Raw genomic sequence first — 144,179 nt, 5'->3', positions numbered from 1 at the left:
TAGAGAAGTCAGAGGAACCAGAGATCAAATTGCCAACACCCACAGGATCATCAAAAAAGCAAGAGAGTTCCACAAAAACTTCTAATTCTGCTTTATTGAATATGCCAAACCCTTTGACTGTGTGGATCACAACAAACTGTGGAAAAATCTTAAAGAGCTGGGACTACCAGACCACCTGACCTACCTCCTGAGAAATCTGCATGCAGGTCAAGAGGCAACAGTTAGAACTGGACATGGAATAACAGACTGGTTCCAAATTGGGAAAGAAGTTCATCAAGGCTGCATACTATTACCCTGCTTGCTTAACTTACACGCAGAGCACATCATGAGAAATGGTGGGCTGGATGAAGCACAAGCTGGAATCAAAATTGCCGGGAGAAATATCAATAACCTCAGATATGCATATGACACCACTCTTATGGCAAAAAGTGAAGAAGAACTAAAGAGCCTCTAGATGAAAGTGAGAGAGTGAAAAAGTTGGCTTAAAACTCAACATTCAGAAAACTAAGATCATGGCATCCGGTCCCATCACTTCATGGCAAATAGATGGGGAAACAGTGGAAACAGTGACAGACTTTATTCTGGGGGGCTCCAAGATCACTGCTTATGATGACTGCACAAATGAAATTAAAAGACGCTTGCTCTGTGGAAGAAAAGCTATGTCTATGACCAACCTAGACAGCATATTAAAAAGCAGAGACATTGCTTTACCAACAAAGGTCTGTCTAGTCAAAGCTATGGTTTTTCCAGTAGTCATGTATGGATGTGAGAGTTGGAATATAAAGAAAGCTGAGTGGCGAAGAATTGATGCTTTTGAACCGTGGTTTTGGAGAAGACTCTTGAGAGTCCCTTGGACAGCAAAGAAATCCAACCAGTCAATCCTAAACGAAATCATTCCTGACTATTCATTGGAAGTATGGATGCTGAAGCTGAAACTCCAATACTTTGGCCACCTGATGAAAAGAACTGAGTCACGGGCAAAAACCCTGATGCTTGAAAAGATTGAAGGTGGGAGAAGGGGATGACACAGGGTGAGATGGTTGGATGGCATCACCGATGCGATGGACATGAGTTTGAGTAAGTTCCAGGAGTTGGTGATGGACAGGGAAGCCAGGTGTGCTGCAGTCCATGAGCTGGCAAAGAGTCAGACATGGCTGAGCAACTAAACTGAACTGAATATGTCGTTACAAATATGTGTGTATATTTGCCTGGGTTACCCATGAGGACTTCCCTGGGAGCTCAGAAGGTAAAGAATCTGCCAGCAATGCAGAAGACCCAGATTTGATCCCTTGGTTGGAAAGATCCCCTGGAGAAGGGAATGGCAACCCACTCCAGTATTCTTGCCTAGAAAATTCCATGGACAGAGGAGCCTGGCAGAGTACAGTCCCTGGGGTCACAAAGAGTGTGACATGACTGAGTGACTAATACTTACATGTTTTCAACCTGGATCCTGGGGCTCTTTAATCAATAGAAATAGTTATGAGACCAGGGGGGAATTTCAAGAAAGGCTTTATTGGGACTCTTGCTGCAGTAAGGAGGGACAGAAAAAGAAGTGTGTGCCCCTGCTCCTCCCAAAAAGGGGGGTGAGCTGATCCCTTTGGTTAAGGCTGGAAGGAAGCTGAGGTGATCTGCCCTGCCTCGGGCCCCCCGGTGGTGCTGTGAGCCGGGATCACGGGAAGTGACCTGCTTTTGCTTCTGGAGCCTCAGAAATCAAGCTTGGTTTGTGGCCTTTTACTTATTGTTCAGAATTGCTGTCCGCTCATGAATGTGGTTATAGTTTCTTCGTTCAATCACATTTTCTTTGAGGTCTGTTGCCCGAGAAGATGTTCGTCCAGGTGCAAGAACTGCAGTAAAATGTCCCAGGACCCAGCCTGTCTCATACACACATCACGGTTTCATCATCCACTCGGCTGACCACAGACATTCAGGTTGTTTCTACAACACATGGCTGTTGTGAATCATACAGAATGGGTTACGGGAGTGCTGGTTACTCCTGAAAAATACTGATTTTTGCACAGGACTTCCCTGATGGTCCAGTGGTGAAGAACCTGCCTAGCTCTTTGGGGGATGTGGGTTCAATCGCTGGTGGGGGAACTAAGATCCCAAAGGCAGCAGAAGGACTAAGCCTGAGCACCACACTAGAATTTCAGTGCGCTGAAACCAAAGATCCTGGAGGATGCAGGCAAAGCCAAATACATAAACAGTTTTTAAAAATTTGCTTTTCTTAGCTATATAATTAGAAGTGAGCTTGCGCGATCATATGTTCTATTTTTAATCTTTGGGTAACTCCGTACTGTTTTCCTGGAGAAGGCAATGGCACCCTACTCCAGTAGTCTTGCCTGGAAAATCCCATGGATGGAGGACCGTGGTGGGCCCCAGTCCATGGGGTCACTAAGAGTCGGACACGACTGAGCGACTTCACTTTCACTTTTCACTTTCATGCATTGGAGAAGGAAATGGCAACCCACTCCAGTGTTCTTGCCTGGAGAATTCCAGGGACGGGGAAGCCTGGTGGGCTGCCGTCTATAGGGTCGCACAGAGTCGGACACGACTGAAGCGACTTAGCAGCAGTAGCAGCAGTACTGTTTTCCATGTACCATTTACTTGCCTTCAACCGTTTACAACCATTAACTGTACTGTGCATGTACATAGCAGACGCCCGAGACCTGTAAAGATGATGAGAGAACAGTAGAGGAATCCACTGTGCTGGCAGCAACAAGTAGCAGCTGCGTCATCTCCAGAATAAGCCTCTGTACTACAGGTTCCTATGGAGCTGATAACCCTCGGATTATAAGTACAAGCCTTCAGTGCATCATGAAAAACTTCTGCCATCAAAGCTGAGGCCCAATCATTACCCTCTGAGGCTGAAAGAAACTTCCAAACCTGCATCTGGGCCAACACACTCCCCAGAGACCTACTAATAATCCACCCATCCTGCTAGGCAATCCCCAGAAGGTTCCAAGCCTTAACAACTCCTGTGTTAATGATGGAATAATATACACGAAGATGCCCAAACACCAACCAGACTCAAGACATCTTATCAGTCACAGTGACCCCAGCAGCCCCAAACTGTCATCACAAAAATCTAATAATACAAGACAGATGTGTAGGCTGATGCACACGCCCCAATGCAACTTCAACATCTTCCAAGGAACATGCCAACTTCTCTTTTTTTACCTTCCATCTGAAATCTTCTTCATTAGTAACTCAAATTAAGAGAAAAACTATGGGTAACCCACAAAGTGATCTCTGGAATTTTAATGACAGTTATTCTATGGGCCTAATTCTCGCCTTCCCTAAAGACTCTACAGAATCCACTGTGTGGAGGGGGTGCTATGGAGCATCTCCTGGATCCCATCCCCCTTCTCTGTGACCACTGTGCCCATCCTCCTGTACCCAGACCTCCCTGTGGGCTCAGCTCAGGCCTTGATTCTAACACACTGCAGGGTAACAGTCCTCAATCCAATTCCACTTCCTTCCTTCCTTCAGAGGTGTGATCATGTGTTTCTCAATGAAACCCAGTCACGCAAACCTCAGTCACAGCATCTGTGTCCCAGGGAAACTGAGCTAAGACACTATGGCATGCCCACCGTTCCATGCAGCCCACAATTGGCCATGAGCCCACACCCAGGTCCTCCAGGTAGAACTGAGACCATCTTTGTCAACAGTTCCACACAACATGATCCCACAAGTATGAATGTCTCTCTCTCTCTCATACACACACATACATACACACATCCCCATTCATTGGGTTCATCCAGAGGCCTACTCTTGTTGCCACAGCCCTCCTGGAGACTCTGATAAGCTCCCCTTCACTTTCCCCCATTTTTATACCTCTTCATGCATGGTTAAACAAGAGGGATAAACAGCAGAGACCAAGGGCATGAGCATCGCAACAGAGTTGCGCACAAGCTGCAAATCCAAGGACACTCGGCACTCAGTACAGAGACCAAGGAGCTGGCTCTCCTGGGAAAACCTGCCAGCAACTTGGGACATCAGAAAGTTTTGCAAGCCCTTGAGATTTGGTTGGATTGAGCTCAGTGAAGAATTAACAAAGAGAGAGGCCCCAGTCTCACTGATCCCTGTTCTCCCCAGTGAGAGCTAACTGGAAGATATCCCTGATCTTTTAAGGAGGGGGGACTCCTTAATATCCCCTTGGATTCCAAACCTCCTGGCCACTCAAACCACAGTAAACTCAGCATCCCCTGATCTGAGCAGATAAACTGCTGGAAGGCAGAGCTGCTGTCTAAGATGGCAACCGGTCCCTGGGTGGACAGAGCTTAGAAGACCTGGGGGCTGCAGTGAGCAGTGACACAGCAGACTAAAACATGGGGACATCTCAAGACACTAGATCTATCAGGCTCATTAGGACTCCCCATATCTTTTTGCTTTTCAGCAATTAAGTGTCCACATGGGGTAAGGATCAATTAGAGTTGAAATGTCCAGAACAGATACAGGAACCATCTTCACCTACCCTGTCCCCTCTGTCTCCCCTGAGAATTCTTCAGCCCAACCCACATTCCCAGTCCTCACCCCCAGAGTGAGATGCTGTGAGCATCCATGGAGGAAGAGGAACATGGTGCATCCTTCAATGGCGGGAAAAGAGGAAAGACTCCAAACAGTCAAAGGCCAAGGGCATTTCTGATGAAGGTGATTAATATAGAGGCAGTAAACCTGGTTAATGTGACAGAGAATATGGGAAAGAGACGGGGAGACCTCGCTGGCCTAGACCTGAAGGAACAGAAAGAGCAAGAGCCACGGTGATTAATGACCAAAGGCAGGCATAGAAACTAAGATCTGAGACAGAGAAGGTTTTGGTGTCTATGAGCAAGGACTAAGTGAATGTGACCAGGACAGCCTGACCATGAGAACGGGGTCAGCTCCCAGGATGAGGCTGGAGACACTGGCAGCGACCTGAGGGTGACAAAGGGCTGTGGAGCCATCTGAGGAGTCAGGATGCTGCCCTGAGGACACGGGGAAGCCAGTAAAGGTGGGAGGCCTCCCTGCAGATTGACCCTTATTCATAGAAGACATCTGAAGATAATCTATCTCACTCTAAGCATATGTTCCTGCCTCCATCCTACTGTTGCCTTTTTTCATTTTGCAAAACTGGGACCCATTTCAAATTCTAGTAACAACTGGGCTCTCCTTCCAAGAAGAACTGCCACACACAGTCCCACACCCAATTTGGCCAATCATTTCAGGGGTCACTGTTGCTCAGATTCTGGACCCAAGGAAAACATCATCAGATCACCTCATTGCTCACTAGTTACCAGATCACATAAAAGAGAGGAAAATGGAGTATCAGACGAACTGCTTAAATTAGGTCGTGACTCTTAATATAAAAGATCACTGACATTCTTCCTAAGTACTCATCAAAACAGTCCACTTCTCTTTACTAGTTACCAGAAAAATGCTTCGAAAATATAACATCAAGAAGAAACAGCAAATGGGCCTCAAATAAACATGAAACAGACCTAAAGTGAATCAGCTAGTTAAAAAATTTTCCACTGAAGAATTATGGTGTCAAGTGAAAAAAAACGTTTGAGAACACAGCATACTTAGAAAACAATGACATGAATTAATTACAGAAGGGCAACAAATCTTATTTCAGAAGCGAATAATTCTTTACAAGAAAGTCAGTATTGAATGATCTAATCTATCCCAAGCTACAAAAAGAATTAAACGTAAAGAAAGGAGAAAGCAAAAAGGAAAATGATCACAAAGAACATATTTAATGTTCCTGGAAAAGGCATAATGTAGTAAGAGTCAGTCAGTTCTACACATGGATGTTATCTTTTAATACAAATAATTACAAAAGGCACAAGCCTTACAGACAGAAGTTTTGCAATTCTCACCTGTATAATGTAAAGAAAGTGAAAGTGAAGTCGCTCAGTCGTGTCCAACTCTTTGTGACCCCATGGACTGTAGCCTACCAGGCTCCTCTGTCCATGAGATTTTCCAGGCAATAGTACTGAAATGGGTTGCCATTTCCTTCTCCAGGGGATCTTCCCAACTCAGGGCTCAAACCCGGATCTTCTGCATTGTAGACAGATGCTTTACCATCTCAGCCACCAGGGAAGTATAATGTAAAAAAACAAGTTTTAAATTTATTACAAGTTTTAAATTTATTAGATCCTAAAGCCAAAAATCAATGTGGTGGTTTTGTCACTAAGTCGTGTCAGACTCTCGCGATCCCATGGACTGTAGCCCGCCAGGCTCTTCTGTCCATGGGATTCTCCAGGCAAGAATACTGGAGTGGTTGCCATTTCCTTCTCCAGAGGATCTTCCCCACCCAGAAATTGAACTCAAGTCTCCTGCATTGCAGGCAGATTCTTTACCAACTGACCTATGAGGTAAGGCAAAAATCAATGTATCACGACTTCATAATCCTTATAACTGTTGCAGGAAGGCGGACCCCTTTCAGGGCCCGAAACTGGGCTCTTGTCTAACATTCAGAAATGAATTGTCCGAGGAGACACATGTACTGACAAAGCAAGAGATTGTATTGGGAAAGGGCACCTGGGTGGAGAGCAGTAGAGTAAGGGAACCCAGGAGAACTGCTCTGCTGCGTGGCTCGCAATGTCAGGTTTTATGGTGATGGGATTAGTTTCCCGGAGGTCTTTGACCAATCATTCTAATTCAGAATCTTTCCTGGTGGTGCAAGCATCGCTCAGCCAAGATGGATGCTAGCAAGAGGGATTCTGGGAACTGGACGGACACGCAGTGTCTCCTTTAGACCCTTCCTGAACTCTTCCAGTTGGTGGTGGCTTATTAGTTCCGTATTCCTTATCAGGATCTCCTGTCATAGAACAACTCATGCAAATGGTTACTATGGTGCCTGGCCAGGGTGGGCGGTTTCAATCAGTGTGTTTCCCCTAACAACTCCCCCCTGAGAGACTTCACACTCAAGATACTTCTTGGAAATTGGGGCAGAGGTCTCCTTCTTCTGTAACTTCTTCCTGCTATGCATGGGCATAGGCCTGCCTAGCAGAGCAGAAGTCTCTGTCTACCAGATCTAAGTCAAGGTATTTTTTGCCTGAAACCAGCATTAACCCTTATAATAACAGCAATTTAGTTTGAAACTGTTGGCCTCTCTCAGAGAGAAAACAGACAGGGGCCAAACAAGAGACCTAACAGGATGGTCATCTCTGGTCCCCGGAAACAGAAGGCAACATTTGGGGTGAGGGTTGCAGGGTTTGTGACCCTTTTTGATTGGTTGGTGGTGAGGCAACAGAGCTGTGCTCCAGGAATCTTGTCTTCAGTCTGAAGTTACCACCCTCCACCTGGGTGGGGGCCCAAAGACATTGTTATGCATATTTCTTTGAGTAGGAACCAGGACTCTGTCTGGAGACTGTACCAATTCAACACTCTCCTGGATCTAGTCCTCTCCACCACCTGCACATTTTTTTTTTCCACTTCATTTAGTTGATCTGTTTCCCTACTTCTTTCTCAGTCTCCCTTTCTCTTCCCCTCTGCTCTCCAGCTGTCCTCCTCTCTACTTCTTCCCTGACTCCTATCTGGCCTCTCGCTGCCATCTGTTCCCTGTAAAATGCTTCTAATCCAACCTCCTTGATGATCCTAAATCTCCATGAATTTCTGCCTTTCTTCCTCCATCTCTGCCCTCCCTTCCTCCCAACTCTCTGGCACCCCCAAGTGGCTGTGCTTCCTTTCACCTTGCTTTCTCAGCTCCTCCAATTACTGGATGTGAGTGAAAGTCGCTCAGTCCTGTCTGACTCTTGCGACCCCATGGCTGTAGTCCACGGAATTCTCCAGGTCTGGAGAATACTGGAGTGGGTTCCCTTCTCCAGGGGATCTTCTCAACCCAGGGATTGAACCCAGGTCTCCCTCATTGCCAGCGGATTCTTTACTAGCTGAGCCACGAGGGAAGCCCGATCACTAGGAGTCCCCTTTCTCACCCAGCAGGATATTGCTCTGTAAGCCAAGGTTCCAACTCTTGTATCCCCTTTGCGGGCTCTCTATGTGAACTGCCTCTCCACTGTCGCCCTCTTTGGGACCCCTGATTTACAGCCCCTCTACGTGAAGGCTATAGAAGGGGTCGGCAGAGGATCAGATGGTTAGATAGCATCCCTGGACTCAATGAACATGAATTTGAGCAAACTCTGAGAGATACAGGGGTCGCAAAGACTCGGACTGAACAACACTACCGGGGTCCAGCCCCAGCAGGATTCAGGGGATTCGAAGGGGAGACGGCTTTGGTGATCAGGATATGATAGAATTAAAGATATAAAGAGTGGTTAAATAAGGATAGCTCAGTGAGAAAATTCAGTGGAGAAAAGAGGCTGAATAACTTGGTTTACATGGAAAGCTAATAAAATTCCAAGATAAGGAATTTGCATCACCCACGTAGGTCGCAGGCATCCTCCTGTTCTCCCAAAGGAGAGGAGACACTAAGGCCTCCCCGGTTAGATCTTAGAAGCCCAGGCATAATTAGTAGGCTTGATGAGCCTCCATGCTCCAGATGGGAATTCAGCCAGAAGGTGAGAGAAAGAACGACATGGGGAGACCAAGCTTTGGTGAACAAGGTCCGCACTTTATTTTCCAAAGTAGTTTTTATACCTTAAGTTGTGCATAGGGATAATGGGGGAAGGAGTAGTCAGCAGTAAGCCAGGCTTTCTTCCTGCAAACTTATCATATGCAAAAGTTTAGGTGAATTACATCATCTTCTGGCCAAGAGGCCTGTTAACATTTTAAGATCCTTTCTTCAGAAAACTTATTTTTCTCTAAAGGTGATTATTCTAAAGTCAGGTGCCACCCTCCAAAAGCATTAGATAAAGTTGCATTCCTATAGGGCAAAGGTGTAGTGGGCTATAACAAGAAAAGAATTAACTCAAGGGTCCAAGGTTACAAACATTAAAGCTACTACTTATATTCCTATACACCAATTATATTAATCAATACACTCCCAGGGACACAGGTAAGGGATATGGAAACTTAGCAGCAAACATTGGCCCAACAAGTGAAAAACCCTTCACCAATACAATTTCTAATCAATCTTTTAACTGTTCAAAGGAATCTGTATTTAGACAGTTTAGAACATCTCATGCCTCTCACGGTTGGGAGGCTGTGAACAATCACATGTGGCCGGAAGAACCTGTTCAGGCAGGCTAGAGGATTTCCAAAGGAGTTTGTAGGTTCAAACACTCTTGTCACACCCATGAACTTTATTAACTGGAGCTGTAAATTAACTCTTTTTCAGAGAGAGGTGGTGGGGAACAGCCCCCCATAAAGTCAGAGGTGTAGGTGAGAGCACAAAGCAGTAAAGTAGGCAGACTCTAGTTTTGGGGGTAGATGCTCGAGAATTTCCAGGGGGACTCCTGAGGCTCGATCCCGCTTTTGCATATGCAAAGCCTCCTTCCTCATGACCTTTGCCACGGGCGGAGTTCCTCACGCTGCCTCCCAGGACAACACCTTCCTATTTTGCTCACCTTTAACTCTCCGGAGATCCTGCTTTTCTCTAAACTTCTGTCCTTGCCTAGCCGCAACCTTCAAGACTTCCTCTCTTTCATGTTGCCTTCTCTTAGCAAGTTCCTCACCAACTCTCTTGTCATCGATTCTTCCTCAGGCTTTTTTCAGTTTTCTATTTCTCTCAAAGTCGATGTCTTTGCTTCTCATGACACCACACCCCACCCCACCCCACCTCCACTATTTACGGGAATGGCGGCTGAATTAGAAGCCCTCCTTCTGCAAGAGCCCCAAATTCCAGCTGGTTGAATTTGGGATGGAAGAACCACGGGGGTCAAGTGGCTGGCCCAAGTCACCCACCCCGACACAGGATCAGGGGAAAGGTCATTATGAAGACAACGCCAGAGGAGACACGGCCGGAGGAGACTCTGGGGAGTGAGTCTCAGGAGCGGGGCTCGCTGCCCAGAATCCCAGGACCTGGGAGAGAATGTGGCCTCCAGGGGCCAAGAAGGCGAGGCTGAGGACCACGAAGCATAAATGCCCACCTTGTGGAAGAGAATTTTATGCAGTGCAGATGGGACAGTAAATGGTTTTAAGACAGAAAGAGGTGCAAAACGCAGCGTTTCCGAATTCCAAAAGCAGGAACCGGCTTCAGTGCAGACTTTAAACCAAAAGGGAGGTGCCCCTTCACCGCTCTCGGAGACGTCTGAATTTGCTGGGGTGGTGGGGTGGCCGTGGGCATTTAGAGTCAGCAGAGACCCTCAGACCCGGGGTACCGAGGGAAGCCTAGTGAGAGCGGCATGTGTGACTAAGAGAGAAACTCACGCTGCGCTGCTGAGACAGCTGCACCGCGGGCTCTCCACTTCCAGATGTGGGAAGCTGTGCAGGCCGGCAGTGAAACGGCCTAAACAGAAACAAGCTGTCAGGGTGCGGGTCGTGGAGGGAAGCCGGGTCTGCCCTGCACCTTGGGAAGGTGAGGCGGGCGGGGCCGAACAATTCAATAGTGTAATCTCTGAGGAAGGTGACTGCAGGAAATTAAAAGATGTCTGCTTCCTGGAAGGGAAGTTAAAAAGCAAAGGTATCACATTGACAACAAAGGTCCCTATAGTCAAAATAACGTAATGTTAGTCGCTCAGTCCGACTCTTTGCAACCCCATGGAGTCAGATTCCTCTGTCCGCCAGGCTCCTCTGTCCCGGGAATTCTCCAGGCAAGAATACTGGAGTGGGTGGCTATTTCCTTCTCCAGGGGATCTTCCTGACCTACATATCAAACCATGTCTCCTGCAATGCAGGCACATTTTTTACTGTCTGAGCCACCAGGGAAGCTCAGATATAATATAAGTGCTATGGAAATAGTTGAGATGAGTGGCAAATTCAAGTTGTGTTTTTTGGAATATCATGGAATTTTTTCCCCAAATATTTTCCATGCTTTGATTGAATCCATGGATATGTAGATACGAAGGGTCGACTGTATTTTCTTCTCTCCAAATATCAAATTCCTAGCAAATATGTAATATCATATACAGTTTCAAATTTAATTCACGGGTTTTTTGTTTGATTTTGCTTTAACCTGTCACGTAACATACTGCCGTTGAGTCTTTGGATGTGGCATCTAACCAAAAACAGCTGCATATGGTAACCCTCTGTATGAGAGGTGTAAATAGGTAAGATGACATTTTTGTGGACTATTTTAAAAACATGATAAATGGCATTATCAACATTATTCATGACTTAAATATTATGTATACATTACAGATCATCTCCATTTCAACAATTATGTAAAGGGAACACTAGAAAATAAAAATTTTATAATGTTCTTATGCAGTGCTTAAGCAACTGAATGTTTTATCTGAAGAGCCTATGATATAAAAATTAGAATCAAAGTTTTACTTTTTGAATGCTGGTCCATAAAGAAGGCTGAACATAGAAGACTTCATGTTTTTGGACTGTGGTGCTGAAGAAGACTCTCAAGAGTCCCTTGGACAGCAAGGCGAGTCATCTAGGACCATCAATCTCTTGGGGCTGCTTTGAGGAGAGCAGGAAGAACTCCATCTTGAGGCCTGTCAGCCATCTTAAGACAGCAGGTGAAGTGGGCCTGAACTTTGCCTAAGAATGAGGAAACCATCCTTAAAGTAAAACCAGGTCTCCTTGGAGACCTCTCTCCCCACAGATGGCAAAGATTGGAGTTAAGGTCAGGCTGCCCTGGTTAGATTAACAATGAAGATATCCCCCTTGAAGTATAATTACTGTTCCCCTTTAACCTTAATTGTTAGTTCTCCCTACACCTACAGGTCGTAAAACTAAATCATATACATCAAAAAAAGTTGCGAACATGTAAACACTCAGTGAGGGGTATAAAACCGAGTCTCTCGAAAATGTCGGGGTCCTTGTTCGGAACAGATTCCCCTGGGATGTGCTGGGGTAATAAACTGTACTCTGCTGTCTTGAGTGTCCTCTGAGGTGTGCTTTGTGACTCTGGATTCTCATTTTTTCCATAACAAATCCTAAAGGAAATCAACCGTGAATATTCACTGGAAGGACTAATGCTGAATCTGAAGCTCCAATACTTTGGCTACCTGATGTGAAGAGCCGACTCATTGGAAAAGACCCTGATGCTGGGAAAGATGGAAAGCAGGCGGGAAAGAGGATGGGATGGTTGGATGTCATCACGGACTCGATGGACAGGAATTTGAGCAAGTTCTGGAGATGGTGAAGGGCAGGGAACCCTGCCTGCTGCAGTCCATAGGGTTGCCAAGAGTCCGACAGGACTGAGCGACTTAACAATGACCCACTCCAGTATTCTTGCCTGGGAAATCCCATGGACACAGGAGCCTGGCGGGCTACAGTCCCTGGGGATCTCAAAAAGATCTGAGTGAGCACTGCGACCATTTTATGTTTCTCTTTGATTCTTATGCTCATACAAGTAACCAGCATCACTGAAAATAATCTCCTAAAATGAAGTCTTTGTAGTCAGTTTACTACCATGCTCATATAAAAAAGGACAGTAATACGCCTCCCTAACACTCGAGAAAGAACTTCAGCTCAAGCACCAGTCCCAAAGCTGAAATTCTAAACTAGTTCCTGAACACGTGATTTGATACTTATAAAATCATCAAGTGCCACGTCATAATTAAAATGACTTTTTCCTTTAAATTACTACGTATTTCATGCACTGTATCTGTTACTTCAGGATCTTACATCGAGAGGAAATCAGACCCTGGGCCTCTCAAAGCAATGGCTGGATTTATTTGGGCTAGAGGAAGGGGTCGGGGAATAGGGAGGTGAGAAGTGACTGGAGACTACGGATAGGGAGGAGAGGGGATCCGACAGGCGCAGCTTAACAACAAAAACAAAAACAAGTACCTGACATTTCCAATGGTCAACTGCACCTACCAGTCTCAGCTTCAGGAATTGGCTGTAGAATCGCTTGCGTTGAGCGAGGACGCGAGACTCCTCAGCCATTGGTATCAGAAGAATGTCACAGCGAGGGGAGGGGCGTAGGACACACGCATGCGCCTGGGCGTGAGGGGCGGGGCGTAGGACACAGGGCTCCACCTGGGAGTGTGAGGGGCCCAGCCAGCGGTGCCCAGCCGGGCCAAGAGGACACCTGCTGTGTTCTTCCTTTTGGTTCCCAGTTATCTTGTCAGGGTTTAGAAGTACATGAGGGTCTTTCCTGTCTTGTGTTGCATCATTGGTTCCTCATAACTGTAACAGTTTTAAAGTAAAAACTTAAAATTCTGTGGGATAATTGCGTTGGAGAGAAAGGTTTCCTCTTAACAGGATTCCTGCTGATGAGACTGAAGCAGTTCAGTATGGGAACTGAAACCTGGTGTGGTGCCCAGGCTGGGGGTGGGAAGGGGTGGGAGGGGGTTGATGTGGGGTGGTGGCTGGACCCAGAAATATTCCTGCAGTTAGAATTAATTTAAGCAGTTTAAGTAAACAAGAACTGGCTTTGTGTAGGGATGACAAGCTGGAATGTGAAACACACAGCTCTTAGTAACACCTCATAGTAACACCTATAAGGAGAAAAATATCTTGACATTCCACTTCTTCAAAGATCAAGCTTATTAGTCACTGCAGCAGCCCAACGACAATGCACCCTGAGGGGAATGCAGACTGGAGCAAAACAGGTACCATTCTGAGCTTACGACATAGTAGCCTTGGCAAATAAGGAACAGCCTCTTGGGCCCATTGTCCTCCTCAGGAAGTCCAGGTAAGTTTAGGGGAGTCTCTCCTGGTTTTCCGATCTCCCAGTTATGGGGTGATGACCCCAAATTTTATTTTGCACGGTCAGTTCAGTTCAGTTCAGTCGCTCAGTCATGTCCGACTCTTTGCGACCCCATGAATTGCAGCACGCCAGGCCTCCCTGTCCATCACCAACTCCCGGAGTTCACTCAGACTCACGTCCATCGAGTCAGTCATGCCATCCAGCCATCTCATCCTCTGTCGTCCCCTTCTCCTCCTGCCCCCAATCCCTCCCAGCATCAGAGTCTTTTCCAATGAGTCAACTCTTCGCACGAGGTGGCCAAAGTACTGGAGTTTCAGCTTTAGCATCATTCCTTCCAAAGAAATCCCAGGGCTGATCTCCTTCAGAATGGACTGGTTGGATCTCCTTGCAGTCCAAGACACTCTCAAGAGTCTTCTCCAACACCACAGTTCAAAAGCATCAATTCTTCGCTGCTCAGCCTTCTTCACAGTCCAACTCTCACATCCATACATAACCACAGGAAAAACCATAGCCTTGACTAGACAGACCTTTGTTGGCAAAGTAATGTCTCTGCTTTTGAATATGCTATCTAGGTTGGTCATAACTTTCCTTCCAAGGAGTAAGCGTCTTTTAATTTCATGGCTGCAGTCACCATCTGTAGTGATTTTGGAGCCCCAAAAAATAAAGTCTGACACTGTTTCCACTGTTTCCCCATCTATTTCCCATGAAGTGATGGGACCAGATGCCATGATCTTCGTTTTCTGAATGTTGAGCTTTAAGCCAACTTCTTCACTCTCCACTTTCACTTTCATCAAGAGGCTTTTGAGTTCCTCTTCATTTTCTGCCACAAGGGTGGTGTCATCTGCATATCTGAGGTTATTGAGATTTCTCCCAGCCATCTTGATTCCAGCTTGTGCTTCTTCCAGCCCAGCATTTCTCATGATGTACTCTGCATAGAAGTTAAATAAGCAGGGTGACAATATACAGCCTTGGCGTACTCCTTTTCCTATTTGGAACCAGTCTGTTGTTTCATGTTCAGTTCTAACTGTTGCTTCCTGACCTGCATACAAATTTCTCAAGAGGCAGATCATTAATGATTAAAAGACACAGGAGGATCCTGGTTGAAAGATACTGGGATTTGCTCAGTGACACTTCCCTGGTGGTCCTGTGATAAAGAATCCACCTGCCAATGCATGGGACACAGGTTTGATGCCTGGTCTGGGAGGATACCATGTGCCTTGGAGCAACTAAGCCCGAGCAACACAAGTACTGAGCCTGTGCTCTAAAGCTTGTGCTCTGCAACAAGAGTAGCTACAGCAGTGAGAAGCCAGCATAGCAATTAAAGTAGTTCCTGCTTGCTGCAACCAGAGAAAGCCCACGTGCAGCAAAAAAGGCTCAGCACAGCTGAAAGAAAAAAAGACATTGAGTGATCTGGACTGACCAAAACAAGGAGATTCAGAATGCTAGTCTCCAATCAAACACCAGCCACATTTATGTATTTTATGTACAGTATTTATAGCCCCTGCTCACCACAAGGATAGAAAAGCCAGGGGCACAGTGAAGACCCAGCATGGCCAAAAATAAATTTTAAAAGTTATTAAAGAAGAGAGAAAAAATTTCCTGTAATGAGAACTGCATTCTTCTGTATAGAAACTGTTTCTGTTCCATGCTTATGATGTTTATGATGACGTAGCTACAAATACTTTTGAGAAAAACTTGCTTACATCGTAATATGTCATATACATATAACATCATAAGTGAATACTTCCTCAACGTAATGGAATGTCAAAAATTACTAGATGATCACTTGACAGTAATTAGGCAGTTTTAGTTTTTATTTAAAAATTATATATTCTCTTTTCTTTGCTGTCTGTTTCCAAAAGCTCCGTCAGATGTGAACAACAAAGCAGACTACAAAATAACATCTTGAGAAGACATTACAATTTATTTTCACAGAAATTATCACCAACTTTGCACTATTTATAAATATTTCTATGTGTATTAACTGACTGAACTCAAGTCCTAAAGGAACTTTCTTCATGTTTATAGGGCAGCTACTATGTTCCCTGTCATTGTCTTATGTGCATTTTCACATTACAAAAGTCTCAAAACAACCCACCAACTTATGTATTTGTTAGTGTGAGGTAGAGAAGAAATGTAATTTAAACTTTAAATCTCAGTCACAACATATGGACAGAAAAAATAACGCTAAGGAAAAACTTGAAAAAACAAACGAAATAGGGTAGCATGATTTGAGAAAATCGCATTGAAACATATATATTACCATATGTAAAATAGATAGCCAGTGGGAGTTTGATATATGACTGGGCATCTAGAGCCACTGCTCTGTGACAACTTGGAGGGATAGGGTGGGGAAGGAGGGAGGGGACACAGGAATGCCTATGGCCGATTCATGTTGAGGAATGGCAAAACCCATCACAATATTAAAAAAAAAAACCTCAAGAAGAAGGAAATTCTGCTACAGCTGACAATGAACTATGGAGGATATTTATTAATTCTATAATGTTACATCAACATTTTAATATGTTTTGGAAAACTGGACTTCTATTTAGTATTAATATTAAATATTTCTAAACATTACTGTTCATTAGGCTAATGTAAAAATGTCCTAGGCAATAGATAGTAAATAGTAATTTTTCTGTTTAGCAAAACAGATAAATAGTAATTTACTACCATCTTCAACAACCGTATAGAACAATGGAACATATCTGTACAGCAGGAAAAGGAATGTAACAAATTCATAGCATGAGTAAACATTCAGTGTTTTGTTAAATAGTCTCACTGTGGTTTCTCCAATGTTTGACAACTGATACCTTTAGACTTTACAGCCAACTGCTTCCTATGCTGCCTATCTGGGCAGGCTGAGAAATACCCGTCAGGTTGGAAGTCTACAGTGCTCCAACTAGAAAGCTTCATCAGTTAACAAACATTCTCATAACATATCATCCGTCCCAGTATCCAAACTAAACTTTGGGTTTGGTTCCATCTTGTGCTTTCAGTGACTTCAAAGTAACAACAACAACAACAAAAAATGTTGGGGATTGAATGTATGAAATTTCTAGTTTATCAAACAAACAAAAAAATACCACCATGTAGTCTGCATTCTCAATGATTTCTGGGACTTCCCTGGTGACTCAGGGATAAGTAATCGGCCTGCCAATGCAGGAGACAAGGGGTCAATGCCTGGTCCAGGAAATTCCCTGTGGAGCCACTAAGCCCCTGAGCCACAACTGTTCAGCCAATAACAAATAAATAATCACAAATAAGTTATTTCAGAATTCTCCAAGGTCAAAAAGAGATACCACTTTTAACCTTAGTTCTGAAGTTTATTTCCTAATAGTTTACATGTTTATTTTTCTATTTTCACTTCATGTAAATCAGGCGCATACTATTGGTTTTATTGGGAACAAAAGAGGACATTGGGAAATATCATACAGGAACATCCATAAACAGGGGGGTAGGTTTTAGGGGGCCAGAGTCTATAAAATCTCCACTATGGACAGAGTGTGGAGAGAATAACTCAAGTGCAAATTATTAGTATATAATCCCCAAATTAACTATTCTTTGGTTTCACCATGAAAAGAAACTCTAATAGATTCTTCCAACCTTGAGAGCCTTTGGGGCATTACTAAGTTCTGTTATGAAGAACTGAAATCGGATAAAACTGTGTTATTTGAAGAAAAATGATTGTTGTGAATAAAGAAATACTGATTATACAAATGCAGGTAACTCCTTCAAAACACTGATTTTTCACAGGACATTCCTGGTGGGCACAGGAATTCCAGGTTAAGGACCTGCCTTGCAACAAAGGGGACTCAATCCTTGTTCAATCCTTGGTTGGGGATGTAAGATCCCACATGCAGCAGAGCAACTAAGCCCAGGTACCGCAAAGACAGAGCTGGCATACTCCAGAGCCCCCTGCCAGGATGAAAGGTCCTGCGTGATGCAAAAAGGATCTCGTGATCCACAACTAAGGCCCACTGGAGTCAAATAAATAAATATTTTTTAAAATACACTGATTCTGCTTCTTTGGGTATATAATCAGAAGTGAGACTCTGAGATCCTATGCATGTTCTTTTTAATATTTGAGGAACCTCCGTACTGTTTTCCATGTACTATTTACATTCCCACCAACCATTCACAAGAGTTCCTGTTTATCTGTATTGTGCAAGTATGCGGCACATGCACGTGGTTTGGAAAGACATGGAGAGAACCCCACTGCACTGGCAGCAAGAAATAGCAGCTGCATCATCTGCAGAAGAAGCCTTTGTACTACAGGTTGCTATGGAGCTGATGGTCCTCGGAGTCTACGAATCATCCTTCCCTGTGCCCATGAGCTAAGTCACTTCAGTCATGTCTGGCTCTTTGCGACCCTATGGACTGTAGTCCACCAGACTCCTCTGCCCATGGAGTAGGTTGCCATGCCCTCCTCCCGACTCAGGGATCAAACCCATGTCTCTTATGTCTCCTGCATTGGCAGGTGATTCTTTATCACTAGCACCACCTGGGGAGCCCGATCTTTCCTTACATCCTGAGATTTAATGGCCCCTCCCTAACAAAATCCCTCTGCCATCAAAGTTTAGCACCATTTTCCTTCTAGGTTGAAAAACCCTTATGAAATTTCATCTGGTTCAACACACTCTCCACACATTCAGTAATAATCCATCCATCGTGCTGTGCAATCCTCAAAAAGATGCCAAGGTTTAACAACTCATGCATTTATGATGGAATAATACACATGAAGGCGCCCGAGAAGCAAACCGGATTCAAGACATCTTCTTATCAGTCACAGTGACCTCAGCCAGCCCAAAAACTGTCATCTCTGAACTCTAATAATAAAAAGAAATGTGTATGCTGATGCACATGTCCCAGTGAGACTTCAACAACTTCCAAAGATACACTCCAAGGTCTTTTTCCCCTTCCAAATCCATCAGAAACCTTCTTCATTACAACCCAAAATAACAGAGAATACTAAAAGTAACCAACAATATCATCTCCGGGATTTTACCAACAGTATTTTAAGGTTGCATAGTGATCCTTGCCCTTCCAAAAGACATCACAAAATCCACTCCATGGAGTCAATGCTGTGGGGAACATTCTGGATCCCACCTCCAGGACCAATGCACCCATCCCTCCCTGTGGGCTCAGCTCAGGCCTTGATTCTAACACACTGCAGGGTAACAGTCCTCTTCCCAGTTCCACTTCCTTCCTTCCTCCACAGGTGTGATCATGACCTTCCCAATCAACCAACGCAGACAAACCTCAGTCACAGTGTCTGTGTCCCAAGTAAATTGAGCTAAGACACTATGGCATGCCCACCCTTCCAGGCAACCCACAATTAGCCATCAGCCCACATCCAGGTCCTCCAGTCAAAACTGAGACCACCCTTGTCAACAGTTCCACACAACGTGATCCCACAACTGTTGCAGGGAAGAGCCAATTCTGATTCCAAGTTGGAACGGTTTCTTTGCCTTGCTTCTCACTGCTGTGGTTATTGTAATCATCCATAATGGCTGGCCTCAGAGGACCCTACCTCTTGGCCTGACTGTTAACCTAAAGTGCCTTTGTTGAGCTCACAGGGAGATACTCTGACCTCCTAACCTGTGAATGGCTGCAGGAAAGAAGAGATGAACACAGAAGGGGGCTGAGCAGGGCCGAGCGAGCAGGGCACACCTTCCTGCTTGTTCCTCCGTTTGGTTCCAGAGGTCTCTTGTCAGGGTTAAGTAGTACTTGAGGGTTCCTCACGTCTCATATTGCACCATTGATTGCTCATTGGTTTAAGTAACTGTAACACTTTTAATAAAACCTTAAAATTCTGTGGGATAATCACAATGGAAAGAAAGGTTTTGATATAACATTTGGAGTCCTGCATGTCCGACAACAGAAGATGAGATGGTTGGATGGGATCACTGACACAATGAGTTTGAGTAAACTCTGGGAGTTGGTGATAGACAGGGAGGCCTGGCGTGCTGCAGTCCATGGTGTCACAAAGAGTCGGACATGACTGAGCGACTGAACCAAACTGTACGTGGAGTCCTGCTGTTGAGGCGGAAGTGATTCAGAGGCCTGGGAACTGAAACCTGGTCTGGTGGCCAGGTTGGGGTTGGGTGGGGGTTGATGTGGGGTGCTGGTGGGGTGGGGCTGGATGTGGGGTGCTGGCTGGACCCAGGAATATTCCTGCAATTAGAATTTAAGCAGTTTAAGCAAACAAGAACTGGCTGTATGTAGGGATGACAAGCTAGAATGTGAAACACACAACTCTTAGAAAGGGCTACTTCATACTAACACTTCTAAGGAGAAAAATGTCTCGACATTCCACTTCTTCAAGGATCAAGCTTATTAGTCACTGCAGGGACCCAGCGAAAGTGCACCCTGAGGGCAAAGCAGGATTGAGAAAAGCAGGCACCATACTGTGCTTTGACATTCTGGCCTTGGTATTTCAGGAAGGGTCTCTTGGGTCCATCCACCTCTTCAGCAAGTCCAGAGAAGTTTGGGGGGAGTCTCTCCTGGTTTTCAGGTTATTGATTGATGACCCCAATTTTGTTTGACAGTGTTTTAACATACATAGCACCCAGTTAAAAGACACTGAGTAGAACTTCCCTGGTGGTCTAGTGGTAAATAATCCACCTCCCAATGCATAGGACCCGGATTTGATCCCTGGTCTGGGAGGATACCACGTGCCTCGGAGCAACTAAGCCCGTGCAACACAAGTACTGCGCCTGTGCTCTACAGCCTGTGCTCTGCAACAACAAACAGTAGCCACAGCAAAGAGAAGCCTGCACACAAGAAACTAGAAAGTTGCTTCTCCTTGCTACAACTAGAGAAGGCCCACATGCAGTAAAAAGAGGCTCAGCACGGCCAAAAAAAAAAAAAAGACTGAGTCCTCTGGACTGACCAAAAGAAGCATCAAAGCACCAGTCTCCAAACATACCCCAGCCAAGTTTGTGTGGAGAATTCATAGCCAGATTGCTGCAAAAAGAGAAAGAGCCCAGCACAATGAAGACTTAGCATAGCCAAAAATAAATTTTAAAGATTATTAAAGAGAAAAAAAACTTTTAATGAGAAATGCACTCTTTATAAAAATTTCTTTTCCATGCTTATGATGACAAAGCTTAAAATACTTACATGAGAAAAACTTGTTTACATCATAATATATAATACTTAAGTCAGTACTTCAATGTAATGGGATGTCAAATTACTATATGATCACTTGACGGTAATTAGGCAATTTACTTCTTGTTGAAAAATTGTAATATATTTTCTCTTATTTTTTGTTGTCTGTTTCTGAAAGATCTGTCAGTTGTGGACAACAAAGCACATTGTAAAATATAAAGTCTTAAGAAGACATTAGATTTTATTTTCACCAAAATTATCAACTTGGCAATATTTATAAATATTTCTATCTGTATTATGTGACTGAACTCAAGTTGTAAAGGAACTGTCTTTCTTTACATTTACAGGGCACCTACTATGTTCCCTGTAATTGTCTACGTGCATTTTAATGTTACAAAAGTCTCAAAATAACCCACTGACTTATGTATTTGTTAGTGTAAGGCATTAAATTAAATTAAACATTAAATTAAACATTAAATCTGGGTCATAACATGTGGATTGAAAAAGTAACGCTCAGGGAAAACTATTGAAAAAAAAAAAAACAAAAGAAATAGGATGGCAGGATTTAAGAGATTACCACTGAAACATATATATTACCATATGTAAAAGAGCCAGTGGGAGTTTGATGAATGAGCGAGTGCTCTGGGACAATCTGGAGGAATACGGTGGTGAGAGAGGTGGGTTCAGGAGGGAGGGGACATATGTACGCCTATGGCCTATTCATGTTGATGTACAGCAAAAACCATCACAATATTGGGAAAAAAAAAAACAGTTAAGTGATGGTGAGTTAGGCCTGAACACAGAATCAAAGCATTTCCACACCTAACACATTTGTGTAGTTTTCCTCCAGTTTGAATTTTCTGGGGGTCAAAAAGTTGATATATTTTACCACATTCTCTACATGTCTAAGTTTTCACTGCCGTATGGAGTCTCAGATGATCTGCAACGTCATTCCTTGTGACTGAAGGGTTTGCCACATAATAACATTTATATGGTTTCTCTCCTGTATGAACTGCCTAATGTGCAGTTAATGCTGAACATGCACTAGAAACTGCCACATTCATTTCACTTGTATCTTTTCTATGCAGTATGAATTCTCTGAATTATAAGGCCTGAGCACGGACTAAAGGCTTTGCCACACTAACAACATTTGCACTAAAATGTTTCTCACAGCTGTCACATTTCTAATGTTTCTCTCTAGTATGAATTCTCCAATGGTTTCTAAGTTTGTCATTTCAAATAAAGCACTAACCATATACATCATATTTATATGATTTCTCTCCTGTCTGAACTGCCTGATGATGAGTTATGGATGACTGTGCCTAAATGGTTTGTCAAAATTTTTATATTTCTGAGGTTCTCTCCAGTATGAATTCTCTGATGAACTGCAAGGTTTGCATTCACACTGAAAGCCCTGCCACATATACCTCATTTATATGGTTTCTCTCCAGTATGAACTCTCTGATGAATACCAAGTTTTCCAGTATGACTAAACGCCTTGCCATATACATCACATTTATATGGTTTCTCTCCAGTATGAAGTCTCTGATGAACAGTAAGGTTGGCAGTATGACTAAATGCCTTGTCACATACATTGCATTTGTATGGCTTCTCTCCAGTATGAATTCTCTGACGAAGTTCAAGTCTTGTAGTTTGATTAAAGGCCTTGCCACATACATCACATTTATATGGTTTCTCTCCAGTATGAATTCTCTGATGAACTGCAAGGCCTGTAGTTTGACTAAAGGCCTTGCCACACACATCACATTTATATGATTTCTGTCCAGTATGAACACTCCGATGAACAGCAAGGTTTGAACTTATTCTGAAAGCCTTTGCCACATACATCACATTTATATGGTTTCTCTCCAGTATGAATTCTCCGATGAAGTCCCAGTTTTGCAGTCTGATTAAAAGCCTTGCCACATATATCGTATTTATATGGTTTCTCTCCAGTATGAACTCTCTGATGAACAGCAAGGTTTGAACTTACACTGAAAGCCTTGGCACATATACCATAATTACATGGTTTCTCTCTAGTGTGAACTCTCTGATGAACAGCAAGGTTTCCAGTACAACTAAACACCTTGCCACACACATCACATTTATATGGTTTCTCTCCAGTATGAATTCTCCAATGAACTGCAAGGTTTGAAGTTTGACTAAAGGCTCTGCCACAAATATATTTATGTGGTTTCTGTCCCATATGGAATCTCTGATGAACTGCAAGCTTTGCAGCTTCATTAAACGCCATGCCACATATATCACATTTATATGGTTTCTCCCCAGTATGAAGTCTGCAATGAATAGTAAGGTTTGCAGTATGACTAAACGCCTTGTCACATACATTGCATTTGTATGGCTTCTTTCCAGTATGAATTCTCTGATGAACTGCAAGGTTTGAAGTTTGACTAAAGGCCTTGCCACATACATCACATTTATATGGTTTCTCTCTCATATGATATTGCCAACGAATTACAAATTTTGCAGCTTGATTAAAGGCCTTGCCACATACATCACATTTATGTGGTTTCTCTCCAGTATAAATTCTCCAATGCATTGCAACTTTTGTGGTTTGATTAAAAGCCTTGTCGCACACATCACATTTATATGGTTTTCCTCCTGTATGAATTCTTTGATGTCTAGTGAGTTCTGAGTCCTGAAGAAAGGTTATGTCATACTCATTACATTTGTAAGGTCTTTTCTTTTGTGGTTCATAGTCTGGTAACAGTTCTGAAGGATGCATAACAGCATTTTCATGTTTATGAGAAAAGCCTTTGCAGACATTACGAGTTCTCTGAGACAATAAACCTGAGGTGCTGACGTTTGTCACAACTTGACTACATTCAAAAATTATCCCTTCAGATTGTACCATCTGCAATTCATCCTGAAAGGTTGATCCATGCCTTTCAAAAGGTCTATTTCCTGCATCACTTCAACTATGATGATCTCTTCCATCAGTGAGGTTTTGTTATGGGATGTAGACAATCCTTTGTCATTTCTTTCATCATCTGTCCACAAACAATCAAAGTCATGTATATTTTCCTGGATCTTCCTGAGGCGAAAATCTTTGATTTCAAGGCTTTCAGCTCTTCCAAACATCACTCTTTGAAAAATTTCCCTTTTACCACTGTTTGCTTTTGCTTGTAATTTCTTGGTCATATGTATATGAGACATATCTATAAGACATAAAGAACCACAGGTATTCTATTAGTTACAATTCATAAATAAATTATTTCTTATCAAACACATGATATTATACCAAAAGTCATATCCATCCTGAACAGAATTACGAATCTTTGCAATGATGATCTTAAAACTATAGAACACTAAAGGAATAGAACTCTTTAAAAAAAGAGTGATCATATGTAATTCAAATTAACTTTAGGGTAATGTAGTTTCAAACACAATCAGAAAACATTCATTTTATGCAAACTCATGTCAGTTTGCAAAGAGAACGTATTTTCCCACCATGACCTCAAAGCTCATCCTACTTTGTACTAAACACGCTGCTGTCTCATAATTGAGGAGAAACTAATGGTATATTGTACACACTTTATGCATATTTATACACATTTAAATGGTAAAGAACATACAGGACTATAGAGGTGACTCAGTGGTAAAGAAACTGCCGGCCAATGCAGAAGACACGGCACAGTGGGATATAATCCCTGTGTGGGAAAATCCCCTGGAGCAGGAAATCACAACCTAGTGCACCATTCTTGCCTGAAAAAAATTCCATGGATAGGAAAGCTTGGTGGGCTACAGTTCATGAGATCACAAAGAGTCAGACAGGACTGAGCAACTGAGCAAACAAGCATCAATCAGACAACACATTGGAATGGTAAATAATGCAAAAGAAGCATTCTAACGAATAATGTAAAAAATAAATGGCAGTTAGTAACTGGTCAACAAATACTGCATTAAGAAAATAAAGAATTCTATTTATATATATATATATATTTGCTGGACCATGTGGCTTATGAGATCTTGGTTCCCTGACCATGAATTAAATCCAGGCTCGCTGCAGTGAAACTCCTGAATCCTATCCACTGGACTGTCAGGGAATTCCCTAAAATAATTTAAAAAATAAAAAAATAAACACTTTTCTAAATACCTCTTAGAAATCTATCAGTAGATAGACATATAGGCATTTTATGATGTTAATAAGTGGTTCATGTCAGTTCTATTGTGTAATACAAAAAGACCGTCATTTTTAAAAAACAAAAAATAAGTGAAACATTCTCTGCTTACACAATAATCATTCAATACATCAACTCCCTATCTACACAGTAACCTAAACTCACCCAGTTCATTGGCTCCAAGATATATGTAAAGGAACAAGCTTTGGGGCTGCCCTTGTGGCTCAGAGGTAAAGAATTCGCCTGTTAGTGCAGGTAGGGCACACAGGTTTGATCCTTGATCCGGGAAATTCCCACATGCCTGAGAACAACTAAGCCTGTAGGCCACAAGTGATGATTCTGTGCTCTAGAGCTGGGGAGTCACAACTTCTGCGCAAACACACAGAGACCACGCACTGCAACAAGAGAATCCACTAGAATGAGAAGTCCATGCACTGTAACTAGAGGGTAGCCCTTGCTTGCTGCAAGTAGAGAAAAGCCCCTGAAGCAACAAAGACCCAGTGCAGCCAAAAACAAATAAATTTTAAATAAATTTTTAACATACTGTTATGAATATAAAGGAATGTGATTGGAAAACTTAGTTAACTAGAGTCAGAGACAACTCTCTTGGGAACGAAATGTAAAATAACAACATACAAGATGTAATGTAGACAAAGAGACATGTCACAATAAGCATGACAGGAAGTAAATATACCTTTTAAGCAAAAGTAACCTTTGAGGCAAACTCCCTGAGGTCCAGTAGTTAGGACCATGTGCTTCCACTGTAGGGGGCACAGATTCCATCCATGAATGGGGAACTAAGAACCAGACTGCCATGTGGCACAGCAAAAAAATAATAATAGTAATAACCTAATTTTTCCTATAAAACACACAAGAGTCTATGCCCCCTAACAGCACTAATTACCACAGGAGGGGGACAAGGGGAAGTAAATCCCTTTGAAATAGCTCATCACATGCTACCCAAAGTCAAGCAACAAAATTGACAGGAGTCAAATGACAGATTGTTGCAGAACATATAAAGACCTTGCCTTCTGGGACCTGTTTTCTTGGAGTCCACTTTCCATGAAACCTCTCTCTTTAAACAAAAAAAATCACTTTGTTCATTTAGAAACAGCCATGTGTAGGTCAGAAGTACTTTCCATTTTCCTTAATAAAATGTAATTTTGAGGTAGGAATCGGAAGGCCTGCAGGTTGGACATCTACAGTCAGCTACCCTCCTCTTGCATGCCCTGAGATAAGAGATAGGTCGGCTCCGGTTGAGGAATTTACAGCCAACAAAAACAGGGTAAACAGGCAGTTTGTCTCTTAATTCAAGGGAACAGTCATGGCAAGGACAAATAAAGGAAAAAACCCTGTCTGATAAAGGAGACAGTACACAAGTGCAGAAAGGTGCCTTGGAGTTAAAAGTCAGAGGATCAGTCCAGGCCATGAGTTTTGCTCCTCTGAGAAGCCTTTACTTCAAGATCCAGGGTGTGCCTGTGTACCCAAGGGGAGGGTCCTGAGACAAATTAACCGGGGGGGACAAAGCAAGGTGATTGGCCCACATTCCTCATACCTTTCTTTCTAAAAACACACATCTTACTTTCCTTAAGCAACCATGAGCTGTCCGTTATATTAGCATTTTGTAGACTGATGAACATAAATACCAGTGATAATGTCAAAGAATATTTGCTTTCTTACAGAGAACATCTCAGGGTGGCATCAAACGTATTCATTAATAGTCCAAAATCTCTTTAGTTTGTCTGTAAGAGGAAATGAGTTTTCAGTAATCTGTGTTTCAGAATCTTATTTTATTTGGAAATGACCTAGATGTTCAACGAACTTTCATCACTTAGTTTATTTATTTATTTATTTTGTTTGTTTTGTTTGTCCTGTATAAAAAAGGATCCCAATATAAAGGTATTTAGAAGGGGAGAACAAGGGACATATCCCTTGGTGTAAGGACACGGGATAAGGATAAGCCTCAAAAAGAAGGGTGGGAGGGGAATATCGTTAAGGCAGTAAAATATCCTCTGTAAAAAGTTGGAGGAGGAGTCTGCATAGCTTCAGAGGTGAAGGCAGAGGTTGCCTTCTCAGTGGTGGGGCTCTCCACTCAAGTGTTCAAAGGAAGGGAAATTTGGTGTCTCTCGCCTTGGTTCTGTTCCAGCCATTCTGTTGCTCACTCTGCGTCACCTTCTGCCTTGTGTGGATAAGACTGCTGCAGGGCTTGGAAGGCAGAGATTCGCTTGTGTGGGTTAAAAGTCAGCATCTCCAGCAGCAGCTGTGCTCCAGATTCCTCCAGCTCAGGGACCACCGACTGCACTGGGCGGGGCCCTCTGGGGGAAAAGGCTCCTTGGGGTAGAGAGACCTCTCGGGTCCAGTCATCCTCTGGGGGCAGTCCGATCAGGTCAAAGATTTTGCCTAACTGGTCAGCTTCAGAGTTTCCACAGAAGAGAGGCTTTCGACGAAACATCTCTGCGAAGATACAGCCAACGCTCCACATGTCCACGGGTGTTGCATATGTAGATGGCAAAAGAACTTCTGGAGCACGATACCAGACTGTAACAACCATAGGTGTAAGTGCCATCTGGCAGCTGTGGATTCTGGCCAGGCCAAAGGCAGCCAGCTTGACTGTCCCACCATTTGTCACCAGAATGTTCTCTGGCTTCAGGTCTCGGTGAACAATGCAGTTGGCATGAAGGAAATCCAGGCCTCTTGGAAACTGGTGCATCAGATCCTTTGTGATCTCCACTGGCACGTCTGATGGGGGTCCCTTGTCCAGATGTGTCCTTAGGTCTTGGTCCACATGCTCAAACACCAGGGTCGCTTTGGTCTCCCGGTCAGTTCAGGCCGTTGCACAGACGTCCATGAGCCTGACAACACTGGGATGCTCAAAAGCCTCCAGACGCTGCAGTAAGGCCACCTCCCGAACAGAACTGATGGGCAGGCCCCCGCCAGCACCTCCTCCACTGGGGACTCTTACACTCTTGAGGGCCACGAAGTGGCCACTGTGGGGATCACGGGCCTTATACACTGTCCCATAGGCACCGACACCAATCTCAGCCACTGGCTCATATCAGGAGGTAGCCATTCTCAGACCAGAGGAGACCCTCGCCCCGTGTCAGGAGCTGCGTGGTCCGCCCGTTATCCAGATCCTGGAGCTGGTTCCTGCAGCGCCATACACTCGAGGTCTGTCCTAGGCAGCTGGACGCTATTGCCCCGACCATAGACACAGGCCGAAGGCTAGAGCGGCCCCCTTTACCACCCCCACCCCTCACCATGTGACCGGCTGCCCCATCACTTAGTTTAGCACAATCCTAGAAACTCAGGTTATTCAAATCTGCAGAGATTATTTTAGACAGACATTTCTAAAGTATAATCATTCCTAACAGAGTTTATCTAAAATCTCCAATCGTATTTGCATTCTTTCCTTAAAAGTTTCTTCACTCGAGTTACTTTAAGTGTTGACAAACTTACTTAACATTAAACCTGGGTACATTAAAAGTATTAGACAATGTTAAAGACACAAGACATGTCTTAATTAGATTAGCAAACAAACATTAATACTAGATATTTAATATTGAATATTTCCCAGTTCACGTGAACCTGAAATTCATTTAGGTTAATTTCTCTTGTAATTGTTTGATTTGTAAGTGCTTACTGTTTTTTTTTTTAACAAACAATTGAATTAGAGCTAATTTACAAATTAACCTCAGCAATATTATCCAAAAACAAAGACACACACTGAGACAAACATAAATGCACATCGACAGACATGAGAGCTTTCATACTTTCCTGCTTGAGATTTAAAATCTCTTTCACCTTTTTCTTCCCATCCCCTGCCCTGTGGTTTAAAATTCTAATTTGCCCAAGACTGAAATCCCTGGAAAAATGGGTTATGTATTTCCAGGACATGGCAAAGTTTGCACGCTATGCAGGGTCGATTCAGTCCTGTCCAACCCCCTGCAACCCCGTGGACTCTAGCCCACCAGGCTCCTCTGTCCATGATGGGACTCTCCAGGCAAGAATATTGGAGTGGGTTGCCATTCACTCCTCCAGGGGATCTTCCCTACCCAGGGGTCAAATCCACGTCTCTTGTGTCTCCCCCAGGGGCTTTCAGGTTCTTTACCACTAGAGTCATCTGGGAAGCCCTGGCAAAGGTTAACTTTCAGCTTTTTTTTCGGCAGGTCTTTTTAAACAAGCCTTGCTGTTTTTAATTCCATATGTAAAAAGAACCGGTTTTGCACTTTCAAAGAAAAAAAAAAAATTTCATCTTAACCAGTTTTCTCCAGAGTCGAAACAATATCATGGCCATCCTGTGTCAAACAAGCTATCTTTCCTTTCTATAGTCATAGCTTTACGGCTAAAATACAGATCAAATAGTGCTCAAATTGACTGTGATAACAGGGACAGAAGGATTGATAAAAATCTTGGAACTTCCCTCCAGTGAGATGGGGGTCTTTAATCAGAAGAATCTAAAGGGATAAACAAACTTGCTAGAGTGGGGGAACCTGGGCTCCCCCTCCCCACTCAGAGACTGGGGCAGTTAGAAGGGGACCAGCTGATGGAGAGGGAGACAGAGGGGTTGGGAGGGGTGTTAGGCCAAAACAGGACAAAGAATGGAGAGAGAAAGGGCAATGGGGGACACTATTGGAGCTGTGGGCCAGGTAAAGAGAATCGATTTAAAAAGTAAAGATTTCATCAGCCAAAATATAATGTGACATTGTAATATGGATAATCATCTTCACAAATGCGTAGTTCTTTCTTCAGTTGTAACTTCTCGTTAGGCGGTTTTAAGTTATCTTTATTTACCTCATGGTAGGCAGAGAGGAGGATCCAGGAGACAACTTGGACGTTGCTAAGCCTGGGGTTGGTTGGCAAGTTCAGTTCAGTTCAGTCGCTCAGTCGTGTCCGACTCTTTGCGACCCCATGAATCACAGCACGCCAGGCCTCCCTGTCCATCACCAACTCCCGGAGTTCACTCAGACTCACGTCCATCGAGTCAGTGATGCCATCCAGCCATCTCATCCTCTGTCATCCCCTTCTCCTCCTGCCCCAAATCCCTCCTAGCACCAGAGAATTTTCCAATGAGTCAATTCTTCACATGAGGTGGCCAAAGTACTGGAGTTTCAGCTTCAGCATCATTCCCTCCAAAGAAATCCCAGGGCTGATCTCCTTCAGAATGGACTGGTTGGATCTCCTTGCAGTCCAAGGGACTCTCAAGAGTCTTCTCCAACACCACAGTTTAAAAGCATCAATTCTTCAGTGCTCAGCCTTCTTCACAGTCCAACTCTCACATCCATACAGGACCACTGGAAAAACCAAAGCCTTGACTAGACGGACTTTTGTTGGCAAAGTAATGTCTCTGCTTTTGAATATGCTATATAGGTTGGTCATAACCTTCCTTCCAAGGAGTAAGCGTCTTTTAATTTCATAGCTGCAGTCACCATCTGCAGTGATTTTGGAGCCCAGAAAAATAGTCTGACACTGTTTCCACTGTTTCCCCATCTATTTCCAATGAAGTGATGGGACCGGATGCCATGATCTTTGTTTTCTGAATGTTGAACTTTAAGCCAACTTTTTCACTCTCCACTTTCACTTTCATCAAGAGGCTTTTGAGTTCCTCTTCATTTTCTGCCACAAGGGTGGTGTCATCTGCATATCTGAGGTTATTGACATTTCTCCCGGAAATCTTAATTCCAGCTTGTGCTTCTTCCAATCTAGCGTTTCTCATGATGTACTCTGCATAAAAGTTAAATAAGCAGGGTGACAATATACAGCCTTGACAGACTCCTTTTTCTATTTGGAACCAGTCTGTGGTTCCATGTCCAGTTCTAACTGTTGCTTCCTGACCTGCATACAGGTTTCTCAAGAGGCAGATCAGGTGCTCTGGTATTCCCATCTCTTTCAGAATTTTCCACAGTTTAGTGTCATCCACACAGTCAAAGGCTTTGGCATAGTCAATAAAGCAGAAATAGATGTTTTTCTGGAACTCTCTTGCTTTTTCCATGATCCAGCGGATGTTGGCAATTTGATCTCTGGTTCCTCTGCCTTTTCTAAAACCAGCTTGAACATCAGGAAGTTCACGGTTCACATATTGCTGAAGCCTGGCTTGGAGAATTTTGAGCATTACTTTACTAGCGTGTGAGATGAGTGCAATTGTGCCATAGTTTGAGGCTTCTTTGGCATTGCCTTTCTTTGGGATTGGAATGAAAATGGACCTTTTCCAGTCCTGTGGCCACTGCTGAGTTTTCCAAATTTCCTGACATATTGACTGCAGCACTTTCACAGCATCATCTTTCAGGATTTGGAATAGCTCAACTGGAATTCTATCACCTCCACTAGCTTTGTTCATAGTGATGCTTTCTAAGGCCCACTTGACTTCACATTCCAGGATGTCTGGCTCTAGATCAGTGATCACACCATCATGATTATCTGGGTCGTGAAGATCTTTTTTGTACAGTTCTTCTGTGTATTCCTGCCATCTCTTCTTAATATCTTCTGCTTCTGTTAGGTCCATACCATTTCTGTCCTTTATCGAGCCCATCTTTGCATGAAATGTTCCCTTGGTATCTCTGATATTCTTGAAGAGATCCCTAGTCTTTCCCATTCTGTTGTTTTCCTCTATTTCTTTGCATTGATCACTGAAGAAGGCTTTCTTATCTCTTCTTGCTATTCTTTGAAACTCTGCATTCAGATGTTTATATCTTTCCTTTTCTCCTTTCTTTTCACTTCCCTTCTTTTCACAGGTATTTGTAAGGCCTCCCCAGACAGCCATTTTGCTTTTGTGCATTTCTTTTCCATGGGGATGTGCCGGGGACCAGCCCCGGCTGATCCAGGGTATTCGAAGGAGAGACGGCGTAGGCGAAGATCAGGAAACAATTGCTTAATTAAACGTTAATTAAGGATATAAAGAGTAATAGAATGAGGATAGCTCAGTAAAATTCAGTGAAGAAAAGAGGCTGAAATAAGGATAGCTCAGTGAGGAAATTCAGTGGAGAAAAGAGACTGAAATAAGGATAGCTCAGTGAGGAAATTTAGTGCAGAAAAGAGGCTAAATAATTCAGCCAGAAGGTAAGAGAAAGAACGACATGGTGAGACCAAGTTTCGGTGAACAAGGCCCACACTTTATTTTCCAAAGTAGTTTTTATACCTTAAGTTATGCATAGAGGATAATGGGGGAAGGGGTAGAGTCAGGCAGCAAGCCAGGCTTTCTTCCTGCAAACTTATCATATGCAAAAGCTTAGGTGATTTGCATCATCTTCTGGCCCGGAGGCCTGTTAACATTTTAAGACCTTTTCTTCAGAAAACTTATTTTTCTCTAAAGGTGATTGGTCAGGAGCCACCCTCCAAAAGCATTAGATAAAGTTGCATTCCTACAGAGCAAAGGTGTGGTGGGCTATAACAAGAAAAAGAATTAACTCAAGGGTCCCAGGTTACAAACATTAAAGCTACTATTTACACCAATTATATTAATCAATACACTGCCAGGGACACAGCAGGTAAGGGATATGGAAACTTAGCAGCAAACATTGGCCCAACAAGTGAAAATCCCTTCACCAATACAATTTCTAATCAATCTTTTAACTACTCAAAAGAATCTGTGTTTAGACAGTTTAGAACATCTCCTGCCTCTCACAGTTGGGAGGCTCTGAACAATCACATGAGGCCGGAAAAACCTATTCAGGCAGGCTAGAGGATTTCCAAAGGAGTTTGTAGGTTAAACACTGTCACACCCAGGAATTATTAACTGGAGCTGTAAGCTAACTTTTTTTTTTTTTTTTTTTTTTCAGAGAGGTAGTGGGGGACAGCCCCCCGTAAAGTCAGAGGTGTAGGTGAAAGCACAAAGCAGAAAGTAGGCAGACTCTGGTTTTGGGGGTAGATTGCTCGAGAATTTCCAGGGAGACTCCTGAGGCTTGATCCCGCCTTTGCGTATGCCAAGCCTCCTTCCTCATGACCTTTGCCAGAGGCGGAGCTCGCTCCCCGCAGGGATGGTCTTGATCCCTGTCTCCTGAACAATGTCACGAACCTCATTCCATAGTTCATCAGGCACTCTATCTATCAGATCTAGGCCCTTAAATCTATTTCTCACTTCCACTGTATAATCATATTTAGGTCATACCTGAATGGTCTAGTGGTTTTCCCTACTTTCTTCAATTTAAGTCTGAATTTGGCAATAAGGAGTTCATGGTCTGAGCCACAGTCAGCTCCTGGTCTTGTTTTTGCTGACTGTATAGAGCTTCTCCATCTTTGGCTGCCAAGAATATAATCAATGATTTTGGTGTTGACCATCTGGTGATGTCCATGTATAGAGTCTTCTCTTGTGTTGTTGGAAGAGGGTGTTTGTTATGACCAGTGCATTTTCTTGGCAAAACTCTATCAGTCTTTGCCCTGCTTCATTCTGTATTCCAAGGCCAAATTTGCCTGTCACTCCAGGTGTTTCTTGACTTCCTACTTTTGCATTTCAGTCCCCTAAAATGAAAAGGACATCTTTTTTGGGTATTAGTTCTAAAAGGTCTTGTAGGTCTTCATAGAACCATTCAACTTCAGCTTCTTCAGCATTACTGGTTGGGGCATAGACTTGGATCACTGTGATATTGAATGGTTTGCCTTGGAAACGAACAGAGATCATTCTGTCGTTTTTGAGATTGCATCCAAGTACTGCATTTCAGGCTCTTTTGTTCACCATGATGGCTACTCCATTTCTTCTGAGGGATTCCTGCCCCCAGTAGTAGATATAATGGTCATCTTAGTTAAATTAACATGTACAGTACATGGTAAAATCTGCAAAAGAGGCCAATGAGTGGAAATCAGTTCTGACTTTTTACAGTACATTTAAAACTAAATGAGCACCTCCTTGAAAACTTAAGCATTTGGGAATGGAATGGAAAGGAATGTTCAGAAAGAAATCTCAGGACTAGATGGTGTTTCATATCATTGTCTGTTTTATCTTTTTTCTTCTTTTTCAGTTTCTTTTTTTTTCTTCCTTTTTTAAAAATTCTTTTCATTTTTTCTAGTATTTACATTGTCTATTTAAACCATAAAATCAAGTTTACTAATATTTTTTGTCTTTTCTTCTTGGTTGCAAGTTGCATCTTGCAGGATCTTAGTTCCTGAGGAGGAATTGAACCTAAAACCCCTGCAGTAGAAATGCAGGATTTTAAGCACTGGACCACCAGGAAAGTCCCAACTTTTCTCATTTTGTTTCATTATTTATTTTGGAAACAATATTTAATGTAGGAAATTAGAGACTAAGAATTGGCTCCAAAAAGCTTTCCATTGAATTATCAGAATATTATTTCTACTGAAGTGATCCTTACCTCTTTTTCTTCTTCTCCTTTTGTGTGAAAATCAAAACTCTGCTCAGGGCCTATTGGTGAAATGTATTTTCATATCAGGGACAGTTGACCTTCAAGGATGTGGCCTTCAAATTCACTCCTGAGGCATGGGAATGCCTGAACCCTGTTCAGAGGGCCTTGTACAGGGATGTGATGAAAGAGACCCTCAGAAACATGCTCTCTGTGGTTAAGGATAACTTGCCTCTGAAGTTTGGGGTCTGCCCTGGGGGTGGGTCTCTACATTTTCTCTGTATGCCTCTTGGTAGCCCGTTTTTAGTGACTGAGCTCAAAGCCCTGTTGACTCAGACAAGAAAAGCCTCATGATTGGCATTAGGAATTTAAACTTGTCCTTTCTTCAGGTGATCTGCCCACCACATGATACACAAGGAGTTTTTCCAGAGCTTAATTATTTATAAAGTTGATTTCAACCTTTTGAAATATCTAATTTCCTATTTTCTACCCCTATGGTCTTGGTTTAGTAGTTCTTTAAAAGTAATAGATATTTACATATTGTACTTTTCCTTATGCATTCAGAAGGAAGTAGAGAGTAAATGAATTTGTGAAGTATTGTTCTTTCCATCTTTAATGCTTTAATCAATATTCACACCTTGGAATTCATCAGAGAATTCATACTGGAAAGAAGCGTTACAAATGTAAGAATGTGGCAAAGTCTTTAGTTGGTGTTGGGGCCTTATAATTCATCAACACGTACGTAATGGAGAGAAACCATAGAAATGTAATGAGGGTGGTAAACCTTTAGTGCACGTTTAGTCTTAACTGACCATCAAGCAGTTAAGACATATAGGAGAGAAAGTTTTTAAATGTATGTGGCAAAGCCTTTAGTTACAGATCTTATTTTACAGTTCATCGGAGAATTCATACTGGAGAGAAACCATATAAATGTAATGTTTGTGGCCAGTGCTTTACTCAAAATGCAAGCCTAGGAATTCTTCAGAGAATTCATACTAGAGAGAAAACTTACAAATGTAATGAGTGTGATCAAGATTTCAATGCACGTTCAGCTCTAACCAACCATCAAGCAGTTCATACAGGAAAGAAATCGTATAAATGTAATTTATGTGGCAAAGCCTTCTGTTACAGGTTTTATATTACGGTTCATTGCAGAATTCATACTGGAGAGAAACCGTATAAATGTGATGTGTGTGGCCGGTGCTTGACTCAAAATGCACACCTTGGAATTCATCTGGGAGTTCATCCTGGAATGAAACAGTATAAATGTGATATATGTGGCAAAGCCTTTAGTCAAAATGCACACCTTACAGTTCATCAGGGAATTCATGCTGGAGTTCAGTTCAGTTCAGTTGCTCAGTCGTGTCTGACTCTTTGTGACCCCATGAACCACAGCATGCCAGGCCTCCCTGTTCATCACCAACTCTCAGAGTCCACCCAAACCCATGTCCATCAAGTCGGTGATGCCATCCAACCGTCTCATCCTCTGTTGTCCCCTTCTCCTCCTGCCCTCAATCTTTCCCAACATCAGGGGCTTTTCAAATGAGTTAGCTCTTCATATCAGGTGGCCAAAGTATTGGAGTTTCAGCTTCAACATCAGTCCTTCCAATGAACACCCAGGAGTGATCTCCTTTATGATGGACTGATTATATCTCCTTGCAATCCAAGGGACTCTCAAGAGTCTTCTCCAACACCACAGTTTAAAAGCAACAATTCTTCAGTGCTCAGCTTTCTTTATAGTCCAACTTTCACATCCATACATGACCACTGGAAAAACGATAGCATTGACTAGACAGACCTTTGTTGGCAAAGTAATGTCTCTGCTTTTTAATATGCTGTCTAGGTTAGTCATAACTTTCCTTCCAAGGAGTAAGCATCTTTTAATTTCATGGCTGCAATCACCATCTGCAGTGATTTTGGAGCCCAGAAAAATAAAGTCAGCCACTGTTTCCACTGGTTCCCCATCTATTTGCCATGAAGTGATGGAACCAGATGCCATGATCTTAGTTTTTGGAATGTTGAGCTTTAAGCCAACTTTTTCACTCTCCTCTTTCATTTTCATCAAGAGGCTCTTTAATTCTTCTTCACTTTCTACCATAAGGGTAGTGTCATCTGCATATCTGAGGTTATTGATATTTCTCCTGGCAATCTTGATTTCAGCTTGTGCTTCTTCCAACCCAGCATTTCTCGTGATGTACTCTGCTACAGCCTTGACGTACTCGTTTTCCTATTTGGAACCAGTCTGTGTTCCATGTCTAGTTCTAACTGTTGCTTCCTGACCTGCATACAGGTTTCTCAAGAGGCAGGTCAGGTGGTCTGGTATTCCTATCTCTTTCAGAATTTTCCACAGTTTATTGTGATGCACACAGTCAAAACTTTGGCATAGTCAATAAAGCAGAAATAGATGTTTTTCTGCAACTCTCTTGCTTTTTCGATGATCCAGCGGAGGTTGGCAATCTGATCTCTCGTTCCTCTGCCTTTTTCTAAATCCAGCTTGAACATCTGGAAGTTCATGGCTCACGTATTTCTGAAGCGTTGCTTGGAGAATTTTGAGCATTACTTTACTAGTGTGTGAGATGAGTGCAATTCTGCGGTAGTTTGAGCATTCTTTGGGATTGGAATGAAAACTGACCTTTTCCAGTCCTGTGGCCATTGCTGAGTATTCCAAATTTGCTGGCATATTGAGTGCAGCACTTTCACAGCATCATCTTTCAGGATTTGAAATAGCTCAACTGGAATTCCATCACCTCCACTAGCTTTGTTCATAGTGATGCTTTCTAAGGCCCACTTGACTTCACATTCCAGGATGTCTGGCTCTAGGTGAGTGATCACACCATCGTGATTATCTGGGTCATGAAGATCTTTTTTGTACACTTCTTCTGTGTATTCTTGCCACCTCTTCTTTAATATCTTCTGCTTCTGTTCGGTCCCTACCATTTCTGTCCTTTATTGAGCCCATCTTTGCATGAAATCTTCCCTTGGTATCTCTAATTTTCTCGAAGAGATCACTAGTCCTTCCCATTCTATTCTTTTCCTCTATTTCTTTGCATTGATCGCTAACGAAGGCTTTCTTATCTCTCCTTGCTATTTTTTGGAACTCGGCATTCAAATGCGTATATGTTTCCTTTTCTCCTTTGCTTTTGCTTCCCTTCTTTTCACAGCTATTTGTAAGGCTTCCTCAGACAGCCATTTTGCTTTTTTGCATTTATTTTTTCTGGGGATAGTCTTGATTTCTGTCTCCTGTACACTGTCACGAACCTCCATCTATAGTTCATCAGGCACTCTGTCTATCTACTGGAGAGAAACCATATAAATGTGATATATGTGGTAAACCTTTAGTCAAAGTGCAAATGTTGTCGTTCATTGGAGAATTAATACTGGAGAGAAACCATATAAATGTGATATTTGTGGCCAGTGCTTTACTCAAACTGCAAACCTTGGAAGTCATCAGAGAATTCATACTGGAGAGAAACCCTACAAATGTAATGTGTGTGACAAAGCCTTTAGTCGGATTTCTGGCCTGTAGTTCATCAGAGAACTCATACTAGAGAGAAATCATACAAATATAATTAGTGTGGCAGAGCTTTCATTGCACATTCATCTGTAACTGACCATTAGGGAAAACGATATAAATGTAATTTATATGTCAAAGCCTTCAGTCGCAGGAATCGTTTTGCAGATAATCAGTGATCCATACTGGAGTGAAACCTTACAGATGTAATAAATGTAGTAAAGTATATCATCCTTTTGACCTTCAGAAAAGTCAAACTGTAGGAAAACTGCACAAATACAGTAGGTGTGGCAAAGCTTTGGATTCTGAGTTCAGAACTAACTAACCGTCATGTAACAAATTCTGAGATCTTACCCATGTAGTGATTGTGGCAAATGTTTTAGAAGGCATTCAAACCTTACAAATTATGAAAAAATCATATTGGAAAGAAGCCATACATTTAGAGTGCAGTAAATCTTAAGGGTAACCTGTACATGAAAGAAAGGATGTAAATGTAATATATGTGACCAGTGCTTCAATACAAGTCTCATTAGTCACATGATCAGGGAATTCATAATCCAGAGAAAGGAAATGTAATAAGTGGGGCAAATGCATCAGGTAGCATTCAGGCCTAAAAAGACATCAGGGGATCCATACGCAAGAGACCTTACAAATGTATTCATTGTGGTGAGGCTTTTGTCAGGTGTTTCCATTTAGCCTTCATGAGAAAACTCGTACTCTAATACTAGAAGCTATGTTGATGTAATGAGTGTGTCTTGACAACAGTCTTATAGAGAGCTTATAGACAAGAGTCTCAATTGAACTGTGGTGTTGGAAAGACTCTTGAGAGTCCTTTGGACTGCAAGGAGATAACCAGTCCATTCTGAAGGAGATCAGCCCTGGGATTTCTTTGGAAGGAATGATGCTAAAGCTGAAACTCCAGTACTTTGGCCACCTCATGCGAAGAGTTGACTCACTGGAAAGACTCTGATGCTGGGAGGGATTGAGGGCAGGAGGAGAAGGGGACGACAGAGGATGAGATAGCTGGATGACATCACTGACTCGATGGACGTGAGTCTGGGTGAACTCTGGGAGTTGGTGATGGACAGGGAAGCCTGGCGTGCTGCGATTCATAGAGTTGCAAAGAGTTGGACATGACTGAGCGACTGAACTGAACTGAACTGAACTGAAAGAAGTCATTCGAGAAGGCTATGGCACCCCACTCCTGTACTCTTGCCTGGCAAATCCCATGGACGAAGGAGCCTGGTAGGCTGCAGTCTATGTGGTCGAGAAAAGTTGGACACGACTGAGCAACTTCCCTTTCACTCTTCAACTTCATGCATTGGAGAAGGAAATGGCAACCCACTCCAGTGTTCTTGCCTGGAGAATCCCCTGGACGGGGGAGCCTAGTGGGTTGCCGTCTATGGGGTCACACAGAGTTGGACATGACTGACGTGACTTAGGCACTTAGCCAAAGAAGTCATTCTGAAGGACAAGCTTACAAGTGATATTGAATGTGTAAAACCTTCACTCGGGGCTCATATTTCACCAATCATCAGATGATCCATACTAGGGAGATCCTTACAAGTGTATGTAATGTGGCAAGGCTTTTAGGTGCTACCTTAAACTCAGGATTTATCAAATACTTTATACTTAGAAATGCAATGACTATGGCAGTTTTTACAATTACTACTCACTTACTAGGTATGTAGGAATATATATCCTGGAGACAAGCAACACAAATGTGTTTGTAGGAAGGAATTTTCTGAAACAGCAAAGTTTGGGGACGATACTAGAGCAATGCCTTACAGATGCAATCGGAGTGGAAAAAGTTCCACCTTGAGTTGAATTATTATGCAATAAGAGTCCATATTGAAGAGAAGTCATGAACTGTGTAGGCAAGGGCTTTATCAAGACATCAGAGTGTATTAGACTTAAAAATATATGTCTTTCAAAGCAACCACACAAAAGTTGTGCATGCTATTTGGGATGCCCACTCTTACCACAACTATTCAACATAGTTTTGGAAGTCTTAGCAGTCAGAGAAGAAAAAGAAATAAAAGGAATCCAGACTGGAAAAGAAGTAAAATTCTTACTGTTTGCAGATGACACGATCCTCTACATAGAAAACTCTAAAGATACCACCAGAAAATTACTAGAGCTAATCAATGAATATAGTAAAGTTGCAGGATATACAATTAATACTCAGAAATCTCTTGCATTCCTATATACTAACAATGAAAAAAAGAGAAACTAAGGCAACAATCCCATTCACCATTGCAATGAAAAGAATAAAGTACTTATGAATAAATTCACCTAAAGAAACAAAAAGACTTACGTGTACAAAACTATAAAACACTAGTGAAAGAAAGATGACACAAATAGATGGAGCAATATACCATGTTCGTGGATTGGAAGAATCAATAGAGTGAAAATGAGTATTCTACCCAAAGCAATCTATAGATGGGAAGATGTTCATGTATGAACTTTGAGTTGTAAAATGAGTGAGTTCTGGGGAGCTATGTGCAGCATTCTAACTGCAGTAAATTCTTCTGTGTTACTACATACTTTAAATTTGCCAGTAGAGTAAATCTGAATTGTTCTCACCATACAAACATGGAAACTGGGAGTTCATGGATGTGTTGATGACTGGATTGTGATAATATTTCACAGTGTATACATCTGTCAAATGGTCACATCATGCCTGATAAGTATACACATATCCATTTCATTAGTTCTATCTCAGTAAGGCTGGAAAAGAAGAAAGTAGGAGGTGGGCTGGGTTTGCCACCTTTAATGGTGTTCAACCCATGTTTCCCATGAGATCCATGAAGCATTTTGCAAAACCATGTATGGTGCCCCCTGCCCTATCAGACGTCCTCAGATACCTGTGTGGGTACTAGTCCCAGGTATGTTCACAGTGCAGCAAATCTGATCTGGGTCCTACATTGAGAACCAAGGCTCTTAGGCTCCACTTCTGGGACTGAGAACAGCCCCAGGGATGAGGAGGCCACTCTGCTCTGAGTGGGGATGGACCAGGGCCTGCTGTGTGACCTGAAGGGGATCGTGGGGTCAGCGGAGGTGCCCCCTGCTGCTGGATACATGAGGCCTCACCAGGAGGGGAGTGTGATCCGAGGGAAAGTGTGGGAAAGCTCCTCTGTTGGTCTCTGTGCTGGAATTGACTGTCCTGAGTCCCTCCTGAGATAGTGGGCACAGAGGACTGTCTGTTCCCCATGGAGGGCTTCCCTTCGTGTATAGTTGGGGCTCAGGAAGGGGGAATGTTGATTGTAGGTATTAAACAGCATGTTTTCAACTTTCAGTATCAATCTCTGCAGGATGCCTGAGAAAAAACCTGGAAGAGGGGAGAAAAAGAGTCAGAAATGGCTCTTTCTCAGGTGTCATATTCTGAGTTGATTCTCAGTCTGTCCTTCCTGAAATGCCCTTCTCTGGACTCACTAATCGTGTCTGACTCTGGAGTATCCTGTCTGTCTCCTGTACATGCACATTCACCGGGGGCCTTCTCTGAGGGCCTGTCATCTCCACTTAGATCCCGTCTCCCCATGACCTGGTGACCTGGACCTTGTGAGGAGGCTCCCCTGGGCACCGTCCTGGGCAGGGCTTCTCACCCACAGGTTGGAGTCGTGGTCTCAGTGCTGTTGGGCAGCAAGTTTGCTTGGGGCCCATCTGGATGCGCTGTCTGCTCTCTGTCAACCAGAATAAAGAAGCTACACGTGGACATCAGGTATTAACACTCACAATATGTGGTAAAATCTGGAAAAGAGGCCAATAATGGGAAATCAGTCCTGACTATTTACAGTACATTTAAGGACCTCCTTGAAAATCTTGGTGTTTGAGAATGGAATGGAAAGTTCAGAAAGAGACCTCAGGGCTAGGGGGCTTTTCATTCCATCATCTACTTTTCACTATGAAATCCAAGTTTACTAATTTTTTTTTGTCTTCTTTGTCACATGGTGCAGCTTGCAGAATCTTAGTTCCCTGAGTATGGATTGAACCTGAAACTCCTGAAATGGAAGTGTGAGGTCTTAACCATGGGACTGCCAGGGAAGTCCCCAAATTTACTAACCTTGGTTCATTGTTTTATTATGGAATTAACAAATAGAATTTGGTTTTTGTTAATAACTACAGAACTAAAATTAACTGCAGATAAAATTATTTTTTTAAGAAAAAATATTTATTTGGGTGTTCTGGGTCTTTGTTGCTGCTTGGTCTTTTCTCTAGTTGCCAGCAGTGGGGGCTGTTGTCTAGTCGTGGTGCATGGGATTCTTGTGTCTTGTTGCAGAGCATGGGCTGTATGATGCTTGGGCTTCAGTAGTTTCAGCACGTGGGCCTAGTAGTTTGGGCTCTTGGGCGTTACAGCACAGGCTCAGTAGTTGTGTCACTTGGTCTTAGGTGCCCCGAGGCATGTGGCATTATCCTGGAGCAGAACCCATGTCTTCCGCATTTGCGGGTGGATTCTTTAGCATTGCACCAGGAGAGATGCCCTCATATTATTTCTGAATACAGGTATTTTACAGAGATAGGACTCAAAGTATTCTATATATGTTTTTTATATGTCTACTACTTTTTCTTTTGTTTAAACTAAACTAATATAGTATTAGAGTTGAGACGTCCCTATTGGTACAGTGGATAAGAATGTGTCTGCCAATGCAGGGATATGGGTTTGATCTCCCTGGTCCGAGAAGATTCCGCATGCCTCAGAGGAACTAAGCCCAGCCACCACAACTACTGAGCCCATGCTCGAGAGCCTGTGAGCCAAAACTGCAGACCCCATGTGTTGCAACTACAGAAGCCTTGTGCCTGCCGTTCACCTACAACCTGTTCTCTGTAACAAAAGATGCCATTGCAGTGAGAAGCCCACTCACCACAACTACAGAGTATCTCCTGCTCAGTGCAACTAGAAAAAGCCACACAAAGTAACCAAGACCAGCACAACCTAAATAAACAAGCTTTAAAAAAAATGTAATATTGACCAACTTAAGTACAGTTGACTCATTTTCATGGCCCCAGAGATGCTGAAATACATATGACTAAAAGTGATGAGAAAATGATTTAAAAATGTGTCAAGAGGCAACTCTTCATTTCAGTCAATTGTGTATTTACATGTGCATGCATGTGTGCATGGATATGCAACTCCATGGTTTTATTACAAAACATCATCTCATAAATAAGCTTTGTACTTTTTACAGTTGAAATTATATCTTAAATATATTATGTAGCCTTAAATTTTTTCTACCCCAGCACAGGAATGATTTCAATAGTAATAAGATTACTGATATTGTGGGGGGGGGGAGGGGTTGAGGAGTGACCCTATACAATGACGTTTTATGGCCTTCCATTGCTCTTCAAACTCCTTGATGTTATTTGAGGTTTCTCAGGGAACTTTTATTGATGGACTTTTATGCTTTGTTACTTAACTGTTTGATTCCTTAGGTTCAAAGGAATTTGACTTGACTTTACTCCCTCATCTTTTAGTATAAAAGGGGACTGAGTTCTAACTCGGATAAGATGGTTTTGGGGGTACAGTCCCCCATATTTTCGGTTTGCTGACTTTCTGAATAAAGTCGTTATTCCTGCCCCAGCAACTTGTCTCTCAATTATTGGCCTGTTGTGTGGAGAGCAGTTGAAGCTTAGAATGTGAACTAAAGGAACAATGCAGTTTTCATCAATTTTTAAAGATGTATTGTTCTTTTTGGCCACATGATGCAAAGAGCGGACTCAATGGAAAATGCCTTGATGCTGGGGAAGATTGTGGGCAGGAGAAGAGGGCGACAGAGGATGAGATGGTTGGATGGCATTACCCACTCAATGAACACAAGTTTGAGAAAACCCTGGGAGATAGTGAAGGACAGGGAAGCCTGGTGTGCTGCAGTTCATGGAGTTGCAAAGAGTCAGATTTGACTTAGCAACTGATCAACAAAAATTGCTCTTTTTAAAGCAATGGTTAGTAAACTTTGTCAATTTCAAAATTAAAAAAAAAAAAAAAGGTACTGACAGAAGTTCCCATCACGTACCTTAGTCCTCCAGTCTCAGACTGTAGGTTTTGACCTTGTGTCTCTGGCACTGAGCCATGTGGAGTTTAGCCTTCCAGCTGAATGAAGAACAAAGAGGAAAAGTTGTTATATGGGATGTCACTGTAAAATGGCACGTTTTCCCAGGGATAGTTTTGTATTTCTTATTTCAGTTTGCAATACAGAGAGAAATCCAGAAAAAATTTCTTGTTTTCTTAAGATGGTTCAAGTATTCTAATGGCAGGAAATGTTCTGCATCCAATTATCGCCCTACAGGAACTCTTTGGAGACCCAGGTTCCCAACCCCTGAATTGCCAGGAGCAGGACAGGCAAGAACCTGCTGACAAAAACATTTATTTATTTATTTATTGCACTTGAAAATATATGGGTTATTTTCAGATACCTTTTGGTATTGATTTCTCACATAGGTTCACAGTAATAAGAGAACAGGCCCTGGATGATTTCAATACTCTTTATTTAGACCATGAAACTTTTGCACCTTGTTTGATGTCGTGTTCCAGTGCCTCCTGGTTAATAGTCTATGGGAACATGAATAAAATTTGTATCCTGCTCTTGTGTGAAAATTATATAAGTCTTAATTATGTTGAATTGGCTCACAATTCTTTTCAGGTCTAGTATATCCTACTTTCCTGTCCATTCTATTAATTTTTGAGAGTTTAATATTGAAATTCCAACTAAAAATCTTAATTTGTCTACTTTTAAAAAATTGTAATATATAGTGGAACTGTCTTTAACTATTTTCAAAGTCTCATGTAAATGTGTTGTCATACTTTCGTAATTTCAAACAATTTTAAAAAAGAAAATCTTTATTGAAACTTTTTTACTTGTTAGGAGGACATATCCTAGTTTCCAACATACTGGTCTACAAAGTTATAAGCTTTTGTCTTAAAAGTGTAACGGGGTGACACAGCAACCTGGGAAGGCCGGCCACCTCTGCCGGCATGGCGGCGTGGAGCCCCGCCACAGCAGTGCCTCTGGTCAGCGGAACCGGCCAGCTTCCTGCTCTCCACTGTGCCCAGTGCATGTTTTCCTCTCATCCCGAGGGGGAGCTCAAAGTGACCCAAATCCTGACAATTTCCAGGAGGCTGTGGGGGAATATATAAAATTCAAATTAAATCGGAAGAATTTAATGAGAAGAGAACTGCCTAGCAGCCAACAGGCACTCAAAGAAGAAATCAAAGGTAGGCACGGATTGCAGATTTTTAAGTCTGTCCCCAAACACTGACCATACCGTGGCTGCTTAGATGTTGTTGCTAAAACACTGGATGAATCTTACTAACAGGGGCTTCCCTTGTGGTTCAGCTGGTAAAGAATCTGCCTGCAATGCGGGAGACCTGGGTTAGATCCCTGGCTTGGGGATCCCACGCAGAAGGGGAAGACTACTCACTCCAGTATTCTGGCCTGGAGAATTCCATGGACTGTATAGACCATGGGGTCGCAGTGTCGGACACGACTGAGCGACTTTCACTACTACCACCGTTCTTTCCTCAACATATGACAAAAAGTTTATTTTGCTCATAGACATTTCCATATTGTAATTATAGAAGAATATGCTATCTATTTAGATGTTAAAGGCAACAAATTTAAAAAAACAGGGTGTAATTTATGGGGAATCACAGTTCTGTTAAACACCTCCCTGCCCCTTGCTCCGCCTTGCTCTCACTTTGCAGACCTGGACGCTCCTCGCCCCTCCTCCCCTCAACTGCAGGGATCCCAGCGCCCGAAACCTGGAAGCTCTGCCAGGGAATACGCGCCTGCGCAGTTTCCTGCGGAAGCGGAAGGCCGCAAAGGAAGGTCGCCGGGCACTCCTTGAGTTTTTTACTTCTAGTGTTCAGTTTAGTTCAGTTCAGTCGCTCAGTCGTGTCTGACTCTTTGCGACCCCACGAATCGCAGCATGCCAGGCTTCCCTGTCCATCACCAACTCCCAGAGTTCACCCAGACTCACGTCCATGGAGTCAGTGATGACATCCAGTCATCTCATCCTCTGTCGTCCCCTTCTCCTCCTGCCCCCAATCCCTCCCAGCATCAGAGTCTTTTCCAACAAGTCAACTCTTCGCATCAGGTGGCCAAAGTACTGGAGTTTTAGCTTTAGCATCATTCCTTCCAAAGAAATCCCAGGGCTGATCTCCTCCAGAACGGACTGGCTGGATCTCCATGCAGTCCAAGGGACTCTCAAGAGTCTTCTCCAACACCACTCTGCAAAAGCATCAATTCTTCAGCGCTCAGCCTTCTTCACAGTCCAACTCTCACATCCATACATGACCACTGGAAAAACCATAGCCTTGATTAGACGAACCTTTGTTGGCAAAGTAACGTCTCTGCTTTTCAATATGCTATCTAGGTTGGTCATAACTTTCCTTCCAAGGAGTAAGCATCTTTTAATTTCATGGCTGCACTCGGTATCTGGAGTGATTTTGGAGCCCCAAAAAATAAAGTCTGACACTGTTTCCACTGTTTCCCCATCTATCTCCCATCTTTTTCTGTGGAAGTGCTGCACTCAATGTGCCAGCAAATTTGGAAAACTCAGCAGTGGCCACAGGACTGGAAAAGGTCCATTTTCATTCCAATCCCAAAGAAAGACAATGCCAAAGAATGCTCAAACTACTGCACAATTGCACTCATCTCACATGCTAGTAAAGTAATGCTCAAAATTCTCCAAGCCAGGCTTCAGCAATACGTGAACCGGAAACTTCCAGATGTTCAAGCTCGTTTTAAAAAAGGCAGAGGAACCAGAGATCAAATTGCCAACATATGCTGGATCATCAAAAAAGCAAGGGAGTTCCAGAAAAACATCTATTTCTGCTTTATTGACTATGCCAAAGACTTTGACTGTGTGGATCACACTAAACTGTGGAAAATTCTGAAAGAGATGGGAATACCAGACCACCTGACTTGCCTCTTGAGAAATTTGTATGCAGGTCAGGAAGCAACAGATAGAACTGAACATGGAACAACAAACTGGTTCCAAATAGGAAAAGGAGTACGTCAAGGCTGTATATTGTCACCCTGCTTATTTAACTTCTATGCAGAGTACATCATGAGAAACTCTGGGCTGGAGGAAGCACAAGCTGGACTCAAGATTGCTGGGAGAAGTATCAATAACCTCAGATATGCAGATGACACCACCCTTATGGCAGAAAGTGAAGAGGAACTAAAAAGTCTCTTGGTGAAGGTGGAGAGTGAAAAAGTTGGCTTAAAACTCAACATTCAGAAAACGAAGATCATGGCATCTGGTCCCATCACTTCATGGGAAATAGATGGGGAAACAGTGGAAACAGTGTCAGACTTTATTTTGGGGGGCTCCAAAATCGCTGCAGATGGTGACTGCAGTCATGAAATTAAAAGACGCTTACTCCTTGGAAGGAAAGTTATGACCAACCTAGATAGCATATTCAAAAGCACAGACATTACTTTGTCAACTAAGGTCCGTCTAGTCAAGGCTATGGTTTTTCCAGTAGTCATGTATGGATGTGAGAGTTGGACTGTGAAGAAAGCTGAGGGCGGAAGAATTGATGCTTTTGCAGAGTGGTGTTGGAGAAGACTCTTGAGACTCCCTTGGAGTGCAAGGAGATCCATCCAGTCCATTCTGAAGGAGATCAGCCCTGGGATTTCTTTGGAAGGAATGATGCTAAAGCTGAAACTCCAGTACTTTGGCCACCTCGTGCGAAGAGTTGACTCATTGGAAAAGACTCTGATGCTGGGAGGGATTGGGGGCAGGAGGAGAAGGGGACGACAGAGGATGAGATGACTGGACGGCATCACTGACTCGATGGACATGAGTCTGGGTGAACTCTGGGAGTTGGTGATGGACAGGGAAGCCTGGCGTGCTGCAATTCGTGGGGTCGCAGAGTCGGACACGACTGAGCGACTGAACTGAACTGAACTGAGTGTAAACGTGTGCTGCGCGCTTAGCCGTCCAACCAGCCCTCGCCACACCCATCTTCAGGGTGTGGTTCTGCGGAAGTAATATCCCAATATCCCGCCGTCCGCCCCAAATAAACCCAGAGGCCGCGGTTGCAGGTCGAGTATTCGAAATCGCTCTGAGGCTTGTCCTTGCCGTTTGCTTTTCGGCCTTCGGCCCCAGAGACACCGCCTTTCGGGATATTTTCCTGCTTTAAACTTAACCATTAGTACCTACGCCTGTGCGTTGTAAAGTCCCCTGGCGTGAGGGGGATTCGGGCACTCCCACCTCCACCGCCTCACCCTGTCGGCCCCTGGAGGCCTCGTCGACAGCCCCGCTACCGGAGAAGCTGCGTCCTCTCCCCGGTCCTCCGATTCTGTAAAGCCCGCCCGGCCCGAGACCCTCCTCGCTCCCAGCCTCTCTGCCCTCGCGTCTCCTCAGGCCGATCGTTCGGCCCCGCAGGCCTCCCTTCCTGGTCAGTCCCTTTTCCTCACCCCTGGGCTGGACTTGTGACACCCAGTGTTTATCCGTCACGAGTCCGTCTCGTTGGAAAATGTGCTCTTTTGATAGGCGGGCGTTTCATTTACTCATCATTTCTGTAGATACGTGGGCGAGGGGGATCAGAAGAAGCGGTGACTGAGAGTGAAAGGCAAACTCAGAAGTGGAAAACAATAAGAGAACCGACGGGGTCGCCCAGGATGGCTGAGGCAGTTGCAAAGGGATGGTAAAATGAAATAGAGTTAGCCCTTAAAGTAGCGGGTGGGTGAAAGAATAACGGACAAAGGCATGGAATCTCCAGGAGTTGGAGACAAGGAGACAGGGGCCCTGCGTCTGCGGTAGGAGGGCTGACAGGGGTGATCCTAGGAGAGAAACAAGGATAGATGTTGACTAGAAGAGAAGAGAAGGAAGTAAGCCTAGACACCTGGAGTGCCCCAGAGTGGGAGTGTAACAGGGAGAGAAGGGGTGTGACAAGAAGGCAGAGAGGGAGCAGAGTTGGAGAAAGAGACAGATGTGTAGATATTTAGGACAATTAGAAGGGTGGGGGTGGGGAGAAGAGCAGCAAGAGGAGAAACAAGTTGCAGAGGGGAGCAGGACAGGTGTGAGGGAAGAAATAGGAGGGCAGAAACAGCATCCCACCTGAGGCAGTGGACACCAAAGGACTGTTCCACACAGTGAGGTCTTCCTGTTTTTGTGGTTGTGGCAAACGAAGGGGGGATGTTGATTCTAAGCTTTAAGCAGCCTGTTTTCCACCTGCAAGATCAACTTCTAAAAACTTACATTGTCTGAGGAAGAAGCTGGGAAGAGGAGGAAAAAAGGAAAGAAAACAGGAATGGCTCTTTCTCAGGTAAAATCATGTTCTCCGTTGATTCTCAGTCTGTCCTCCTGAAATCCCTTCTTTGGACTTACTAGTCATGTCTGACTCTGAAGTATCCTTCCTGACACCTGTACATGCACACTCACCAGGGAACTTCCCTCAGGGCCTGTCGTCTCCACTTAGATCCCATCTCCCCATGACCCAGTGGCCTGGACCTTGTGTGGAGGGCACCATCCTGGGCAGGGCTTCACATCCACAGGCTTGAGAAAGTGTCTCAGTGCTGTTGGGCAGCAGGGATTGTCTCGGGTCCTTTTGGATGTGCAGTCTGCTCTCTGTCAATCAGGAAAAAGAAGCTGTGGGTGGAAGTCAGGTATTAACATGCACTGCTGCTGCTGCTAAGTCGCTTCAGTCGTGTCCGACTCTGTGCGACCCCATAGATGGCAGCCCATCAGGCTCCCCCATCTCTGGGATTCTCCAGGCAAGAACACTGGAGTGGGTTGCCATTTCTTTCTCCAATGCATGAAAGTGAAAAGGGAAAGTGAAGTCGCTCAGCCGTGTCCGACTCTTAGCGACCCCATGGACTGCAGCCTACTAGACTCCTCCACCCATTCGATTTTCCAAGCAAGAGTACTGCAGTGGGGTGCCATCACTGCACAGTACCTGGTAAAATCTGAAAGTAGACCTAAAAAGGGAAATTTGTTCTAAGCTAATTGAAGCTAAGTGAGTGAGTCACTGACTTCAAAATCTTGATTGGCAATGGGATGAAAAGTTCAGAATCAGGTATCAGTGATAGAGGGTGTGCTATTCCATCATCTGTTTGAAACTGTGACATGAATCTAAATCTCTGAGAGCTGGAAATTCACTTTCATTGCCTTCATTCTTCAGATTTTGTCTTTTCACGGTGTTCATTTTGTGGTTTGGCACAGAGATGTTTTTACTTTTGATGCAGGTGAGGTTTCCTCTTCATTGTTTAACCCATAGATTCACCATTTGTTATGGCAACTGTCTTTTTTCCACTGGGTTTTCTTTGCATCCTTGTCATTAGATTTTAAATATATGCAAATGGTTGTTTGTGAACATTCTCTTCTGTTCCCTTGGTGTATAAATCCGTGTTTATGCCAGTACTACACCATCTGGATTATATTGTGATATGGCTTGAAATTTTAAAAAGGGTAGCCTTCATCTTGCATCTTTGTACTTATTGAAGAGTATTTTTGCAGTTTGTGGTCCCCTTGAGATTCTTTATGACTTTTGGCAAGTTTTTTCTATTTCTGTAAGCATTTCTATTGTAAGTTTGATAATGAATTCATTAAATCTGTGGAGCACTTTGAGTAACTTGGAAATATAGAGTACTGAGATTTCCAGTCCATGACTACTAGATTTATTTATTTTGGGTTTCTTTTAGAAATGGTTAAGTAGTTTTCAGTGTATATATTTCACCTCCTTGGTGAATTATTCCTAAACATTTCACCCATTTTTAATACAATAGTAAATAAAATTGTTATGTGATTTTCTTTTAACATTGTTCATTGTGTACAGAAATGCAGCTGATTTGCATGTTGACTTTTGTATCCTGCAAGTTTGCTATTTGGTGTGGCAGGGGGGTTTTTGTGTCTGTGTGGAATCTACAGTTTATACATAAAAGATCTTGTCCTCTAGGGAAGAAGGTAACTTTCTAATCTTTCACTTTGGGAAGCTTTGATTTCTTTTTCTTGTCTAATTGCTCTGGTTAGGAGTTTTAGTCCTTTGTTGAACAGTGATGCAGAGTGCGCATCCTTGCCTTCTTCCTGATCTCAGAGGAAAAAGTTTTCAGTCTTTCACCATTGAGAACAATGTTAGGTGTGCTCTTTTCATACATCATATATTTTAGTTTGAGATACTTGCTTTGAAAACGAAACAAAAGCCCGAAATGGACGGGAATGTATCAAAAGTGCGAACAGAGATGAGATCTCAGGGCAGAGAGGAAAGCACAACATTAATAGTGGTTGGAAACCTCTTGTAACGTACAGAGAGGTGATAGCTTACGGTGAACAACATCAGATTCATGATCTCTGAAGAAGGTATAGCTTTGGGACCACAGACCAGGCTTGATCACTCAACAGCTTTTGTGTAGCAGAGTTTTATTAAAGTATGAAATGGGACAGAGAAAGCTTCTGACATAAACATCAGAAGGGGGATGGAGAATGCCCCCCCCCCTCACTAGTCTTAGCAAGGGAGCTATATACTTTCTCAATTGGTTATTACAGTAAGTCAAAAGAATGTCTCAAGGTTGTAAAGGTCTTACCAGACCCATGCCCAGAATTTACATTTCAAGATGACAGGATTAATCAGAAGGTTCTCAAGAAGGAGAAACATGTCCTCAAGCAGGATACATTGTTGTTATATTATTTTCAGTTCAGTTCAGGTGCTCAGTCGTGTCCAACTCTTTGCCACCCCATGAACTGCGGCATGCCAGGCCTCCCTGTCTATCACCAATTCCCGGAGTTCACTCAAACCCATGTCCAAAGAGTCAGTGATGCCATCCAGCCATCTCATCCTCTGTCGTCCCCTTCTCCTCCTGCCCCCAATCCCTCCCAGCATCAGAGTTTTTTCCAAACAGTCAACTTTTCGCATGAGGTGGCCAAAGTATTGGAGTTTCAGCTTTAGCATCATTCCTTCCAATGAACACCCAGGACTGATCTCCTTTAGAATGGACTGGTTGGATCTCCTTGCAGTCCAAGGGACTCTCAAGAGTCTTCTGCAACACCACAGTTCAAAAGTATCAATTCTTCAGCACTCAGCTTTCTTCACAGTCCAACTCTCACATCCATACATGACCACTGGAAAAACCATAGCCTTGACTAGACGGACCTATGTTGGCAAAGTAATGTCTCTGCTTAGTATAGAGTTTAAGGTGAGTTGTTTTGCTGTGTAATCATCAGCTCTGGGCTTAAAGAACAAAGGTTGTCCTTTTCTCCTCCTTGAGAATTCCAGACCGCTCTCTATCCTCCTCAAGAGCCCCAGACCCTTTTCTCCTCCTCAGGTACCCCGGACTTATCAACCTACCTAGGAATTGACTCTCTCAGATCTTTGGCTGAAGAGAAGTTTGTTTATTAAACTCCCAGAGGAAGCTTAACCTTTCCCCGAGTTCTCAGCCTGTCCTTCAACATGTATCATGTATTCTTTCACCCGCCAGTGGTGCTGCAGCTCCATCAGACACAAAGGCAAGGTTTGTATCCACAACACTCACCATCTCCCTGCTGTGGGCTGGTTGGTCTTGAGTGTGAGGAGCATGCGGTGGGCTGCCTTACTGGGCTGCCTTGCACCCTCTTCTCGTTGTGGGCTTGGATCTATTGGCTACTCAATTCTTAGTCCACATAGATCAGAGCTGATGGCCCAAGCATCTAACCCCTGATCCAGTGCTGCTTTCATCACAGTCACCATATTTGGAAGATATAATCAGAAAATGGGAAAGTACTGGCTGCTCTTTGATTTTATCTGGCACCTCAGAACCTGTATGGAACTGTCTCAGTCCCTGTCTGCCTCTTGAGATCCCTCAGCCATTTCTGCTGTTTTCCTTGTGCTGCCATACACGTCAGGGTGTGTGGAATAGGTTGGTGGATTGGATCTTCTGTGCCTATTGCTTAGGAAAACTGTAAGGACAGCAGTTGAACAAAGGGAAAATGTGGGAATCTTGCAGGCTCTTAGCTTGGCATCTCTGGATGGACCAAATAGTCCCATCTCAAGGTCTTAGGATATGAGACCCCCACATGTCATAGTTTTCTGCTTTTGTACTGGTCTGTCTAGACTGGGAGTGTAGACTCTTCCTGACTTTGCTTTCTCCTTAGTTTGTATAATGTTTCCTTTTAAGTTTGATTTTGAAGTATGTGGCTCTAGGGTCTGAAGTCATGTCCAGTTTCTTTGCTGTGGTAATCCGCCTGTGTTTAAGGGGCAGCTCCTCATGGACTCTCTGTGGTGTGGGTTTACTGGGTAAGAGAAAATTTTTAAAGGAGAATACTTTCCCTTATTGGTTGTAATATTTCCGTGCTGCATACAGAATTACCACTTGAAGCTACTTAATATAGTGGTCAGCATGTTCTGTGATATGAGAAAGTATCTGAAGACCTTGACCTGTACATCTTTTTATGGCTTTGATTGATGTCAGAAAAGCCTGCATGAAGGGCACTGTGATAGTGTTGTTCACGTGTACTATCACCATGCCCTCTGAGCCTCACCAAGAGGTGTAGGAACTTCTCCTGCCAAGGGTATTGTCCAGGTTCATACCCTCATATTTATGAGACTGTTGACTAAACTGTTGCTGATGCTGCATGCTTGTCACCTGGGTGCTATTGATCATTCTTCCTCCACACTTAATTTTGTAGCAACTTAATGACAGAGCTTATGTCGTGGAGTGATAACTTCAGTGATGAACCATCATTTGTTTTTTTTTTCAAGGCATAGCTACTTTCCTTTTTTAATATTTTTATGCATTATAAAAGATTGTCTTTTATTTTTGTCATTAAGTTTCTATTTTATGTTACTCCTTGTATTTTATTTGCAACATGTGGGATGGTTGGTTAAGAAAGCTCTCCCACCCCTATGGTGGAATTGGTGATCAGTACTTTTTAGAGCTTTTTATGTATTCTTGATGTTAAACTATTATTGAATATATGATTGGCAATTTTTTTGTATTATACTGTACATGGTTTTTTCACTGCTGAGGATGGTTTACTGTACAATATTTGATAATTAGGATGTGTGCAATTTACCTCTTTTTATTTTGTTGGCGTGAGCTTTTGGTGTTGTATCTGATAAATCATTGGTGAATCCACTGTCAAGAATCATTTTTAGGTTATCTATACGAAATTATGGATGCTAGGCAAACTTATTGTGATAATCGTTTCACAGTATACTATCCGTTAATTTTTCTCTGTAGCTTAAACTTACACAATGATATTTGTCATTGTAAGAGTTGCTTATACAACCCCCTGTATGTCACTGTTTAAAGAGTTGGGTTTAGAAAGGGAAATAATTAAAACACGTTGGATAAAAGAAACAATAACGCAGTTTATAATCATTTAAAGTGTCTTGCTCTTAAAAGGCTGTGGTTAGTGACCCAAATGATCACATCCCTCAAGTCCTCCATCTCAGACACCCAGGTACTGATCCTGAGTTTGTTGAACTCAGCACTATGCTGTTTGCTGTTTTGTAGGGTGTGAGTAGGGAATAGCCCATTTCTCCCCAGGCAGAGTTTTGTATTTGTAATAAAGAGACTAGTCCCATTCTTGTTTGTTAAAACTGCCCAAGTTCCCAGATTCCTGAATTGCTTCAGCCTCACTAGCAGGATCTGAGCACACCATCCTGTGAAAAACAGCTTTTTATTGAGAATAAACCCTTTTAGTCTTAAGAGGAAGTATCTTGGGTTCCGACATAGCTTGAAGTTGTTACCTGGGCAGTGTTACAGACCATAACTTAATGTTGTCAAGGTAACAGGCCCCACCCCCCTCCGCGGCCCGCCCCACCCACAAACTCTGCGCACAGCCGGTGCTCGCCCCGCCCCTGGTCGGAAGCCGCGGCTCTAATACCAAAAGCCCTTTCACACAGAGCCGGAAGTTGGAGAGCGCGGAGACGAGGTCCCCGAGCGGCGCCTAAGCTTCCTTCTAGAGTAAGTTTGCAGAGCTCGCCACCCCTCCAATCCCCACCTCCGCCCCCCTCACTCGTCCTCATGGTGTGGGAATTGCCAGCGACCTGAAAACCCTGGTACCCAGTACGCGGCCCCGAATAAACGCTGCCGCTGCCGTTGCGGCCCAGTTATTTTTTCGTTTGGGTTTTAAGTGTTACTGAGGCGGTTTCTGCCCTCGGTCCGCGTAGGCACCGCCTCTGACGACATTTTCCTGCTTAAAACCCTTTTTTAACCTTTGGCCTTGCGAAGTAAAGCCCTCTCTCGCGAGTTGGAGTCGCGCCCGCCGCGTCGTCTTCTCGACCGCTAGAGGCAGAGCCCAGATAGGCCGCGCGCCCTCTCCCCGGTCCCGGGATTCCGGAGAGCCCGCCCCGCTCCTGAGGCCCCTCCCTCCCAGCCCGTCTGTCCTCGAGTCTCCTGAGGCCGGCCCTTCTGCCCCGCAGCAGGCCCCTTTCCTGTCAGCCCGTCTCCTCACCCCGCGTAGGGTAGGTGACCTGGGCCAGCCATGTGACAGCCAGTGCTGTTCCATGCCCAATTCAGCTCGGTCGGAAAAGGTGATCTTCCGGTCCGGGGGCGTCTCGTTCTGTGGCCCACTCAGTAAATTCAGGAGGCAGGAGGATCCGGAGAAGCAGAGTCAGAAGGACTGAGAGAAATAACTGAAACTGAGGAGAAAAGCATCAGGGAGAACCAATAGGAAAACTGAGAATGGCTGCTGCTGCTCCTGCTCCTGCTAAGTCGCTTCAGTCCTGTCCAACCCTGTGCGACCCCATAGTCGGCAGCCCACCAGGCTCCCCCATCCCTGGGATTCTCCAGGCAAGAACACTGGAGTGGGTTGCCATTTCCTTCTCCAATGCATGAAAAGGGAAAGTGAAGTCGCTCAGTCGTGTCCGACTCTTAGCGACCCCATGGACTGTAGCCTACCAGGCTCCTCCGTCCATGGGATTTTCCAGGCAAGAGTACTAGAGTGGGTTGCCATTGCCTTCTCCGTGAGAATGGCTGAGGGATTTGCAAAGGGATAGTCAAGTCAAAGAGGTTAAGCCTTGAAAATAGCCAAGTGAGTAAAATAGAGAAGTATTAATAAATTAGAAAGCCAGATCTCCAGGGATTGGAAAACAGCATAGGGAGAACTGCCCTGTATCAGTGATGGGAGCAGGGAGGCGAAGGGCGATGAGGGACATCAGACGTGGAGAGTCCCTAACTGGGTTTTGGCCGGGTTTGAGTCCAGGCCTCTTGGGTTACAGTCCCGAGTTATGTTTTCACCGGTTCGAGTCCCGCCACAAGAGTTCTCGTCTCAATCTGAGGTGGCCAGTTTCATGGTGCGGGCAGAGAAAGAGGTAAGGAGCAGAGGAAGAAAGGGGCTGGAAGGAAGCATAACCACATGGCCTACCAGAGAGTGGGGAGGAAGGGAGAGTCACAGCGAGAGAAGGGGAGTAATCTGGAGCGCAGAGAGGGAGCGGAAATGGGGGAAGAAAGAGGCAGACATAGGTATGGATTTTTGAAAGACTAAGGAAGGTTGGAGAGAGAGAGCGTTTCGAGGGGGAACGAATTGCAGCAGCCTGGAACAGGACACGTGTGAGGGAGGAAATAGGACAGGAACAACAGGAGAGCAGAGGGGGAGAAAAAGAGACACGGAGACCCAGATGAAATAGGGAGATCGGTGAACAGAGGGGTAAGCTCGATCCAGGTGTGGCCAGTTGTTTGGATACAGATGATTTTTTTAGTTATACAGAGGAGGCTGAGAATTTAAAAACTCCTGTCTATAAGGCTTGTGTCTTTTTTTATTACTTGTGGCAGATGACTTTCATTTGCAAACCCTGTTGAGCCTGGGGCAGTGGCTTGATTCACTGAGTTGTGAGTGACTCCCTTCCCTTGTCCTATCATGAGATAGAGGTCAGGGAAGAAGAGACCTGGGGCAAGAAATGACTCACTCTAGAGTGTCACTCTGTGGTAGTTTTTTTTTTTTAATTAATTTTTTGGCTGTGCTGTCTTCAGTTCTGTGCCGTGGGCTCAGGAGTTGAGGCTCCCAGGTTCTAAAGCACAGGCTCAGTAGTTGTGCACAGGCTTAGTTGCTTGTACTTGTGGGATCTTCCTGAACCAGGGATAGAACCCATGTCCCCTGCATTGTCAGGCAGATTCTTATCTACTGTATCATTGTTGGGTAGCGTTTTTAAAGGAACCCTTTTTTTTTTTTTTTTTTAAACGGATTCACATTTTCTCCTTTCTTTATGGTGCTTTTTGTAGCTTGGAATAGGTCTTAATTCATTCAGTTTCTGTAATCATTTTTAACTTCAGAAATAAGCTTTTTTAGTTTCCAGTATTCTACTCGTATCATCCTTTTCTAAATATGATTATTCTCCACATTTTTTTAAACTTTGACACCAGATTTTTAGATTAAAAATAATTCACAGTTTTTTGTTTCAACTATTTTTCAGATTCATTCCTTGCCTGAGTGCTTTCTTCCCTTCATCTCATAAATTTGAAATTTTCTTTGGTAAGTAGTAAATCATCTTAGACTATTTTGTGCCATACATAGCAAAAATGTCACCTCATTTATCAGTTCTAATGAGGTAGATGAACCTAGAGCCTATTATACAGAGTGAAATAAGTCAGGAAGAGAAAGAGAAATACTGTATATTAATGCATATATATGGAATTTAGAAAGATGGTACCAGTGACCCTACATGCAGGGCAACAAAGGGAGACACAGATGTAAAGAACAGACTTTTGGACTCAGTGGGAGAAGGTGAGGGTGGGATGATTTGAGAGAATAGCATTGAAACATGTAAATTACCATATGTAAAATAGAATGATCAGTGCAAGCTTGATGCACGAAGCAGGGCACCCAAAGCCAGTGCTCTGGAACAACCCAGAGAGATCTGGTAAGGAGGGAGGTGGAAGAGGGTTCAGAATGGGGGGCTGCTGCTGCTGCTAAGTCATGTCAGTCGTGTCCGATTCTGTGCAACCCCATAGACGGCAGCCCAATAGGCTCCTCTGACCTTGGGATTCTCCAGGCAAGAATACTGGAGTGGGTTGCTGTTTCCTTCTCCAATGCATGAAGGTGAAAAGGGAAAGTGAAGTCGCTCAGTCGTGTCCGACTCTTAGACTCTTAGCGACGCCATGGACTGCAGCCTACCAGGCTCCACCATCCATGTGATTTCCAGGCAAGAGTACTGGAGTGGGGTGCCATTATAGTCAGTAGCAGTCTGTTAATGAAGGAAAGGAATGTTTTAAAACTCAAAATGGCACCAGGCCCCTCGTCCATAGAATGCATTTTGGGATAATCTTGGCACCAGATGATTCATCCCAGGCCATAAAATGATTAACTTGAATCTTGTAGAAGGGCAGATTACCATAAAAATAGTTTTGTGTACATAGATTAGGGGAATAGTATCTGAGTACAACATACTGGTTTGTGAAGTAGGTTCTGAGCCATTAGGCAGAACCAACTTGAAGACAGTCTGGGGTAAATGCATAGTCCATTAACATAGCTTAAGACAAACATTTCCATAAGAAAAATGCATTGGTTAACTCAAGGTTTGAGAATAGTTAACTTCAGGTGAAACCAGGTGTCATTATGGCAACACAGTATTTTAAGAGAAACCTCCTTTTAAGTTTGTATAGAGAAGGAAAAAAATACCGCTAGTTTGTTTCCTCCTGCCACTTAAGAGAGATAAAAATGTCTGACACTTGCAGCCTATTTCCTACATTTGGAGACCCCTGGCCTTCCTGCCTGTTATCGTCTCATTGCCCCCTTTTCTTTTAGAAGAATTATGTTGCCTAGGGAAAAGGGGCATCGTTCTCATTCCATAACTGCTTTCGAGCTGACAAGGGGCATTGTCCCTAAATTGGTGAGGCAACATATTCTCCTAACCCTCATACCAAAGATGTTTGATCCAGGGGCCCCAAATAGTAGTTGGAAGAAGCTGCAGCAGTAGCACGAGTTTGAGCAACTATTGCAGGAAGGGGGACCCCTGCCAGGGCCCGAAACTGGGCTCTTGTCTAACACTCGGAAATGAATTGTCCGAGGAGACACGTGTGCTGATAAAGCAAGAGATTTTATTGGGAAAGGGCACCCGTGTGGAGACCAGTAGGGTAAGGGAACCCAGGAGAACGTCTGTACCATGTGGCTTGCAGTCTGGGGTTTTATGGTGATGAGATTAGTTTCCGGGTGGTCTTTAGCCAATCATTCTAATTCAGAGTCTTTCCTGGTGGCGCACACATCCCTCAGCCAAGATGAATGCTAGCGAGAGGGATTCTGTGAAGTGGACAGACACTCCATGTCTCCTTTCGACCTTTCCCGAACTCTTCAGGTTGGTGGTGGCTCATTAGTTCCATATTCCTTATCAGGATCTCCTGTCATAAAACAACTCATGCAAATGGTTACTATGGTGCCTGGCCAGGGTGGGCGGTTTCAATCAGTGTGCTTCCCCTAACACAACCATTTGTCACTTAAAAGCTTTCATGCAACTAGAAACAAATCCAGTTACACAGTTACAGATGCAGGGAGCAAACAGCAAAAACAAAACAATCAGAATTATTGTAAGTAAGATAGTTTTCCACCATGGGGCACTAGTTAACATCTCCCAAAATGAGGCAATTGAGGCTTCAGGAATATCCATAGCCCCAGTCATCTTGTTCATGTGTTTAGTAAAATGAGTAACATTAGTGCTCATATCAGGTATATATGTACAGCATTGGGTATGAATAATGGCACAAGTTCCTCCTTGCGCAGCTGTCAGAATATCTAAAGCCAATCTGTTTTGTAAAACCACCTTTCCAATTAGTGCTTGTTCAGCATTAAGAGCTGAAATAGCTTTTTGAGAATCTTATAATGCTTGTTGAGTAAAGTTAGTCAAAGCATCCACTCGTAGCATAACATCTGTAGTTCCCAAAGAGGGAACAAAGACTTCAGCCAAATAATCATACCAGTGAAATACAGACCTTGACCACCGAGTTTTAAGGTGGTGTAAATTAGCAGGCTTTTCTGGAAGCTCTGAAAATACAAAGCCGTGAGTAAAGGCTAGACCCAGGATGCATCACCCTATCCAACCAGGGGGAAGCCATGCCCATAGGTAAGAGCCACATATCCAATAGGTCAAGCCAGCTGACTGAGATATCCAGTCCCAATTAGTGCCTGGCCAGACAAAGGAAGGACCTGAATTGGGGTTGGAAAACACAGGAATGATTACATTGCATATTTCCTGAGGCAAAAATCCCAGTTGTTTCCAATCATTGTAATTAAGTTGTTGGCTAACTTTTGGGGATGGCTCTGTTTGTTCCCAGCATATAGGGGCAGTAGATACTAGACGTCCTTTTTCAGGAGTTAGCCATATAACCTCATCCCATATTTGATAAAAGTCAGGTAAAAAACCATTAGATCCAGACCCATTTACCTTATGTGTAGTGCAATAGTCATTAAACCGAGACAATGTGTAATCAAAATTAAAAGTCACGTTATGTCCATAGTTAAAGTAAAAAGTGTTGCACCAGTCCATTTTAGGGTTAGTAGATGTCATCAGATGAAGAAGAGGCATCACATATGATTGTTGTCAAAGGTATTCACAGACTTTGAGAAAGTCTTTTTCTTGAAGTGGAGATGTCCACCACAGGAAGCCTTTCACTGATGAAGAGGGGCGTGCTCCGCAGACCCAGCAGTTAGACCAATTGTGGAATGCAGCGTAGGGGTGAGCCCAGGACAGGAAGGCATTGTCTTGAGGATCAAACGGCACACTCAGGATTTTTGGAGTCAGCAGAAGTAGGCTCATATAGATTACAGGCCTATCTGAAAAGTACAAAGTCAGAGCATAGAAAGTAAAGACATAAAATGAAGTCACTTAGTTCTGGTCAGGGTGCCATCTCTTAACTCAAGTGTGATGTACCCACGAATCAATTCCTGGCACTTTGACAGCTGTGGGAGAAGAAAGAATAACCTGGTAAGGGCCTTCCCAGAGGGGCTCGAGGGATGGGCCCCCAGATCCCAATGTTTTTATGAGGACCTGGGTTCCTGGCTCAAATAGAGGCTTGCTTGACTCAGAGCCTGGGTCAGGAGTCGTCTCCCAGAGTTCTGTTAATGTCTATTGAAAAGCTGAGAGCTGAGTTACATAACTAGTTAATTCCAAGGCTTCAGGGTCTATAACGATGTCTGTGCACAAGAAAGGCCTTCCATAAATAGATTCAAAGGGGGACAGTCCCTCCTTTTTGGCGGCAGTTTGAGCCCTCACTAAAGCTATGGGTAGGACTTCAATCCAATTGTCCTGCATCTCTTGAGTTAATTTGCACAGATGTGTTTTGATAATGTCATTAGCTTTTTCAACCTTTCCTGAAGATTGGGGTCTCCCAATCTTCATTTATCAGTGTAAGTGATATTCTATTTCTAGAGCTTTAGATACCCCCTGAGGTACAGCAGCTTTAAATGCAGAGCCATTGTCACTCTGAAGGCTCCGTGGCAGCCCAAACCTGGGGATAATTTCATGGATTAAAATCAGTATAACTTCCTTAGCCTGCTCACTACGACAGCGAAAAGCCTCAGTCCATCCAGTAAAAGTATCTACCCAAACTTGTAAGCAAGAATATCAATTAGCTTTAGGCATAAGAGTGAAATCAATTTCCCAGCCCTCTCCAGGATACTTTCCACTTCGTTGTAATCCAGATATTGCTAGGTTCTCAGTCTTTGGGTTATTTTTCTGACAAACCTCACACGTTTTGATATGTTCTTTAAAGTTTTCATTACGTTTTTACTTTCAAACAAACGCAAAGCCATTTGGTAAGTACTCTCTGCACCCAAATGAAAACTCTGGTGTAAACCCTCAAGAATTTTCCATTGAGCATTTTCAGGAATTATTAATCGTCCATCCTCGGACTGTAACCATCCGTTATCTGTAATCTTAGTTCCTCTTTTCTCATATCTTTCTAATTCTTCCTCAGTATATTGTGGTTTTTCCTGTTCCATAGACCTGTCCAGATCAAAGACCTCTGCAGTGAAGGGGTTTCCTAAAGTGCTGCTTTTCTGGCTTGGCAGTCAGCCAGCTGATTACCTTCAGCTGCTTTACTCCCATCCCTGCTGTGCCCTTTGCAATGCATAACAGCTTCTTCTTTAGGACAATATATAGCAGTTAAAAGTCTCTGGATCTCTCTGAAGTGCATAATAGATTCTCCTGTTGCTGTTTTAAACTTTCTTTCCATACTGCAGCATGAGCATGTAAAGTCAAAGAAGCATACTTAGAATCCATGTAGATATTTACTCGCTACCCTTTGCTTAACTCTACAGCTCAGGTCAGAGCCACAAGCTCTGCTAACTGAGCACTGGTTCCCTGGGAGAGAGATTTTGTTTCTGAAACCTATTCAGCAGTCACCAAGGCATAACCTACTTTATGCTTTCCATCCCAAACAAAAGAGCTGCCATCTGTAAATATTTCCATGTCAGGATTGTCTAATGAGGTGTCCATTAGATCCTCCCAAGCTGCATAGTTTAAAGTTAGAAATTGGGAACAATCATGATCAGGTGTTTCATTTTCCTTCTCAGGAAGGAAAGTGGCAGGATTTAAATTTCCACAAACTTTCAGCTTAGTTACTGGTCCTTCTAACAACAATGACTGATATTTAAGAAGTCTACTGTCTGTCATCCAAATAGTAACCTTAGACTTTAAGATTCCACTCACATCATGAGAAGTCAGTACAGTAAGATTTTGTCCATTAATTATTTTTAAAGCTTCAGGTGCTAATAAAGCTGCTGCCCCAATTACTCTTAGGCAGTGGGGCCACCCACATAAAATTACATCTGATTTTCTGCTTAGATAAGCAATAGGTTGCTGGTGTGGGCCTCGGGCTTGTGTCAAAATTCCCAAGGCCATACCTTTTCTTTCAGTGACAAACAAATTAAATCCTGACCCTGTGGGAAAGCTCAAACCGGGAACTTGCAGGAGGGCAGTCTGAAGAACCTTAAAAGCCTTTTGAGTATCTGGAGACCAAACCAGTTTGTCTGTTGGGGCCTGCTGAGTTTCAGCTCTAAGTTTATATAAAGGTCGGGCAAGTTCCCCATAACCTGGAATCCAAATATGACAGTAGTCTGTGATTCCCAGAAATCTTCTCAATTGTCTTAAAGTCATAGGTAGGGGATGATTTAGTATGGGTTTAATTTTCTCAGGGTCTATGGCCCTAGTCCCTTCTGATATGATTAGGCCCAGATATGTAAGCGATTGTTGACAAAGCTGAGCCTTTTCTCGTGATACCTTATAACTGCAGCCTGCCAGAAAGTTTAAGAAATCTTCTGAGGCTCCTGAACAAGCTTCCTCTGTCTCAGCACAGAGCAAAATATCATCTACATATTGTAACACCACCACTTCGAAGCTATTAAAGTTTTGTAGATCCTGTGACAAACGTTGTCCAAATAAGTGAGGACTGTCACGAAATCCCTGGGGCAAAACTGTCCAGGTTAATGGAGAAGCTGGCTGCATAGGGTCTTCAAAGGCAAATAAAAATTGACTTTTCTCTGCCAAAGGCACAGAATAGAAAGCATCTTTCAAATCAATTACTGAGAAATATTTGGCTCATTCAGGAATTTCAGACAATAGAGTATAAGGATTAGGCACCACGGGGTGTAAAGGAACTACAGCCTCATTTATTATTCATAAATCTTGAACTAGTCTCCATTTACCATTTGATTTCTTTATACCCCAAATAGGAGTGTTGCATGGACTGTTACAGGGAACTAATAGTCCCTGCTCCTTTAAATTTTCGATGATGGGTTTTAACCCTTCCTTCATTTCAGGTTTCAGTGGATACTGCTTCTTATGTGGAAATAAGTGTGGGTTTTTGAGCTTGACAACTACAGGAATAGCATTTTGTGCTCGACCCACAGATTTTCCATCAGCCCATACTCTAGGATTTATATTTTGTTCAACTAAAGGGAGAGAAAGGGAGGGCTCCATATTTATGAAAACAGAGGCATGGACCTTGTTCAGTATCAGTTCAGTTCAGTCGCTCAGTCGTATCCGACTCTTTGTGACCCCATGAATCGCAGCACGCCAGGCCTTCCTGTCCATCACAAACTCCTGGAGTTCACTCAGACTCATATCCATCGAGTCAGTGATGACATCCAGCCATCTCATCCTCTGTCGTCCCCTTCTCCTCCTGCCCCCAATCCCTCCCAGCATCAGAGTCTTTTCCAATGAGTCAACTCTTCGCATGAGGTGGCCAAAGTACTGGACTTTCAGCTTTAGCATCATTCTTTCCAAAGAAATCCCAGGGCTGATCTCCTTCAGAATGGACTGGTTGGATCTCCTTGCAGTCCAAGGCACTCTCAAGAGTCTTCTCCAACACCATAGTTCAAAAGCATCAATTCTTTGGCCCTCAGCCTTCTTCATAGTCCAACTCTCACATCCATACATGACCACTGGAAAAACCATAGCCTTGACTAGACAGACCTTTCTTGGCAAAGTAATGTCTCTGCTTTTGAATATGCTGTCTACGTTGGACATAACTTTCCTTCCAAGGAGTAAACGTCTTAATTTCATGGCTGCAGTCACCATCTGCAGTGATTTTGGAGCCCAAAAAAATAAAGTCCGACACTGTTTCCACTGTTTCCCCATCTATTTCCCATGAAGTGATGGGACCAGATGCCATGATCTTCGTTTTCTCAATGTTGAGCTTTAAGCCAACTTTTTCACTCTCCACTTTAACTTTCATCAAGAGGCTTTTGAGTTCCTCTTCACTTTCTGCCATAAGGGTGGTGTCATCTGCATATCTGAGGTTATTGATACTTCTCCCAGCAATCTTGAGTCCAGCTTGTGCTTCTTCCAGCCTAGCGTTTCTCATGATGTACTCTGCATATAAGTTAAATAAGCAAGGTGACAATATACAGCCTTGACGTACTCCTTTTCCTATTTGGAAACAGTCTGTTGTTCCATGTCCACTTCTAACTGTTGCTTCCTGACCTGCATACAGATTTCTTAAGAGGCAGGTCAGGTGGTCTGGTATTCCCATCTCTTTCAGAATTTTCCACAGTTTCTTGTGATGCACACAGTCAAAGGCTTTGGCGTAGTCAATAAAGCAGAAATAGATATTTTTCTGAAACTCTTGCTTTTTCGATGATCCAGCATATGTTGGCAATTTGATCTCTAGTTCCTCTGCCTTTTTTAAAACCAGCTTGAACATCAGGAAGTTCGCAGTTCACATATTGCTGAAGCCTGGATTGGAGAATTTTGAGCATTACTTTATTAGCATGTGAGATGAGTGCAATTGTGTGGTAGTTTGAGCATTCTTTTGCATTGTCTTTCTTTGGGATTGGAATGAAAACTGATCAGTATATTCCTCCCCAAAAGGGGTGACGGGGACTCTGGCACAATCAGAAACTCGTGTGAAAATAGCACAGAATCTCAGTTACAGCGTAAAGAATAACTGAAATAATACCCTTTGGCTCGTTGAGACAGTCCCATTATGGAAGCGAATCGGGAGGGAAGTGGGCCATGGGCTTCAGTAAGCACGGAGTAACTTGCCCCAGTATCTAAAAGGAAATCGACGGATTGGCCCCCCACAGTTATTAATACTTGGGGTTCCTCAGGTGTAATTAGAACAGGAGCTTGTGTGGGGACCCCTGGGCACCTTCAGTCCTGATTGTCTTGAGAGTCTGACCCCAGGTGTCATTATGACAACACAGTATTTTAAGAGAAACCTCCTTTTAAGTTTGTATAGAGAAGGAAAAGAATATCGCTAGTTTGTTTCCTCCTGCCACTTAAGAGAGATAAAAATGTCTGACACTTGCAGCCTATTTCCTCCCTTTGGAGACCCAGTTTGTTTTCCTCCTGCCGCTTAAAAGAGATAAAAATGTGTCACACTTGCAGCCTTTTTCCTCCATTTGGAGACCCCCTGGCCTTCCTGCCTGTTACCCTCTCAACATCGTGTAATAAAACAGACATATTTTCAACTGTGGTTTTACCAAAGACATGAAATATGTGTAAGTTGTTATGTTTGCACACACAAATGGATATTTCTGTTCTCAGCTCTTTACCAGAGAATAATGGAGGTATGACATTAGATTTTATGAAATTAAAGGCATTTCTTTGAGAAATGGGAAAATAAAAGAACATTTAACATGATAAAACTAACAAAATAAAATGCTTCTACCGGAGTCCAGCTCCAGCAGCCAGGGATTCAACCTGAAGGGGTGAGCGGTGTCAGCGCGAACCGAGACAGCCTCTCACTTTTCTTGGACTGCCTATTTATTTCAAGCTTATGCTTCTCTTTTATACTTTTAAAAAAATATTAGGTCAGGGGGTTGACATATTCAGTTCCCCCTGACCCAGATTTGTTATCTCCATAAATCATTGTTGCCCCTCAAAAGGAGTTCTTGCCTCAGCAATTCTCTTATTTACTTCTCTGGTGTCCTTGTGAATACTTTGTAACTCATGCTAATGTCTGGGCTGCATACCACATTCCTCAGTTTATTTCTTATCTTTCTAAGTCCTGTTTGCCCCTAGTATCCTTGCTCACTATTTCTTAGAAAGGGCTTCTAGCTATTAATATCTCTAAAGTCCCTAATCTCTATAATTTATAGTAGAATATGCTAAGATTACAACATTCCTTAAATCTTTAGCTCTAACTATTTTAAATATTCGTAAGCCCTAAATTCAGCAAACTCCTTTGCCAAAAACACTTTCCTTACAAATAGGCTTCAGATAGCAATCCCTCCCATGACCTCAAGCTGCGGCTTGTGTGCTCACCCTGGAACACTCGTAAAAGTCCTTGAACAAATGTCAGTGATTAACTTTATGAATTATTCGCTGAGCACAGCTGCAGAAGGCTTTGTGCCTTCTCATGCAGTACTCTTGCCTGGAAAATCCATGGACAGAGGAGCCTGGTAGGCTGCAGTCCATGGGGTCGCTAAGAGTCGGACATGACTGAGCGACGTCACTTTCACTTTCATGCATTGGAGAAGAAAATGGCAACCCACTCCAGTATTCTTGCCTGGAGAATCCCAGGGATGGCGGAGCCTGGTGGGCTGCCATCTATGGGGTTGCACAGAGTCAGACACGACTGAAGCGACTTAGCATTAGCATGCTCCTCTCAAGACCAGTAAGCACCTTAATGTTCTTTTCAGTCTACTCAGCCGAGGAAAGGAAAAAGCAAGTCAGAATCACAAAACCTAACCTCTTCATCCTGGTTCCGTGCCTGCGGGACAAAGAAAAGGGGTTGGGGCCGTGCCTCCATTTTGTCAGTAATGCCTAACGCGGCTCCCAACATGCTTCATTCTTTCCTTTCAAAAAAAGAAAAAAAAACACCTAGTTTAACTGGTTAGTCTAGTGGTCTGTTTTCTGCATTTTCTATGATCAGTGAAAAAAAAAAAGTGAGCTGTGTGATGATATGAAGATGTTTCCCTCGGGTCCCTTTTATACTTTTCTGTGCAAATGAGGAAGGATGGGCTGGATTGACCTGGAACCTTCCAACAGAGCCTCTCTATTCATAATGAAAAAGATTGCTCAGATCCTATTTCTAAGCTGACCCGTTACACTGTTTTTTGTACCAGTGGATATATATTTGCAATTCTGTATTTTTAAAATATTTTACTGCAGTCTTATAATAAAGAATTACCTGCTTGGTATCACTTTGACCCAATCTTGAAAGAAAAGTTTGCTTTGCTCAGATACGTGACAGATGTTCCTGGTCTTAAATGGGATGGGCAGTAAGGACTAACTTGGCCCCCTTGCCCTTCAGCCTCCCATTTCATTATTCAGTTATACCCAGTTGTCTTCACTCAGCTCAGACCTTCTCATAAACGGCTTCTCTCTGGGCCTGAGGGAGCCCACTTGTAACATGGAGATGAGAGACTAGACTGGAAACTCTGAGCGTGAGCAACACTGACCCCTGAAATGATTAGCCAAATTGGCTGTGTGTCTGTGTGTGGCAGTTCTGGGTTGGAGGGAGTTTCTGGTGGTAATTAGAATTTTAAATAGATCCCAGTCTTCCCTCAATGAAAAACGAAAAGGAAAACTGTAGGATGGAGGCAGGATCACAGGCTCAGAATTAGATGACTTCTATGAATAAGGCTAAGTCTGAAGGGAGATTTTTTTTTTTTTTTTGTACGTCCTGACATTCAGACCTCCACTGGCTTTCATTTGTTCTTGGGACAAAAGCTTACTCCTTGCTGTGGCTCCACAACCCTCTGTCAAGCTCAGGGCCCTGTCAGTGTCTCCAGCCTCATCCTGGGAGCTGACCCTTTGCTCATGCTTCAGCCTGTCTTGGTCTCATTTACCTTTTCTCTGTTTCCAAATATCAAAACAATTTCTGTCTGACATCATAGTTCCTTTTCTCACCTTCAGGTCACCCTGGCTCAGGCCCTTTGTCACCCTTCAAGTCTAGGCTCATAGAGGTCTCCCCATCCCCTGCTAACAGTCTCTCTCATGTTACTCAGGTTTATTGCCTCTGTATCAGTTGCCATCAGGAGAAATTAATGCCCTTCTTCAAAGGTTATTTTGAGTCCTTCCTCGTTCCCCTCTTTTTAGGGCTCATAGTTTTCCTCTTCTTCCCAGCGTGGCTGCAGTACCTGATACTGGAAATGTCTTTAGATGACTGGACTATGGGTTGGGCTGAATAATCCTCAGGGAAGACCGAGAGAACAGGGCAGGTGATGAAGATGTTTCCCATGTTCTGGACATTTCAGTTGTAATTGATCTTTACCCCATGTGATTACTTAATTACTCAAAAGAAGGGTCAAGAAATATAGGAAATTCTGAAAAGCCTGACAGAACTCGTGTCCTCAAGCAGTGAGCTAAGATATCCCCATGTTTAGTCTGCTGGGTTTAGTCCTCTGCAGCCCCCAGATCTAAGCTCTGTCCATCCAGGGACCAGTCACCATCGTGGACAGCAGCTTTGCCATCTAGGAGTTCATGTGCTCAGTGTCAGCGATTGTGATTCAGTGTGCTAAGGATGAACAGAAATCCAAAACCTAATGGGGCAGGAAGGAGACACTGCCCCCCCCCCCCCCCCGCACCCCACAAGAGGTAGAATAATTTCCAAGTAGGTGTGGGTGGAGAAAACAGGAGATAATGAGACCTGGAGATCCTTGCTTTGAGACTTCCTCATCACAAATGCCTTTGTACGTGGACTCCATAATGTCCCCAGGTGGTGGCAGACTTTCCTAGGGGGACCAGTGTCTTGATTTTCATACTGCACGTGCAGTGTCCTTTGTGTGGTAGCTCGTGGGCACTCCTCTTGTGATCCCCTTTGCCAAGAAACCCTGGTGTGCTTTAGTCTTGCTTAGTCCAGTCATGCAGGGAGGAGAGGTAGACAAATGGGGAAAGCGGAGGGAGCCTAGTGGGGTCTGCAGGAGGCTTGTGGCAGTACTTGGGGCATCAAGGTGAGCCCAGTGAATGGAGCGTGCGCCCATCCCAAGTGTAGTTGCAGGGACAAGGCGGGTGTGGATCTGTTGGAAAAGAATGTCTCAGTTCAGGCTGGAGAACCTGGGAGCGGGTTTGTTGGAGAGCCCACATGGAATGGTTTGAGGTTCCAATGCTTAGCTCGTGTTCCCAGGACAGCAGTGCTGAGGCTGACACTTGGCTGCAGAGGTTTGATTTGACAACTCGTGACCACACATGAGCACCAATGAAGGATGTGGAATTCAGCCAAGAGAAGTCTTTTCCACTGTTAGAACTGTGGCCTGGGCTGAGCCCGCAGGCACCTGTGGGCGCAGGAGGATGGGAGCCTTGGGCTTGAGGGGCTGGGTCTAGCAGGTGCCCCCAGCATCCACTCCACTCCCTGGCTTTTATTGGCTCTTTTAGCAGGCAGGCACCATAGAGTAACAGGGAAAATCTCAGGTCATTTTTTGCATCAACTTTGTTATCATTGTGTACTTGGGGTTGCCGGTGAAGAAAGGTTCATGTGCATTTGGGAAGATACCAAGAGAATCTGGAGTGTTTCCTTGGAAGATGCTGAGGTCTCAGTAGGCCATGTGCATCATTGGAATGATCCGTCTTTTTCATAGTCTGGAGATTTCGGTGTTTGACCTGGATCACTCACTGTAAATGAAAATATGGTGTCTTGTGTCTGTGGATCCTTGGGTGTCCTCTTTTGTATTTTGCCTTATGCATGAGTTATCAGGGCTTGGAATGCTTTGTGTTTGTATAAGAGGGTTTGAGGCTCATTGTGGGCTCTGTGGACACTCTGTTGGATACCATGAAAGTTTGTAAGTTTGTTTGAGTCCCTCTGGGAAAATAGGATTACTAAGGTTAAGATCACAGAATGCTTGATATAAGGTGGTCCTGCTCGGTAGGGATCTCTGGGCCCAACCTGAGAAGAGTCATAAAGTCCTGTGATGTAGGGGAGGATGGCTCCAAAAAATCAGAGGTCAGCGATGCCACAGTGATCTGCAGCCTGGAGGCTTGTCCTCTAGAAGATGCAGCTGCAACTGTCTTGCTGCCAGGCTGTGTTCTCTGTTATCCACTACTGTCCCTCCCCAAATAAGCACACATACAGGCACAGTACAGGAAACACGGAATCTTAACTGCACTGTTGGTGGTAATGTAAATGGTACTGCTATGTGCGAAAATAAAATGGAAGTTCCTTAACAAATTAATATAGAACAGGCCTACAGTCTGTCAAACCCATTTCTGACAGATATCCAAAGGAAAAGCAATCAGTTTTTCAGGGATATGTCCACAGTCCCATGAGTGTGACTGGATTTGCAGTAGCCAAGGCATAGACACAACCCAGATGTCTCTTGACAAAAGAATAGGTAATAAAAGTGTGGTATGGAAGTATTTATTATATACTGTATATTCATGAACTATTTTTTCTCTGTATATAAATATAAAAATCAAGGATCCTGAATTTATGCCAGAATGAATGAACCTAGGGAACATTATACCAAGTTAAATAAGCCCCACAAAGGAGGACAGACACTATGTAGAAACTAGAATTGTCAAACTCATAGAGCCATCGAGTAATAAGGCTGTTACCAGGAGCTGAGTGGAAGGCGAAATGGGGCACTAGTAGTCAAAGAGTAGAGATTTTCAGTTGTAAAATAAGTAAGTTCTGGGGATCTGAGGTACTGCATGCTGCCTGTAGTGTTTCTATATCCTTGAAATTCACCCAGAGAGAAATAATACAGTTTACTCATAGGTGGACGTGTAACTTACTCAAGTATAATAATTATTCAGTGTATAAGTCTATGACAGGATCACTTTGTACACAGTACATTTATACCATTTTTGTTAGTTACACCTTAGTAAGGCTGGGAAAGAAAAAGAGAGTTGGGGGGTGCTTTTCTCCTCTGAATTGTGCTCAGTCCAGGCTTCACGTTTCATTGATGACGCATTTTGCATACACATGTGCCGGAATCCAGCTCCAGCCGCCAGGGAATAAGCCTGAAGAGATGAGCAGTGTCGGCGGAGAATGATGCAGCCTCTGACTCAAGGTACGGGACTGCATGTTTATTTCAAGCTTCAGGTTCTCTTTTATACTTTGACAAAAGCATTAGGTCAGAGGTTTGGCATTTTCAGTTTCCCCTCACCCAGATTTATTGTCTCCATAAAACATTGTTGCCCTTCAAACAGAGTTTCTGCTTCAGTGATTCTCTCAGAATCCTGTTTACTTTAACTTGTGATTACATTGTAACTCATGCTTATGTCTGGGCTGCATACCACATTCCTCAGTTTATTTCTTATTTTTGTAAAATCCTGTTTGCCCCTAGCATCCTAAGCTCACTATCTCCTGAAATGGCTTCTAGCTATTAATATCTCTGAAATTCCTAATCTCTATAAACTATAGTAAAATATGCTAGCACTACAACATTCCTTAAATTTTTAGCTTCTAACTATTCTTAATTATTCCTAAACCCTACATTCAGCAAACTTCCTTTGCCATAAACATTTCCCTCACAAATAGGTCTCAGATGACAATCCTTCCCATGGCCTCAAGCTGTGGCCTACGTGCTCATCCTGGAACACTCTTTGTAAAGATCCTTGAGCAAATGTCAATGGTTAACTTTATGGCTTCTTCTCTGGGCACAACTGCAGAAGGCTTTGTGCCTTCTCATCCTCCTCTCAAGGACAATAAGCACCTTAACATTCTTTTCAGTCAACTTAACCGAGGAAATGAAAAAACAAGTCAGAATCACAAGACCTAACTCCTTCATCCCAGGTCCATGCCTGCTGGACAAGGAGAGAGCGTTGGGGCCTTACCTCCATTTTGTCAGTAATGCCTAATGTGGCTCCCGACACACATGTTTTGTACCCTCTGACCAGAGATTCCCCTTCAGGTAGTTTGTGTTGGTCCACAGCTTGAGAATGTTTAAGATGCCCCAGTTGATTCCAGTCTAGATCCCTCACTGAGCATCAGGACTCTGAGTCCTCCCAGTCCTGAGGGCTGAGATCTGGGCTGAGGAGGGGATGCTCTGTTCTGAGTGGGGATGGATCAGGGCCTGCTGTGTGACCTGAAGGAGATTGCCTGGTCAGCGGAGGTGCCTCCTGCTGCTGTGTACATGAGGCCTCACCAGGAGGGGAGTGTGATCTGAGGGAAAGTGTGGGAAAGTCCCATGGTGGTCTCTCTGTGGGAGCTGACTATCCTGAGTCCCTCCTGAGACAGTGGCCACAGGGGACTGTCTGTTCTTCATGGAGAGGGCTTCGCTGTGTGTGTGGTTGGGGCTCAGGAAGGGGATGTGTTGACTCTAAGCATTAAACAGCATGTTTTAAACTTTCATGATAGACCTCTGAGGACTCGTGTTGCCTGAGGAAGCCCTGAAGTTAAGGAAGAGGAAAGAAAAGGAGTGAGGCATGGCTCTTTCTCAGGTAAGATCATATTTAGTGTGTCCTTCCTGAAATGCCCTTTTCTGGACTCGCTAATTGTGTCTGACTCTGGAGTGTCCTGTGTGACTCCTGTACACGCACACTCACCCAGGGCCTTCCCTCAGGCCCTGTGGTCTCCACTTAGATCCCGTCTCCCCATGACCCGGTGACCTGGCCCTTGTGAGGAGGCTCCCCTGGGCAGCATCCTGGGCAGGGCTTCTCACCCACGGGTTGGAGACGGGGTCTCAGTGCTGTTGGGCAGCAGGGATTGCTTAGGGCCTATCTGGATGTGCTGTCTGCTGTCAACCAGGGTAAGGAAACTGCATGTGGAAGTCAAGTGTTAGTATGCACAATAGCCGGTCATATCTGGGAATCAGATCAATTGAGCCTGTCCTTTCCCTTTTGTGTATCTTGACATCCTTGTGAATATACTTTACATATACACAAAAAATTATGTCTAAGTACTGTGTTCTGTTCAGTTGGTTTATTTGTCTGTTTTTATACCAGTACCACATCACGTTGATTACCTTGTAATAAGTGTTGAAATACAAAGACCTCCATCTTCCTTCTTCAAGAGTTTTGCTGTTTGCTCTTTGAATAGTTCTATGACTTTCAGCATGTTTTATTCTGCTTCTATAAAGATTGTCATGGCAGTTTTGATAATGAATTAATTGGTTGATTGATCCTTTGTGTGGTTGTTAAAGAATCTTTTTTCATATAGCATGTTTGTTTTGTAATCTTTATGATTTTTACTGAATAAACTTTGTCTTGTGGGAAAGAAGATAAATTTACTTCTTTTTCAATTTGGGGACCTTTGAATTCTTTTTCTCATCTAATTGCTGTAAGGGTTTCAGTGCTTTGTTGAATTGTAGTGCAGGGTGTGCGTCCTTGCCTTCTTCTTGACCTCAGAGGAAAAGCTTTCATTCTTTCCCCATTGTTGTGTTCTTTTCGTAATGGCGTTTATTATGTTGATGTTGGTATAATGTATGGTTTGTAGTTTGTTGAGTGTTCCATCTTGAAAGGTTGTCAAAGTTTTGTCGAATGGTTTTTCCTGCATCGAGATGATCCTGTTTTTTTTCCCCTTTGATCTGTTAATGTAGTGTGTCATATTAATTGATTTTTGTATGTTGACTTCTCCTTGCCTTATATGAATAAAATCCATTTGGTTATGGTGTCAGATCTTTTTTAATTGAATTTTAATTGAAGGATAATTGCTTTACAGAAGTTGTTGTTTTATGCCAAATACCAACATGAATCAGCCATAGGTATACCTATGTCCCCTCCCTCCCATCTTCCTCCCTATCCCACCCCTGTAGGTTGTTAAAGAGCCCCTGTTTGAGTTCCCTGAGTCAGTCAACAAATTCGCATTGGCTCTCTACTTTATATATGATAATGTAAGTTTCCATGTTACTCTCTCCATACATCTCACCCTCTCCTTCCTCCCCTCCCCCCTCCGTCTGATCTCTGTGTCTGTTTCTCCAGATCTTTTTAATATGTGTTGAAGTTGGTTTGCAAGTATTTTAATTTTGCATCAGTATTCGTTAGGGGTATTGGTTTCTAGTTTTCCTTTCTTGTGTCTTTGGGAAATCAGCAAACTATTAGAATCATGCTTGCTCCATAGAATTACAGGATTAGTGGTAATTCTTTTGTAAATGTTTGGTAGAATTTGGTCCTGTATTTTTCTTAGAGGTTTCTGACTACTTTTTAAATATCTCTAGTTATAATGGGCTTCCCTGGTGACTCAAATCATAAAGAAACTGCCTGCAGTGAGGGAGACCCAGGTTCTATCCCTGGGTCGGAAGATTCCCTGGAGGAAGGAATGGCTGTCTAGTCCAGTATTCTTGTCTGGAGAAAGTCCATGGACAGAGGAGCCTTGTGGGCTACAGTCCATGAGGTCACAAAGAGTCAGACACGACTGAGTGGCTAACACTTTCACTTTCAACACTTCTCAATTTTTTTATTTCTTAATAAGTAAAATAGTTTGTACGTTTCTGAGACTTTGCCAGTATCTCCTATATTCTGTCATTATAGGCATTATTGGTCATAGTACTTCCTTATCTTTAGAAACTTTCTTTGACCTCAGTTGTAATCACTCCTGTTTCATATCTGTTTTTAGTTATTTGAATCTTTTTTTCTCTTTTCCTTAGTCTAGATGGGGGTTTTCCTATACAGTTTTTTCAAAACATCAACTCTTGGTTTGTTGATTTTTATATTTTTCTAGTTTCTGTTGTATCTCTGGTTTAATCTTTCTTATTTACATGTTTCCTTCTGCTAAACGAGTTTAGTTTGTTTTCTGTTTTCTGCTTCCTAGAGATCTAAAAATGGATTTCAGATTTCAGATCCTTTCTCTTTTTTACTGTAAGCATTTAACAGTTCAGACTTTCCTTTTAGTACAGTGTTCTCTGTGTTTTATAAATTTGTGATGTTGTCTTTTTGTTTTCATCCATGTATTTAAAAATTTGTGATTTTTTTCTTAGACCCATTTGTGGTGTAAGAATGAGCTGTTTAATGTCCACATTTGAGGAATTTTCTTTTCTTCTTGTGTTTATTTCGTTGTTGTTAGGGAAGATACTTTTCTGGTATCAGTCTCTTAAGATGGTTAATTTTGGCCTAACATGTGGTCTCTCATAGAGAATGCTTCATGTGTCCTTGAGATACATGTGTCTTATGTTTTTGTTGGGCCATGTGGTCTGTACATGCCTGTTCAATGTCTGCTTCATTTTTCTGAGATATCTAATGTTAGATGTATATATATTTTTACTTGTTACAGCTTTTTGTTAAATTGACCATTTAATCATTATACAATATTTATCTAGTTGCAGTTTTTTTTTTTTCCTTCAGTTTATTTTGTCTGATATAACAGTCTCCCCTGCTCTCTTTAGGATGTTCTGTCTTTTTCCATCCTTTCACTTTTCACCTTTCCATGTCCTCACAAACGTGAGTACTACCTGTTTCACCTCTCTGACAAACTCTGTGTCTCTTGCCCTGGGATTTTCCTCCTGTTACTTCTGGTGGCCCCTGCTCATGTGCATCGTATAGTGGTGAAAGACAGGCCTCCTGGACTGCCCCTTTCATGCCGCTGTAATTTCAGAAGGAATGTATTGAATGTTTCCTTTCATCCCAATTCCTATCATGATGTTTCTTGAGATAGTCTTGCTTAATAACTATATTTTTTTCCATATTCTTTTTTGCCATGATTTTTAATTCTCCAAGAAGTTTTTTTACTTTGCTATCGTGATAATTTTTTTTGTCATAATCTAATTTGAAATCAGTTTTATTAATGGAAAAAAAAGCAAAGAAAGTCTTTGGCTTCTGTTAATGCCTTGCTATGTAAATTAAAATGGATAAAATTGTATTTGTATCTTTGTATATGGTAATTTTATTATGAATTGAGTTCAAGTATTCTTTTTTTTTTAATGTTTTTACCAGTTTTCTTTTGGTAGCCTAGTATAGAATCCTGTTGACAAACTCAGCTGAGTACAAAGGATACATTTTTATCATCTGAAAGATGTTGAAATACGTGTAAATAAAAGGATGATATAAAATTGTCCAAAACATCTGGCAAAAGACGAATCCTCTGGTGTCAGTAAATTTTTTATAGATAAGCATGCATGCATGTGCAAGTCTGTGGTTTAGAAAGAAGACATCATGATTTAAAAACTACATATCACCTTTTTTTTTTTCAGTTGAAATTATGTTATCAGTATAATCTGTGGCCTTGGAATTTTCTAAACAATCCTGTTAGTGTTTTAAGTAGTAAATTATTAACAGTTGTGTTTCTGTATCCACGTCTATAATGACCTTTCATGCTATTCCACATTGTTCACTTTGGACTTTTTTTTTTTTTTCATATTAATACAATATTTATTTGTTTTCCTTCTGTCAAACCCTGAGCCCACCACTTTCCCCAGGCTGCCTGAGGAGTTACAGGAAAGGGAACATACAGGGCAGACAAAGGAGAAAGAACTATGGGAGGTGGAAACAGCTCCTTCGTATTGTGAAGAAGATGAGCTAGACCACCATCAGGCAAAAGAGCCCCATGGCCTTTGAGGGCCAAGCCCATGGCGTAGAAGAGCTCCTGTTTTCGGGAAGGGTTCCTGGCATAACAGTGATGAAGCTCCCGAACACAGTCCCACTTCCAGCCCTGGAGCCAGCCACCCCTGCTGTGGCAGGGAACTTGGCTGCTGTGTCAGAGTCCTTTGAAATGGCACTGGTTTGGAAGCTGTGGCTAGGAATAAGTGAGATGGTCCGGCGACCTGGGGCTGCCAAGCTGCTGTGGCTCTCATCAGTCAGTGTCTCCAGTCCTTCACCACCACTGCAGACAGTGATCACTCAACAAGGGGGAGGTTCTCCCCATCAGGGAGAGGGTAGAGACTAATTTGGCACAGGTGTCCATTTTCAAGGGATGAAGGCCCAAGGCCCGAGAGCTGCTCCCCTTGCAGAGAAGACAGAGGGGCAGGGAGGAGGCTCACCTTGGACTTCTTTCAAGTTTTCTTTAGGAGCCCTCTGTCAAAGGACTTTTAATGTTCTCTGTATTACTTAACTGTTAGATGCTTAAGCTTCAGTTGCTGAGCCCAAGCTTCTGAGTTAAGCTGCTTCATGTAACATTTCTTACCTTCTTGATCTGAGTGGAGTTTCTCAGAGTGTCTGTGACACAGGTTTTCTTCTGTAAGGTGGGAACAGATCATTCTTTAATGAGCTATTAAATTGATGACAGGTTCTTGCCTGTAAAGTACTTCTTTAATGTTTAGAGTAATATTATAGTAATTTAGAGCAACAGGAAGCCTTTAGACACTTTTGGTCCTTGCTGCTGTTATCAACATCAAAACTGAAAATTTTGACCTTTCTATTAAAAGTGCCGTGGATTTCGGCATCTCTGAAGACACCACTCATGCTGTACCTCATCTAGGTAATGAATTGCACTCACTGGGTAGAACATAATATCTGACACTTCTGTATAGCCAAAACAGTGTTGAGCTATATGTTTATATATTTCATGGATTTTGAACAATGATGAAAAACCCATATTAATTGGAGGATCTCATAAGGTCTTAGGAAAAAGCATCAGATCAGATCAGTCACTCAGTCGTGTCCGACTCTTTTGAGATCCCATGAATTGCAGCATGCCAGGCCTCCCTGTCCACCACCAACTCCCGGAGTCACTCAGACTCATGTCCATCGAGCCAGTGATGCCATCCAGCCATCTCATGCTCTGTCGTCCCCTTCTCCTCTTGCCCCCAATCCCTCCCAGCATCAGAGTCTTTTCCAATGAGTCAACTCTTTGCATCAGGTGGCCAAAGTACTGGAGTTTTAGCTTTAGCATCATTCCTTCCAAAAAAATCCCAGGGCTGATCTCCTTTAGAATGGACTGGTTGGATCTCCTTGTAGTCCAAGGGACTCTCTCAAGAGTCTTCTCCAACACCACAGTTCAAAAGCATCAATTCTTGGGCACTCAGCTTTCTTCACAGTCCAACTCTCACATCCATACATGACCACAGGAAAAACCATAGCCTTGACTAGGAAAAAGCATAAGAAATTAAAATTAGAGATCCATAAGTTCTCCAGATACCCCTACATGGATCTGTTAGAACACATATTTCAACCAAGTCAATCCTTAGCCCTTACTACCCTTTCTCTTTTGCATGAAAATGAGAACTTTTCATGGCCCTTTTGGTGACATGTGGTTTCATTTCAGGAACGACTGACCTGTGAGGATGTGGCCATCGAATTCACTCAAGAGGAGTGGGAATTCCTGGACCCTGCTCAGAGGGCCTTGTACAGGGACGTGATGCTGGAGACCTACAGGAACCTGCTATCTGTGGGTGAGGATGACTTCCTTCCAGAGCTGCCCTTGGGTATCTGCATTTTCCCTGTGTGCCCCCTTGGGAGGCCCTGATGTCTTTCACCTGAGAGTTCTGGTGACTGGGGCATGACACAGCTTCACAGGGTTAAACTGACCCTCTTCAGATGCTGTGTCTGTTTCATGTCATATCTGAGGTTGTCCCAGAGCTTAATCATGTACAAAGCTCACTGGCAAATAAAAAAAATACCAAAAAATGGGATTTCCTATTTTCCACCTTTTGACTTTTGGCTCAGTGTTTTAAAAAATCCACAGCACTTTAGATTTCTTTCTTCTGATAATGCTGAATATCTATTTGTTTGTTTTTGCTTGGTTGTTTACTTTTTTTTTCTGCTGCACCATTCTGCATATGGTATCTTAGTTCCCTGACGAAGGATCAAACCTGCACCCCCTGCATTGGAAATGCAGAGTCTTAACCACTGGATCACCAGGGGAGTCCCAGAATTTCTGTTTCTGATCTGAATAGTATCTCCACATTGGAGCATGAGAAAAAGCTCTGGACAGTGGGGAGTGATGTAAAAGTAGACAAAAATACAATGTATAAAGAAAAACGAGTATCTCAAAAGGGCTGTTTTTTTCTGTTTAGGAGTGGGACAAGTTGGTGGATTGGATCCTCTGTGGTTGTTACTTAGGAAAATGTAAGGAGAGTGGGTAGAGAGATCGTCTTTTTGATCCTAAATCCTATGAGGGGAGCATATGTGAATCTCACAGGCTCTTAGCTTGCCATCTGTAGGTCGAGTGCATGGTCCCATATCCAGATCCTCTAATGTCTGACCTTCATGTTATATTAATTTTACTCTTGTGCTGCCCTACCCAGTCTGGGAATGTCAACTGTTCCTGATGTTACATTCTCCTTATTTTGTATCCTTTTACCTCTTAAATTTCTTTGAAATATATTCCTGAGGGTCTGAAATTTTATCTGGTTTCCTTGCTGTGATAATCCACCTATGTTTAATTGGCAGCCTCTGCTGAGTCTCTGTGGAGTGGATTTACTAGGTAACAGAAAACTGTGATGGAAACACTATTCCTAATGTTATTTTCTTGCTCTGTACAAAGTCACCACTTGAAGCTATCCAGTAGAGTGGTCAGTATGTTCTAGGATTATGAGAGAGAAAGTATCACGAGAGCCCGATACATCTTTCCAGGTTATTTTATGGCTTTGAAGACTGTCAAGGGCACCGTGACAGTGTTGTTCGTGTGTATCAAGGACCATATATTTTACCCTCTGTAAATAGTATGGGAATTTATCCCAGGACAACTTTGTCCAAGGTCACATTCTCATATCTATGAGGCTATTGGCTGCACTGTTGTTCTGGGCATTGTAGGTATTTTTTATTTTATCATTGAGTTCAAATTTCTGTGTTACTCTTAGTGTTTCTGTTTTGTATTTGCAATGCGTTGGATGGTTGATTGGGGAATGGTCCCTATGGTGGAACTGGTGATCAGTCCCTCTTAAAATTCTTGATATATTCTTTGTACTCATTTACTATCAGATGTATGATTTCCACATATTTTCTCTTTTACTGTTGATTGTCTTTTCAAACTCACTGCACTTTAATGCACAGTAGTTTATAATTTTGATATAGTTCAATTTATTGATATCTGGTTTTATTTTGTGGCCTGTGCTTTTGGTGTTATATCTGGTAAATCATTTGTGGGTCCAATTTCCAGAAACATTTCCTGCATGTTTACTTCTAGGAGTTTTATACATTTGGGACTTAGGTTTAGGTCTTTGAACCATTTTGAGTTCATTTTTGTCTGTAGTGTAAGATAATGTTCCAAGTAAATTCTTTTGCTGGTGGGTATTCAGTTTTGTCAACATGTCTTGTTTCATAGACTGCTTCCCCCATTTAGTAGTTTTTACACCCTTGTGAAACATCTTTTGAACATCTGCACAAGAGGTGTTTTTGTTTTTGTTTTTGTTTTTACCATTCTTTTTAGGTATGATGCTGTTGCTGCTGCTAAGTTGCGTCAGTCGTGTGTGACTCTGTGCAACCCTACAGACAGCAGCCCACCAGGCTCCTCTGTCCCTGGGATTCTCCAGGCAAAAACACTGGCGTGGGTTGCCATTTCCTCCTCCAATGCATGCATGCATGTACACCAAGTCACTTCAGCCATGTCCGACTCTGTGCCACCCCATAGATGGTAGCCCACCAGGCTCCTCTGTCCCTGGGATTCTCCAGGCAAGAATACTGGAGTGGGTTGCCATTTCCTTCTCCACTTTTTAAGTATAGTTAATTTACAATGTTGTGTTTTAGGTATACAGCAGTTTACAAGATACTCAGTATAGTTCCTTGAGCCATTATATCGTATGTTCTTGCTGTGTATCTATTTTGTATATATATTAGTTTGTATATATTTAGACTCCTAATTTATCTCTCCCTTTCCTGCCTCCATAACCATCCTGTACTATCCCCTTTGGTAACCATAACTTTGTTTTTTATGCTGGTGAGTTTATTTTGTGAATAAGTTCATTTGTATCATTTATTTCAGTTCAGCATATAATATCCTATGATATTTGTCTTTCTCTGTCTGATTTCACTTAGAATAATCCCTAAGTCTGTCTATATTGCTGCAAAAGGCATTACTTCGTTGTGTTTTATGCGGTGGAGGTGGCAACCCACTCCAGTGTTCTTGCCTGGAGAATTTCATGGACAGGGGAGTCTGGCAGGCTGCAGGCCATGGGGTCTTAAAGAGTTGGACATGGCTGAGCTACTTTCACTTCACAATATTCCCTTGTATATATGTACCACATATTCTTTATCCCTTTGTCTGTCAGTGAACATTTAGGTTGCTGCCATGTTTTGGCTGGTATAAATAGTGCTGCTAAAACATTGGGGTGCATGTGTCATTTTGAATTAGTTTTCATCCTTTCTGGATATATGCCCAGGATTGGAATTGCTGGTTCATGTGATAGCTCTATTTTTAGTTCTTTATGGAACCTCCATGCTAGTCTCCAAAGTGGCAGTACCAATTTATGTTCCTTCCAACAGTGTAGGAGGGTTCTGTTTTCTCCACACCCTCTCAAGCATTTATTGTTTGTAGACTTTTTGATGGTGGTCATTCTGACCAGTGTGAGGTGATAGTTTTGTGGTTTTGATTTGCATATCTCTCATAAGTAGAGACGTCAAACAGCTTTTCACATGACTGTTGGCCATCTGTTTGTCTCCTTTGGAGAAATACCTGTTTTGATCTTCTGCCCAGTTTTTGATTGGGTTGTTTGTTTGTTTTGATATTAAGCTGTATGAACTGTTTGTATATTTTGGAAATAAATCCCTTATAGGTAGCATTATTTGCATATATAGTCTCCTGGTCCAAAAGTTGAATTTTTGTTCTTTTTTTGGTTTCCTTTGCTTTGCAAAAAGGTTTTAAATTTAATTAGGTCTCATTTGTTTGATTTTGCTTTTATTACCATGACTCTAAGAGATAGATCCAAAAAAAATTTGCTGACATTTATGTCAGTGTTTTGCATTTGTTTTCCACTATGAATTTTATAGTATCTGGTCTTGCATTTAGATGTTTAACACATTTTGAGTTTATTTTTGTATGTGGTGTTAGAGAATGTTGTAATTTCATTCTTTTTCATATAACTATCCATTTATCCCAGCATCACTTATTGAAGAGACTTCTTCATTCTATATTCTTTCCTCCTTTGTTATAGAATAATTGACTATAAATAAATTGGTTTATTTCTGGGTTTTCTATCCTGTTCTGCCGATCTGTGTTTCTGTTTTGTGCCACCATCATACCACTTTCCTAGTGGCTCAGACGGTAAAGCCATCTGTCTACAATGCAGGAGATCCAGGTCCAAGTTCAGTCCCTGGGTCAGGAAGATCTGCTGGAGAAGGAAATGGCAACCAACTTCACTATTCTTACCTGGAGAATCCCATGGACAGAGGAACCTGGTAGGCTACAGTCGATGGGATCACAAAGAGTTGCACACAACTGAGCGACTTCACTTTCACTTAGTTGACTGTCAGTTTGTAGTGTAGTCTGAACTCAGGGAACTTGATTCCTCCAGCTCTGTTCTTTGTCAAGATCATTTTAGATATCAGAGTCTTTTGTATTTTGGTACAAATTAAGTTTTTCTTTGTTTTATGAAATATGTCATTGTTAATTTGATAAGGGTTGCATTGAATATGTCGATTGCCTTGGATAGTATGGTCATTTTGACAGTGTTACTTCTTTCAATCCAAGAACATGGTATATGTTTGTGCCATCTGTTTGTGTCATCTTTGGTATCAGTCATCAGCATCTTATAGTTTTATGAGTACAGTTCTTTTGACTTTTTAGGTAGGTTTATTCCTTAGAATTTTATTCTTTTCTATGAGATCGTGAATGGGATTGTTTCATTAATTTCACTTATTGATATATCATTATTAGTGTATAGAAATGCAGCAGTTTTCTATATATTTTGTATCCAGCAAGTTGACTCTGTTCATTGATGAGGTCTAGTAGTCATCTGGTGGCATCTTTGGGATTTTCTGTCTGTAGCATCATAGTGACAGTTTTACTTCTTTTTAATTTTTTTTAACTTGAATTCCTTTTGTTTCTTTTTCTTTTCTGATTGTTGTGGCTAGGACTTCCAAAAATATGTTCAATAAAAGTGGCAGTAGTGAACATTCTTGTCTTATTCATGTTGTTAAGGGGAATGCTTTCAGTTTTTCCCTGTCGAGTATGATATTAGCTGTGTGTTGGACATATACAGTCTTAATTATGTTGAGGTAGGGTCCATCTGTGCTGACTTTCTGAAGGGTGTTTACCATAAATGGCACTTGAATTTTGTCAGAACCTTTTCTGCATTTATTGATGATCATATGGTTTGTAGTCTTCAACTGTTAATGTGGTGTATCATAGTGATTAACTTGTGGATATTGAGAAATCTTGCATCCCTGCAATAAATCCCACTTGATCATAGTATGATCCTTTTATGTCCTCTTATGTATTAGTAACTGTTTGAATCTGCTCTTTCGAACTCAGGGAAGGTCTAGGAGAATAAAGCCTTTTTCTATGAAAAAGAGTTGGATGCCTCAGAAAGGCTTTTGTAACTGGGAAGGTCTTCCAGAGTCAGTTTCAATCCCTCCTTTTCTTTGATACTCCTCGATCTTGAGATGAACATGTGTGGAAGAAGAAATTAAATGAATGTCCAATAGAGAGGTTAATCATACTTGACAGAGGAACCCAGGTTTAGATAGCCTTTTCCTGGATTTTCCTTCTGATTTCTGCTGATAAGATTCTTACACAATATCCTGGAATATTGTGTATGTTTTTCTTGAATATAAGCATGCCATTGTAACATACAAAATTCACAGTTGGATACATTACATTGTAGATAGTATAACAGGTATTATCCTGCTTTCTCCATATATCACAGTCACTTTTAAAATCTCTCTTGTTTCTGTCCCATACCCATAGTATAATGCCCATAAACTTGCTGAACCAATTCTTTTCTTTTAATGTCAGTATATTAGTTTGTGCTCTCAGTTATTTTCCCAAAGACATGCAGTCACAAGCTGATATCTGACATAAACCTGTGTACCCTATGCTCCACACAGGCCCTTTCTTCGTCCTGACCATTCCTTACATAGTACCCCGATATGGATGGAAACATTGTTCGTACCTATCACATCCCTCCACGATCTACATACTCTCACTGTAAAGATAATGTCTGGTCATTTATTGAATATGTTTCTCAGGACATGACCTAAATCACTTTGTGCATCCATGATGACTCACAACCCATTTTGAGATGGGATGGTTGAATAATAGTTAAACAGACTACTTCTGACTTGTGTCTTCCTTGACATTTTCTTTCTAAGTTCCTTGTGGGTTTTTTTTTTTTCTTTTGTAATATTTTCTAGTCTATTCATTTGGTGGGTGGTCATGTTTACAAATAAGTTTTCTCAGTCTGTAGGTTCAGATTCATATCCTGGTTCTCTTACCACTTTGTGCACCAACTGGGTGTATCCCCTGCTCTGATTAGAGAAAAACATGTTAATTTACCTCAAGCCTTTTAAAGCAAATTAGTGCTGTCAGTAGTACATGTTTTATAGTAAATACTCAAAATGTATTGTTTAAAAAAGGTAATATCTATATTCTGTCATGTTCTTTATGATACGACTTTATCTACATTATATCGTTTTAAATTTTTATTTATATTTTAATTGAAGGATAATGGCTTTACAGAATTTTGTTTTCTGTCAGACCTCAACTGCATTATATCTTGTATGCTTTTCACTTGCAACATTTTTCAGCAATATTGTGTCTGACCCTGGTCAATAAATACACAAAGAGCACTCTTTATTTATTATATTTTGGTGCCATTAAACTAGGTATTTAAGAATAGTGCATGGCTAGAGATTAGCCTTCCTTGATGCCTCAGTGGTAAAGAATTCACCTGCTAATGCAGAAGATGCAGGTTTGATCCCTGAGTCAGGAAGATCCCATGGAGAAGGAAATGGCAACCCACTCCATTATTCTTTTCTGAGAAATCCCATGGACAGAGGAGTGCGGTGAGCTACAGTCCACGGGTCGCAAAGAGTCAAATACGACTGAGCGACTGAACAACAACAACATAGGTAGGGATTGCTTTGTTTATTGGCTGTTAGAAAACCAGTGAATATTTTACGTCTTAATTTATGTATCATTTACAGATGATGGTCTTTTAGCATGTATTCTGCAATACAGCTGACACATGCTACTTGTTAACGTTGTAAAATGCCTTTTCTTTTTGGGTACGTAGTTCTATAGCAGATTTAGAAAACTACGTTGTTTCAAAAAAAAAAAAAAAAAAACTACGTTGTTTCCAAAAAATTGTTTTAGTCATATTCTTCATCTTCTCATTTGTTTTCAATTGTAAACAACCAATTATGAATAGTTATTAATTGGGTAAGCTTGGTTTTGGATTATTTACTGTTACAATATATAGTATTTTGTTTAGAATTTATTTATGTATAGTAAGTATGCAGAATACAGTGATAGTGTAATATTTTTCTTTTCAATTTGAGACAACTATTGATTGATACCTTCCTAAGGGTCCTGGTAGAAAAATATTCTGTTTTTGAGAGTTTGCATAAGATTGTCCAATGTGAGTGTGTTTGGCGTATGGTTTTTAAAACTAGGCTACCTTAACGGTGAATTTATGTTATGCTTTCTTAAGTTAAGAATTCTATTCCTTTAGTGTTTCTAAAAACTTAAGGTTGTCATTGTGGTGTTTCATAACGTGGCATAAGTATTACTTTTGGTATAACATATATTCAACATGAAACATTTATTTTTGAATTATTGTGAGCAGGATACCTATGATTCTTTTTATCTTGTAGATATCTCTCCTACACATGTGATCAAGTATTTACAACCCGAAGCGAACAGTGATAAACTAGAAACATTCCAAACATCGATGCTGGGAAGACCTGAAAGCTGTGAAATCAAACATTTTCATCTTTGGGAAAGTCAGGAAAATATGTGTGACTTTGAGTGTCAGGGGAGAGATGACAAAAGTAATTACAAAGGGACACCTGTAAACCTTAATCGAAATGTGCCTGATGGAAGAGATTCTCATAATATAAAGGATGCAGGAATCAAGCCCTTTGGAAACAGGCTTGGATTTAACTTTCAGGATAAACTGCAGATATTTCAAACTGGCGGGATAATTTCTGAATATTATGAAGTTGAAAGGTCTGTCAACAACAGTTTCTCATTTTCACCACTTCAAAGAATTCCTCCTTGTGTCCAAACCAGTGTTTCTAATATATATGGGAATGGTTTTATGAATCCTTCAGTAATAACACAAGAACTCAAAGCACACAAGGAAAAACCTTACAAATGTGATGAGTGTGGCAAGGCCTTTTGTGGAAAGTCAACCCTTTTAAGTCATCAGACAGTTCATACTGGAGAGAAACCTTACAAATGTGATGGGTGTGGCAAGGCGTTTACTCACAGCTCACAACTCAGGAGACATAAGAAAATTCATACAGGAAAGAAATTATTTAAATGTGATATATGTGACAAAGTCTTCAGCAAAAACTCAAACTTGGCTGGTCATCAGACAGTTCATACTGGAGAGAAGCCTTACAAATGTGATGAGTGTGGTAAGGCCTTTCGTGTAAAGTCAAACCTTTTAAAGCATCAGACAGTTCATACTGGAGAGAAACGTTACAAATGTGATGAGTGTGGCAAGGCCTTTACTCACAGCTCACACCTCAGGAGACATAAGAAAATTCATACAGGAAAGAAATTATTTAAATGTGATATATGTGAGAAAGTCTTCAAGCGAAATGCAAAGCTTGCTGGTCATCAGAGGGTTCATACTAGAGAGAAACGTTATAAATGTGGTGAGTGTGGCGAGGCCTTTCGTTTAAAGTCAACCCTTTTAAGTCATCAGACAGTTCATACTGGAGAGAAACCTTACAAATGTGATGAGTGTGGCAAGGTGTTTACTCACAGCTCACAACTCAGGAGACATAAGAAAATTCATACAGGAAAGAAATTATTTAAATGTGATATATGTGACAAAGTCTTCAGCAAAAACTCAAACTTGGCTGGTCATCAGACAGTTCATACTGGAGAGAAGCCTTACAAATGTGATGAGTGTGGTAAGGCCTTTCGTGTAAAGTCAAACCTTTTAAAGCATCAGACAGTTCATACTGGAGAGAAACGTTACAAATGTGATGAGTGTGGCAAGGCCTTTACTCACAGCTCACACCTCAGGAGACATAAGAAAATTCATACAGGAAAGAAATTATTTAAATGTGATATATGTGAGAAAGTCTTCAAGCGAAATGCAAAGCTTGCTGGTCATCAGAGGGTTCATACTAGAGAGAAACGTTATAAATGTGGTGAGTGCGGCGAGGCCTTTCGTTTAAAGTCAACCCTTTTAAGTCATCAGACAGTTCATACTGGAGAGAAACCTTACAAATGTGATGAGTGTGGCAAGGTGTTTACTCACAGCTCACAACTCAGGAGACATAAGAAAATTCATACAGGAAAGAAATTATTTAAATGTGATATATGTGACAAAGTCTTCAGCAAAAACTCAAACTTGGCTGGTCATCAGACAGTTCATACTGGAGAGAAGCCTTACAAATGTGATGAGTGTGGTAAGGCCTTTCGTGTAAAGTCAAACCTTTTACAGCATCAGACAGTTCATACTGGAGAGAAACCTTACAAATGTGATGAGTGTGGCAAGGCTTTTAGTCACAGCTCACACCTCAGGAGACATAAGAAAATTCATACAGGAAAGAAATTATTTAAATGTGATATATGTGACAAAGTCTTCAGCAAAAACTCAAACTTGGCTGGTCATCAGACAGTTCATACTGGAGAGAAGCCTTACAAATGTGATGAGTGTGGTAAGGCCTTTCGTGTAAAGTCAAACCTTTTAAGTCATCAGACAGTTCATACTGGAGAGAAACCTTACAAATGTGGTGAGTGTGGCGAGGCCTTTCGTTTAAAGTCAACCCTTTTAAGTCATCAGACAGTTCATACTGGAGAGAAACCTTACAAATGTGAGTGTGGCGAGGCCTTTCGTTTAAAGTCAACCCTTTTAAGTCATCAGACAGTTCATACTGGAGAGAAACCTTACAAATGTGGTGAATGTGGCAAGGCGTTTACTCACAGCTCACAACTCAGGAGACATAAGAAGATTCATACAGGAAAGAAATTATTTAAATGTGATATATGTGACAAAGTCTTCAGCAGAAACTCAAACTTGGCTGGTCATCAGACAGTTCATACTGGAGAGAAGCCTTACGAATGTGATGAGTGTGGCAAGGCCTTTCGTGTAAAGTCAACCCTTTTAATGCATCAGGCAGTTCATACTGGTGAGAAACCTTACAAATGTGATGAGTGTGGCAAGGCCTTTGGTGTAAAGTCAAGCCTTTTACAGCATCAGACAGTTCATACTGGAGAGAAACCTTACAAATGTGATGAGTGTGGCACAGCCTTTTCTGCAAAGTCAACCCTTTTACGACATCAGACAGTTCATACTGGAGAGAAACCTTACAAATGTGATGAGTGTGGCAAGGCCTTTCGTTTAAAGTCATACGTTTTAAATCATCAGACAGTTCATACTGGAGAGAAGCCTTACAAATGTGATGAGTGTGGCAAGGCCTTTTGTGTAAAGTCAAAGCTTTTAAGTCATCATACACTTCATACTGGAGAGAAACCTTACAAATGTGATGAGTGTGGCGAGGCCTTTCGTGTAAAGTCAATCCTTTTAAGTCATCAGACAGTTCATACTGGTGAGAAACCTTACAAATGTGATGAGTGTGGAAAAGTCTTCGGTCAAAAACCACATCTTCGACTTCACTGGAGAATTCATACTGGAGAGAGGCCTTTCAGATGTGATGAGTGTGGCAAGTTCTTCAGTCGAAATTCACACCTTACGAGTCATCGGAGAATACATATAGAGAAACCTTTCAAATGTTTCGAGTGTGGAAAATCCTTTATTCAGGTCTCAGCACTCACTAAACATCAGAAAATCCATACATGAGAGAAACTCATGTGAATGTGGTATATGTTAGAAGTCTACAAAATTCAAAGTTCAAAATTTACACCCTACTGTTGGTCAAAGAATTCACACTACTGAGAAACCATACAAATATCATGAGTCTGGCAACATCTTAGGCTTCATGAGAAAATTCATACTGGATAGAAGCCAGATATATATGTATTTATTAGTCAGGTCTTTAGAACATGAATTCATTCTAGAAAGATTCCTCACCAATTTCACAAATGTGGAAAAAAAAAAAAACAACCCTATCCTCACTGCTCACATCTCAACAGTAGTATCAGAGTATTTATCCTGGAGAAAACACACAGCAATGTAATTTGTGTGGCAAGGATCTTACCCAAAAGTCACAAGATAGGAACATAGTGGAGCCATACTTCCCAGATTCAGTGGTTGTGGCAAATCCTTTACCCTTTTCACTATATTTAGTCTCTGATGACTTTAATTCATGTATTCAGCAATTGCAGTAAGTCCACATTTGAAGAGAAGCTATAGAGATCTTTTCGTGTAAAAGAAACCCGAATTCTAACTCAGCAAAGATGATTCTTTGGGACAGTAGCCCACCATCTTTTTGGTCTCCTGGCTTTCTGAATAAAGTCATTATTCCTTGCCCAACAAGTAGTCTCTCAGTTAATGGCCTGTTGTGTGGTGAGCTCTAAGATCTTCGCTTTGGTAATACACTGATCAAATGCATTTGCTACATGCATTTCATAATGGTCTCAGGGAAGGAATCAGTGAGATGAAGGGGCTGACTTCATTAGATACAATTCATTCACATCCGTGTTTCCTGGAAAAACACATAGCCTGAATTACGAAATTCAATAGTGTGTGTGAATTAGCAACAGGGAGGGTGGAAAATAATGTAAAACTAGGACATGACTCATCATGGTCAGTAGGATCAGGAAGCCCTTCCGTACATAGTCCAGCCTGTTATAAAACATAATTTTCTACCAACTGACCTTGAACAGAGTAGGCAAGATGTTAAAAGGACTGCGCTTTTCATAGGAGAGGGACAGTTACCAGGGACTGATGGTGTTCTAGGGAAAATGCATAGGAAAATGGCCATGTTCTCCATTGGATAGAAATAACTGTTGTATGTATGGTTAAAGAAGAGTTACTCTTATTTGTGGAAATGGAAGACAGCGCTGTCACAGTGTTTGTAGACCAGGACCTGGGGACTGGAGTCAATGAGAAGAAGGAAGCAGGGGACCCAAGTCTGTAGTGAAACAAGGGTGCTTTATTTGCAAAAAATGCATGTTTCTATATCTTCATACAAGGCAGCTTTAGGCAGTACAAAAATTGAGGAAAAACAAAGCCAAGCAGATAAAAATCTTGAAAGGGCCAGGAAAGCAATCCATATCCTGAGTAAGAGGGGCATAACTGAATAGATTACCTTCAAGTGAAAGGTCACTGAAGGGAGTCACTGAAAGGCATCCAAGCAGATGCTCTTTCTCATGACCTCAGTCCTGAGAACTCCGTGCAGCTCTGCTCGTTCCTGTTTCCCAGGAACTGATAAGGAATAGAGTCCTTGAGAAACACAAAAGAAGAAAATAATATATTGGATCCTTTAAAGTTGAATATCCCCTGACAGTTCTCTCTTTTTTATTTTTTCATAATTGGTGATGACTGTGGATACTTTTGTGAAAAAGGCCCTGACCAATTGAGTTTGTTTAGTTTGAACAATTTTAGTTGAAAGGCATGGGAATATTACAAATATAATCACCAGGATAATTATCAGCGTTATAGTTCCAGATCCAATACTATGTGTAATGCTTTGAAGCCATCTTCAAGGGTCTAGCGCAGATAATTGATCAGCTAGCTGTTCAGCTAAGGTTTCCAAACTGTTGGAAGAGGGTAGACTCTGAGAGAAGGTTTCAAGGATTTCCTTTTGCAACAATTGTACACGTTTCAGTTGAGTTCAGTTCAGTCGCTCAGTCGTGTCCGACTCTTTGCAACCCCGTGAATTGCAGCACTCCAGGCCTCCCTGTCCATCACCAACTCCTGGAGTTCACTCAGACTCATGTCCATCAAGTCGGTGATGCCATCCAGCCATTTCATCCTTTGTCGTCCCCTTCTCCTCCTGCCCCCAATCCCTCCTGGCATGAGGGTCTTTTCCAATGGGTCAGCTCTTCACATGAGGTTGCCAAAGTATTGGAGTTTCAGCTTTAGCTTCAGTCCTTCAATGAACACCCAGGACTGATCTCCTTTAGGATGGACTGGTTGGATCTTGCAGTCCAAGGGGCTCTCGAGTCTTCTCCAACACCACAGTTCAAAAACATCAATTCTTCGGCACTCAGCTTTCTTCACAGTCCAACTCTCACATCCATACATGACCACTGGTAAAACCATAGCCTTGATTAGAGGGAACTTTGTCGGCAAAGTATTATCTCTGCCTTTTAATATGCTATCTAGGTTGGTCATAACTTTCCTTCCAAGGAGTAAGCGTCTTTTTCTTTCATGGCTGCAGTCACCATCTGCGGTGATTTTGGAGCTCAAAAAAATAAAGTCTGACACTGTTTCCACTGTTTCCCCATCTATTTCCCATGAAGTGATGGGACAAGATGCCATGATCTTCGTTTTCTGAATGTTGAGCTTTAAGCCAACTTTTTCACTCTCCTCTTTCACTTTGATCAAGAGGCTTTTTCGTTCCTCTTCACTTTCTGCCATAAGGGTGGTGTCATCTGCATATCTGAGATTATTGATATTTCTCCTGGCAATCTTGATTCCAGCTTGTGCTTCTTCCAGCCCAGCGTTTCTCATGATGTACTCTGCATATAAGTTAAATAAGCATGGTGACAATATACAGCCTTGACAGACTCCTTTTCCTATTTGTAACCAGTCTGTTGTTCATGTCAGTTCTAACTGTTGCTTCCTGACCTGCATACAGGTTTCTCAAGAGGCAGATCAGGTGCTCTGGTAGTCCCATCTCTTTCAGAGTTTTGCACAGTTTATTGTGATCCACACAGTCAAAGGCTTTGGCATAGTCAATAAAGCAGAAATAGATGCTTTTCTGGAACTCTCTTGCTTTTTCCATGATCCAGCGGATGTTGGCAATTTGATCTCTGGTTCCTCTGCCTTTTCTAAAACGAGCTTGAACATCTGAAAGTTCTCGGTTCACGTACTGCTGAAGCCTGGCTTGGAGAATTTTGAGCATTACTTTACTTGCGTGTGAGATGAGTGCAATTGTGTGGTAGTTTGAGCATTCTTTGGCATTGCCTTTCTTTGGGATTGGAATGAAAACCGACCTTTTCCAGTCCAGTGGCCACTGCTGAGTTTTCCAAATTTTCAGGCATATTGAATGCAGCACTTTCACAGCATCATCTTTCAGGATTTGAAATAGCTCAACTGGAATTCCATCACCTCCACTAGCTTTGTTCGTAGTGATGCTTTCAAAGGCCCACTTGATCACATTCCAGGATTTCTGGCTCTAGGTGAATGATTACCATCGTGATTATCTGGGTCATGAAGCTCTTTTTTTTACGGTTCTCCTGTGTATTCTTGCCACCTCTTAGTATCTTCTGCTTATGTTAGGTGCATTCCATTTCTGTCCTTTATCGAACCCATCTTTGCATGAAATGTTCCCCTGGTATCTCTAATTTTCTGAAGAGATCTCTAGTCTTTCCCTTTCTGTTGTTTTCCTCTATTTCTTTGCATTGATCGCTGAAGAAGGCTTTCTTATCTCTCCTTGCTATTCTTTGGAACTCTGCATTCAGATGCTTATATCTTTCCTTTTCTCCTTTGATTTTCACTCTTCTTTTCAGAGCTATTTGTAAGGCCTCAGACAGCCATTTTGCTTTTTTGCATTTCTTTTCCATGGGGATGGTCTTGATCTCTGTCTCCTGTACAGTGTCACGAACCTCCATCCATAGTTCATCAGGCACTCTATCAGATCTTGTCCATTAAATCTATTTCTCATGTCCACTGTATAATCATAAGGGATTTGATTTAGGTCATACCTGAATGGTCTTGTGGTTTTCCCTACTTTCTTCAATTTCAGTCTGAATTTGGCAATAAGGAGTTCATGATCTGAGCCACAGTCAGCTCCTGGTCTTTTTCTTTTTTTTTTTTTTGCTGACTGTATAGAGTTTCTCCATCTTTGGCTGCAAAGAATATAATCAATCTGATTTCAGTGTTGACCATCTGGTGATGTCCATGTGTAGAGTCTTCTCTTGTTGTTGGAAGAGGGTGTTTGCTATGACCAGTGCGTTCTCTTAGCAAAACTCTATCAGTCTTTACCCTGCTTCATTCCGTATTCCAAGGTCAAATTTGCCTGTTACTCCAGGTGTTTCTTAACTTCCTACTTTTGCATTCCAACCCCCTATAATGAAAAGGACATCTTTTTTGGGTGTTAGTTCTGAAAGGTCTTAGAGCTCTTCATAGAACCGTTCAACTTCAGCTTCTTCAGCCTTACTGGTTTGGGCATAGGCTTGGATTACCGTGATATTGAATGGTTTGCCTTGGAAACAAACAGAGATCATTCTGTCGTTTTTGAGATTGCATCCAAGTACTGCATTTCAGCCTCTTTTGTTTACCATGATGGCTACTCCAATTCTTCCAAGGGATTCCTACCCACAGTAATAGATATAATGGTCATCTGAGTTAAATTCACCCATTCCAGTCCATTTCAGTTTGCTGATTCCTAGAATGTCGACATTCACTCTTGCCATCTCTTGTTTGACCACTTCCAGTTTGCCTTGATTCGTGGACCTGACATTCCAGGTTCCTATGCAATATTGGTCTTTACAGCATCGGACCTTGCTTCTATCACCAGTCACATCCACAGCTGGGTATTGTTTTTTCTTTGGCTCCATCCCTTTATTCTTTCTGGAGTTATTTCTCCACTGATCTCCAGTAGCATATTGGCCACCTACCAACCCAGGGAGATCCTCTTTCAGTATCCTATCATTTTGCCTTTTCATACTGTTCACGGGGTTCTCAAGGCAAGAATACTGAAGTGGTTTGCCATTCCCTTCTCCAGTGGACCACATTCTGTCAGACCTCTCCACCATGACCTGCCCATCTTGGGTGGCCCCACACAGCATGGTTTAGTTTCACTGAGTTAGACAAGGCTGTGGTCCGTGTGATTAGACTGGATAGTTGTCTGTAATTGTGGTTTCAGAGTGTCTGCCCTCTGATGCCCTCTCTCAGTGCCTACTGTCTTACTTGGGTTTCTCTTACCTTGGATGTGTAGTATCTCTTCATGACTGCTCCAGCAAAGCACAGCCGGTGCTCCTTACCTTGGATGAGGGGTATCTCCTCACGGCCACCCCTCCTGACCTTGAACAAGGAATAGCTCCTCTCGGCCCCCCTGCACCTGCTCAGCCACCACTCCTTGGCTGTAGGGTTGCTCATTTTGGCCACCGCCCTGACCTCGGGCATGGGGTAGCTCCTCTTGGCTGCCGCCCCTGACCTTGGATGTGTGGTAGCTCCTCTAGGCTGCTCCTGTGCTGTTGCAGCCTGGTGATGGAGCAGTTAGTTCCCCAACGTAGAGTCAAATCCATGCCCCCCACACACACACCTTTTCCCCCCTTTTTCCTCTGTGCTTAGTTTCACTCACTCATAGAGAGTCACATGGTGAGGTTTCAAACGTTTCAGACCTCAAGCCAGAGTTCCTGGTGCAGAATGACTGCACAGATACCTCAATTCGGAGGGCGGTGTACAGATGTGCTGCACACGACACTCGATTCAAGATGGTGGTGGCAGGCTGTACATTTAAGGAAGCGTTATTATGTGTATCTTGCAAATGCAATTTGGTTTGTTCCCAATTGTAAGCACTATGGTTGAACACAAGAGGAGTGATACAAAATTGAGTACAATTCCAACTGCAATTTAATAATACTTGTTTTTGTAAATCTATTAATTGATCTCCAGTCCATTGGATGGCTCTTTTTAAATCCTGAATTTTATCTTGAACTTTTTCATCTATCTGAACCTGTGTCCCATATACTATAAGCATCTTTAGTCCAGTTTTGAATAAAGTTTTGTGTTTGAATTGAAGTTTGTAAAGCAATGTCTGCAACAGCAGCAATGGTGTAAATGGCTATTAAACCCCAAATGCCAAGAATCAATCATCCGATGAATCACTTAGATCGTCGGAATAATTTAGTGAGTAACTGAGAGGTAAGTCTTGCCATGGGACCCTCTTTTCTTTCCAGGGTCGTTGGAGATGTACTGGCAACCACAGACTATGTCGAGATCGAAGAATCAAAAGGGATTCGGTTTTTGTTTGTTTTTTTTTGAGAAATAGAGGATTTAAGACAAGTAAACAATGTGCAATCTATACAAGTCACAGAACGTAAAGTCTTATTGAATTGTAAGTTTCCTATGGCAATAACAAAAGGAAGGGGAACACAAGCTTGTATAAAATATGAATGATTATAATGGGAGGAATAGTTACCATGACTATGACTGGTCCCTATAAACTATCCAGTCCAAGTTCCAAGTTTTTCAGTATTTGTAGCAAGTTTCCAGATGTCCCATTGTTCAGGCCCAATTCGTTTATTGAGGACAATTTGAGGGCGATGAGGTGCCATTCCGCCATCAAGCCAGCCAAGGAATTCTTTGTCCATTGAACTGTTGGTAATCTTCCATGTTACTTGAGTAACATAATCACACATAGTATTGTTAATGTCATCTGAGCAGTTAGATAACCACATACCATAGGGTCCCCAATCAACAATGGTGTAATTGGCCACAAACATTAATTTCCATGATTTAGCTTGACATCTATCTCAATAAATAGGAGTATATTTAAAATCCTTATAAGTAAACCCCTTACATTCCAACTTTTGTCCTTTTCCTAGAGTTTTGGTAGTATTGACATGGTTCTCATAAAAGGACAGGGCAGTAAACAGTCTAAACAATGTGCGGAAATTCTTTTTTGGAGGCAGGATGAAAGCCCACGTTTGTTGACTAACATTAATACATAATTCTGCTGGGCCCATGCATAAAGGAAGGATTTCATAGCCTAGAGAAATGTTAATTAATCTTTCTTCCTCAGGATGAGAGGGCCCCTCCAAGCTCCAAGGAGGAGCCATATGTACTAAGTCATTACTGGATACGACTGGTCCTATATCTGTCCATTCTACAACCTGCAATAAAGGAGGGTTAGGTATTTAAAGCCAATAAGTGTGATTAATCAAGTCAGTCTGAGCACGGGAAGGAAAAGCAAGCATAGCGACAAAAATGTTTTCAGGATTCCGAGACATTCCCTGTTGAGAAACCAGATTTTCAGCTTGATTAGTAAGGGTTTTTATCTGTCCCCAAGTAGGGAGATCATAAGATTGATGACCTCGAGTGCGGTGTGTCTTGGAAATTTTTCAAGTCGCCATGGCTTATACTGGAAACTCCTCCTCCTGGAGATTTCCCCGTTTCTTCTCTATTTTGAAATACGGTGGCTCCCCTGGGGTGGATCTTCCGAAGAGGGAGCCAACTGATTTTGTTGGGTCCATCTAGAGAAATAGAAGCATACCCCTTTTCCTGTAATATTGATTTTCCAGATTTCCATTGTTTAGTCAACCTGTCTTGATACCAAATGGGCAGAGGAAGGGAGGTATCTATCCTTCAATGCTTTGAAACGATTTTCTCTTTTGTCAAAATATCTCCTTGCGGTAAGTTTAAAAAATTTAAAACAAATAAAGCTGTATTAACAATAGTTACAGGATTAAAGAATATACTGCATTGGAATCTAGTAAAGTCTGCTCTGGATAAGTGTCAGGGGACCTTCAACTTTAAGGGATCCAATATGTTGCATTTTCTTTCTTTGTGTGCCGTTTCTCAAGGACTCTGTTCCTTACCAGTGCCTGGAATACAGGATCGAGCAGCGCTGCATGCAGTTCTCAGGACTGAGATCATGGGAAAGACCACCTGCTTGGATTCCCTTCAGTGACTCTCTTCAGTGATGTTTTACTTACAGGACTATCCATTTTGTTGCAGCTGATGGAATTTCATTCTTAATGGCTGAGTAATCATTTTATTGAAGACATATAAGCATGCATTTCTGCAAATAAGGTACCCTTGTTTCACTGGAGACTTGGGTGCCTCGCGTCTTTGTTTTCTTTGCCTTCTTTTCATAGACTCCAGTCCCCAGGTACCCGTCTGTAAAGACCATAACAAGTGGTGCCCTAACAGGGACCTGGAGAATGCCCTTGTGAAGCGGACGGAGTGACTGTGGACCTACAGAGGTTGGTAAGTGCGAGGATATGGGACAAACGGCTGGAAAGACCCACCACTTTTCTACTTCATCATTTATTTAAAGTTCAGGGACTTTTGGTTTCACATTAGCGAATAGAGGCTTATCTCCAAACAGTGGTTGAACATAATCCCTGGTTCCCTGATGAAGGCAATTTCAATTTAGAAATTTGGAACCAGATTAAAGAGAATGTTAAACGAGCTTCAAGACAGGGAAAAACTATTCCAATAGATTTCTGGCCCATATGGGCTCTTATTAAAGCTGTGATTCTGCCATTTCAAGGTAATTCTAGCCTCCCCCCGATATTTGACAACAGGCGGAACACTTGTTACATGAATATGAATTAGATGATGAAACTTTACAAAAGGCTCAATTAGAACAACATAAAATATTTCAAAATTTCCCCACCAACCCTGCCCCAAGTGCTCCTCGTTTAATACAAAGTAAATTGCAAAACAGTTTCTTGGTTGTATTAGACTTCACTTACCTCTAGAGTTTTTTATACTCCCTTCTCTCCATTCCCCGATGGGACTTCTTGCCCAAGAAGAACACCCGATAGAATGGATCTATACCCATTTTAGAAGGACAAGGTCACTTACGCCCTATCTTGATTTGATTGCTTTAATAATTATCAATGGGAGAAATAGAACTAAGACTAATTGGCTCCAATCCTCATAAAAATTGTAATACCTGTTAATAAATATCAATTCGAGAATGCACTACAAACTTCTACTGATTTCCAAATAGCCTTTCTGGAACATTTTAGAGAAATTTCATTTCATTATCCTTCTAAAAAACTCTGAAATTTCTTCAAAACTACTGAATCATCTCTCGCGTTGTCACATCACAACCTATACCTCAAACTGATGTTTTCTATACAGATGGGACCAAAAACACCAAAGCCTAATTCTGGCCTCTCAAAGAATATAAAGTCTTTTATACTAAATTTTTTGTGGGCTCCAAAATCACTGCAGATGGTGATTGCAGCCATGAAATTAAATGATGTTCACTCCTTGGAAGGAAAATTATGACCTACCTAGATAGCATATTAAAAAGCAGAGACATTACTTTGCCAACAAAGGTCATCTAGTCAAGGCTATGGTTTTTCTAGTGGTCATGTATGGATGTGAGAGTTGGACTGTGAAGAAAGCTGAGCGCTGAAGAATTGATTGTTTTGAACTGTGGTGTTGGAGAAGACTCTTGAGAGTCCCTTGGACTGCAAGGAGATCCAACCAGTCCATCCTAAAGGAGATCAGTCCTGGGTGTTCATTGAAGGACTGATGCTGAAGCTGAAACTCCAATACTTTGGCCACCTCATGCGAAGACTTGACTCATTGTAAAGATTCTGATGCTGGGAAGGATTGGGGGCAGGAAGAGAAGGGGACAACAAAGGATGAGATGGCTGGATGACATCACCAACTCGATGGACATGAGTTTGAGTGAACTCCAGGAGGTGGTGATGGACAGGGAGGCCTGTCGTGCTGCAGTTCATGTGATCGCAGTCAGACACGACTGAGCAACTCAACTGAACTAAATTTCATTCTGCTCAACAAAACGAATTATATACTCTTATTCAAGTTATTCACCTACATCCTTACCCAATTAATATAGTCTCTGACTCCCTATACTCAGTTTTTATATTAGGAAATATAGAAACCTCTATTATAAATTACAGTGAACCTATTATTCAACAACTTTTTCTCGAACTAGAGTCTCTTATTAGGGACTGCACTTCCCCCATTTATATTACCCATATTTGAACACATTCCTGCCTTCCCGGCCCTATGACTCATGGTAATGAACAAGCTGATAAACTTGTTTCTTTTGCTACTCCTGAGGAACAACATGCTCTATTGTACAATAATCCTGGCTCCTTAAACCAAATTTAGAAAAATCCCATACCGCCATGCTAAAGAAATCATTAATAATTACTATACTTATAGACCCCTACATCTTAGACCCATTGCACATGGTGTTAATCCTCGAGGATTACAAACCAATCAATTATGGCAAATGGATGTAACTCATTGCCCTGAACGTTCCCATCTTGTTTCCTACATGTCTGTATTGACACAAATTCTTCTTTTATATGGGACACATCTCTTTGAGTTGAGGCTGCACAGCACGTCATAACCCACCTATTAGCTTGTTTTGCAATAATAGGAACTCCTAACTCTATAAAAACAGACAATGGCCCTGCCTATACTTCTAGGCAATTCAAACAATTTTTACAATCATTTTCTATTAAACATATTACAGACATTCCTTACAATCCACAAGCACAGGGCATAGTTGAATAAGCACATCACACACTGAAACTACAAATAAAAAATTTTTTTAAGGGGGAATACACAGGAAATTTCTATCTTCCTTATCCAGAGCAGATTTTACTAGATCTCAACACTATATATTCTCTGATCCTATAACTATTGTTAATACAGCTTTGTTTTAAATTTTTTAAACTTACCGCAAGGAGATTTCTTGACACAAGCAGAAAAACATTTCAAGGAATTGAAGTATACCTGTCTTCTGAAACTCCAGTACTTTGGCCACCTCATGCGAAGAGTTGACTCATTGGAAAAGACTCTGATTAGGGGCAGGAGGAGAAGGGGACGACAGAGGATGAGATGGCTGGATGGCATCATTGACTCGATGGACGTGAGTCTGGGTGAACTCTGGGAGTTGGTGATGGACAGGGAGGCCTGGCGTGCTGTGATTCATGGGGTCGCAAAGAGTCGGACACGACTAAGCGACTGAACTGAACTGAACTGAAAGCAATGGAAATCTGGGAAAGGAATCTTTCAGGAAAAGGGGTATGCTTGTATTTCTCCAGATGGATCCAACGAACTCAACTGGCTTCCGCTTCGGAAGATCTGCCCCAGGGGAGCCTCCGGTGTTCAACATAAAGACGAAAAGACAAAACCCCAGGGATGAAAAAATTCCAACACAGGCCATGGCGGCTCTAAAAATCTCCAAGAAGCACCGCCCTCGACGTCATCGACCTCAAGATCTCCTTATTTGGGGACAAATAAAAACCCTTACTAATCAAGCTGAAAATCTGGTTTCTCAATAGGGAATGCCTTAGAATCCAGAAAATATTTTTGTTGCTATGCTTGCTTTGCTTGCCTTTGCCTCCCCTGCTCAAGTTGAATTAATTAATCATACTTACTGGGCCTATCATAAGAAACGCTGGACTGGAAGAAACATAAGCTGGAATCAAGAGTGCCAGGAGAAATATCAATAACCTCAGATATGCAGATGACACCATCCTTATGGCAGAAAGTGAAGAGGAACTAAAAAGCCTCTTGATGAAACTGAAAGTGGAGAGTGAAAAAGTTGGCTTAAAGCTCAACATTCACAAAACGAAGATCATGGAATCTGGTCCCATCACTTCATGGCAAATAGTTGGGGAAACAATGGAAACAGTGAGACACTATTTTTTGGGCTCCAGATCACTGAAGATGGTGACTGCAGCCATGAAATTAAGACACTTGCTCCTTGGAAGGAAAGTTATGACCAACCTAGATAGCATATTGAAAAGCAGAGACATTACTTTGCCAACAAAGGTTCGTCTATTCATGGCTATGGTTCTTCCAGTGGTCATGTATGGATGTGAGATTTGGACTGTGAGGAAGGCTGAGCGCCGAAGAATTGATGCTTTTGAACTGTGGTGTTGGAGAAGACTCTTGAGAGTCCCTTGGACTGCAAGGAGATCCAGCCAGTCCATTCTGAAGGAGATCAGCCCTGGGATTTTTTTGGAAGGAATGATACTAAAGCTGAAACTCCAGTACTTTGGCCACCTCATGCGAAGAGTTGACTCATTGGAAAAGACTCTGATGCTGGGAGGGATTGGGGGCAAGAGGAGAAGGGGACGACAAAGGATGAGATGGCTGGATGGCATCACTGATTCGATGGAGGTGAGTCTCAGTGAACTCCGGGAGTTTGTGATGGACAGCGAGGCCTGGCATGCTGCGATTCATGGGGTCGCGAAGAGTTGGACACAAGTGAGCGACTGATCTGATCTGATCTGACTGGGCCTATATATACAACCCCCCTTTACTGCAGGTTGTAGAATGAACAGATAAAGAACCAATCTTATCCACCAGTGACTCAGTACATAGGCCTCCTCCTCAGAGCTTGGAGGGGCCCTTTCATCCTGAGGATGAAGGGAGACTAATTTTTCTCTCGAGTATGAAGTCCTTCCTCTATGCATGAGTCCAGCAGAATTATACATTAACGTTAGCCGACAAACATGGGCTTTCATTCTGCTTCCAAAGAAGAACTTTGCTTGGACTGTTTACTGCCCTTTCTCTCTATGAGAACCATGTCAACACTACTGAAACGCTAGGAAAAGGACAAAAATCATTATGCAAAGGGTTTACATATAAGAACTTTAAATACACTCCTGTTCATTGGGACAGATGTCAAGCTAAATCAGGGAAATTAATGTTTGGGGCCAATTACACCATTGTTGATTCGGGATCCCATGGTATGTGGTTGTCTAACTGCTCAGATGATATTAACAGCACTGTATGTGATTATGCTACTCAAGTAGCATAGAAGGTTATGCTACGATGGAACATTACCATGACAAAGGACTTCTTGGCTGGCTTGACGGTGGAATGGCACCCCCTCACCCTTGATTCGTCCTCAATAAACAGATTAGGCCTGAACAATGGGACATCTGGAAACTTGCCCTGAGCACCGAAGAACTTGGAACTTGGAGTGGATATTTCATGGGGACCAGCTGTAGTCATAGTAACTATTCCTTTTGTTATAATCTTTCATATTTCATACAAGCTTGTGTCCCCCTTCCTTTTGTTATAGCTATAGGGAACTTGCAGTTTAATAAGACTTTACGTCCTGTGACTTGTATAGATTGCAGATTGTATAATTGTCTTAATTCCTGTGTTTCTTTGAAAAACGTATCTCTTTTGATTCTTTGATCTCGACGTAATCTATGGTTGCCAGTAGATCTCCAACGACCGTGGGAAGAGGGTCCTATGGCAAGACTTGCCTCCCTGCTACTTACTAAATTACTTCAATGATCTAAACGATTCATTGGATGGTTAATTCTTGGCATTTGGGGATTAATAGCTATTTGCACTACTATCACTGTTGCAGACATTGCTTTACAAACCTGAATTCAAACACACACCTTTATTCAAAATTGGACCAAAGATGCTTATACTATGTGGACCACTCAGGCGCAGATAAATGAGGAAGTTCAAGATGAAATACAGGAAATAAAAACAGCCATCCAATGGGTCAGAGATCAATTAATAGATTTACAAAAACAAGTTATACTAAAATTTGACTGGAATTCTACTCAATTTTGTATTACCCCTATTTGGTTCAACTATAGTGCCTACTATTGGGAACAAATCAAATTTCATTTGCAAGATATACATGATAATCCTTCCTTAAATGTACAATTACTACAAAAGGAAATCTTTGAAACCTTCTCTAAGAGTCTACCCTCTTCCAACAGTTTGAAAACCTTAGCTGAACAGCTAGCTGATCAATTATCTGGGCTAGACCCTCGAGGATGGTTTCAAAGCATTACACATAGTATTGGATCTGGAACTGTAATGCTGACAATTATCCTGGTGATTATATTTGTAGTATACCAAAGCCTTTCAACTAAAATTGTTCAAACTAAACAAATTCAATTGGTCAGAGCCTTTTTCACAAAAGTATCCACAGTCACCCCCAATTATGAAAAAATAATAAAGGGGGGAATTGTTAGGGGATGTTCTACTTTAAGGAATCCAGTATGTTGTTTTTTCTTCCTTTGTGTGCCATTTCTCAAGGACTCTCTGTTCCTTATCAGTTCTGGGAAACAGGAACGAGCAGAGCTGCATGCAGTTCTCAGAACTGAGATCATGGGAAAGAGCACCTGCTTGGATTCCCTTTAGTGACTCCCTTCAGTGACTCTCTTCAGTGACCTTTTATTTACAGGACTATCCATTTTGTTGCAACTCATGGAATTTCATTCTTAATGGCTGAGTAATCATTTTATTGAAGATATATAAACACGCGTTTCTGCAAATAAAGTACGCTTGTTTCACTCGAGATTTGGGTGTCCCACATCCTTCTTTTCTTCGCCTTCTTTTCATCTACTCCAGTCCCCAGGTCCCGGTCTGTAAAGACCATAACAGATAAGGAAAATAGACATGTTCCTGTGTATTCCCCTTTTTAAAATTTTTTTTATTTGTAGTTTCAGTGTGTGATGTGCTCGTTCAACTATGCCCTGTGCTTGTGGATTATAAGGAATATCTGTAATATGTTTAATAGAAAATGATTGTAAAAATTGTTTGAATTGCCTAGAAATATAGGTAGGGCCATTGTCTGTTCTTATAGAACTAGGTGTTCCCATTATTGTAAAGCAAGTTACTGCCGCTGCTGCTGCTAAGTCACTTCAGTCGTGTCCGACTCTGTGTGACCCCATAGACGGCAGCCCACCAGGCTCCCCCGTCCCTGAGATTCTCCAGGCAAGAACACTGGAGTGGCAAGTTAATAGGTTAGTAATAACATGTTGTGTAGTTTCACCTTGGGGAGGTGTGGCCCATATAAAAGAAAAACTCGTACCGATTGAGATATGTAAGAAGGAAGAGGGAGAAAGTTCAGGGCAATGAGTTACATCCATTTGCCATAGTTCATTGGGTTGTAATCCTCGAGGATTGATACTTTGTGCAATGGGTCGAAGATGTAAGGGCCTTCAAGTAGAGCAATTATTAATGATTTCTTTAGCATGTCGGTATGGAATTTTCCAAATTTGATGTAATGAGCCAGCATTATTGTGTAATAGAGCATGATGCTCTTCAGGAGTAGCAAGAGAGAGAAGTTTATCAGTTTGTCATTACCATGAGCCATAGGGCCAGGAAGACAAGAATGTGTTTGAATACAGGTAATATAAATAGGGGAAGTGTGGTTCTTAACAGTAGATTGTAGTTCAAGAAAAAGTGGTTGGATAATAGAATGATTAGAATTTATGGTAGAAGTTTCTATATTTCTTAATACAAAAACTGAATATAAGGAGTCAGAAACTATATTAATAGAATAAGTATGTATGTGAATAACGTGAATGAGAGCATATGATTCGATTTGTTGAGCAGAGTGAAATTTAGTATAAAAGACATTATATTCTTTGAGAGATCAGAATGAGGCTTTGGTGTTTTTAGTCCCATCTATATGCATTCTCAAATTGATATTTATTAATAGGTACTACAATTTTATGAGGATTGGGGCCAATTATAGCCTTAGCTCTATTTCTTCCATTGATAATGATTAGAGTGATCAAGATAAGAGTGTAAGTGACCTTGTCCCTCTGAAATGGGTATAGATCCATTCTATTGGGTATGCTTGTTGGGTAAGAAGTCCTGTGGGAGAATGGGGAGAGGGGAGTATAAATAATTCTAGAGGTAAATCAAGTCTAACACGAGTAAGAAATTGTTTTTGCAATTTAGTTTGTATTAAACAGAGTTTTTCTTGTGCCTCTTGTTAAAGTGAACGAGGGCTATTTAAATCCGGATCTCTTTTTAAAGTGTTAAATAAATTAGTTAGTTGATAATTTGTAATGTCTAAAGAGGGTATAATCCAATTTATATCGCCTAAAAGTTTTTGAAAATCATTCAAGGTTGATAGTTTATTAACATAAATCTGTATTAGTTGGGGAGTAATATGTTGTCTATTAACAAATCTTACATAATAGTAAGGTGTAGATGTTTGAATCTTTTCAGGGGCTTTGATTAATTTAGAAGCTTTTAAGCATTGTTGAGCTATGTCAAACATCTGTTGAGTTTCTAAAATAGATGGAGCTGAAAACAATGTATCATCAATATAATGAATAACAAGAAAGTCAGGAAATTGTTTTCTCACAGGCAAGGGCTTTGGCTACATAATTTTGACACATGGTGGGAGAATTCATCATTCCTTGAAGCAACACAGTCCATTGATAACGTTTATGAGGCCCAATATGATTATGATAAGGAAGAAAGAAAGCAAATCTCTCGGTCTAGAGGGTGTAAAAGTATAGTAAAAAAGCAATCCAGTAAATCTATAATAATAATATTCCAGTTTTGAGGAGTAAGTGGTAAGTGATGGAATTCCTAGTTGTAATGCACCCATAGGTTTCATAGATGTATTAACTTTTCGAAGATCTGTTAAAAGACGCCATTTGCCAGATTTCTTTTTTATTACAAAAATGGGAGAATTCCAAGGGGAACAAGATTCCTCAATATGTTTTAATTTCAATTGTGTATCTATAAGTTCCTTAGCAGCCTCTTTGTCTTTTGCAAGGGGCCACTGCTCTGTCTAAATAGGCTTATCATTTTTCCAAGTTATTTTAATAATTGTATTGTTTGTTAAATGAGCGGTGGCCCAAAGGAAAAATGTGGAATGTATATTTGAGTTTGCCATTGCATAAGTAAATGTCTTCCTATTAAATTAAGGGGTGCATCCATCACATAAGGTCGTAATGTTGCAGGCTGGCCTTCTGGTCCCTCATATATAAACCTCTTGTATTTTGGTTTGAGAAATCCCTTCAATTTGCTGAGAAATTTCCTGTATAGGCCAAGATTTAGGCCACAAATGTTTGGAAATAATGGTAATATCAGATCCAGTATCAAGAAGACCAGAAAATCTTTTGCCATTAATTTTCATATTTATATTTGGTCGTGCACATTCAAATACTGTTGATGTCCATAAGGATTGCTTTTCATCTGTACCACCAAATCCACCTGTCCTTATACCATTAGAGAAGTTAATAGAAATGTAAGGTAAAAGAAGTAATTGGGCAATTTTGTCCCCCTTTTTGAATTGTCATAGTATCTGAGATGACATCATACTTTGAAATTTTTTTTTATAATCTGAATGAATTATTTCAGGGTGGATAGCCATTTCTTTAGAAGTCAGACTAGATTGGCCAAGTATAAGGCCAAAGGTTTGTGGGGGTAGGGGTCCATAAAGTCTGGTAGGTATTCTAGAAGGGACTGCTTGAGGAAAGAGAAGAAAATCATTTAGGGCTGGTATATTGATGGCAGCATTGCTGGATGTTGAAGGTTTGAGGGAAAAGATGGCGATTGCCCCTGGTTTTTGTTGATGGGGACCCACCCGGGGAGTCCCCATCTTTGAATTTCCTGAAATAGGGTTCTCTTCAACATCATACTTAGATCGATATTTTTAGCCCAATGTACCCCTTTATGACATTGAGGGCAGACTCCTGGAGGTTTTTTAGTAGTTTTAATTTTTTCTGTGTGTTTTTTTAGGGCAGTTCTTTTTTAAATGGCTCTTATCTCCACAAACAAAACATCCTTCATTCCCCTTTTTAAAGGCAGCAGCCATTGCTTCAGCTAACATTTGCATTGTCTGAGTTTCTGATCCTAAGTTGCGACAAGCCTTCGAATAATAACATTCCCGGTCTCACGAATCGGAGTGATGGCTCTTTAACACTCCTGATTCGCATTCTCATATGCAAGTAGTTTTTCTAATTGCACTCTTGTCTCTTCTCCGTCAACATTATGGGAGATAGCAAATTCCAGTCTACTTAAAAAATCACCATAGGCTTCATTCAGATCAGATCAGTCGCTCAGTTGTGTCCGACTCTTTGCGACCCCATGAATCACAGCACGCCAGGCCTCCCTATCCAACACCAACTCCCGGAGTTCAATGAGACTCACATCCATCGAGTCAGTGATGCCATCCAGCCATCTCATCCTCTGTCGTCCCCTTCTCCTCTTGCCCCCAATCCCTCCCAGCATCAGAGTCTTTTCCAATGAGTCAACTCTTCGCATGAGGTGGCCAAAGTACTGGAGTTTCAGCTTTAGCATCATTCCTTCCAAAGAAATCCCAGGGCTGATCTCCTTCAGAATGGACTGGTTGGATCTCCTTGCAGTCCAAGGGACTCTCAAGAGTCTTCTCCAACACCACAGTTCAAAAGCATCAATTCTTCGGCGCTCAGCCTTCTTCACAGTCCAACTCTCACATCCATACATGACCACAGGAAAAACCATAGCCTTGACTAGACGAACTTTTGTTTAGCAAAGTAATGTCTCTGCTTTTGAATATGCTATCTAGGTTGGTCATAACTTTCCTTCCAAGGAGTAAGCGTCTTTTTATTTCATGGCTACAGTCACCATCTGCAGTGATTTTGGAGCCCAGAAAAATAAAGTCTGACACTGTTTCCACTGTTTCCCCATCTATTTCCATGAAGTGATGGGACCGGATGCCATGATCTTCATTTTCTGAATGTTGAGCTTTAAGCCAACTTTTTCACTCTCCACGTTCACTTTCATCAAGAGGCTTTTTAGTTCCTCTTCACTTTCTGCCATAAGGGTGGTGTCATCTGCATATCTGAGGTTACTGATATTTCTCCCGGCAATCTTGATTCCAGCTTGTGTTTCTTCCAGCCCAGCGTTTCTCATGATATACTCTGCATATAAGTTAAATAAACAGGGTGACAGTATACAGCCTTGATGTACTCCTTTTCCTATTTGGAACCAGTCTGTTGTTCCATGTCCAGTTCTAACTGTTGCTTCCTGACCTGCATAAAAATTTCTCAAGAGGCATGTCAAGTGGTCTGGTATTCCCATCTCTTTCAGAATTTTCCACAGTTTCTTGTGATCCACACAGTCAAAGGCTTTGGCATAGTCAATAAAGCAGAAATAGATGTTTTTCTGGAACTCTCTTGCTTTTTCCATGATCCAGCGGATGGTGGCAATTTGATCTCTGGTTCCTCTGCCTTTTCTAAAACCAGCTTGAACATCAGGAAGGTCACGATTCACATATTGCTGAAGCCTGGCTTGGAGAATTTTGAGCATTACTTTACTAGCGTGAGATGAGTGCAATTGTGCGGTAGTTTGAGCATTCTTTGGCATTGCCTTTCTTTGGGATTGGAATGAAAACTGCCCTTTTCCAGTCCTGTGGCCACTGCTGAGTTTTCCAAATGTGCTGGCACATTGAGTGCAGCACTTTCACAGCATCATCTTTCAGGATTTGGAATAGCTCAACTGGAATTCTATCACCTCCACTAGCTTTGTTTGTAGTGATGCTTTCTAAGGCCCACTTGACTTCACATTCCAGGATGTCTGGCTCTAGGTCAGTGATCACACCATCGTGATTATCTGGGTCGTGAAGATCTTTTTTGTACAGTTTTTCTGTGTATTCTTGCCATCTCTTCTTAATATCTTCTGCTTCTGTTAGGCCTATACCATTTCTGTCCTTTATCGAGCCCATCTTTGCATGAAATATTCCTTTGGTATCTCTGATTTTCTTGAAGAGATCTCTAGTCTTCATTAGGCTTCATTAGGCCCTTGTAATATCTTTGTGTAGTTACTTTTAGGTCCCCCTTAAGGAGTAATTCGATCCCAGGCTTCAAGGGCAACTTCTTTCAATTGCTCATGCAACAAAGGAGGGCATTGTATCTGAGCTTTCACCAAATTAAATTGCCCCATACTGGTTAACATTTTAAAAATAATTTGGTTTTGGGGAGTGCCAGCTCGAGCGTTAGAATTGGCATGATCTCGGGTCACATCATGAAACCACATTATCCATTGAAGATATTTTTCTGGTTTAAGAAGAGCTTTTCTCAACATTCACCAATCATAAGGAATAAAATTTCCAATAGAAGATGCCATAGCATTTAGAAGTTCTTTTGTAAAAGGTGAATGAGGGCCGTACATAGTTACAGCCTTTTTCATCTGTTGCATGTGAAAAAAATCAATGCCTTCGTATTGTGGTGTTAGTTGCCCTTGAGCATAAACATTTCCTAACACAGGAAAGGCAAAAAGATCATCGGCCTCAGAGACTTGAGATTGCAAAGCCAGTAAACCAGAAAGCCTTTGTCGTGAAGGAGAATGAGTGGATCATCTGTTTTCATAAATATAAGTGTGTGTTAGGGACTATCATTGTCATCAAAAGAAGCATTGTTGGCTTTAGGGTCAAAGAGAGCATCAGAAGAATCATCGTCAGATTAATTTTGTCCTCTAATTGAGGGGACCTTCAGTTTCGTGCCCATTACAAGAGGAGGAGGAGGAGTGCTTGGGACAGCCAGAGCAGGGATTGTGGGAAAGTTTTGAAACATTTTATGTTTCTGTAATTGGGCCTTCTGTAAAGTCTTATCATCTAATTTATATTCGTATAATGAGCATTCCGCTTGTAGACAAATACCAGGGGGGCTAGAACTGCCTTGAAATGGCAAGATCACGGCTTTAATGAGGGCCCACAAGGGCCAGAAATTTATTGGAATATTTTCTCCCCGTCTTGCAGCTTGTTCAACATTTTCTTTAACCCAGTTCCAAATTTCTAAATTGAAACTGCCTTCATCAGGGAACCAGGGATTATATTTAACCACTGTTTGGAGATAAGGCTCTATCTGTTAACACAAAACTGAAAGTCCTTGAACCTTAAATAAATGATAAAGCAGAAAAGTGGTGGGGCTTTCCAGCCATTTGTCCTATAACCCTGCACTTACCGACCTCCATAGGTCCTAACAGTCACTCCATCCGCTTGCCTAGGGCATTCACTAGGTCCCTGTTCAGGCGCCACTTGTCACGGTCTTTGTAGACGGGGACCTGGGGACTGGAGTCAACGAGAAGAAGGACGCAGGGAACCCAGGTCTCGAGTGAAACAAGGGTGCTTTATTTGCAGAAACGTATGTTTCTATATCTTCATACAGGGCAGCTTTAGGCAGTAAAATAATTGAGGAAAAACAAAGCCAAGCAAATAACAATCTTCAAAGGGCCAGAAAGCATTCCATATCCTGAAGAAGAGGGGCATAACTGAATAGATTACCTTTAAGTAAAAGGTCACTGGAGGGAGTCACTGAAAGGAGTGCAAGCAGGTGCCCTTTCTCATGATCTCAGTCCTGAGAACTGCGTGAAGCTTTGCTCATTCCTAATTTCCAGGAACTGGTAAGGAATAAGAGTTCTTGAGAAACGGGACACACAAAAAGAAAATAACATATTGGATCCCTTAAAGTTGAACGTCCCCTGACACAGAGCAATTATTTTGAACATCAAATTTGATTGGAACCAGGATAATATGTGTATGTGTATGTGTATGAATCACATTTAACAGCTGTCATTACCATTTGCTACTGTTGTATTCAAAGAACTACATTGTGAATGTATCAAGGTTTCCTGTTTCCATGAATACAATATAAACACTTCTGAAACAGCCCTGGATGAATTGTGTTTATTCCATCAACAGTTTTATCTCACTTCAGTACTTTATAACAGCAGCTAAGAAGGCAGCATTAGGCTCTCAGGTTTAAATAAATATAGAACAATTTCTTGTCACTATGGAATCAAACAACATGAAATTTGGAGGTTACATAGTCAAAATTTTTAACTAAAGTTACTCTCTTTACACTCTATAGCAGAGCATTCATATGACTGTAATCCAAATAGCACAGCAGTGCATTTTAGACTGACTCCTATTAATGTGCAAAAATTGCATCAAATAAACTTGAAGGTTTAATTTGCTTTTTCTTTTTTTTTTTATTTTTGGCTGTGCTGTTGCTGCGTGTAAGCTTTCTCTAGTTGCTGTGAGTGTTGGCTTTTCTTGTTGGGGAGCACAGTCTCTAGATGCGAGGACTCAGTAGTTGCAGCTCACAGGCTCTAAAGCATGGACTCAGTAGCTGCAGCACATGCTGTTAATTGCCCTGTGGTATGTGGAATCTTCTCAGACCAAGGATGGAACCTGTATCCTCTGCATTGAAAGGCGGATTCTTAACCACTGAACCATTGGGGAAGTCCCTAATTAGCTTTATTGAATGATTGATGCATTGGGCAGAATTCAACCTGGTAAATGGGTGTACCAAGGAGCCTGACACAGTGGACAGTCTCAGGATGTTGAGGGTATTTTCATGTGCATTTTGATTATGTATCTATTACAGATTTTTGGCTTGTCCTTACTATGAAGTTTTTATTTAGATATGGGCTCTTGGTGTTTCTTAGACTTGGGTGACTGTTTCCTTTCCCAGGTTAGAGTGGTTTCAGCTGTTTTCTCCTCCTAAGATCTTTCCTGTCTTCTTCTGGGACTCCTACAGGGCAACTACTAATGGCTTCTTATCCCAGATATCTCTTTAAATGTCCTGCTTTTATTATTTTTTATTCTGTTCAGTAGTGGTGATTTTCAGTGCTTTTTCTTCTAGCTCACTGATGTGTTTTCTGCCTCATTTAGCCTGTTCTGATTCATTTTAGTTTCTGTTTTTGGGGTTTTTGGGTTTTTGTTTGTTTGTTTGTTTGTTTTCATTTACTATATTCCTCAGTTCTGTTTCGTTGGTTGTTATATTTTCTAAGTCTTCGCTAAAGACTTCTCATTTCTCAGGTCGTGCATTCTTCTCCCAAGTTCTTTGATCATGTTTACTACCATTACTCTGAACTCTTTCAGGTAGATTGTCTATCTCCACATTACTTAGTTCTTCTGGGGTTTTGTCTTGTTCTTCCCTCTGAAACATATCCCTCTGTCACCTCGTTTTGTGTAAATTTCTACTTGTACTTTAATCTATCTGGTAGTGTAGTTACGTTTCTTGACCTTGGAGAAGTGGCCCCCTGCAGAAGATATCCCAGGCATCCTTCTTCCGATCCAAGGGCCATAGGACATCTAATCCCAGGGTGGTGTCCACGTGTATTTGTGGACTCGGTTTTCAAGCTGTGGGACTCTACTTTTCTTTCTTTTGGTGGCCGCCCTCTAATGTGAAGAGCTGATTTATTGGAAAAGACCCTGATGCTGAGAAAGATTGAGGACAGGAAGATAAAGGGGCGACAGAGAACTAGAGGTTTGGATGACATCACCGACTCAATGGATAGGAGTTTGAGCAAACTCCAGGAGATGTTGAAGGACAGGGAAGCCTGGCGTGCTGCAGTCCATCAGGTCACAAAGAGTCGAACACGACTGAGTGGCTGAACAACAACACTGCTGGGTGAGGCTGGTCTGGAGGCTTGTGCCTGCACAGTGGTGGTTAGAACTGGGTCTTCACACTTTTGTGGTTAGAGTTTGTCGAAAGGCATGTGTACAGGAAGCCTTTGGACATCCTGTCTGCTGATGGTTAGGGTCGCATCCTGGCCCTTTCATCCTTTGGCCTTAGGGGTCCCATTTCTGTAGCCTACAGGTTCTGAGTGGAGCCAGTGTCAGGCCAAGATGGAGACCTCACGCAGAGGAGTGCTCTCTCATAGTTCTGCCTTCAGGATCTGTGTCCCCTCGGTGAGCCACAGCCCACCCCCTACCCCCCGGGGATCCTTCAAGACCAGCAGGCAGCTCTCACCATCCAGGATCCTAGCAAAAGATTGTGTTTTGCCCTTCATCTCAGCTTCCCCTCAGTGTGCATGAGGCTTCGTCTGCACCTGTTAAGAGTGAAGTCTCTGTTTTCCCCATTCCTGTCAGACTCCTGCAGTCAGGGCCCACTGGTCTTCAGACGTAAATGTTAAAGATCTCTTTGGCCTTATTCATTGATTCATGGGTTGGTCAGCATCCCACCTGGTAAATAAACATGTGCTCCCAGAAGCTGTCCTCTTTACACCAAGGTATGTATGAATCAGTGGATTGTTTTCAAACTTTTGTGACCTGAATATGCTCATAAATGCCATGATGTGTACAAAGTAGATGCAGCATAAACACGAAGAAGCTGAGTTTCTTTAGGGGTGGGGTTCACTTCCATGAAAAAACTGAAATGGCAAAATGGTGAAATGAAATGTTTAATTTGGGAGTTGGCTGTGATCAGGTGCTTGAAAGTCAAGTGAGTAGAGTTGCACAAGCACACAGTGAAGGGAATGACTATGGATTCCAACTGTATTTTGTGACAGGGAACTAGTCTCCAGTGCCAGATGTCTGCAAGTCATCCTGCTGTTTCTCAGTGTTGTGTTCACATTCAGAGCGTGAAGATCTTGCAGAGAAAGTGAGATGTGTTCTTTGTTCCCAACTGAAAATACTTTCTTTGATAACTGGTGTTAAGTTATACTCAAATTCACTTTTATATCACAGTTTGGAAGTCCCTGTTTTAATGCTTTATGCATGCAATCTTTTTGAATTTGAACTCCAAAATAAGTACTGATGTTCTTTCTCGTTTCCCAGATGAATGAACTTGAATGCAACAAAAATCACCCCATCCCAGGAAGTGACTGAATCGGAGCTTGAATCTACGTTGTCTTGCCTCAAAAATCTCGTCACCATGTTGTTACACTGAGGCCCAGGTTGTTGGCATGGCTACCATAATTCTTGTTGCAGTTGACAGGGCCGAGGTGCGGGCAGGCACAAAGCGTGGGACGAGTCACCTTGTCCCAGTTGTATTTCTGGGGGAACAGCTGAGGGGAGGCTCCCTGAGGTGGCACCTCAGGCAGCAGACCAAGTGCAGGTGGACTCTGCATATAGTAATTCTGAGACAGTAGGGCCATCCACCAGCTCTGTGCCCACAAAAATCAAACGATGCTGGTCAGTTAGGATGACCTCAGTGTATTTACAAAGATCTGTTGGAATAACAGAAAAACCTGAATAAACTGTTCGGTCAATCCAATAAATATCTGTGTCCAGTGGGCTGCCTCCCAGAAGAAAAAGACAAGGCATAAACATTTCATTAATGTATTTAGACTGTTTTTTTAAGACCTAATTCTGTTGCATAGTTTAGTCTGTAGAATAGTGAAAATGTAACTTTTATATGCACCATGTGTGTGTGTGTGCTAAGGCACTTCAGTTGTGCCTGACTCCTTGTGACCCTATGGACTGTAGCCCCCCCAGGCTCCTCTGTCCATCGGATTCTCCAGGCAAGAATACTGGAGTGGATTGCTATGCTCTCCTCAAGGGTATGTTGCTGACCTAGGGATCAAACTGTTCTTTACCACTAGCATCACCATGACCCAGTGATAAGTGCCTTGTTGTGGTAGTCCGGAAATGAACCCACAATATCTCCAGACCATGTCTATAGTTTTATTTCATCAGTGTTGCCAATGAATGTTTAAATAAGATGTAGGCACACTGATTACCATATAATCCCAGAAGAGAGATTATCCAAGGTGAAGTTGTATTTGTTTAGGCAAGAGTGGTTCATTCTAATTGATAGAGAAGACACATTTCCTTTTAGCCAAGAACAAGTGTAAATTGGTGCCAACTACTGAAACAATTGGACAAGATTGTGGTTGCTGAGGTTTAGAAGAGAAACATAAGAGATAAAACACTTTAGAGTAACAATAATGTACTATTAGAAATCATATCATTATTAATGGAGGACTAAAAGAGAAACTCTTGGCAGAACTCTATTAACTTTGCCCTGCTTCATTCCATACTCCAAGGCCAAATTTGCCTGTTACTCCAGGTGTTTCTTGACTTCCTACTTTTGCATTCCAGTCCCCTATAATGAAAAGGACATCTTTTTTGGGTGTTAGTTCTAGAAGGTCTTGTAGGTCTTCATGGAACTGTTCAACTTCAGCTTCTTCAGCCTTACTGGTTGGGGCATAGACTTGAATTACCGTGATATTGAATGGTTTGCCTTGGAAACGAACACAGATCATTCTGTCGTTTTTGAGATTGCATCCAATGGCTACTCCATTTCTTCTAAGGGATTCCTACCACATTAGTAGATATAATGGTCATCTGAGTTAAATTGACCCATTCCAGTCCATCTTAGTTCACTGACTCCTAGAATGTTGAGGTTCACTCTTGCCATCTCCTATTTGATCACTTCCAATTTGCCTTGATTCATGGACCTAACATTCCAGGTTCCTATGCAATATTGCTCTTTACAGCATTGAACCTTGCTTCTATCACCAGTCCCATCCACAACTGGGTATTGTTTTTTCTTTGGCTGCATCCCTTCATTCTTTCTGAAGTTATTTCTCCACTGATCTCCAGTAGCATATTGGGCACCTACCAACCCAGGGAGATCCTCTTTCAGTGTCTTATCTTCTTGCCTTTTCATACTGTTCATGGGGTTCTCAAGGCAAGAATACTGAAGTGGTTTGCCATTCCCTTCTCCAGTTGACCACATTCTGTCAGACCTCTCCACCATGACCCGCCCATCTTGGGTTGCCCCACATGGCATGGCTTAGTTTCATTGAGTTAGACAAGGCTGTGGTCCGTGTGATCAGACTGGATAGTTGTCTGTGATTGTGACTTCAGAGTGTCTGCCCTCTGATGCCCTCTCTCAGTGCCTACCATCTTTCTTGGGTTCCTCTTACCTTGGATTTAGGATATATCTTCACAGCTCCTCTAGCAAAGCGCAGCCAGTGCTCTTTACCTTGGATGTGGGGTAGCAGTTTAGGCAAAAAAAAAAAAAAAAAAAGAAAGAAAGAAACGTACCTCATGTTCTCAACAGTGACCTCAGCTCCGCAGTCATGGTTTCGGAACTTGCTGGAAACTTGCAGACCTGGGTAAAGAGGGAAGAGGAGCTGGGGGCTGGGCCTGAGCAGAAGGGTGGGGCCTGAGTAGAGGCCACTGAGAAGGGTGGGGTGTAGAGCACTCGCCAGCTTCCTGCTGAGAGGGGCAGGTGCACGTTCTTCCGTTTGGTTCCCAACATAGCTTGTCTGGGTTTAGAAACCCTTTATGGTCTTCCGTGTCTTGTTTTGCACTATTGATTCTTCCCTAGTTTAGGTAACTGTCACAGAACAATTTTAAAGTAAAAACTTGAAATTCTGTCGGATCATTATGCTGTAAATTAAGGTTTATTCTTAACAGGCGTCCTGCTGATGAGGCTGAAGGGATTCAGAGGTCTGCGAACCGAAACCTGGTGTGGTGGCGGGGCTGGGGGTTAATGTAGGGTGGTGGCTGGACCCAGAAATCCAGATATTCCTGCAATTAGAATGTAAGCAATCTAAGTAAACAACTGGATTTGTGTAGGGATGACAAACTAGAATGTGAAACATACAACTCTTACAACCAGCTACTTTCAACTAACATCTGTAAGGAGAAAAGTGTCTTGACATTCCAGTTCTTCAAGGATCAAGCTCGTTAGACACTACAGTGCCCCACCAACAGTGCAGAAAAACAGGCACCAGTCTGTGCTTTGGAGATACTGACCTTGGTACATCAGTAAGCGCCTCATGGGGCCATCCACCTCCTCAGCAAGTCCAGATAAGTTTGAGAGTCCCGTTAATACACTGCCAAGTAAAATTCAGGGTGATCAACAAATAACTGGGAGATCTGAAAACTAGGAGAAAAAGTGAAAGTGTCACACAGTCGTGTCCAACTCTTTGTGACCCTGCCAGGCTCCTCTGAGGGCTACAGTCCATGGGGTCACAAAGAGTTGGACACGACTGAGTGACTTTCATTTTTTCTCCTAGTGCCTAGTGGGCTACAGTAGGCTCACTGCCATAGCTATGAGAAGCCTGCACACAGCAACTACAGAGTAGCCCCCATTTGCTGGAACAAAAGAAAGCCCATGCAAGGCAAAAGATCCAGCACAGCAGAAAAACAAACAGTGAGTGATCTGTACTGACCAAGATAAGAAGCATCAGGACTCCAACCTCCAAGCAAACCTAAGCCAGCAGTATGGAATTTATACTTGGGGGTACTTAACTGGGTACTAAGGAAATTCTGCTTTAAAAATGGGAGCTGCTTTAAATTATGTCTGGCCAACATGGGAGCTCTTTTTGACATTCTAAAACTGGCTAGAGAAAGCCAGTTTTGTAAAACATCTTCTCAGAATTCACCCTAAAGGATTAAATCCTTCTAAGACGAACCTGCATTTCTTTCCTTGTACCTTTGTGATATCAATGTTCTACCCATCCTTTTAGGCATTTTGTTCTGAGAACTTGGTCTGGAAGGTACACACAGGGTTATATTTGGCAGCCAGTCGAATAGACTGGACCAGCTCTCAGGGGAATTTGTCATAAGGGGTCCCAGCCATTAATGGTCCCTGCCATTATTTTAACCTTCCTTTTGTCTGCTTGGACAAGGGCTTTCACTTTCTTAGACTATTTTGAAGGCTGCATTCTTTGCACCCTCTTGTGGTGACCTGTCTTGTGTCTTATCGCCTTGAGGGGCTGTTGGGCTATTACTACTCAATAGCCAGATGGTGGATCCTTTAAATAAGGAAACTTTTAAGCTGCGACACTTTTAGAACTCATTAGCAACAGCTTTCGGCTTCCCAGGAGGCACTAGTAGTAAAGAATCTGCCTGCTAGTGCAGGAGACAAAAGGGCAGAGGAGCCTGGGAAGCTACAGTCCTTAGCGTTGCAAAGAGTCAGACAGGACTGAAGTGACCTAGCATGCACGTGCACGCGCACACACAAACACACACACACAGAAAGAGCTTTCTTATAGTTTTATTTGTATCTCTGAAAAGATCAAATTAAAAGGTGAATACAAAGACATATAATGGTTAACATTAAGAACCCCCATAATTTAAAACAACCAATGAAACAAATGAACAAAAAATTCAGTCTGGGAGAATTTATTTGTGGTTTCAGCTTCCCCTCAGTGGATCTCACAGGTGCTTATACAAACATTAGATGAGAGACTTCGCTGTAGGCCCAATGGTTAGGAATCCACCTGCCAGGGAACACGGGTTAGCTCCCTGGTCCAGGAAGACATCATATATCACAAGGCAGCTAAGTCCGAGCATCACAACTACTGAGCCCACATGACCTAGATCCGTGCTCTGCAACAAGTCACCACAATGAGAGGTCTGAGCACCACTAGAGAGCAGCCCTGAGCCCAACAAATAAGACCTGGCACAGCCAAAAATAAACAAATGAATCATCCCCACATTAAACAGACCTTAGGAGATCCAACCGGTCCATTCTAAAGGAGATCAGTCCTGGGTGTTCTTTGGAAGGCCTGATACTGAAGCTGAAACTCCAATACTTTGGCCACCTCATGCGAAGAGCTGACTCATTGGAAAAGACCCTGATGCTGGGAGGGGTTGGGGGCAGGAGGAGAAGGGGACGACAGAGGATGAGATGGCTGGATGGCATCACCAACTCGATGGACCTGAGTTTGAGTGAACTCCGGGAGTTGGTGATGGACAGGGAGCCCTGCCGTGCTGCAGTTCATGGGGTTGCAAAGAGTCGGACACGACTGAGTGACTGAACTGACTGATGCAGCTTGCAGAATGTTAGTTCCCTGACCAGAGCTTGAACTCAGGCCCTCCGAGCAGTGAAAGCACAGAAATCAAACCATTGGTTCATCAGGGAGTTGCCTGGGTGATTTATTTATAACATCATTCAGATGAGTAATGCATCACTTGCACTCACACTGTATTTGGCAAAACTGGTGTCATGGCCTTGCCTTGCTGCACAGTGGCTGAGAAATTAAGAATACACATGGCTATGTTTGTGAAGTTATCATAAAAGTGAAGGAAGTCATTACATTGGAGTGATCTTTACTGAAAATTTGTATGTGGAAATAAAAAAGAAAAAAATTGAAGACTGTAAGAAAAAACTGTTTCATGTCTTTCAAAACAAACCTAAAAGTTTATGTAATAAAAATGTAAAGTAATTTCCCAACTACAAGCCTTTATCTCTCACTTTCAGGTAGAGTGGTACAAATGACATTTCAAAAATGGGTATTTTTCATTTCCTTGCCTTGATGCTAGAATTAGAATATCTATCATTAAAATTTAAAGACTCACCTTGTTATTTGGGGCTTCCCAGCTGGCTCAGCAGTAAAGAGTCTACCTGTCAATGCAGGAGACGAAGGTTTGATTCCCAGGTCAAGAAGATCCTCTAGAGGAGGAAATGGCAACCCACTCCAGTATTCTTGCCTGGGAAATTCCACAGAGGAGACTGGCGGGATACAGTCTATGGGTCACAGAGTTGGACACGACTTCATGACTAAACAACTATATGCTTATTTTCTCTTTATGTCAAGCAATACAGAAAGAACATGAAGACACCTATTCATGGTGATGCATGGCAAGGTTCAGGCCATATTAAAAAGGAGACAGGCCCAAGGTGGAGCCACTGCCTCCAGGAGGGCAAACAACACTTCACTGCAGTGTCTGCCTGCTTAAAAATGTGACCAGGAGTCATTGACTGGAATTTCCAGGACAATAGTGCTGTAATCTGCAGGGCCAGACGCTGGCTACACCCTCCTCCTGCACACATCCCTGCATAGGACACCAGACCTGAAGCAATGTGTTTGCGAATAATTTTCTTGTCCTATTTAGTTTCTACCTATGGAAGCCTTCCATGTTGTACAGCTCCTTTGAGCACCTCTGAATGAACTAGGTAGGGTGCCGCCTGATTCATGAATCATTCAACTTCAATTAGATCTTTAAAATTTCTACATAGAAAACCCTAAAGACTCCACCAGAAAATCACTAGAACTAATCAATGATTATAGTAAAGTTGCAGGATATAAAATCAACACACAGAAATCCCTTGCATTCCTATACACTAATAATGAGAAAACAGAAAGAGAAATTAAGGAAACAATTCCATTCACCATTGCAACGGAAAGAATAAAATACTTAGGAATACATCTACCTAAAGAAACTAAAGACCTATATATAGAAAACTATAAAACACTGGTGAAAGAAATCAAAGAGGACACTAATAGATGGAGAAATATACCATGTTCATGGATTGGAAGAATCAATATAGTGAAAATGAGTATACTACCCAAAGCAATTTATAGATTCAATGCAATCCCTATCAAGCTACCAACAGTATTCTTCACAGAGCTAGAACGAATAATTTCACAATTTGTATGGAAATACAAAAAACCTCAAATAGCCAAAGCTATCTTGAGAAAGAAGAATGGAACTGGAGGAATCAACCTACCTGACTTCAGGCTCTATTACAAAGCCACAGTTATCAAGACAGTATGGTACTGGCACAAAGACAGAAATACTGATCAATGGAACAAAATAGAAAGCCCAGAGATAAATCCACGCACATATGGACACCTTATCTTTGACAAAGGAGGCAAGAATATACAATGGATTAAAGACAATCCCTTTAACAAGTGGTGCTGGGAAAACTGGTCAACCACTTGTAAAAGAATGAAACTAGAACACTTTCTAACACCATACACAAAAATAAACTCAAAATGGATTAAAGATCTCAACGTAAGACCAGAAACTATAAAACTCCTAGAGGAGAACATAGGCAAAACACTCTCCGACATACATCACAGCAGGATCCTCTATGACCCACCTCCCAGAATATTGGAAATAAAAGCAAAAATAAACAAATGGGACCTAATTAAACTTAAAAGCTTCTGCACAACAAAGGAAACTATTAGCAAGGTGAAAAGGCAGCCTTCAGAATGGGAGAAAATAATAGCAAATGAAGCAACTGACAAACAACTAATCTCAAAAATATACAAGCAACTCCTACAGCTCAACTCCAGAAAAATAAATGACCCAATCAAAAAATGGGCCAAAGAACTAAATAGACATTTCTCCAAAGAAGACATACAGATGGCTAACAAACACAGGAAAAGATGCTCAACATCACTCATTCTCAGAGAAATGCAAATCAAAACCACTATGAGGTACCATTTCACGCCAGTCAGAATGGCTGTGATCCAAAAGTCTACAAGCAATAAATGCTGGAGAGGGTGTGGAGAAAAGGGAACTCTCTTACACTGTTGGTGGGAATGCAAACTAGTACAGCCACTATGGAGAACAGTGTGGAGATTCCTTAAAAAACTGGAAATAGAATTGCCTTATGATCCAGCAATCCCACTGCTGGGCATACACACTGAGGAAACCTGAAGGGAAAGAGACACGTGTACCCCAATGTTCATCGCAGCACTGTTTATAATAGCCAGGACATGGAAGCAACCTAGATGCCCATCAGCAGATGAATGGATAAGAAAGCTATGATACATATACACAGTGGAGTATTACTCAGCCATTAAAAAGAATACATTTGAATCAGTTCTAATGAGGTGGATGAAACTGGAACCTATTATACAGAGTGAAGTAAGCCAGAAAGAAAAACACCAATACAGTATACTAACGCATATATATGGAATTTAGAAAGATGGTAACAATAACCCTGTGTACGAGACAGCAAAAGAGACACTGATGTATAGATCAGTCTTGTGGACTCTGTGGGAGAGGGAGAGGGTGGAGAGATTTGGGAGAATGGCATTGAAACGTGTGTAATATCATGTATGAGACGAGTCGCCAGTCCAGGTTCGATGCACGATGCTGGATGCTTGGGGCTGGTGCACTGGGACGGCCCAGAGGGAAGGTATGGGGAGGGAGGAGGGAGGAGGGTTCAGGATGGGGAGCACGGGAATACCTGTGGCAGATTCATTTCAATGTTGGGCAAAACTAATACAATATTGTAAAGTTTAAAAATAAAATTAAAAAAAATTTTTCTAAGTTCAAATTTTTGTACTGTGTGTGTGTGTGTGTGTGTGTGTGTGTATGGCGGGGGGGCGTGGGGTGCCCTACCTGGCATCTTGCAGAATCTTACTTCCCTGACCATGAATCAAACCTGTGCCCTCTGCAGTGAAGTGTGGAGTTTGAACCACTGGACTGCTGGGGAAGTCCACAATTTTTCTATTTATATATATTTTGAGTCTGAAAATGCATGCTATGGTATTTTAATTACAGCTGTCTGAATGTTCTGAAGCAGAGTAACTCAAGTGCAAATTATGAATATGTAATTCCCAAATTGCGTGATCTCTGGTTCCACTGTGGAAAGCAATTCTCATAGATTATTTCAGCCCCAAGAGCCTAACACTGCATTGTTATTATATGTTACAAAATACTGAGGTCAGATAAAACCCTGTTGGTGGGAAGAACATGATTCATCTGGGGTTGTGGAGAAAGTGATTACATTTTATGAATCAAGAGGACATCCATGATACATTCGGAATAAAACAATAGCAAATGGTAATGGCAACAGTTAAATGTCAATCATACACATACTATTTGATTTCTTTTGATTAAATTTCCACTCAGATAACTGCTCTCTCGATGGTCAGATGGTATAGCACCCAGTCCTACAACACGCTGTGGTCTGTGTATGGAAGGGCGCCCTGAAAAAACATGATAAGTTATGGCACAGTTTTACATTATTCTCTGCCCTTATCTGATGCCAATTCACACACCAGTGAATTGAATAATGCAGTGTCCCTGTTTTCTCAGTAAAGATGGATATGAATGAACCACACTTAATCAGGTTAGGCTCTTCATCTTACTAACTCCTCTGCAGAGACCATCATTAAAGGCCTATAAGACAGCTGCAGAAGGTTTTCAAACTACTGCAGAAAAGTCATAGTGAAAGGCTGTTGCTGAACCACAAAAAGACGCCAGGATTCTTGGCCTCCGGAGGAGAAGAATTCAATCTGGGACCAGAGACAAGGCTTGATCGCTCAGAGCTTTTGTGTAATAAAGTTTTATTAAAGTATAAAGGAGACAGAGAAAGCTTCTGACATAGGCATCAGAAGGGGGCAGAAAGAGTACCCCCCTGGCTAGTCTTCAGCTGGATATATAGTCACTGCTGCTGCTAAGTCGCTTCAGTCGTGTCCAACTCTGTGCGACCCCATAGACGGCAGCCCACCAGGCTCCCCCATCCCTGGGATTCTCCAAGCAAGAACACTGGAGTGGGTTGCCATTTCCTTCTCCAATGCATGAAAGTGAAAAGTGAAAGTGAAGTTGTGTCTGACTCTTAGCGACCCCATGGATTGCAGCCCACCAGGCTCCTCTATCCATGGAATTTTACAGGTAAGAGTACTGGAGTGGGGTGCCATTGCCTTCGTATATAGTCACTGCTGCTGCTAAGTTGCTTCAATCATGTCCGACTCTGTGCGACCCCAGAGACAGCAGCCCACCAGGCTCTGCTGTCCCTGGGATTCTCCAGGCAAGAACACGAGTGGGTTGCCATTTCCTTCTCCAATGCATAAAAGTGAAAAGTGAAAGAGAAGTCGCTCAGTTGTGTCCGACTCTTAGTGACCCCATGGACTGCAGCCCACCAGACTTCTCCATCCATGGGATTTTCCAGGCAAGAGTACTGGAGTGGGCTGCCATTGTCACTAGCAGTCTGTTAATGAAAGAAAGGAATGTCTTAAAACTCAGAATGGCACCAGGCCCCTCATCCATAAAGTGTATTTTGGGATAATCTTGGCACCACATGATTCATCCCGGGCCATAAAAGGATTGACTTGAATCTTGTAGAAAGGGCAGAATACCATACAAATAGTTTTGTTTACATAGACTAGGGGAACAACATCTGAGTATAACATACTGGTTTGTCAAGTAGGTTCTGAGCCATTAGGCGGAACCGACTTGAAGACAGAGTCTGGGGTAAATGCACAGTACATTAACATAGCTTAAGACAAATATTTCCATAAGAAAAATGCATTGGTTAACTCAAGGTTTGAGAATAGTTAACTTCAGGTGAAACCAGGTGTCATTATGGCAACTCAGTATTTTAAGAGAAACCTCCTTTTAAATTTGTATAGAGAAGGAAAAAAGTATCGCTTGTTTATTTCCTCCTGCTGCTTAAAAGAGATAAAAATGTCTGACACTTGCAGCTTATTTCCTCCGTTTGGAGACCCCTGGCCTTCCTGCCTGTTACCCTCTCAATAGTAATATGGCCTTCTCAAGAAAACTCCACTAATTAAATACTTTACACACTGAAGATACTGGGCTATCTTCCTACATGTCCTTCAGTTTCAATATACACCTCATGTCATAAGTTTCAACATATTTAATGTAATTATGTTGCAATAGTATTTGTATGTATGTAATTATTCTGCAATAGTATTGGAGGTTAATGTTGGAGAACTAAAGATTTATTTATTCCTAATATGAATTGTCTGATATGTGGCCTGCTGTAAGAACTGGTCTAAAAACTTAGCAAATTCATTACATCTATAAAGATTCTCCCCAAATGAATTTCCTGGTGACTGTTGAAGACATATTGGCCTTCTTAGAAATATTTTCATATTCAGTATATCTGTTCAGTTTCTGATCTGCATAAATTACCTCATAATGCCCAAAGTGTGAATATCTGGTGAAAAAAAACTATACAACATTCATTACCTGTACAAGCTTGCTCTCCAATATAAATTCTTTCATGTTTCACAGATTTGAACTTCGGGTTAAAGTTTTACTGTGCACATTATATCTGTGTAGTTTCTCTGAAAGATGTGTAATTTGAGGTCTAGTGCACACGGAGCCTGGAGAAAGCCCGTGCCCACACATTTCCATGACTCCTCTTCAGTGTGGACTCTTGTTGTCAAATGCATCCAACTCAAGGTGAAACTTTTTCCACCCCCATTGCATTTGTAAACTACTGTTCCAGTATGTTCCCCACCTTACATTTGTAAGGTGTCTCTGCATTATGAATTCTCTGATGATGTGAATGATGAGACCTGTTACTGAAGATCCGGCCACACATTACATTTATATGGTTCCCTCCATAAGAGTTACCTTATGGTCACATGATTGACTGCACTCTAAATGTATGGCTTCTCTCCAGGATGAATTTTCTCTTGCTTTGTAAGAAATGAATGCCTTCCAAAACACCTGCCACATTCATGATGTGGGTAAAATCTCAGTTCAGAATTAATTGATGGTTACTTAAGTCTGAACATAGAATCAAAGCTTTTCCACATGCAACACGTTTGTGTGGTTTTCCTCCAGTGTGACTTTTCTGAGGGTCAAACAGATGATATGCTTTACTGCATTCGTTACATTTGTAAGTTTTCACTGTAGTATGAATTCTCAGAAGATCTGAAAAGTGATTCCTGTGACTGAAAGCTTTGCACATAAATTACATGTCTATGGTTTTTCTCCTGTATGAACTGCCTAATGGTCAGTTAAGGCTGAACATGCACTAAAGGCTTTGCCACTCATTACATTTGTGAGATTCTTCTCCAGTATGAATTCTCCAATTAATTCCAAGGTGTGCAATTTGATTAAGGCATACGTATCATATTTACATGGTTTCTCTTTTGTATGAACTCTCTGATTGACTGTAAGGACTAAACTCTGACTAAAGACTTTGCCACACTCAGGACATTTGTCAGGTTACTCTCCATTATGAATTATTTGATGAACTGAAAAGTCGGTCCTGTACCTGAAGGCTGTGTCACACAAATTACATTTATATGGTTTCTCTCCTCTGTGTATTGCTTGATGGTAAATAAAGGTTGAATGTGCACTATAAGCTTTGCCACACTCATCACATTTGTATGGTTTCTCTCCAGTATGAGTTCTGTGATGAACTGCAAAGGAAGCCCTGTACCTGAAGGCTTCGCCACATAAATTACATTTATATGGATTCTCTCCTGTGTGAACTGCTTGATGTTAAGTCTGGATGTGCACTAAAAGTTTTGCCACATTCATCACATTTATATGGTTTCTCTAAATTATGAATTCTCTGATGAGTTATAAGGCCTGAACTCTGACTGAACACTTTGCCACCCTCATTACATTTGTAAGGTTTCTCTCCAGTAGGAATTCTCCGATGATTCCTAAGATATGAATTTCGACTAAAACACTGGCCACATACATCACACTGATATGGTTTCTCTCCAGTATGAATTCTCCAATGGAGTGTAAAGTAAGACTTGAGACTGAAGGCTTTACCACATAAATTACATGTATATGGTTTCTCTCCTGTATGAAGTGCTTGATGTTTACTTAAGTCTGAATGTGCACTAAAAGCTTTTCTGCACTCATCACATTTATATGGTTTCTCTCTATGGACCCTTTGATATCCAGTGAGTTCTGAGTCCTGAACAAAAGTCATGGCACACTCAGTACATTTGTAAGGTCTTCCTGTGTGTGCTTCCTGGTCTTATGCCAGTACTGAAGGGTGCATAACAGCACTCTCACATATATTAGAAATGCTGGTGCAGAAACTAGTTCTCTGAAGTGGTAAATCTGAGGTGCTACTGTTGATACTCCTCACAACTTGAATACATTCAAATGTTTTCCCTTCAGGTTGAAGTATCTGCAGTTCATCTTGAAACCTTGATCCATGCCTATTTTCAACAGGCCTATTTCCCGCTGCAATTCTACTGTACCGATCACTTTCATTAGTGAGATTTTTGATCTGGGTTATAGACATTCCTTTGTAATTTCTTTCATCATCTCTCCCCTGACAATCAAATTCATGCAAATTTTTCTGGATCTCTCTGAGGAAAATATCTGTGATTTCATGGCTTTCAGGTCTTCCCAACATCACTGTGTGAAATATTTCTGCTTTATCACTGTTTGCTTTTGTTGGTGATTTCTGGCTTATATGTGTATGAGACATTAAAGAACCATAGGTATCCTATTAATTATAATTCATAAATAAATTCTTTCATGTTCAACACATGATCTTACACCAAAAGTAGTACTCATCCTGAACAGAATTATGAATCTTCCCAGTGATGATTTTCAAAATAAGAGAAACACTAAAGGAATAGTGTTTAATAAAGAAAGAGTAATTGGGCTTCCCTGGTAGCTCAGTGGTAAAGAATCTGCCTGCCAGTGCAGGAAACATGGATTCAGTCCCTGACCTGGGAAGATCCCACATGCCATGGAGCAACTAAGCCCATGAGCTACAACTATTAAGCCTATGCTTGGGAGCCTAGGAGCTACAACTATTGAGCCCATATGCTACAACTACACAAGTCCACAACCTAGAGCCTGTGTTCCAAAATAAGAGAAGACAAGGCAATGACAGGCTCACACATCGCAACCATAGAGTAGCACCTGCTTTACACAAATAGAGAAAACCTTGTGCCGCAACAAAGACCCAGCACAGCCAAATAACTAAAATTTTTAAAAATTTAAAAAAAGTGATCACCTGTAATTCAAATTACTTTTACAGTAGGCTAGTTTCAAACACACAATGACAAAAACATTCACATAGTTCAAACCTATGTCAGCTCTCAAAGAAAAGGGTATTATGACACCATGACCCCAAAGCACACTCGAATTAGTAGTAAACATACTATTGTCTCATAATTGAGGAGGAAAAAAATACATTATACACAATATACACATATTTATACATAATTACATGCTAAAGAACAGACAGGGCTTCGCAAGTTTCTCAGTGGTAAATAATCTGCCTGCCACTACAGGAGATGCGAAAGACTAGAGTTCAGTCCCTGGATCTGGATGAATCTCTGGAGACAGAAATGACAACCCACTCCAGTATTCTTGCCTGAAAGAAATTCCATGGACAGAGAAGCCTGGAAGGCTACAGTCCATGGGGTCACAAAGAGTCAGATACCTCTGAAAGACTGAGTATGCATGCAAAGACTAGACAATATATTGTTATAGTAAATAATCCAAAAGAAACTAAATAATGAATAATGTAAAAACTAAAGAGCAGTTTCTTAAAGAGATGGGAATACCCAACTTTATTGTCTCCTGAGAAATCTATATACAGGACAAGAACCAAAAGTTAGAACTGGACATGGAACAACTAACTGGTTCAAAACTGGGAAAGCAGTATGTCAAGGCTGTATATTGTCACCCTGCTTATTTAACTTATATGCAGAGTACATCACGTAAAATGCTGGGTTGGATTAAACACAAGCTGGAATCAAGATTGGCAGGAGAAATATCAACAATCTCAGATACGGACATGAATCCACTTTAATGAAAGAGATAAAAGAGGAATTAAACAGCCTCTTGATGGGGTGCAAGAGGACAGTAAAAAAAGCTGGCTTAAAACTCAACAATCAAAATACTAAGACCATGGCATCTGGTCCTATCACTTGATGGCAAGTAGATGGGGAAAAAAAGGAAACAGTGCCAGATTTTATGTTCTTGGGCTCAAAAATCACCATGGGTGATGACTGCAGCTATGAAATTAAAAGATGCTTACTCCTTGGAAGAAAAGCTATGACATACCTAGAGAGCATATTAAAAAGCAGAGACATCACTTTTGCCAACAAATGTCCATACAGTCAAAGCTATGGTTTTTCCAGTCATCATGTATGGATGTGAGAGTCGAACGATAAAGAAGGCTGATGCCAAAGAATTGATAATTTCGAACTGTGGTGCTGGGGAAGGCTCTTGAGAGTCCCTTGGACTGCAAGGAGATAAAACCAGTCAGCCCTGAAGGAAGTCAACCCTGAATATTCATTGGAAGGGATGATGCTGAAGCTGAAGCTCTAATACTTAAGACTTCTTGATTCAAAGAGCTGACTCACTGGAAAAGACCCTGATGCAGGGGAAGGTCAAGGGCAGAAGAAAAAGGGGGCAACAGAGGATGAGATGGTTGGATGGCATCACTGACTCAATGCAGATGAGTTTGAGCAAACTCAGGGAAATAGTGAAGCACAGGGAAGCCTGGCGTGCTGTAGTTCATGGGGTTGCAAAGTATCAAACATGACTTAGTGATGAACAAAAAAAAGAACAAAAGGGCAGTTTACAATTGCACAAGAAACACAGCATTAGGAAATAAAGGATTCATTTAAAACAATTTTTTTTTGTCATACCACATCCCTTGCGGGATTTTAATTCCACGACCAGGGATTGAACCTAGGCCCAAGCAGGTAAAAGTACTGAATTCTAGCCACTGGACTGCCAGGGAATTCCCTCATATGATTTAAAACCAAAACAAAACACACTTTTATAAACATCTGTTATAAATCTATCAGTTTACTGATGTATAGGCCATTTTATGACATTAACAAGTAGTTCATACCAGTTACATTGGATAATACATTCAGAAAGACCATCATCTCTAAATTTAAAAAATTAGTAAATGAAATATTCTCTACTTACACAATAGCCATTCAATACAGCAATTCCGTTTTCTATACAACTTATCCAGTTCACTGGCCCCAACATACATGTAAAGGAACATGCTTTGGGGTTCCCTGGTGGCTCAGGGGTAAAGAATGCACCTGCCAGTGCAGGGCACATAGGTTCAAGTGCTGGTCTGGGGAGATCACACATGCCTCGGAGCAGCTAAGCCTATGCTCTAGAGCCTGGCACCTGTAACTACTGAAGCCTGGGTACCTAGAGCCCACACACTGCAACAAGAGAAGGCACTGCAGTGAGAAGCCTGTGCACTGTAACCAGAGAGTAGACCCTGCTTGCCAGAAGTACAGAGAAGCCCGAATCACAACGAAGACCCAGCACAGCCAAAAATGAATAAAAAATAAATTATTTTAAAAATGTATTCTTATCACAAGAAAGGAATATTCTTTAAAAACTTATTACCTGGAGTCAGAGACAACACTGTCAGAAATAAAATGCAAATTAACAACATACATGATGTAATGTAGACAAAGGGACATGTCACAATAAGCATGACAAAAAGTTAATATATTTTTTACCCAAAAGTAATCTTTGAGGGAAATTCCCTGGTGCTCTAATGGCTAGGACTCTGTGCTTCCACTGTAGGGGGAGCAGATTCCATCCATGAATGGGGAACTAAGATGCAACTGCCTGTCGCATGCTGCAGCCAAAAAAAAAAAAAAATTCCTGATCTTTCCTGTAAAAGAGGCAATATTCTATACAACCTAACAGCACTAATATTCCAATTTTACAAATAAAGGCAGTAGACTCACAGAAATTATGTTTTCTCCAGAGTCTAAAGAATATCATGGCCATCCTGTATCAAAAAAGCTACTTTCTTTTGTATAGTCATAATTTCATGGCTAAAATACAGACCAAATAGTGCTCAAATTGACTGTGATAAGAGGGACAGATGGGCTGATAAGAATCTTAGATTGTCACTCTGGGGGATGGGGGTATTGGTTTGATCAGAAGAATCTGAAGGGTAAAGAAACTTCCCACAATGGGGGCAGGAGTGGGGGAAGCTGGGCTCATCCTCCCCACTGAGAGACAGGGGAAGTTAGAAGGGGACCAGCTGATAGAGAGGGAGACAGAAGGGTTGGGAGGGGTGAAAGGCCACAAAAGGACAGAGAATGGAGAGAGAAAGGGCAGTAGGCGACACTATTGGAGCTGTGGGCTGGCTCAATAGAGAGCCGACTTAAAAAGTGAGGATTTGATCAGCTAAAATATAATTTGACATTGTAATGTGGACAATCATCCTCACTAATCACATAATTCTGTTTCCATTTGTAACTTCTCTTCAGACAATTTTAAGTTAGCTTTATGTACTTCACAGTAGGAGAGAAGAGGATCCAGCCTCTCATCCAGCAGGGCAGATTCTTATCCTTTCTCAAGGGGTGAGAGTCACAAACATTCAGTAACTTCTAAGGGTTCAGCCCACTGAATTTAAGGTCCCAATTCTCACATAATCCAGTGAATACATCCCATTTATTAGCTAATGAGTAAAGATGAACCTTCATCTCGGAATAAAAACTTCATCAATCTTAATCTCTTCTTTTCTTACAGAGTGGCATTTTGTCTCACAAATCCTACTCACAGCACCAATTAATGTTTTGCCAAAAGTTTTCACTTTCATCTTAGGGTTAAAGGATTTGTTAATAAAATAAGCCATGTGTGCTATACAAATGAAAAAAGTGAAAGTGAAGGTGTTCACTCGTGTCTGACTCTTAGTGACCCCACGGACTGTAGCCCACCAGGCTCAACTGGCCACAAGGTTATCAAGGCAAGAATACTGGAGTGGGTTGCCATTTCCTTCTACAGGGGATCTTCCCAACCCAGGGATCGAATACAGGTCTCCCACATTGCACACAGACTCTGCCATCTGAGAAACCAGGGAATCCCTATACAAATAAATAATACATAATACAGACAGAGAATTATCTAGCTGACTCTCAATACACTACCATTTAAAGCAAAGAGAAATAGAAACAGCAGAGGATATATCATCAAATTGGCTTCTGACCAACATCCAGACTCAAACAGCGCTGGCAAATCCCAGGACACAGCACATCTGGAGTCTCAATTGGGAAAACGTCCCAGGCAGTGTGTCCATTCCGTGGGTGAGACTTCAAAGATTGCAGTTCGAGGTTACTGCTTATAATCCCAGGACATGAACTGATATCATCATCAATCTGTGAGGAAACAGCAGCTCTGGTTTCATCTTAATGCTGTTTGTTTCATCTTATAAAACTTGGATGCTGCTAAGCCTGGGGCTTGGTTGGTCAGAGCCCCTTCCAAGGGCTGAACAAACTCAAGATTTGTCCCCTAACTTATTTATGGTGCCACAAGCCTTGCATTCACAGCAGGGAGTCAAGGCACTCACAGTCAGGGTGTGTCCAGACAGGTTAGAAGGAAGGTCAGAAGAATGCACTACTTTGTCTTGAAGCCTAAACAAGACTATTTATTTAATTTCCTTAACATCCTGGTGGCTCTATGCCTGCAAATACAGGAGGCATGGGTTCGATCCTTCACAAGTTTGAAATCAGCTTTATCAACACTCAAGCTCGGGAAAAGCTCCTTGTGTATCATACAGTGAGCAGGTCACCTGAAGAAAGGACAAGTTTGAACTCCCGATGCCAATCATGAAGCCTTACATGTGAGAGTCAACAAGGCTTTGATCTCAGTAAGAAAAACAGGGGCTCCCAAGAGACACAGAGGGAACATGCAGAGGTACCCCAAAGTATACCACCACTTCGGAAGGAAGTGATCCTCACCCACAGCAGGATCCTGAGGGTCTCCACCATCACGTCCTTGTACAAGGTCCTCTGGGCAGGGTCCAGACATTCCCACTCCTCGGGAGTGCAATCTATGAACACATCCTTGAAGGTTAACTGTGTTGGAAATGAAAACACATTTCACCAACAGGCCCTGAGGAGGGTTCTTATTTTCACAGAAAAGGACAAGTGAGACAGGTAAGGTCAATTCAGCTGAAGTAATATTCTGATAGATCCATGCAAATCTATTTGGAGCAAATTGGTGGTGTCTAATTTAATTTCCTGTTTTTTCATAAGATGATGATATCCTCCAATCAACATGAATTTGTCATATGTGTGGACAAGACAAGAAAAACAAATTACAATCAACAGTGGGTTGTCTATGCAGAAGTGTTACACTCAACACACTGAATGACATTCACTATCTAGATGAGTTACAGCAAGACTGGTGTCTTCAGAGACAACAAAGTCCACAGTGACTTTAAAAGAACACACACTGTGATGAGGATGTCATCATCACACTGACCAGAGGTGTCTCAACACTTCATACACACTAAGCATTACTCTGAACTCTTTACACATATGAACTTCTCATCAACATAGCAGCATGTTAGAGAAAGATCTGTGTCCACCTTACGGGAGAGAAAACTCTGTCACTCTAAGAAATTACTCAGGTTAAATAGTTAAGAAATGAAGCAACAGCACTTGAGTTCAGGTGGTTGGGAGAGACAACTGAACCGAAAAAATTAAACAGTTAAGTAACAGTGTAAAAGACCATCCACAGAACGTTCCCAGAGAATACAGGAAACAAGTTCAAGGAAGCTGTAGTGCAATGGAACAGTAAAATGATCACTATACAGAATCACCCCCTCTCCCCGCCAATCCACACAATGTCAGTAATCTTACTACTATTTATATCATTCATGTGATGAGATAGAATAAACTTAAGGTCATGGAATACACTTAAGATACAAGTGCAACTGCTACAAAGCATAAAGCATATTTATGAGATGATGTTTTATAATAAAACCATGGAGTTACATATCCATGCACTCATGCATGCACATGTAAACAAACAGCTGATTGAAAAAAAAAAGAGTTGTCTTTTTTCTTTCATTCAATCAAAATTTAGTGAGCATCAACTCTGTGTCCCGAACTGGGAATACAGCGGTATACATGATGGAGCTTACAATCCAGGAGCCAGCTGGCCAATTACATCCATAATTTTAACATCACTATTGTTATATGTGCTCTGAAACAGGCCTGGTGCTAAGACAAGATTCAACAGAAAGTCTTGACCTACATCAAGAAATCAGACATCAGATGAGGTCTCCGTGAGGAAGAAACACTTAGGATTGGCAAGGTGGGAAATGGAAGAGTTTTGTAAGCAGAGAGAAGAGCCTGAGTGCCAGCTCTGAGGCAGGAAGATATTTAGTGAACAGAAAGTCAGCCAGTGTGACTGGGACACAGGGAACAAAGAGGGGTGATGCCAGGTAGAGGCTGATTTCTACAAGGTGTAGGATTTAGGACTTTATTCCAAAAGCTACTGGAAGTCACTGAAGAATCTGTAGGAAGAAAGTTAGAGGTTTAGATTTGGTTTTTCGAGCTCACTCTGTTGTGTGTGAAGGTCGTTGTTCAGCTGCTCAGTCATGTCAGACTATTTGTGACTCCATGGTAGCTTGCCAGGGTGGACATTTCGTACTCCAAAGAGTTGCCTTTTGACACATTCTGGGATGATACTCCCATTTTCTTTTACTTGTATATTTCAGCATCTTTGGGACATTAAAAATCAATCAGTTGTACGTCATTAAGTTTGTCAGCATTCTATGTCTTTTTTAAAGCTTATTTGGTTATGCTGGGCCTTCGTTGCTGTGAGCAGGCTTTCTCTAGTTGCAGCTGCAGTGCCTGGCTTCTCATTGCAGTGGCTTCGCTTGTTTTGGAGCACAGGCTCTAGACAGTGCGGGCTTCAGGAGTTATGGCTCCTGGGCTCTAGAGTACAGGCTCAGTAGTTGTGGCACATGGGCTTAGTTGCTCTGAGGCATCTTCCTGGATCTGGGATAGAACCCATGCACCCTACATTGGCGGCCACATTCTTATCCACTGTACTACCAGGGAAGTCCTCAACATTATCTTATTGTAGTTCAAAAAAATAAAAGGATACTAGTTCAAAAAAATAAAAAGTAATACAAGCAGAACATAATATACAGAAGATTTATTCTAATGTGTATAAAATACCTGTGTTTAAAAATAATATCAAAGCTTCCCTGGTGGCTCAATGGTAAAGAACTCACTGACCAATGCAAGAGACATGGGTTGTTGCCTGGTCCGGTAAGATCCCACATGCTGAGGGGCAACTAGATCCCTGAGTCTCAATTCCTGAGCCAGAGCTCTAGAGCCCAGCAAGTGAAACTACTGAAGCCAGTGCACTCTAGAGCCTGTGCTGCAAAATGAGAGAAGCCAATGCAAGGAGGAGCCCCCACTGCAATGAGAGTGGCCACCACTTGCTGGAATGAGGGAAAAGCCATTGAAGCAATGAAGACCCAGTACAACAAATAAATACATTTAAAAAAAAGTGACTTTATCCTTAATTTGAGGTATGTAGTTATGTATGTGTATGAGTACATAATCAAAATTTTATTATTATAGTCCATTAATGAAATATTTAATTAAGATTAGGAAAGTTGCAGAATTCCCTGACGGTTCAGTGGTTAAGATCCCACACTTCCACTGCATGATTTTGGGTTCAATCCCTACTCACAGAACTATGACCACCCAAGCTCACCATGCAGCCAAAAAAAGAAAAAAAATTAGTAAACTTGATTTCACAGTTTAAATGAGGAAAGGTAATGAAACACTCTCTAGACCTGAAGCCTCTTTCTCAACTTTCCATTCCATTGCCAAACACTAAGATTTTTAAGAGATGCACATTTAATTTTATTTATTAGACTCTGATGCTGGGAGGGATTGGGGCAGGAGGAAAAGGAGACAGAAGATGAGATGGCTGGATGGCATCACCAACTCAACGGACGTGAGTTTGAGTGAACTCCAGGAGTTGGTGATGGACAGGGAGACCTGGCATGCTGCGATTCATGTGGTCGCAAAGAGTCGGACACAACTGAGCAACTGAACTGAACTGATTATTATTTTTTTTAAATTTATTTATTTTAATTGGAGGCTAATTACTTTACAATATTGTAGTGGTTTTGTCATACATTGACATGAATCAGCCATGGGTGTACATGTGTTCCCCATCCTGAACCCCCTTCCCACCTCCTTCCCCATGCCATCCCTCTGGGTCATCCCAGTGCACCAGCCCTGAGCACCCTGTCTCATGCATGAAACCTGGAGTGGCGATCTGTTTCACATATGATAATATACATGTTTCAGTGCTAGTCTCTCAAATCATCCCACCCTCGCCTTCTCCCACAGAGTCCAAAAGACTGTTCTATACATCTGCGTCTCTTTTGCTGTCTCGCATATAGAGTTATTGTTACCAACTTTCTAAATTTCATATATATGCGTTAGTATACTGTATTGGTGTTTTTCTTTCTGGCTTATTTCACTCTGTATACTAGGCTCCAGTTTCATCCACCTCATTAGAACTGATTCAAATGTATTCTTTTTAATGGCTGAGTAATATTCCATTGTGTATATGTACCACAGCTTTCTTATCCATTTGTCTGCTGATGGACATCTAGGTTGCTTCCATGTCCTGGCTATTATAAACAGTGCTGCAATGAACATTGGGGTACATGTATCTCTTTCAATTCTGGTTTCCTCGGTGTGTATGCCCAGCAGTGGGATTTCTGGGTCATATGGCAGTTCTACTTCCAATTTTTCAAGGAATCTCCACACTGTTCTCCATAGTGGCTGTACTAGTTTGCATTCCCACCAACAGTGTAAGAGGGTCCCCTTTTCTCCACACCCTCTCCAGCATTTATGTACTATAAAAAGTCAGATCTGATTCCCCCTCTTTTCCAGATTTTAACAAGTATTGTGCACACTAATACCTGACTTCCACATGCAGCTTCTTTACCCTCGTTGACAGAGAGCAGACAGCACATCCAGATGGGCCCTAAGCAATCCCTGCTGCCCAACAGCACTGAGACCCTGTCTCCAACCCGTGGGTATGAAGCCCTGCCTAGGACAGTGCCCAAGGGAGCCTCCTCACAAGGGCCGGGTCACTGGGTCATGGGGAGACGGGATCTAAGTGGAGATGATAGGCCCTGAGGGAAGGCCCCAGGTGAGTGTGCATGTACAGGAGTCAGACAGGACACTTCAGAGTCAGACACAATAAGCAAGTCCAGAGAAGGGCATTTCAGAAAGGACAGGCTGAGAACCCACTGAGAATATGACCTTACCTGAGAAAGAGCAATTCCTGACACATTTTCTTTCATCTTCTTGGCTTCTTCCTCAGGCAACACAAGTCTTCAGAGGTCTATAATGAAAGTGGAAAGCATGCGTTTAATGCTTAGAGTCAACACACCTGCTTCCTGAGCCCCATCCCCAACACAGAGAAGCCCTCACCATGTGGAACAGACAATCCTCTGTGCCCACGGTCTCAGGAGGGACTCAGGATGGTCAACTCCCGCACGGAGTCCAACATGGAACTTTCCCACACTTTTATTCGGATCACCCTCCCCTCCTGGTGAGGCCTCATGCACACAGCAGGAGGGGGCACCTCCACTGACCCCATGATGCCCTTCAGGTCACACAGCAGGCCCTGGTCCAGCCCCACTCAGGGCAGAGCGCCCTCCCCTCCCCCAGGGCCTGACCTTAGTCTCAGAAGTGGAGGCTAAGAGCCCTGGTGCTCAATGCAGGATCCAAATCGGAATCATCTGCGACTCTGTGCACATTCCTGGGACAAGGCCCCACATGAGAACCTGAGGAGCGTGTCTGATGGGGGAGAATCGACTAACAAAAGGGGTATGTGTATACATACCATACACCATGTGACCATGTGACATGTGTACACCGTGAAATATTTATCACAATCCACGAACCAACACATCCATCACCTCCAAAATCCCATGTTTTGTGTGTGGTGAAAACACTGACGATGTACTCTCCTGACATATTCCCACTGTGCAGTAATAGAATAGGATTAACTACAGTCAGCATGCTGCACATACCTCCCCAGGACTTACTCACTTCACAACTCATAGTCTGTACTTTTTGACCAACATCTCCCACAACAACGCTTGTCTCTCTCACACACACACACACACACCCATTCACTGGGTTCATCAAAAGGTCCACTCTTGCTCTCACAACCCTCCTGGAGACCTCAATGAAGCTTCCCTTCAGCTTCTCCCATTTTTCTACCTCTTCTCCGTGCATGGTTGAAAAAGAGCAGAGACCACTAGGCATGCATAGTGCAACAGAAATCTGCCCAAGCTGCAAATCCAAGGACACTGGGACTGAATATGGAGAAAAAGAACCTGGTCCTCTTGGGAAAACCTATCAGCGACTGTGGACATTATGTAGCTGAGAAATAGGCAGACTGAGTTCAATAAAGAAGTCACAAGATGAGAGAGCCCCCAGTCTCACTGGCTCATGTTCTCCCTGCTCACAGCTAAATGCAAGATAACCACAGTAAACTCAGCATCTGCTGCAATGGGCAGATGAGCTGCTGGAAGGCAAAGCTGCTGTCCAAGATGGAAACTGGCCCCTGGATGGACAGAGCTTAGAAGACCTGGGGGCTGCAGTGAGCAGTGACACTGCAGACTAAAATATGTGGATGCCTCAAGACACTCGGAGAAGGCAACTGCACCCCACTCCAGTACTCTTGCCTGGAAAATCCCATGGATGGAGGAGCCTGGTAGGCTGCAGTCCATGGGGTCTCGAAGAGTCGGACATGACTGAGCGACTTCACTTTCACTTTTCACTTTCATGCATTGGAGAAGGAAATGGCAACCCACTCCAGTGTTCTTGCCTGGAGAATCCCAGGGACAGGGGAGCCTGGTAGGCTGCCATCTATGGGGTCACACAGAGTCAGACACGACTGAAGTGACTTAGCATAGCATAGCATAGCATCAAGACACTAGATCTGTCAGGCTTCTTAGGACTCTCACATCTTTTTGCTTTGGGTAATAAGTCTCCACGTGGGGTAAGGATCAATTAGAGTTGAAATGTCCAGAACAGATATGGGAACCATCATCACCTACCCTGTAACCTCCATCTCCCCTGAGAATTCTTCAGCCAAACACACATTCATAGTCTGTGAGATGTTGTAAGAGATGTTGCACACATCCTGGAAGGAAGAAGAAAATGGGGCATCCTTCAATGAAGGGAAAAGAGGAAACATTCCAAATAATCAAAGAAGGCCATCTCTGATGAAGGTGATTAATATAGAGGCAGTAAATCTGGTTAACATGACAGCAAATATCAGAAGGAGATGGGGAGACCTTGCTGGCCTAGACCTGAAGGAAGAGAAAGAGCAAGGGCAACAATGATATAATGGCCAAAGGTAGATGTAGCAACTAAGATCAGAGACGGAGAAGGTTTTGGTTATATGAACAAGGACTAAGTGAATGTGACCAGGACAGACTGACCATGAGAAAGGGGTCAGCTCCCAGAATGAGGCTGGAGACACTGGCAGAGGCCTGAGGATAACAAAGGGCTGTGGAGCCACCTGAGGAGTCAGGATGCTGCCCTGAGGACACAGGGAAGCCAGCAGAGGTGGGAGTCCTCCCTTCACATTGACCTTTATTCACAGAAGACGGTTCATGATTCTCTTTCTGAGCCTATGCTCCCACCTCCATCCTACTATTGTCCTTTTTCATGTTGCAAGACTGGGATCCATTTCAAATTCTAATACTAACTGGGCAGTCCCTCCAAGAACTGCCACACACCCAATTTGGCCCATCATCTCAGAGGGTCACTGTTCCTCAGCTTCTGGACCTGAGGGAAACATCATCAGATCAACTCAGCTCACTACATGTGAGATCACATAAAAGAGAGGAAATTGGAGTATCAGACTAACTGCTTACATTACGTCGTGACTCTTAACCTCTACTCCACACCAGGAAAAGGGAAGGGGCTGACCCACCTCTGAGAGAATCAAGACACTGCCGCAGCTTAAACTTCTATAACCTCTGCACATGGATGTTATCTTTTAATACAGATAATTACAAAATGCACAAGCCTTACAGACAGAAGTTTTGCAATTCTCATTTTCATCTGTATAATTTAAAAAAGAATGTCTTAAATTTAGTAGATTTTAAAGCCAAAAATCAATGTATCACAACTTAATAATTCTTATACAATCGATTCAGCACTCGTCTGGATCTAGTCCCCTGCCACACCTGCACAATAGTTGTTTCCACTTCATCTGGTTTATCTGTTTCCCTACTTCTTTCTCCGTCTCCCTTTCTCTTCCCCTCTGCTCTCCTGCTGTGCCTGTCCTCCTCTCTACTTCTTCCCTGACTCCCATCCGGCCTCTCTCTGCCATTTGTTCCCCATCAAGATGCGTTCTCTCCATCCTCCCTGGTGATCCTCAATCTCCCGCCTTTCTTCCTCCATCTTTGCCCTCTCTTCCTCCCAACTCTCTGGCACCCTCAAGTGGCTGTGCTTCCTTTCAGCTTCCTTTCTCAGCTCCTCCAACCACTAGGAGCTCCCTTTCTCTCCCAGCAGGATATTGTTTGTAGGTCAAGGTCCCAAGTCTTGTATCCCCTTTGAGGGCTCTCAGTGTGAACTGCCTCTCCACTGTCGCCTTCTTTGGGGCCCCTGATTTACAACCCCTCTCCCCTGAAGACTATAGAAGGGGGCGGCAGAGGATGAGATGGTTAGATAGCATCCCTGACTCAACGGACACGAATCTGAGCAAACTCTGGGAGAAACAGAGTTCGAAAAGACTGGGACCGAACACCACCTCCCTATCTTGCTCACCTTTAACTCTCAGGAAATCCTGTTTTTCTCTAAACTTTTTTCCCTAACCTCTACCTTCAAGGCTCATTCTTTTTCATGCTGTTGTCTCTTCACAAGTTCCTCACAATCCTCTTCATTGCCATCGCTTCTTCTTCATGTTTCTCTTTATTTTCTATTTCTCTAGGAGTCGCTGTCCCTGCTTCTACTGACAACCCCTCGCCCACTATTTACAGGGATGGTGACTGATTAAGAAGCCCGGTTCCCGCAAAAGCCAACCAGCAACGGGTGGAATTTGGGACGGAACCTCGGGTGCCACGTGGCTGGCGCAGGTCACCTCCCCCCGACACCGGTCATGGCAACGTCACTATGAAGAGAAAGCCTACGGGGCAGAAACACCTGCCTGAGGAGACGCGAGGACAGACGGGTTGGGAGGGAAGGGGTCTCAGCAGCGGGGCGAGCTCTCCAGAATCCCAGGACCCGGGAGACAACGCGGCCTCTCCGGAAGCGGAGAGGTCGGGGCGGTCGGCGCGGCTAGGGGCCGCGGAGCTAATAAACCCACCTCGCCGAAGAGAATTGTATGCGGTGTAGGAAGGGCAGAGAGGTCAGTGAGGTCAGTAAATGGTTTCAAGTAGGAAACAGGTGCGAAACGCAGCGTCTCTGTGGACCAAAAGCTGGAAGCGGCTTCAGAGCGACTTTAAAGCAAAATGGCGGCGCCCCTTTGGCGCTCACCAAGACGTCTGGAGAAGGAAATGGCAACCCACTCCAGTGTTCTTGCCTGGAGAATCCCAGGGACGGAGGAGCCTGGTGGGCTGCCGTCTATGGGGTCGCACAGAGTCGGACAGGACTGAAGCGACTTAGCAGCAGCAGCAGCAAGACGTCTGAACTTGCTGGGGATGGTGGGACGGGCGCAGGGATTTAGAGTCACTAGCGAACCTGAGACTCGGGGTAACGAGGAAAGGAGACTGAAGGCGCAGGTTTGATCAGACAGAAAAACTCACGCTGAGCTGAGAGACCTCCATTTGCCGCGCTCCGCTTCCGGGTTTGCACGAATCTGCGCTCACGCGCAGTGAAAGGCGGAGCGGCCTGGGGGCGGGGACTCAGCGGAGCCAGGTCGTCGGAGGGCGGGGCGTTGAGCTAAGCCGAACACGCGTGGGGACATCGGGAGTGTGAGGAGGAGCTTCGAGGCGTTCTGGGACCGGCGTCCGGGCGCAGTGGGTAGAGCGGTGCGGGCGCGGCGCGGAGAAACAATTCATTACTGTAATCACCTCTGAAGCTGACTGCAGCCAGAATATTAAAACAGGCCTGCTCCTTGCAAGGAAAGTTATGATAAAACCAGAAAGTGTTAAAAAGAAATGGCATTACTATGCCAACAAGGGTCCCTATACTCAAAACTATGGTTCTTCCAGTAGTCAGATAGGGATGTGAGAGTTGGTCCATAAAGAAGGCTCAGCATAGAAGAACGGGTGCTTTTGGATTGTGGTGCTGGAGAAGAGTCTTGAGGGTCCCTTGGACTGCACGGAGATCAAACCAGTCAGTCCTAAAGGAAATCAGTCCTGAATGTTCATTGGAAGGAGTGAGGCTGAAGCTGAAGCTCCAGTACTTTTGGCCACCTGATGGGAAAACCTGACTCAGAAAAGTCCCTGAGGCTGGAAAAGACTGAAGGCAGGAGGAGAAGGGGGACAACAGAGGACGAGATGGTTGGATGGCATCACCGACTGGATGGACAAGTTTCAGCACGCTCCAGGAGATGCAGGATGGGAAGCCTGGCTGCTTTAGTCCATGGGGTCGCCAAGAGCCGAACACGACTGAGGTACAGAACAATAACTGCTCCTCGCCCCACCCATCCCATATAATCATCTCAGGCTTCAGTCTAGCACTGGCAATCAACCTTAATGCACAACATGTAAAATTATCCCTCAAATGTCTTCACATTCTCCAATCTCTTAGGATCTTTCCCCACTATTACACAGCACTACCCACCACACTTGTCAGCAGTCCAAAATTCAGCCCTATCCCCACTGGGTTTCATTGGACCGGAAAACATCCAACAAAAACCCACTTCTTTAATTCAAAGAAAATTTTCTACACTAGTGTCAGACCATATGGGCTCCCCAGGTGGCTCAGTTGGGAATTTGCCGGCCAATGAAGGAGCTACAAGAGATGGGGCTTCAATCCCTGAGTCAAGGACCCCCAGGATTAGGACATGCAATCCACCCCAGTATTCTTGCTTGGAAAATCCCATGGACAACGGAGCCTGGTGGGCTACACTCCATGGGGTTTCAAAGAATCAGAGGTGACAGAGCACAGCGACCATTCTGTATTTCTCTTTGACTCCAGTGCTGATACAATGATTCTAGTGCTGATACAACTAACTAGCATCACTGAAAATAATCTCCTAAAATGAAGAGTGTTTGTAGTCAATTTATTACTCTGGTCATAAAAACTAGAAAAGGACAGTAATAAGCCTCCCTAACACGGGAGAAAAAACTCCAGCTCCATCACTAATCTCCAAAGTTGAAATTCTAATCTAGTTCATGAACACTTATTATAGGATATTTATAAAATTATTGTCATGTCTTAATTAAAATTACTTTTTCCCTATAAACTACTATATATTTCGTGCACTATTTGTGTCAGGATTTTACATGGAAAGGACTCAAACCCCAAGCCTCTAAGTCCACAACTGAATTTACTTGGGGTGGAGGAACGGGTGGATGAGTAGGAAAGTCTGGTGACCCAAGATCACAGATATGGAGCAGAGGCTCAGTTTAACAAGAAAAAAAGAACAAAAAACAGTACCACATGTTTCCAATGGTGACTACACCTACCATTTGCTGTGAACTTCGCTTCTGGGCATGAGGGGCGGGCCCAAGTGGGCCAGAGATGATACTGGCATGTTCCATCCTTTAGTTGCCAGGCCTTTTGTCAGTCTTTAGAAGTACCTGGTGCTTCACTGGTGGCTCAGATGGTAAAGGAATCCACCCAGAATGCAGGAGTCTGGGTTTGCTCCTTGGGATGGGAACATCCCCTTGAGGAGGGCATGGCAACCCACTCTAGTCTTCTTGCCTGGAGAACCCCATTGATAGAGGAACCTGGTGGGCTACAGTTCATGTGGACCCAAAGAGTTAACATGACTGAGGGACTAGGCACACACACAGTGTTTCACGTCTTGAGTTGCACCACTGATTCATCATTAGTTTAAGTAACTATCTGTAACAGTTTCAAAATAAAAGCTGGAATTCTGTGGGATAATAACTGTCAAAAGTAAGGTTTCCTGCTGATGAGGCTGAAGCGATTCAGAGGCCTGGGAACTAAAACCAGGCATGGCCACTGGGCTGGGGGTAGGTGGGAGTGGGGTGGGGATTAATGTAGGGCAGTGGCTGGACCCAGGAATATTCCAGGAATTAGAATTATTTAGCAGTTTAAGTAAATAAGAACTAGCTTTGTGTGGGAATTACAGGCTAAAACACACAACTCTTAGAATGCACTACTTCATACTAACAGTTCTAAGGTGACAAATGTCTTGACATTCCACTTCTTCAAGGATCAAGCTTATTAGTCACTGAAGTGGCCCAGCGACAGTGCACCCTGAGGGGAATGCAGGATGGAGAAAATCAGGCACCGTTCAATGCTTTGGAAATTCTGGCCTTGGTATTTCAGGAAGGGCTGCTTGGGCCCGTCCTCCTCCTCAGGAAGTCCAGATAAATTTGGGCCATTCTCTCCTGGTTTCAGATCACCCAGTTATTGGTTGAGGACACCAAACTTTATATGGCAATGTATTAACATACACAGGCCCCAGTGAAAAGATACACGAGGATCCTGGTTGAAAGATACTGGGGTTTTCTCAGTTGAAAGACACTTAGTGGTACCTCCCTGGTGGTCCAGTGGTAAAGAATCCACCTGCCAATGCATTGGACAAGGGTTTGATCCCTAGTCTGGGAGGATACCACGTGTCTTGGAGCAACAAGCCTATGCAACACAAGTACTGAGCCTGTGCTCTAAAGCTTGTGTTCTGCAACAAGAGTAGCTACAGCAATAAGCCTGCACACAGCAACTAGAGAGTAGCTCCTGCTCTCTGCTAACTAGAGAAAGACCATGTGCAGCAAAACCAAATCAGCACAGCAGGAAAAGAAAATACATTGAGTGCTGTGCACTGACCAAAACAAGGAGGGTCAGCACTCCTGTCTCCAAGCAAGCCCCAGCTAGGTTTATGTATTTTATGTACAGAATTCATAGCCCCTGGTCGCTGCAAAGAGAAAAAAGCCAGCGCAACAATGGAGACCTACAGGCAAAAGTAAATTTTAAAAATTGTTAAAGAGAGAAAAAATTTCCTGTAATGAAAACTGCATTCTTTTTTATAAAAAGTGTTTCTACTCTATGCTTGTGATGACTTAGCTTCAAATACGTTTGAGATAAACTTGTTTACATCAAAATATATAATACTTAAGTCTATACTTCCCAATGAAATGGAACGTCAAAATTACTAGATGATCATTTGATGGTTATTAGGCAGTTTATTTTTTGTTTCAAAATTTGAATGCATTTTCTTCCTTTTCTTTGTTGTTTCAGGAAGCTCTGTCAGATGTGGACAACAAAGCAGAATGTAAAATATAAAGTCTTCAGAAGACAGTTTATTTGCACCAAAATTATCAGCTTTGCACCACTTATATTTCCATATGTATTAATGTACAGAGCTCAAGTCCTAAAGGAAATTTCTTCATATTTTTAGGGCATTTATTATGTCCCCTCTCATTGTCTTATGTGCATTTTAATCTTACACATCTCAAAATAACCCACAAATGTATTTGATAGTGTAAGGCAGGGAAGAAATGTAAACTAGACACTAAGTCTAAGTCACATGTGGACCAAAAAAAAAAAAAAAGGTAAGGAAAACCTACTGAAAAAACAAAATAGGGTGGCACGATTTGAGAGAA

The 144,179-nt window shown here is 42.4% G+C and overlaps 2 protein-coding genes and 1 pseudogene across 12 annotated transcripts; 1 reads left to right on the top strand and 2 right to left on the bottom strand.

Moving 5' to 3' along the window:
* Positions 1-26,848: 26,848 nt before the first annotated feature.
* Positions 26,849-28,003, bottom strand: LOC113875603 (annotated as a pseudogene).
* Positions 28,004-54,496: 26,493 nt separating this feature from the next.
* Positions 54,497-113,463, top strand: LOC113875574 (zinc finger protein 665-like). Of its 2 annotated transcripts, none has more exons than XR_003506288.1 (6): positions 54,497-54,596; positions 57,044-57,102; positions 70,945-71,016; positions 72,306-72,388; positions 78,081-78,207; positions 113,021-113,463. XR_003506288.1 is itself a non-coding variant. In XM_027514068.1 (6 exons), the coding sequence occupies exons 4-6, from the start codon at positions 72,374-72,376 to the stop codon at positions 88,735-88,737; spliced, it is 3,312 nt and encodes a 1,103-aa protein (XP_027369869.1). In that variant the 5' UTR covers positions 54,497-54,596; positions 57,044-57,102; positions 70,945-71,016; positions 72,306-72,373; the 3' UTR covers positions 88,738-89,373. The 2 variants fall into 2 exon arrangements, 1 of the variants encoding a protein (XP_027369869.1); XM_027514068.1 differs by lacking the exon at positions 113,021-113,463 and adding an exon at positions 85,568-89,373.
* LOC113875612 (zinc finger protein 320-like) lies at positions 113,326-140,341 on the bottom strand. Of its 10 annotated transcripts, XR_003506301.1 has the most exons (7): positions 140,244-140,341; positions 137,544-137,629; positions 135,738-135,814; positions 131,377-131,493; positions 115,955-116,034; positions 115,238-115,304; positions 113,326-113,412 (listed from the first exon to the last, which is right to left on the bottom strand). XR_003506301.1 is itself a non-coding variant. In XM_027514156.1 (4 exons), exons 2-4 carry the CDS (start codon positions 135,771-135,773, stop codon positions 130,609-130,611), a joined length of 339 nt encoding a protein of 112 aa, XP_027369957.1. In that variant the 5' UTR covers positions 135,774-135,814; positions 140,244-140,338; the 3' UTR covers positions 130,397-130,608. The 10 variants fall into 10 exon arrangements, 3 of the variants coding, with proteins under 3 accessions (XP_027369957.1, XP_027369958.1, XP_027369959.1); XR_003506303.1 differs by lacking the exon at positions 115,955-116,034 and having other exon boundaries at positions 140,244-140,340; XR_003506302.1 differs by lacking the exons at positions 113,326-113,412; positions 115,238-115,304 and adding an exon at positions 115,527-115,726 and having other exon boundaries at positions 140,244-140,340.
* Positions 140,342-144,179: the final 3,838 nt, after the last annotated feature.

The sequence above is a fragment of the Bos indicus x Bos taurus genome, chromosome 18 (assembly GCF_003369695.1).
Source record: "Bos indicus x Bos taurus breed Angus x Brahman F1 hybrid chromosome 18, Bos_hybrid_MaternalHap_v2.0, whole genome shotgun sequence".
In the NCBI taxonomy this organism is placed as follows: domain Eukaryota; kingdom Metazoa; phylum Chordata; class Mammalia; order Artiodactyla; family Bovidae; genus Bos; species Bos indicus x Bos taurus.
The sequence above is the reverse complement of the archived record's forward strand: the minus strand, read 5'-3'. Positions and strand labels throughout refer to the sequence as shown.

What these genes read in the sequence shown, in the direction of transcription:
- LOC113875574 (XM_027514068.1), top strand. An exon ending in CAGGAACCTGCTATCTGTGG is followed by an intron (nt 78,208 to 85,567) that starts GTGAGGATGACT and finishes TTTATCTTGTAG; the next exon opens with ATATCTCTCCTACACATGTG.
- LOC113875612 (XM_027514156.1), bottom strand. Translation starts at nt 135,773, where the DNA reads ATGAAAGAAAATGTGTCAGGAATTGCTCTTTCTCAG. An exon ending in CAGGAATTGCTCTTTCTCAG is followed by an intron (nt 131,494 to 135,737) that starts GTAAGGTCATAT and finishes TTTCCAACACAG; the next exon opens with TTAACCTTCAAGGATGTGTT. An exon ending in CCCTCAGGATCCTGCTGTGG is followed by an intron (nt 130,795 to 131,376) that starts GTGAGGATCACT and finishes GTTTCCTCACAG; the next exon opens with ATTGATGATGATATCAGTTC.